General features: G+C 43.2%; 1 protein-coding gene and 1 long non-coding RNA gene across 3 annotated transcripts; one reads left to right on the forward strand and one right to left on the reverse strand.

Annotated features, from left to right (window-relative positions):
- Positions 1 to 1,278: 1,278 nt before the first annotated feature.
- On the forward strand, positions 1,279 to 54,926 carry LOC131581793 (uncharacterized). Its single transcript, XR_009278148.1, has 3 exons — positions 1,279 to 1,706; positions 1,783 to 1,883; positions 54,632 to 54,926. It is a non-coding gene; the product is annotated as an uncharacterized LOC131581793 (long non-coding RNA).
- A 23,292-nt stretch (positions 54,927 to 78,218) lies between these two features.
- SCG2 (secretogranin II) lies at positions 78,219 to 113,737 on the reverse strand. Of its 2 annotated transcripts, none has more exons than XM_058844461.1 (2): positions 113,668 to 113,737; positions 78,219 to 80,574 (listed from the first exon to the last, which is right to left on the reverse strand). In XM_058844461.1, exon 2 carries the CDS (start codon positions 80,558 to 80,560, stop codon positions 78,683 to 78,685), a length of 1,878 nt encoding a protein of 625 aa, XP_058700444.1. In that variant the 5' UTR covers positions 80,561 to 80,574; positions 113,668 to 113,737; the 3' UTR covers positions 78,219 to 78,682. The 2 variants fall into 2 exon arrangements, with proteins under 2 accessions (XP_058700444.1, XP_058700443.1); XM_058844460.1 differs by lacking the exon at positions 113,668 to 113,737 and adding an exon at positions 83,733 to 83,774.
- Positions 113,738 to 115,814: the final 2,077 nt, after the last annotated feature.

Raw genomic sequence — 115,814 nt, forward strand, 5'->3', positions numbered from 1 at the left:
GTGGTAATTATATATTTGTGCTTCACATGAGCTTTATGGGTTTTACAGTGTTCTCATGAAACAAAGCTCTGTCATCCTGGCTGGCAAGCGGGAGAAGATCAGGCAGGAGCAGTGGGACATCCTGGCCCTGGAGATGATAAACATCTACCTCTTCAGGAGCCTGAATCCTTCTCTGCCAGCCCAGCAATTCTCCAGGTCAGCTGTGCTAGAATGAGAAACCTTGGAAATGTAGGACACTGGCAAGAGGAGATAATGAGCATTCCATGGTTTTACCTCCATGTCAAACCTCTTATTTTTAGTTCTGGGATGCCTTGATTTCCCATCTCTGCTGCACAGTGCCTCAGGCAAGCTGGCAGAAGGCTGGGCATATTTCCACTGGAAGATAGATTTCCACTGTAGTTGGCCTTTTCTACTGCCAAATGCTTCAGTTTTGGTGAATCAGCATTTTCCTATGGAAAAACATTCCTTTGGAGAATTTCCAGTCAGAACAAAACCAAGATCCAACACATTGCAAAATCCCTCCAGAACGGGATTTATTCTCTATGGCTGTACTTATAAGCAATTTTACTCTTGGTTTCCCTGTATTATAATAAAATAATAACACAGATGCAAATGCAGGTAAAGGTATTTATGGTGAGGATAACTGGTTTTGTCACTGGAAAGATTACGAAGTATATAGACATTTAATATAGGACCTGGAAAGGAGGCAAAAATCTTAGATTCCAGTGTGGTGAAATCATTAATTTTGAGACTCTGTTTTGCAGTGCAGCAATAGTAGAGGTCATGGAAAATAAAAATAGTTTAAACAATTCAGTATTTGCTTTGCATTCTCCTCATAAAACAGACTTAAATCTAGGCACATACTATTGAAAATCATAAATTTGAGCAGACACTTGTGAACACATGTTTATATTCAGCTCTGGTTGATTTTGACTTCTTGTTTCTTCTGGCTATCTATCCTGGACCAAAACACAGCTCATGCTGTTGGAAAAGAATTGTGGCTATAAATTGGTGTGGGTGTGAGCAGCAATAAATACAGCCCTTCTCTCTTGTCCTCTATAACACAGTAGGTGTGAAACAAGCCATTAGTTCTGACTTTCAATTGTGAGAAGGCAACTGTACATTTGTCATGCAAATTCACTTCTTTCCTTTCACTAATTAGTCATTCCCTTAAAATGAGCTTAATTATATTATTTGATTGCATGTGTAATGAATGTAGTCCCTTCCTTTTTATTGGATTAACAGTTTAATGCTTCTGAACCCACCTGTCCCTACAGGATTTGCACAGGATCTTTTGCAGTCTGTGTCAGCTCCCTGCCTAGAGTTCAGCTAAGCCATAGATAATCCTTTTGCTTTAAGGTGAGGTAGCAAGTTAAGGGTGATTCAGCGACCTTTGGCATCTCTTTTTAAGCAGCTGAAGTTGAAGGATAAGCTCCATGCACAGCCTCTTCTCTGAAGATCCTCTCTTTGAGTAAAACTATAAATGAAAAAAAATAAAGGAGGGAAAAACTCATCACTTAAGTTGCAATTCAGGGACCAGTTTTTGCTTCTGCCATTCTTATTGTAGGCAAAGAAGGCAATGCAACTTGATAGTTCTGTCATCCTTTGAAAAGAGATCCTCTTGTGAAAAACAAATCCTCAAGCTGCCCCTACAATGGAGATGTCCCTGCAGGAGGCATGGTTTGTGACTGAGTATGGAATTGCAGGTAGGCTGGAACTGGAGTGAGTTGATCTATGACTACACAGGCTGTGCCACTCACAAATTGTGTGTTTCAATGGCAGTGCAGTCCATGGCTGGCTGAGTCTGCTGAGTGAACTTCTAGAGGTGCAGGATTTCATCCCCCTCCTAACCAGCAGTCCCTTGAGATGAGACTTCTGTAGAGGTAAGACTTCATCTCTTCACACATTTAAAATTGCTTGTTGCTTAATGCTGTTTGATTCCTCCTTATCCCTGCTCTTGGGTCTGCCCCGGTTTTTATGCTGTGTGGAGGCAGAGGAGCACTCTAGTTAATTGTGATGAGATCAGAGATGCAGCTGAAAAATGGGCAATAGCAACAGAAAGATAAGTCCCTTTATTTGACATTTGCCAAAAAGAGAGAGAAAAACAAAGAAAACTGGAGAAAGGAAAAAATTGTGTATTATACCTTTTATGGTTCTGAGCTGCAGAAGGCAATCACAAATACAGCAAAGCTACTTGGAAATTTTTAAGTAGCTGTTTGCTGGCTGTATGTAGATCTGGAAAGAATAAACATCGTGAATTATGGAATTTAGCCTACTTTAGCTAGAAATAAATCTGAAGCACTAATTTTCAATCAGTGTGATCCGAAGTCCAAGCATGTTTAGATTCAGAATGAATGATTTCTATCTTTCTCTAATTGGAGACTCATCTACTTAGAAGACTTTATGCTGAGAGAGCTATATCTGACTTTTCCCCTATGTAGAAGTCACACAGAATATAATTTAAAGAACTTACTTTCAGTGCCAGAACCAGTACAGCATTTCCTAAGGGACTTGGCATTTGTAGCATGGAGTTCATCAAAGAAGCTGACTCAGCTTGAGCTGAGCTCCAAAGATCACTGAGTTGAATATGTGACTGTTGGGTGTCTTCTTTAGATCTTGCTTAGGAAGACAGCTTGCTACAAACCTAAAGGTGAACACACCCCTAAAGGAGAAGGGTTTGGCTGTCCTAAGCCAGGGCAATGACAGAAGAGCACAAGAGGATGGGGTTTCTCTTTGGCTAGATCAGTACATATTTAGTGTGAAAGTGCACCTGCCTCAAGAGGCCGTTCAAAAATTCTGCACTCTGCATTCTGTAAACACAGATTAAGTTCTTTTGCCTTTTAGGGAGCAGAAGGAACCCAGCATTAGTGGAAAAATTTCCAAGGGTACGACTGAGTTTACTTTTCTCCTACTTAGACTGAAAAGGAGCCTTTCTTCTGGTTGAAAGCACAATTTGAGCTGATCTATGGGGTGCAAAATTCTCTCCAAACCTCTGATGTGGGTGAGATGAGGTTGTTATAGGACTAAGGCTTTCCTGTGATGACTGTGATGGTTTGTAAGGCACTAATTCAGAATTACACTGTGGCCTGGGTAATTTGCAGGACATGCTTTATTAACCTATAGTGGCTTGAAGCATAAATTGAAGCTTGAGCTAGAAGTTCACTGCAGATTTTTCCCAAAGAGCTAAAAACATTTCAGACTTCTTAAGCAATCAACACATTATGATAGGCAAAATTATGTATGGAAATACTTCTGTAACAAATTGATGTTGTCATAATTTTGTATGAATATAGACTTCCTTAAAATTAATCCAAGATACCTAAATTACAATCTACACCAGGTTCCTTTTATTTATTCTAGGCTGCAAATACTGCAGGTATTCCTAGCTCAGGCTGTTATGTGGAGTCTGAAAGGACCCACATTCACTGCTCCTAAGCAATCATTCAAATTGCTTTTCTGCAGTAACTTTCATCAAACTTATATTTTGGGTTTTTTCCAGTTTAATGGAACCTTTGGCTCAGGTTTTTAATGCAGATGGCTTTATATAAATCTTTAATGAATATGTTGAACCTGGGTCACTTGGACTGCTTTCAGATGATTTAATACTGACTTCTGCTCTTATCAAGATCCCAAGTTGTGACCAGGCAGCAGTATTTTCCTTTCTTGCATAAAATTATACTACTCAGGAAGGGAACTCAGGTAGAGAAATTTAGCTTATGATTGGATAATAAGTATCTAAGGAGGGAAAATATTTTTCTCTCTTTCATATATACATATGGTTGTTAAATACTTTAGAAAGTATGTCGTTTTCTGAAACTAATGGAAGTTTGTTAACAGTAGAAATGGTTTAAAGCAATTCAGCTATTCTAGCAATGAATGCAGAAGTTTTGGAAAAATTTCTATAATTTATTCTTTCTGTGAAAAAAGAATGCTTTGCTAGCAAGCCAGCTCCTGCTTCCAGCACCATTTTAGGCCAAACTATCTTGAATTGGTCCCAGAACCAGATGTCTTTTTTGGTTCAGATCAGAAAGGACACAGACTGAGCTTTGAATAGTGGCTTGAGCTTTTCAGTGCTTTGCTACTGCTTCAATTTTGTGTTTAAATCACAAACTGATGATCAGTTGATGATTATTATTCCAAGAGTGTTTAAAGTCCCAGTGTCTGAACTGGTATAGAGACAAGAAGAAATCTTCTGTTCTGTCCCTGGCACAATGAAAAAACTAAGGAGAAGGTAACCATCCTCATTCCACATTTTGGCTGGGTTTATTAATAGATTTGAATTTATTAAATTAGCTTTTACTAGGCTTTCATTGTGTCATAGTTCAATATTCTATGTGGGTACTCAAAGGGTGGTTCTGGAAGTGGAAAGCAAATTATTTTTACAGCCATGATTTATCCTCGTCTTGAATACTGTATCATATTAACAAAACATTTATAGTGTGAGAGATGTATGAGTCAAAGTCTTACATTAATAGTTTAAACTGAAGATGGGCCAGAATTTTCCTCTGGTGTCCTCTGATGTGTATATGTAATGGACTGAACAACCAAAAGGAAATTTGAATGTGGTAAATCAAATTGTTGCTCAACCCACCACCAGGAACCAGGAGAAAGTTTACACAGCTGCCTCTCAGCAACTGCTAATAATGAAATATCTTTTTACCATCCTGTAGACATGAGTAATATTTTTACCTGGGTGAACAGCAGCATTTGGCTAACAACAAGTGGAAGAAAATGCAACCTTTTTTTTCTTTTTTTTTTAACTTTCTTCTTTTTGATTAGGTATTATGGACAATATTTACTTAACTGGGGTGTGTTGTGTTGGAGATCTTCACCACATGGATGCCCTGAAGCTCCTGATGAATGTCCTGAGCTGCATTCATCCTTCTCCAGTGGCAATGGGAATCCTGTGGGGTGGCTGCTGTGTGCAGTGGGTCTGGCACTGATACACAGCTGGGGCCCATGGCCAAGCACTGACACTCAGATCCTCAGGGCATTGCTGGCGTGCCCTGTATAGATCTCATGTCCAAAGGGCCAGGATGGATTCAGAATGATGCCCAGCTCTGTTATAGGTCTTTTGGTTTATTATGGACAAATATTTTTATTGCTTTGTTTCTCTATTTCCCCACAATAAAATGTGATTTTTACCTTCTCTGAAGGTAGGAAGAGTGTGGCAAGCTTGCAAGTAGGAAATAGGACGAAAGTTAGGCACTTAATTATTGGCAATTAATTCTTGAATATTAGCAATGATTTCTGAATACTTTAATTTCTTATAACCAGGTCTGTACAGCCTCATTTCACCTCCTTCTGCTGACACCTTTAGATGTTCTGCTCCAGTGTTGCCACAGAGGTTTCTGTGGGGCTCTGGTACCATTTTGAGCAGAAGATAATCAGGATTTGAGATAAGCAGGCTCTCTGTTGATGCCTCTCTGGTTTTTTGCATGCATTGGAAAGAGCATCAGAAGGAAGTGAGAAGGGGGGAAGGAAAGCACAGGACTGAGTCTTTGCTGTAGAGCTCTGATGTTCTGCTAGTCTGATCCCCTACAACAAAACATTGGCATGTTATAGTCCATGTGGTTATTTTCTCAGTGTGAAGCAGTGATTTACAAAGACTTGATCACAAGCTGCAGCTTTCTCTTCCCCTCCTCAGTGTTCCATCTCCATCATCCTAATGTGTTGATGCAGAGGACACTGCTTGGTACCATCAGATGGCTTGCAGGAGCACACCTGCCAGGTGACAAGTGCTCCTTTCACCCTGCTGTGTGGGACTCTGCATTTTGATTGTCTTTTAACTGGTGAGTCTCCCCAGACAGAAAAATGCTATGCTGGGAATCAATTGCTGCAAGGGTATGTGTCACAGTACTCCCTGGAGTATATACAGCAGCTGGCTTAGAAATTCAAAGCTGCTTTCTCTAAGAACAGGACATGATTTAATATATTTAGAGAGGGGTCTTATCAAGGTTCATGCAATTCTCTGTACCCTCCTCACCACCATCTGTAATTTCCTTTGGCCAGGAAGCAGATGAGGATCTCAGCACTGCACCCCTCTGCTGTGGGTGCTTTTTTGTGCAGGGTGCTCAGGGCAGGGGATCTGTGCTCATGGATAGCTGGTAATGCTTCTGTGTGCCAGCGCTGCTCTCTGTAGAGTTGGGTGTTTCTGTGTACGTGGGTCCCAGGCAGAAAAGTTGAAAGGGTTAAAAATCTCATATTTGGGTTTCTCAGATATCTTTGGGATCTGCATAATGCCAAGTGAATCAGCTGGGACAGAGCTCAGCAGCAGCAGCAGAGCTGCAGTGAGGCTGCCTGTTCTCTGAACAAGATCATTTCAGCGTCTGCACATGGGGAAGGAGAGCTGCCTCTTGCTTTAAAGGAGGTGCTGTGAGCCTTGGAGCAGGCATTTGTAGGTCCCACATGCAGGTAAAGGAGAGAGCCCCAGGGTGTGCCCCAGCCTCCCCCACCCTGCCCAGCTGACCTCTGCCACTGGCTGAGGAGAGGCAGGCTTCTGACACAGGGTGGGAATCTGGCATCCTGCAGCAGAGCCAGAGGACACAGCTTCTCTACATGCCGTGTTTACATTTCTTATGGCTGCTTAGAGCATGGTGCTCCTTTTGCTTCTTTTGGCTAGGCCAGGGATGGGCTTTCCTTTAGCATTTTTTGGTTAAATTGTTTATTAGCACAAGATAATCAAAGAGAATTGCATCTCCTCAGTGCTGTGTTAGGTTAAAGCACCAGCAAGCAGCGTCTTCAAGCTTTTCACATCCTCACTGGGTGGTACTGTGGTTAATGTTGCAATGAAAGACCAGTCCCTTGCTATGCAATATTAAGCTGAAAAGGATGCAATTCAGTACTCTGGTAGTTAAGCATGTCATGTTTCCATACTGTTGTACTAATGTGAAGGGAAAAATAGCTCAGACGGAGATTGTCAGCTTCTGAAGTGGTTCAGCTTCATGGAATTCACATGAATGAGCTGCAGATCTGACACACAGTGATACAGCCTGTATCAGCTGAGGTGTGGCAGTGATATGAAATCTAGGGCTAGTCATTGTTTGGACATCCCAAGCCCTGTCCCTGAATCATGGAGATGTTAGGTTGGATAAAGTTACTGTGTTACATTTACTGTGTGCAAAGAAAAGACATTTTTATTCCTTTAGCAGAGGTAAGATACTGATATATAGTATAAGCAGCAACAATAGAGAAGGTTTAATAATTTTGGTTCACACGTACTGTTTGGTTTAAAGCCTTTAGAATGTAATTCCAACCAGACAAAGTGAAGAACAGGATGGTGTTAGAGGACTGCGAGGGAAAAACCCATATACACACGCAAGATGGAATAAGTCTGCAAAGAAAAGTATTTTCCATTTAATATTTTTACTTTTTTCCTCTCCTGCCTTCATCTGAACCTAAACCACATCCAATAATATTATTAGAGAACCTCCATTCTGCATTCTGCTGTGCGTGGTTTTGGCAGGAACCTTATTTTTCTCCTCAGCTCAGACACAAGTAGGTGATATTTTTCTTGTGCTTCTGCTGTTATTCACAAATAATCCAGGGTATGGATTATATATGTGTGTTGGGGAGCTTAGTAATCAGGAAATTTGTAAAAAGTAATGACTCATCCAAACCTTCAAATTAAAGATCAGCTAGGATTCACCTGGGCTCTCCCAATTGCCTCATTTTAGGTTCAAGACTTTAATCTGTTTTAGATCTAGTTACCATAGAAAAACAATGAAGAAGCCTTTAATATCTGTATATTTTGTTCAGTGATACCTGACTTTCTCCTTTAGGGGAATAGGTTCATAATTCTGACACATTTTTATCAAAATAAGCAACCTAAAATTTTTTTGATATATGTAGCCTCACAGGAGATTTAGTATATTTGCCTTATGTTATAATGTCTTGTATTATATTTGACTTATCATTTTCAGCTGTGAAGAAATCTTTCTGTAAGCAGGGGAAAAAAGCAGAGATGGAAAACTACTTATGCAGCCAAAGAGAGCGCAGTTATAGAACAGTCATCTAAATCTTCCCCACCACTGTAAAACATTACTACTTAATTGTTTCTAGTTTAAAAAAGAAAAAAAAACAATCACTAAAAGAGGTTCTTGGGATATAGCAAGTCAAAATAAGGACAGTTCTACAAAATAAATAAGATTTTCACATGAGAATCACTTCTTACAACTCAGCCGAATAGTTTTTTAAGCTTTTAAAGAATCATTGTTATAACCATGCATTCTCTTCTGTTTATTGTTTAATCCTTTGTAGTTTGCAAGTCAATTACTTCACTGCAAGTCTTTGTTTATGCACCTAAATTTAGGCTGCTTTATTTGTTGAGGGTGATTGTAATTCACTTAGCAGATTCCTGTGTACTATTCACAATGCGCTGGTACACTGGAAAATAGAAAGAAAACTGAATGATCAGGATGAAAACTGTTTGGGTGTTAACACTTCCACAGGGAAGAGCACTTAGGGTCCAGTGCAAAGTTCTTTACTGTTTCAAGGATAGGAATCTTGTGCAAACTAAGTTTAATGCTGCATCATAGAGCCCTGGAGCCAGCCCTCAGTGACCTAGGGCTGTATTCCTGGTCTGTACTCCTGAAGATATGAAACTTTTCATTGGCCTCTAGAAACCTGTTCTTATTTTGAAAAGAGAAAAAATGGGGTACAGTTTGAGAAACCTGAAACCCCCAACTGCTCACATTAAGGAACAAATACTGGTGTACATCCACTCCCGGCTGCCATATTAAAAGATTTTAAGGTATTCCTTGTGTGCCTGGAATTTTTTAGCAGTACTATCTTCAGCTGATCAGGGTAACATAGCAAGCACATAATCAGAAAATTATTATCAGTGTTAAGGCCAAACCTAAACTTGGCATCATTAGGTCCAGCTCCACCACCTTGCTTGCAGAGGAGTCCAGCAGCTCTCAGCTCCCTGGTGACACAATGCCATTTTGTGCTAGCCAGTCCTTGCTAAGATGTGTGGAAAGGGTTTGGTATAGTCTGCAGGGTGTACAATGAACAGAGCTTCACTGCACTCAAGGACATCTCCTTGTGCACCACAGAAATATCCATCCAGAATTCAATTCTTCTGTGAGCCCAAACCCAGACATTCATTTTCCTTGGGGATTTCACTAGCAAGGACTTCTGAAGAGCCTAATGAGAAACACTAGGTAGCCTCCACAATTGCTGGTAGCATCTTCCCAGCTTCACATGGGAATGACCACAGTGAAAGAGGGTACAGCATCATTGTATGGCCAGAGACAGGTTTGTGCTCTTTTCTCTGAGAGACCTTTCATTGAAAAAAAAAACCATTTTAAATTTTGTTCAGGGACTTCTTTCCATTTCCGCTTTCCTTTGAGTTGCACCAAGAACTTTTAAGCCCCTTTGCTATACTCTGCGCTCCCTTTTTGCCTAGGAACCCTTCTCCAGAAGCTGCTCGGGTTCACAGATTACCAGTTCGAGCAGGGTTCAGTTTTGTTTAAACTGTTTCTTTTTGCTCCACTGCAGGTGTGTGATGAGTTAGAGTGAGTCCAAACACACTTTGCTGGTTAGGTTTGGCAAGAAACAAATGACAAATGGACTCACCTTTGTATCCAGACTGTGTGTGGCACGGGGCACAGAGAACAGCCCCACACAAGGGGTTCAGGCCTGCTAAGATACATCTTATAGCCTCAGTTAGGGAGCAAGAGCGGCTTTTTGTCTCTGTAATGACCCCAGCTTATTCCACTATTTTATAAGGCTTTAAACCTCTTAAAAATTCCACTTTGGTTGAGGACACTGAGGAGATGGTCAAATCTAATTGATTTATCCCCTTTATTCTGGTATAACAAAAAAGGTTGCAACAAATATGTGTAACAAAAAAAGGCTAAAATGTCACAGAAATTAGTCTTTTTAGTAGCTTTTATCTGTTAGATTACATATGACTTCATAATTGCAATTAAACCTGATGTGAGAAGATTCCATCAACCATTTTTCTAAAAGAAAAAATAGTTTTATTTCTGATAAATTCAAACAAATTTAGAAGAACAGTATCTCATTCAACAATCCTACAATATTTACACTACTTTTTTAGTCTCTTTTGCCTTCAGTGCACAAGCATTCACTGCAGTGATAATGACATCCCACAGCCATGATAACGCAAAGTTCCTGTCAATGTTCTTTCCAGTTCTTTGCCACTTTGGTGAGTGTTTCTCCTGCACAGAACTGCACAAGTTTCTTGTCTTTGCTTTTAACAGAGGTAGCTGTTTTTCTCTCAGCAGAAGCTCTACTTCAGCAGCTGTGTGTTCTGCTAAGCTTGTCTCAGGAAGCTCCTGGAAATTCCCTGTCAGAGCTTTCTGCTTTGCTCTTTGACACAATAATCTTTAAAGTGTCTCACAGGAGTATTTCATGAATTTAAGCCCCAAGTGGTATGAGATTGGCATGTGGAGCTTCTAAAATTGTGTGAATGAGAAATGCCTTTTTGGCCTATTTGGAATCACGTCAACTGTCTTCATCTTCTCTGCTTAACTTTATAGATGTGGTAAGTATGCCTCAAATTTTGTGTATGTAACTGCACAGATTGGGATTTACTTCTTCTTTTTCTTTTTTTTTTTTTTTAATCCAGTAGCATGTAAATGATTTCCCATGACATTCCACCTCTGTTCTGGTGGTCTTGGAGAAGCTGTGATGTAGTAACTTCTCCAGACACTGGCAAACCCTATGTACAAACCAACCTGACTCAGGTTTTGGTACATCAGGTGAAAGCAGGCACATGGTACTTGGCTTAGGGATCAAAACTGGGCTTTCAGGGGAAAGTGCAGATGGGAGGAGCCTTTCTTGAGACAGCAGATGAGGCAGGTTTTACAAATCCTCTCAATAAAACCTGCTTGCTTGCTTTCATCTTATACCTAAAATCAATTATAATAATTATAAGTTGCCTACTTAAATCCCTTTTGCTGTTCAATTAGTTGCTGTATTTACCTCACACTTTTTCTTAAACCATAACTCTGCACGTTCTTTAACAGCTGTCATACTTCAGTGCAGACCAACCTCTTTAACTTAGTGGGGAGTATGAGTGTGACTGTTTCATGCATGCTTTTTATGATCATAGTCACTTGCAAACTGCTCTAAGTTCTATGGGGATAAAAGACTACATAAATCTCTGATTATGGTTATTATGACTATGCTAACAGGAGCTGGCTGACGAACAAGAAATTCTGTCTTGCAACCGCTTCTAAGGTTTTGAAATTCCCCATTGGAAAGAGATCAAACCTTTTACTGTCTGTGAAGTAGAGCTGTTGAAACATCTATTTTCAGATTCCCAAGTCAATTTTTTAATTTGGGACCTTTGTGACTTCACTTGAGATCCCAGATACCTACCCGAACTAAACTCCAGATGTCATTAAATAACATTTTATTTAATGAAAAGTGTTTTGTCAAAAACATTGTGAAGGGCTGTAGCATTCATTTCTAGTGTTTCCATTTCAAGGAAAATGCAACACATTCTTATCCTCTACTTGGGAAATGGGAACTTACCATATTTCTTTATGTTTAGAGCTTTGTAAACAGATCCTAATAGAGATGAGATTAGTAAATAATTGACAGGGGTGTGCATTTAGGGTGACTACCTTAAAAGAGAGTAACAATCAGTCTGAATGTCACTCTCCCTTGGCTTTGTGCACTGCTTGCTTTCTTCAGTCACTCATGTGACACTTGCCAATTTTCAGTAACCACAGAAAACAGGTCTTTAAAACACACAGGGAGAACTACCAGATAAGGCCAGCATGCAAAATTCATTGTGTTGAAATGCAATTATTAGGTGACCTCTGGGAGAGTGGCCAGGGGGAAGGTGGGTAACTATGTGTCTGGAAAATGAATTGTTCTTCCACTGCCTCAAAAAAGGAATGTGTGAAAGATGTCAAAGGCTTTTTACCAACTGAAGCTTTCAGACATGCTGAGAAAGCAGAGCAGCTGCATAAGTGCAGTTCAGAGCTTGGGGAGAGCAGCTCAGGCAATGCTCAGGTGAGGAATGGATATTTCCTAGTAAATAATTTTGCCACTGTTCAACAGGCTTGCATCCAGATTTCATTCTGTGTGTCCTTAAACTTTGCAGAGACGGTATTTTCAAATATTAGTGTGTTTCCAATGGATATTTTTACATGAAAGAGATAACTAGGCACACCTCAGATACAGCAGGGGAAATGGAATCTGGCTGTATGCTGTGCGCTTGGAGCCTCCCCATACTTCAGACTGAAAAGTTCCCATCAGCGTCATGTGGGACTTGTCCATTGTGGTTTTTCTTCATACTCCTAAGCACAGTTTTGAAAAATTGATCTGTTAGAGACTGAGCAATAGTGCACCAAACAATCTGTTCACAGAACTACAGAAGAGACTTTTACTTGAATCCAGTCATTATTCCATTGGTCTGCTTATACAGCATCTATTTCTCCCCCATTCTTCAGCCTTCTCATGTGAAGACTTCATTGTATTGATTAATTTCCGAATATCTCTTGGGTTTTTGCAGCCTAAAATTTCAGCTGCTTGCCAGCTCATAACAAGCAAAAATATCAAGTAGGGATTGTCTGAGTTCAAGCTCTCTTCTGTATTTTCTAGATGAGGAATCTTTTCCACCAACCCTTTTTTGGAAACGTGGAGGGCAGAGATAATGGTCTAAGTGAGGAGGGGCAATAAACTTATCTGACTTTTTGTAATATAGTGATGTGGTAATATCTGGGATGTGTCCATGTGGTCTGGTTGTTTGATGTTGAGCACTCCTGTGTGTTTTAAAACTGCAGCTAATCATTCCCAGGAGCAAGAGCACAAAGAAAGTGACTGGAAAGGACAGCTTGAATAATCAGAAATACCCTTTTGAATGTTTCCTACCAATTCTTTTTTGTGTTTCCATCTTTCAAGTGTTTCTTTTCTCCTGCTGGGACACCAAGCCCCACAGAACAGGTGGCGTGGCAGAAATATTCACATACATAAAATTAACAAAGACACAGATGAATGTTTGGGTTTGGATGAAGTTTTGTTGTTGTTGTTGTTGTTGTTGTTATTGCTCTTTGCTTTGTTGGGTTTGCGTTCTTTTTTTTGTTTGTTTCTATTAGTTTGTTTTTCTTTTTGTAACAACTAGTTTAAGCATTTCTTGTAACTAGGCTTATCTACTGCTGCTCCAGCAGACAGGAGTGTTTTGTTTATTTTAGCTAGATGGTTAAATCCTTTAAGCCTCCCAGAAACTTACTCCTGCATTTCAAAGAGCTCTGTGAACACAAAGTGAAGAGAAATATAAATACGCAGCGTGAACTGTCACTCTTGCATTACTTACTTATTATTTACTTACCGTGCATTTGCCTGTGATGATTTGAGTGACTTTGTCTCAGTTCATTTCTCTTCTTGGACTTCTGCTCTTATTTGCATTCCCATGTTCCTCATAGTAGTTTTCTCAGGATTTCTTCACTTCCAAACCTTGCTCTTCTGCTTGATGTTGCTCCCATTCTCTGTAGAAAATCTAAAAGATTTGGTCTGAAAACATGCAGTTCCCATTTAAGGACTAAATTGAAGCTTTTCCTGAGAGACTTGGAGCAGGGTGGTATCATGTGTGTATGTCCTTTGGAGCTCAGGAGAAGGCTGTGCTGCTCTCAGGGCACTAGTGTGGCTCTCCATCTCTCACCAGTTACCTAACTTCATCCACCATGATGATTCAGTCACCTTGGGCTCTCCTCTGCTCTCAGGTGTAGATGGTGCTGATCAGACAGGAGGCACCTGTGATCAGACTAGAGAAATACAACCAGAAGTGTCACACAATCCCCCCATGTCCCACTGCTCCTTCTCTTCCTTGGCTGCCTTCTCTCCAGTTCTGACCCAGGACCCAGCTCCACTCAAATTCTCTTGTGTTTTTTCTATCACTGACTGATAGAGGGAAACACTTGGAGGACATTAGACACTCGTGGGTTGTGTAGATGGCAAAATGTAATATCTTTTTGTAGAATGTAGAGCAGTTGCATGGTTAAGCTATAAATCAAATAAATCAATAGGGTGCTGTTAGTTAAAGGACTTCAGAGATTGCCTCTGCTGCCACTAAAAGCTGTTAACATATCACTGCAGGAAGTGACAATCTGCCCATGCAAAAGGAATGTTATTAAAGTACTACATTACATAGGAAGCTAATTCCAGAGCTGCTGTTTTAATGACTTTAACATTCACAAATTAACCCCTAAACACTTCCCTCATGTAAGTGCAGCGTGAATAATAAATGCCTGCTGACACTGCTTTGAGACTTTTCCTTTAATTTTCCTAAAGGTTTTTTTTTCCTAAATCCCTTTGCATTTAGTCCCCTGGAATCAGTGAAGGTGTCCAGGCTAGTCTGGTAACCCAGAAGAGCAGGTGGATTGCTGCAGCATCCTTGAGGCTTTTTCACCAAGCAGCTGATGAGGATATAGCCTGCATGCCACAGCTACAGGCAGCCTCCTCGCCTTTCCCACAATCCAGGGTATCCTCTGCAAAGGCGGCTTTTCTGTCCTTCCCTGGCTGCATGAAGATGTCACAGTGGCAGATTCACAGGGAGGATGTGGGGCCCAAACCATGTCCAGAGCAGCTGTGGCCTGTGGCCAGTGACCTGTGGCCAGTGACCTGTGGCCAGTGACCTGTGGCCAGTGACCTGTCAGTGCTGCCCTGGCCCAGCACAGAGGCACACGAACCCGAATCCATCTTCCTCACCACCAGGGTTCTGAGATGAGCAGCTGGAACCCAGCCTGGCAGCAGGGTAAAAATGCAGCCAGTGGGGCTGGAAGCACGAGGGAATGAAACCCAGCTGGCTCATAGGGTTTGCAGATGGACTCCCCCCGGGTTAATCACTCAGCAGCTAGAAATCAAGTGGAGCTGATCCCTGAAATGCCTGGTGAAAACAGGAATAAAAAAAAAAAAGGAAAATACATTAAGCCAATCATTATAGCAAGGAAAATAAACATGCAAATAAATCATAACAGATCGAAAAGCAGTAAGTTACAAGTACATGTTTTTGTTGCTTTTTTATAGTTCCCACTGAGCTGAGAGGAGAAATTAAAAAGAAAAAATTCAACTGATGTTGAAATCAAATTGCAGCATTCAAAAGAATGTGATTAGAATATTTGTTTATCCACCCACCTCAAACACTCTTCTTCTCTTGGGGACACAAATATTGCAATCACAAGAACAATTTTAATTTACGTGGGAAATATGTTCATTTTGCCCTACTCATAACTTGCTGAAGAGAGATGAGACCCAGTGCTAGAAAGTACTTTTATGGGAAGCTTCACTTGATAGATTTGAGGGGGGAAACATTGTGTGATCAGTAGGAAATTGCACTTCTAGTGCCAGCAGTGGTGTGGTGGGTGTGTGGTAAGTCCTTACGGCAATTTTCATGTGTGTGATGGAGGCGTTTGGAGTTGCTTGTGCAAATGAAATAAGTGGGATTCTGTCAGTTCTCAACAGCTGTGATGAAGTGCTCCATTTAGGGAAAATATCGCTGGTAGTCATATCCATTGTCTTAATTTTTCATGTGCTTCCATTAAAGAACTCCAAGATAAAACTTTTAAGTCAGACGGAGAAAATAAACTCAGCTGACATGTCATCCTTCTGTTTTACTCAATAGTCTTTAGAATTATTATGAATAAAAATACTGCTGTGTTCTTTTTTGCAACTGTTTTCATTGCAAAATGTGCATTTGTCAAAACCATTTTTAATGAAAAATGAACCAAACAATGGGATGACAGCTAGAATAAGTGAGTGAGGGACTACAAGGACTGAAATGAGGAATTAGAATTAATTTTTCTCAAGGTTACTTCTTAAGTTTTAGTTTGTGACATTTTCTTTGTAATGGCATGGAAATTGTATTACAAAACCTGTTTTAAATTATCTATATGGGAAAAACATTTTTGGTGGAAAATAAATCAGCACAGCACAAGTACTTAGATCTGTTGGGAAGTTGCTTGAGCTCTTCTGAGAACATGGTGTGTAAATTCAGGACTTTACCTTTCTCTATATCAGTTTACCACAGTGTTATCTATAATTATGTTCTGAAAGATGTCTGCTGAGATGGACACAGCCTTCATTGCTCCCATTTTCTCAGAGGAAAGGTTTTGGTCCCTGATGTTTCCATGTATCTTTCCAGAAGTTGGTTTCACTTTTCTCCAAAGTCTACCTTATTCTGGATAACAAAAGCCTGTGGTTACATTTCTCCAGTTCAGGTTCATAAAAAACTGACAATCGTTAATGTGCTTCACTTCAATGAACACAGATGTACCCCCTTGTCTTACTTTAGGTTGAGACAAAAAACAGTTTTTACTGTAGGTCTTGAATATGTATGCAGGGCAGTACAGCCATGTTTGCAGAGGAGTCCTTGTTTTGTATCCCAACATTTCACTCATTTCACCCAACTTACCTTTTGCTATTTACAGATGAAGATTTTTTCTTGAAATAATGGTTGCAGAAGAATGTATGTAAACCTTGATCAAGTTGATACAGAAATTAAGCTAGCATTTCCTCTTTATCCTTCTGCTTTAACTGCTAATGAGTACAAGGAAAACTTGGAAGATCTGTGTTTGAGTGCAAAGACAGTTCCCTGAATGACCTGTAGCAGATAATTTATACAATGTTGGTTTACTTCCATGAGGCCCAAATATGTATTTCCCATTTCTGCCTGAGAGCAATGCAGTCATATACTACATATATGAGCAAATACTGTATCCTAGTGCTCTTGCAAGGGCATGTGAGCACTAGGCTGAAAACCAGAGACATCTAAATTAAGATTTCGGAGGTATTGGAAGTAGCACGTCTCATCTTGAGGCTTAGGCTCATAGAATATAGAGGTGTAAGCTTTGGTGGAGCGTCTGCTTTGTGTATGAGTCTGCATTTTGATTGTACAGACAAGGAATATTGGCCTGAGCAGGATCTGGTCTTTGTCACTTGGTTTAAAGAAATACAGGGTTCTCTAGCAATGATGCCCGGTTCTCTTCTCATAGTTTGCTCCAGTTAATTATTTTGAGACTTCTGGATTTACCAAGCTCTGACAAAATTTTACCAGGTGTCAGAGACCACATATTTAAGAAAGCAAAAATTGTCTTTTTCCTTCATCCAGCTTTCTCATGTCAGCAGTGTCCCATTTAACATCATAATTTTGCTAGTAAAAGAAGTGTCAGATCAAAAGATGAATGTTTACTTTTCTTAATCTTTAAAATAAATGTTTTTCATCGGTTGTGGGGTTTCTCTTGTTAAATCTCCTTGCTCCTTAGTGACCTTGTGTGCCACAAGCTCTTTCTGGGTGGAGGGAGATGGATTTCCTGGTGTTACTGAGTGACATCTAAGAGTCTCTCTCTCGGCTGAGAGTTAGCAACGACGTCATGGGAACAGGCAGCATCAGGAGGATGGAAATTTTCCAGATGTCTTAGACTTCCTTTCGGCAACTGGGCTCTGGTGAGTTTAGCAGCCAAATCTGCAAGTTTTCAAGCTGAAATCTGGATTCTCTCTGCACTGGGTAGGAACCCTTCTTCCCTGCTCACAGCACATGGTGAGGTGTGGGTGTTTAGCTGTGTGTGCCCCAGCTCCCCCAGCAGTTATGGGCTCAGTGCCAAAGTCATTGAATGCTACTGATGGTGTGGCTGGGGGCATGAGGTTAAATCACAGGTGCTTGGCTTGTCCTGGTTTCCTGGCAGCAGGAAGATAAAGGAAGAGTTTTCCAGACTGCAGAAGAGGTGAATTAACTAGGGAGAGTGAGAGATGTGAGCTTCAAATGCAGAAGGAAGGTGGTGATTTAACTTTGATGTTAGCAAACCTTTTGGGTGGCAAAGCACTGGGTTCTTATCCTGAATCCTCTTCACACCTAACCTTGTGCCATTTGTTACAAACAGGGCATTTGCAGCTCTCTGTGATATGACCTCTACAGGTGACTTCAGACCCTGTTTGAATTATTCAAGTCTCTCAACCTGCATATCTGTGGATTGACACTGGCTATTTCTCTGTACATTAAGGAGTTACGCCATTCACTGCTCAAGAACAAGCTTTGTGCATTCTCTCTGAAGTTCATGAATTTAATTCTGTTCTTTCCTGTTGATATTGGCAAGTATCTGTCAGAGAGAGTACCCTGTGTGTTTTCATTGTGGCCATCTGTCCTGGTATTAACAAAATGATTGCATAATCCAAACAACAGAATCCTTTGAGAGAGGAAGAAAAGGAAAGATACACACAAGTCATGTGGCTGACATGAACCACAGTGATCCAAATAATTATGGAATCAGAAATAATAATAATGTATTAGATTTCTCAGTGGAAAAAGGCTTGATCTTCTAAGGAACAATTAAAAATACAATATGCAATAAAAGCATTCAACTGTAATACAAATGTGTGCCTCAGGCTCCATAGTGTTTATAAAACAAAGTCATCATGGTGCATTTTAAAACTGAGGAACATAATTAAAATGCCTTCTTGACAAGGAGAAGAGATTCTCTTCCCATTTGACTGACTTTCCTCTCTGCTCTCTCTCTCTCTGTTGGGTGCACAGGGAGAGAAGGGGCCAGTCCTGCTCTGCACCACGAGGTCAGGGTGGTTGTGGCTCCTCATTCCTCCAACCTCTGCAGCCTGTTCAAAGCAGCATCTGTGGGCACTGATATTAAGTGGGCTCTACCTGGAGTGAGACAGATGGGAAATTTGGTTTGTTTGCTGTAATTATTGAGCTGATGAGTCATACATGTTGCTTGAAAGAAGGTAAGATTTCAACATGATGAGAGTCTCAGCTGTCACTGACTCTAATTAATCTGTTGGGAAAAGATTGAGACCTGCAAGTAAAAGTACAGCTGCTCAGGAAACACTATTAAAACCTTCAAGCATCCTCTGTTCTGTTACAGAAAACAATCCATCCAACAAGTTAATTTATGAAGTAACTTCAGGTTGCTTTGCTTCCTTACCTGAGCCCAAGCTGCACAAAACAGCAGCAGCATTTCTGAGACCATCCTAGAACTATAGGCGGGATGCAGCTGTGAGCAGCTTTGTGATACCCCCGGAAATAAAACAGATTTGTGAGTTTGAACGGGACAAATGCATGTGGTGGTGATGCTTGTGATATTTGTCTTATTAAAAAAGAGACAAGTTCTTAAGTAATTTGTGGTGAAGAATGCAAAAAAGTGAAGTTTTGTTCTAGAATCCCTAGACAAAACTCTATGTCTTGCTGTCAAGCTCACGTAGACTCTGAAAACAGACCAGCAAAAAAATTGTATTAAGGTGGGATGATTTCACATTGGTTAATGTTCTCACATGCAAAAGGATGATCTACTGTTTAAAAATGAAATTCTGATTAAAGTAATGATTCCTTTCAACAGCTGTAGAGGTGATAGCATTTTAAAATACTTGAATGTTGAAAGAAGTTATAAAGAATGTCTCTTTTTTTCTCCTTTTTTTTTTTGGTCTATATATGCTATAATTAATCATTTGAATGCCAACTATTTGGTTGTGGTGATATTTATAGCACAGAAAATTTATTCTCTTTGGTAACAATTGTTTTTTCTAATGGTTTGTCTAATTCTGTTTCTTTTAATTTGGTAATGCTGGGAGAAGCTCAGCCCATTGTCAGAAGCAGAGGCAGAGAAAGAGCAGTTTCTGATAACTGCTGCCTTTGATGTTCATGTTCCATATTCCAAGAAGCGTGCACAAAGACTATACCTTTGTGCTCTCAGTAATTTACAATAACCAACATGAGGTTCAGTATGCTGGCAAGCAAAATGTAATTTATTTTGCTCTCTCGGAGAAAGACTTTCAATGTATGATGTGTTATGGTTACTGGATAAGAGGATCAGGGCTTGGTGTGATTTATATATACTCTCACTAACGTTTTGCCATTTTTTTCCCGTATATGGAAACTGTGAGGATAAAGAGGGAAGATTTGAAAACTAAAGAATATACTTTTGATCTCCAGGGAAACGTGCTTTCAGATAAAAGACTCTTTGCTGCCCCTTTTTACCAACACAAGTAAGACTGGCAAAAATGACTGTACCCAGAGAAGATGGATGGATCTGCTGGTTGCAAACATTTCATCTAGAGATGATATATTGTGCTAACGTTGGTTCTCTGTGAAACAGCAGGGTAATGTGCTCTTTACTTTCCTTTTTAGTTTGAGCTGGTGCTTGAGGCAAAAGCCAGCTCTTGCTGTGAGCACAGCATTGATGTCAGGGGTCTGACAAGAAGCCAACAGCTCCCGTGTTGCTCTGGGGCTGGTGTGGGAGAGGGTGGGCAGCAAAGCTCTGTCAGGATGGGGACCAGCCTGGCCTTTTGCTCCCTTCTCTTCAAGGCATTATGCAAAGGTCTGGCAGAAGGAGCACCAGTAAGGACAGGGACAGGAAGCCAGCGGTGGCAGCTTTATGCATCACTCCTGGTTAGCCTAAAACAAATTTTTTGGAAGCCTCAAAGGTCTTTACTACACTGCTGTTGTTGTGATGAGCATAGTCCCAGTGATAAGAAGCCTTTGTGGAAAAATAGAAGAGCTTGGTTCCTTCATCTTTTTGGCCATAAAATCAAGGGAAAGTTACAACAGGCTGTTGAATCCCAGCTAAAATTTTTCCCCTGGGATCTGTTCCAATGGAGAACACACAGCAATTTGCAACCAGATAGATTGTCTCTCAAGTCTGTCCAGCTTGAACTTGGATAACTCAGGAAAGGAAAGAGACCCACGATGCTACAAATGCTACAAGTTTTAGTTTTGAAATTGCAGAAGTCCTTGTGCAAAGAAAATATAAGTACAATGGAACTGAATTCAATAAAGAAGAGCTGTATTAGGGGTTGTGCCTGAAGCAGGACTCCACAGCTCCACAGCTTTATTAACAATGTAGAGAGCACAGCCAAGACTTTTTAAATGAATGTCTGATGCCACAGAAGGGCAGTGAGGAACATTGCTCAGAGCATTTCTTGTAAAAAGATTTGCACTTCTGTCTTTCTCTTTCCTAAACTCCATAGTAACTAGGGAAAGAGACATATATTGTTTTATTGTGAAGGAAATTAAAACAGGCTCTGACTTGGAGGAAGTCTTGCAGAGGAACCAAAAAGACTGCCTTGCTCTTGCTTGTGTTTGTGGATTCAAGTGTCTCCCTAAGGTAAAAGGTACTTTGGGGAAGAATTGGGGAAAACTTGTACAGTTCTGTTCCTTGTCCTGAGCATTGTAGTGGGTTGTGCTAGACACAAGTCTAGAGCTTGCTTAGAGCAAAGGAAGCTTGCACCATGTTGTGTTTCAGAAATGGGAACCCACCCTGTCCTCTCATCTCCCCACAACGACCACAGGATCAAAGCTTGCCCTTAAAAGTGGCCTGTAATAAGGCTCTGGTTGCTGACATTTCTGGTTTTGCTATTTATTTCTGGCATCATTCCCTTAGGCTGAAAGGCTGAGAGGTACAATCTGTGTTTTGACAGACTTGGTTTTTATTTCTCATTGAAGTAAGTTTGGAAATGGGTTGCTTCTTTCCATTGTTTATAGACTAGTGGGGTGGTTCTCTTTTGTGTTGTGGTAATTGTATTTCTTCCTGCACTGGTTATCAGGACTGCATTTTGGATTTATTCACACAGCACACATTTTTCATTGGTTTTCAGCAACATAAATATATGGTGACAAGAATGAGGTCCTTCGATGTGAAGGAGGAGGTGATGACTTATAGTAATGATTTAATCTTTAACAGACTGGGCTAAAAGGGTGAGTCTTTACCAGAGTAAGTGAATAAATGTGATGTATAAATGGAGCACTTGTGCAATGAAAACATGCTCACCTTTCTTCAGGAGGCTTTAACCTTTCAGGACCAGTTTAGCATATGCTGATGTAATGCTGATCCATCAGAATCTGCTGTCTTCAGCACCAGAAAAGAGATACTGGTCACATGTGGCTTCTGACCTTGTCAGCTCTCTCACGAGTTAAATGTGAGCTTAAGAATGATGTACTTCTCTCTGCCCTTAAGAGCCAAATGGCTACATTATGACTTTAATATTTTTTTCTTACATTTCTAAATGCGGATAAAAGCCTGAAACTTTGGCCTCAGTGTACACAAGAGATATGAAATTAAAAAGGCATAAAACAATACTCACAAGTATTTAATTTCAACTCTTTTACCTGGTCCTTTGTTTTTTGGGGAAGGGGAATTGATGTGGGACAGTTTTCAGTATTTGAGGTTGACAACACTGTATTTTACAGATCCCTGGAGTAATGACCATGTTCCTTTTACCGTCTTTGCTGAGCACTGAAATAGCTGGGGTGGATAATTATTATAGAAGCAGAACTGGGCAGTTAATATATGGTTGCTTCAAGCTCTTTGCAACTCGAGTAGGCATTACTGCATAGGTTATATTTGACTCAGATTTTGAAGGTTACCTTCACATCCTATGAGCACTAGGGACCTTTCCTCCCCAGCTTTTGTTTTATAAAAGGCTTTTTAAAACCCCCAAAACACTCAGGAACTTCAAATTTGAAGTGGGGGATTTGGGTTTGTAGTTTTTCTTCATGAAGGAATCTTGTCTTATAAGGAAAATGTTAATGTATATCAAATCTGGTATCCTACTGAACAAAAGCAGGTAACATACCAATATAGCCTGGTTTCTTCAGTCAAGTTGTCAGTAGCTAAAACGTTATGCCATGAATAACATGCCATGGAATAACAGAAAGTAATTTAACAACAGCTTTTCAGCCTGCAGGATACACACTTCAAATCCTGCATGCTGGCTCTCTTTTTCAAGGTGATAAGTGCTTTTTTAACACCAGTAGAGGGCAAGATGAAGGGAGGGGTGGGTGTTTCAGCAGCAGGGTGTGCTGCTGCCTCCAGTTCTGTGATCTTTGGCTGATGGCTCTGAAGAGCAAGATCGGCTTTATTGCTGGACTGATGATTTCACTGGCTGATGTCTGTAGGGATCTTGGGAAAGCCACTTGTAAAGTGCTGTAATGCAGAAAACGCTGGAATTGAATCTTTGCATCCAGATGGCAAGTGGTTAAAATAGCTATTTGCATTTGCTGCTGCTGTTATACTTCATTAGAGTGAAATCAGTCCCAAGCATCACAATCACTTGTGCTACTGCTACTTGTTTGTTCTGAGGCAAAAGGAGCCAACAGAAAAACTGTTTTGCCGAAACTACTCAGTCTGTACTCTGGGATTTTACTGACAAAGTTCTATATCAGGGCAAAACCATGTCTGTAAGGGGCACCAATAGTGCAGGAAAAGTATCACAACCTGCAGAAGAAAAGTGTATGAATTTAGAGCACTGACAGAAATATCCCCCACTCACCAATGAGGCCCAGTCAGAAGTGCTGGTGATTGACTTTAATATGAAATCAGAAGTTGACTGTTATGGATGTCAACACAAGAACTGGTTGAGCATTCCCACAAACATATTTCTGAGAGGAAATGACGTGGGTCATGTGTATTGGAAACAAAACTCAGAGCATCTTTTGAAACGTTTGCAGATTTATTTATCTAAAGGCAAACAAAACAGATCAGGAAATATCTCCGCTCTTCTATGTCTCTTTCTACTTGTTAAAGGATAGCAATAACAATAACAATAACCCCAGGAAAATCTGAAATGCAGATATTAAAAATAATAAGCACTGTTTCAAATGTCTGAAGGATTTTTCAGAGTGTTTTCCTGGCTGGGTAATTCTTTCCTTTCCTGAGCTGGCTGGAGCACAGCCCCTGCTGTGCACACTCCATCTTTTCCAGGCAGCAGTGCTGTAACACCTTGGGTTTGTCACCCCAAGCCCACAGCAGTGACACTTCAATCCTCTGTGCTCCCCTGAGTGTTGCAGTGCTGATGTAGGACTCTTGAATTCCCTGCAAACCAGCCACCCAAGGGCCTCCCAGGCACACCTGCAGCTCAGGCTGAGCAGGGAAAGCTGGGTTATGCACATCCTTCTTCCTCGGTGTCCACACAAGAGAAAACAGCCTCGGGCTGCTTGTGAGCTTGGGTCCTGCCTCTCCTGTGGATCCACATCCTCTCAATTGCTCTTCACGTCTGCACCCAACCCAAGCTTGCACACAGCTGTGGGGTGATACCTGCACCATAAAGGGCAGAAGGTGCTCCTGATACAGATGTGAAGTTTACAAGAGCCAGGACAGAATTAAAGATGTTTATGGGTTTGGTTTTTTTCCCACTGAAGTTGAAAGCTGTGGCTCTGAACTCTGAAATAATTGGTGCTGTTGTATGAAAAAGGCTTTTGCACAGAGTGATTCTCTGGAATAACAATTTGTTTCCAGCATCACATACTGCATTTTCCTTGACTGTTGTTACTGGCTGTCCTAATCACTGCTTCTAAGAGCAGCCAGCCAAGGCCTTGCCCAGGATTTTTCCAAGAGTTACCACAGGTAAAGAGCCCAAGCAATTGTGTGTTTAAAAATGGCATCAGTGTGGAGGAGAGCATCACCCCTGTCTCCTGTATTCAGTTCTTCACCATCTGGGGGAATGAAAAGTACACTTTATGCTGAATGTTGAAGGATCAAGTGTGGCTGAAAGCCATGACCTCTTCAGCTTTCTATTTTTTCAAAGGCTCACTCTTTTCCCTGATGTCATTAGTGTTGCTATGGAGTTTCACGGTGCTCCACTTGGAAGCTGTTCATGCAGTAACTTACACATGCACTTAAATGACTTAATGAAATGTATACAAACTTTTATTGAGATGATCTCTGCTTTATTGATTGTCTTCAGTCTGCTTGGTAAGATATAAACACTGGGGAAGACTCAGTCTCTGTCATTTGAGAGTTACAATCAGATCTGGCAGAACAAGTCGGACCAAAATGTAGGCCCCAAGAGCTTTGGCTTAAAACCCCCAACAAAAATCGAAACCCTCTTGGTCTGAAGGTTGGAGACTGGACACTGGAGTGATGGAAAATGGAACCTGTACTTCAGTCAGTGTCAGAACATACTAGTGCTGAGTTTTTTTGTTTCTGTGTGGGATTTGAGAAGAGGGAAGATCAGTATTCCCTTTCCCTGACTGCTCCACCGGTACTTGGGCCACTTCACTTTGATTCATCATGTTACAATGCAGTAGGTTACCTGTGAATATTTACTTAGGTTCACAGAGGTACAAGCCAGTTTAAGCTACAGTAAAAGATGTTAAAACTGTTGTCTTAGGTCAAAAGCATGCTCAGAGGCAGCTGCTTGGTCTCAGCTGGTACCCAGTGGTTTCTGGTTTATGAATCTGAACTTTGGCCTTCATCTACAGTTTTGTTGAGATCAGTCTCTGCTAAAGAGGTTTGCCAGCAATGTTAACAAAACAGTTCTTGTGTAGACCCATCTTTTACTGAAGGAAAAGTGCATTTGCTATTAAAGTTCACCAGTTCTGTTGAGTGAAATAAGCCAGACCAGCAAAAGGACTTTGAAATTCTGTGCTCTTGGGCTTTGTCTGCCAAAGAAATGTCAGTTATACCTAATTAGTTTACTTATACCAGCAAAGGCTCATACTGGAGGGTTGGCCTTATTTTCCATTTAATTCTTATAATTGTTCCACTTGACATTGAACCTGTGAATGGAGAACAGGAGAGATGAGGACATTCACAGAGGGTGTCCCACAGCCCTACCATCCATATTGTTTCAGCAAATTAATCATCCTTCTCTACTTAGTTAAGTAACTTCATTGATTTTAAGAGGGTTTCTCACTTGAAGAAATCTTCATCAGACTCAAACCTTGAAGTGCACTACCACAGACAGAAATCAGAGCTCAGGTTCAGGCTTGGCTACATTGAAGGCAAATCCTATTCACATGCAGGAATCCTGTGGTATAATGTGATTTTGTCCACCATATATGCTGATGAAATATCTGAATGCTTAATCAAAACCCTGTAAGAAATAATTCATAATTATATGGATCTTTTATATAGGTCTGTAATCTTAGATTATTGATCTTTAGGTCGTCAAATATTGCATATAATTTACTGGTGAGGTCAGTACTATGATCTCTAACTTCAGTGTTTTCTGTAGCATGTATTATGGCTCTTCAAGCCTGGAACAAATATTAACTGGGGATCTATTTCTCAGATTTATGATTTTTCTGTTCCCAGTTCCCCTCATTACCAGTCTGGGTGCTGAGAACCCCTCAAAGCTCTGGCATTGGTAAATAGCCTGGAGCACATAATGGATTGTAAGGAAAGGCTGTCTGACTAGGTATGGCTCCAGCCACATTGCCATGAGGATGGAGCAGCAGAACAAAGGCTTTTCAGAAGTCTTTGTCGTATTCTTGTGCTACAGAGGCTATACATCTTATCCAGTGAGACAAAGTCTGTGTTTGGTCACACCCAGGTGCCTTGGCCACCCTCACATGAAGCTGGATTGTAAAGCCAGCATGAGTTCGGAGAAGTGAGAGCTGAGCACACCCAAGGAAGCACCAGCTTTGCAGCCTGGGGTGTACCAGGCCTTCTAAAAGCACCCTTGAAGTTTTCTGGTGATATTACTAAGCACAGGTAAGGCTGTGGATACTCTCTGTTGCCCACCTGCTGTGATGTTGTGCTGTATTTAGTCTGGGCTCATGTTTGCCCCTGTTCTCAGCCCTCTCCAGTGAGGTGCTGTTAATGTATTTACTGTTCAGAGGTTTAGAAAAGCTTGTCACAAATTCTGGCTCCACATGGTGCAGTGCACATTCAGGTAGAGGAGAGGACTAAAGCCTGGCATCACATCCTGCTCTGCCTTTCACTCTGATGATGATGAACATCAAGTCATTCCTGCCATGGTGAATTACACTTTATGTGTTTAAAATACAAATATATGTATTTATAACTAAGCAATAGTGTTAAGTATAGATTTATTCATTAAATAGACCAAGATGCTGCATTTGTAATAAGACTGGCTTATTTAATCACTAGCCTTAACTTGAAGTTTAAAGCCACTTCAAAAGATGTGGAAACCAGTCTGAAAAGTAAGAATGTATTTCCATGCACTCTGCTCTTCCCTGCATTAACAAATGTACATGTGACCTTACATTGGTTTCAGAGCAGGAAAATGGAACTGGAGAGGGGAAAGCAATTTCCTAGCATGGACTGCCAATGTTAGCATACAGAAACATGCCTGTCTGAAAGGTATCAACTCCTTTCAGCAGCATTATTGCATATTCCATGCTGTGTGTCTGAAATGTAAGGAGCAATATGAAATTGTGGGACTGCTGAGATCTCCTAGGAACAGATTTTTTATGATGTTTATGACCCACCTCACTTCTAGCTGATCTGGCGTTTGTGTGAGCACTCTCTTTTCCTCTTTGGTGGTTTCAAAGTTTGTCTGAACTGCACTGCTAGAAAGTTGGGTTGGTGAGAGAGGTGCAGAGGAAACATGAGTGGCTTGTGTCGATTCCTGGTGCTTTTTTGAGCAATATCCTTTCAAAAATAACCCAAGATGAACATACATCCTTAAATCTGATCTCCATCTTAAATTACAGAAAATCTTCATTAGGTTTGGACTCATGCAAATCTCAAATAATAGCATTGGTAGCAGTATTCTGAAAATTACCTGTTGTGGTCTACAGAGGAAATGAAGGCTGTATTTCTCTCATTAACTCTCTTGTGCCTTCTTTCCAATTATGTTTTATATTAAGTAGTTGTCTGGCTTTTAGGCAGCTGAAACAAAGGATTCCCCATGCTGGTTAAATAAAAAGTCCTTTCATAGTCACAGTATAAAAGAGAAGAGCTGAGAAGAAACGGGTCACAGCTAGGGATGCACAACCACTGGAACTCCTCCCCCTCAGTGAGACTCACTCTGAGTTTCCCAGCTGAGTGGTGAAATGTGTGGAGCTCTGTTTGCCCTTTTGTTTGATGTCCTCTTCATTTCCTGTTTGCTAAGTGATCTGAAAGTAAAACAACCAGCCAACCAACCAAGGGAAAAAACCCCTTTCATAATTTTAAACGGGGCCCAGCTGTGTAAGCTGGACTGCACAGACACTACCCAAGGTTGCCAGAAGGGCCTGCGTGTCTCGGATCCTCCTCTCTGTGGGTGCTCAGCCCTCACAGAGTCATTGCTCTCTCCTTCCTCTGAATGTCTGCCCTCTTTTGAAAGCATCTCTAGCAAGGCACTCAGATTCATTAACTCCTGAGCACAGTCCCTTTTTCATGTCAGTGTCTACCAGAACTAATGCTCCTGGGGCCAGGAGAGGCTAAGCGAGGGTACTGGGAGCACGGACGGCAATGGCACATCAGTCATCTGTGCAAGTGAAATAGCAGCAGGCAAAGGAAAAGGACTTCGGGGAAAGATTTCCCAAAGCACCTTTTGATATTACTACTGAAGATAAATGACCTGCAGGGACATGACCTGACTGCAGTCACAGCATGACCTGCAGTGGGTGTGTTACAGTCATAATAAATTGCAGAGTATGTCAGTAGTGACCCGTGAATGACACAAAACCAAACCAAAGCTGCCTCACCTTGCCTGCTGCTACAGGAATACAGGCTGTACAAGACCTTGCTTTGAAAGTATTTGCTTTGCTTGAGAGGAGAGAGAAAAATGTAGGAAGGGAAACTCAAGCAAGAGGAAACTAAATGTATGTCTGCAACAAATATAAAAGTTAGACAACGTAAAACTAGGTCTCTGCAGACAAGGGGTAGGTAAATACCCCTCAAGCACCCCTAGCTCAAGTGAAAATGGTAGTATGTAATTCCAAATAAAATCTATTACTGTCTGAACCTGAAGTGTATTGAAAAAGACTTCAGTCTTTTCAATAGACTCAATAGTACTTAGTGAAGAGAGGGGAAAAAAAATCCCAGACATCTCTGTGCATTCAAACTTTTTTCAAAGAAAGCAGCAGGAGAAATTCAGTGAATTGATCTTTCTCAGCATAACTTTATGAAGGGCAGCATGGGTAAGGAAAAATATGTTTTTCTTTCCAAAAGAAAAATGTCACCTTCTCACCTACTATTCATAATCTCCTAAGTACTTGATTGCTGTGTCTATAGATAGAGGGTTTGAACACACAGAATCATTTTCAGACTGATCCTCTTCAGTGACTTCTACAAAGCCTCTTCATTTTTTGCTTCACCTTTGCCATCTGCAGACGGTTTTCTGGCAGAAAACGCTATTTAAGAGCTATTTTGTGCATTTGCTCGCAGAAGCTGTTCCAGGCAGCAGACGGTGCTGTCACTCCCTGACCCTCAGCTCAGCAGGGGCAGGGTGCAGGATGGAGCTGGGCACAGGCAGTGGCCCCAGAGGTGCTTGGGGGATGCTTTGTGCTGCAAACTTGATCCCCAGTATGTCCCAGCAAGGGGAACCTTCCCACGCTGAGGAACGTGAAGCAGGCACAGACAAAATGGTCCAGCATCTCTCCCCCTGGGCCCAGCTCCCCTCAGCCCTAGTGGGACGTGTTTCCCTGTGCTGGCAGGCCAGGGGCTGCTGGGTGGCCAGATCAGAGAGCTGCCACACGGTGCTGGCCCTCGGAGGAGCTGGTGCTGCTGTGGGGGGTGAGGGACCTGGGCCACCCCACCTGTGTGCCAGCATGGGCTCGTCACATCCTCCTGGAGAACCTGCTGGATGCTGGGGGCTCTGAGTGGGCAGCTGGGGACAGCCCTGCTGGCCTCTCTTCTCCACCCAAATGTCCCTGCTGGAGAGCACGTCAGCCCTGTGCTGTGCAGGGCCAGGGAGCTACCCCTGAAGCCAGTGCCTGCAGTACAAGGAGAATCATGCAGCAATATCCCTACTTTGCTTCTCCCAGGCTGCCAGCACTCGTCACTCAGGGACTTACAGCATTTCTGCTGTTCCTTCTGTGTGGTCTGCAGTGACCTGGGACTAGGAATAAGCAGCCACAGAATCCTGATACCACTGAACGTGGAAACTTAAAATACTGAGACTTGATCTTGTGATTGCATCTTCTCTTTCCTTAATTCCCATAGGAAGACGACATAATGGCAGTGGAAGGTTACTTGTCTGTTATTCCTCCCAAAGCTTTCTTTCTGCTTAAAAATATGTAGTTAACACCTTCATTTTGTTCTTGCATTCTCACTCTTAGAAGGGTCTATGCTTGGCTTGGAGCTTGGGCAAGGTTTATTTTTTCTAGTAAGCACTGAATCTGTCTGCACTGTGAACTTCCAGACATCTTTCTCAAAATCCTTCAAAACAGCCCAACTCTAACATTAAGTGCTTGGGGTCTTCCTTGGCTTCATTCTCTCTTCATATTTTATTTAAAATTCTTAATTCCAGGAAATCCAGATAAGATGAAAGCTTTCAGCTCTAATATTCTAGATGCAAACCTTATTAAATTCCAAGCCCCAAACCAAGCAATGCTGTAAACTGGGAATAAAACTGAAATGAAATGAAGACAATCAATCATTCTCCAGTCAGTTCAGCAGCTCATACAGACACATTCTCTGTGGTCTCATCACATTCATATTAATGGACAAATTTGCTTCTTGCACTATATTCCATATATTACACTGTGTAATTAGAAGCTAATTGGAAGCAGTAGGGAGCATGTCAATATTTTTAGCATTAAGATATCATTCAGAGTTTCAGTATTTGAGGAAAAAACTAATTATTTCTCAGAGACATTTCTAACTATGTCTACAAAGAAAACATGCTTTTGGAGTCTCCTTCCTCTAAACTTCTAGATTCTGGGAAGCTGAACTACTTGCACATGCAATGCTAAGGGACTATTTGTAATTAAAATAAATCCTTAAGGTTCACCAACAAAGGTGATTGTCAGGCCTGCCAGCGGCCTCAGGCTAACCTCAGCATTAAGAAACTTCAAAAGTGTGGTTATCCTAGCCTTGAGGAAAGGCTTAAGGGTGGTACTTGGAAAAGACAGCATGAAAAAAAGCACAGCCTTGCACACTTCTCCAAGCCAAGGCTGCCTGTGACTGATTGCAGGTACAGGAACTGTGCCAGTTCACAGCTTGTAGTAAAGACTTAAAATTTGACTGGGGAAGCTGAATGTGGCATTTTGTAAAAAAGAGAAGCTCATCCCTTCAAAGGAGCAAGCATTCACGAGAGCAGCTGATGGAGAATGTTTGCCACACATTAAACATCCCCAGGTAGCTGTTCCCAGCTAACTATGCCCTCAGTTATGTTTGTTACTTTTGAATAGCAAGGGTTCTCCCTGTAAAGACAATCCTCATCCTAAAATAGCAATCTGTTCTCTCTAGGCATGGCCTGTTTTATATTCTTGGCTCCAGCTGTGAGACAATGTCTGCAGTGCAAAGCTTGGAGCCCTTTAGTGGGGCAGAACATTTGAAAATTCGGTCACCTGTCTGCAAACATCTGCTTGTACAGTGTCACCTTGTCCAGGAGCAGGTGCAGCTTGTTCAGTCACTGGTTATGAACTCAGTATGTTTCAGCTCTGTTCCCATTTAGCATACTTTTCCAGACCTCTCCCCTTGTTTGCTGGGTGTGTCTGTACCTTTGCTGCCCAAAGGCCTTGTGGCTGGGTCTTCCTGTTTCGATTGAGAAGTAATTGTTCATTTCCTGTGGTGGTCTCTCACTTCTTATTCCCTGAGTTATTGTTTCCACTTCTCATGGGAGTCATCAAAACTCTGTAGAGAGAAGAGAAAATTATGATGACCTCTAGCTTCAAATTTTCTCCAAATGGTTTCCCAGGTTACAATGTATGAAAATTTTTGAGTCTGTAGAGGTTTTCATGAAAAAAAGCTGTCTGAATATTTGTGACTGACAACTGTTACCATGCCAGAAATCAGCCTACCCAATTCACCCTTCTTGCCTGTGAATAAGGATGTTCATCTTTAGCTGCATTCCAAACAGGTTCATGGCAATGGAGGAAAAGCTAGAGAAAAATATATATTCTAGAAAATAAGTCAACCTCCCTCTTTCAAAATCTCAAAGCAGGAGAAAGAAAAGAAAGGAAAAGGAGAGACTCACTTAGAACTCTTCCAGAAGCAGTCAAGGATTGTTACTTTTTCTTTTCAGAGATTAGATTACACTTATTGGCTTAGTAAAATCTAAGCATTGGAGACAGCAAAAGTCTAGACTTTTTGTCATAATGTCAGTAGTTCAAATAGCCTGATTTTTCTTCTGACATCTGACTCTTAATTTTCTCCCTTCTTATGGACAACTAAGAAAAGTTGCTAAAGTTTATTGACCAAATTGGCTCGTTTAACCAGAAGTGAATATCCCACCCACACACTAAACCACTGGGATTTCCTCTAATGTAGTAGATGTCAGCTATAACAAGCCCCTATTAATAATTAATTGAGTTCCTATTGGGACTGCCTGAACAATTTTATTTGCCTCTTGTCAAGTACAGCGCAGTGCTGTAGCCTAATTTAGTCTGGCTGTACCATGGGCAAGTACTTCCACCCTGTGTGACGTGACCACCCTTTCACCATTTTCTCTGTGCCATTGTTTGAAGTCTTTAAAGAAGGGCTCCTAAATGCAGATTTGTCATATTGCCTTGAAATTGTGAGGGCTTAAAACCATTGGGGTGGCAAGACAAGTGTGTGTGTTCTGGCAGGGTGTTTTAATACCTCTGATGACCTTGCTCTGGTAGCACACCTTCCTACAGCTGAGGGTGCCACAGCCCCTGTATTTCCTCTGGGGCTCAGGGCTCCAGGATTGTTCCAGGGAGTCAGTCAGGGGTTAGGGTGCATGGTGTCTCCTCTGGCCTTGCTCTGGTCAGGATAAGGTGTGCCACTGAACTCTGCTGTGCTCCCCTCAGCCCTGCTCAGTGGGTAATGCTGAGGGCAATTACACGTGTCCTTGTCACTGACCCCCGCTGGCAGGGCAGCATTTGTGGGGCAGGGTGTGGTGAAAGACAGTGAGACCAGACACCTCTGTTCTATCCATGAGCCTGGAAGCTTTGTGGTTTCCCATGCTGATTGAGATGAGCTTGACATGGTGTTTTTAGAGCAAGCAGAGCCCTGCTCCCTGGCTGTCTCCTCACAGCCCACATTGCTCCAGGATCCTGTTTATGGCTGCTGTCTAAGCTGGGGTCCAGGCAGGCTTGGGCTGACAGCGCTACTGGCAACAACCAAGGCATTCCGAGTCTTAGATTTAGCTGAAGGGGTTTTATCAACATAAACATGGCAAATCCTAACAGAGTCCAGCACTTGTCCCTGTCGGCCCTGTGAAAAATAATAATGTGTTAAGCTGGTCGAGTAAGTGGACTACTCACAGTCAATCAGTATGGGAATTTTGATATGAGTCATTTCTTACACTTGTTCTTACTTACAGCTCTCATAAGTCTCAGTTGTATAAAAGAGACCTAAATTAGTTTCAAAAGGAGCAGAGGAGGAAAGTGTTTCATTCTCTGATCAGCCCTCAGTTTCTAACCACTATTTTTGTTGTTCAGAGATATGCCAGAAATAATATTCTGAAAAAAATACAAAAAATTACAGAGGGTTATTAGTATTCTTTAGTTTATTTGTTATATGTCACTAATGTGGAGCGAGATTTATTTTTTTGTATGGGTTCCAAAGGACAAAGGTAATTTGTTTTGCCTGAAGGCTTCAGACACTGGTGAAGTTATTTTCCTGGTTCTAGCCCAGTTCTTTCCAGGACATGTGTCCTGCTATTTGAACTATCTCTTGAGCTGAATAGGCTTAGCTGAGCTGGAGTTCGTGTCCTGACCTGCACTCAAAGTCGCATGAGATTGTGTTTTAAAAAACAAAACCTTGATGACTTGAGCAGCTTTTTGTCTCCTTGAAGAGATAAGGAATACATAAAATCTCGGAATCTACATACTTTATTGCTCAACCTGAATTGGTTTTGCCTTTTCATCCTACTGGGATAAAAAACTTGTGTTCTCTCAGGATTTCCTGGCTCACGAGGAATCTCAGCTGCTGCAAAGCCTGTAAGTAGCTGCACATCAACAACTATCTGAAATCCTGTGGAACAAGATTCTGCTTGGTCGAAAAGTGCTGGAGCCGTGAGGACATGAGGATGGGGCTGACAGGGCTCACACAGACCTGCTTTGTTGACAAGAACTGCTAAATTTTCTGAGATACTCTTGAGGTACCTTAAAGGAATCTCCCTTCAGGTGAGAGCCTCCACCAAACTTACCTCCTTTTGCCTAGATTGGACCATAAAACTCACCTTTATAGAATCACAGAAGCACAGAATGGGTTGGGTTGAAAGGGAATTTAAAAACCATCCAGTTCCATAGCCCCTGCCATAGGCAGGGGTGCCATTCTCTAGCTCAGGTTGATCAGAGCCCCGTTTGACCTGTCTTAGAACACTTCCAGGGATGAGGCGTCCAAAACATGTCTGGGCAACCATGCCTCATCACCCTCACAGTAAAGAAATTCTTCCTAGCCTCTTTCTAAACCTAACCTCTTCCTAAACCTGTCCTCTTTCACTTTAAAACCAAAGTCCTGTCACAATCTTCCCTGTGAAGAGTCCCTTTCCCTCCTTTTTATAAGCCCCTTTTATATGGTACATTAAAAAACCTGCACTGTGGCCATTTTTTTTTTTTTTTGCAATCCTATGTGTCTTTAGAATGTGTAAATGATTTTAGGAATCACTTGCTTCAAGTCCTCAAACTTTGCTGTGTAGCTGCAGAGTGCTAAAGCTTTATCACAGTTTGTTTTCCCTGTGTGAATGAATTGTGTATCTGAATCCAACGTTTGACTTCAGAGCTCTACTGTGCTGTTATTGTGATGCCTTTGTGGTTTCAGGCTTAGCTGGAAATTATTTCTCAGATTTTGAAATCCCTGCTCAGATTTTGTGAGGAAGTGGGTCTTGAATGGAGACACAGGTCTGAAACATTGAATTCTAGTTCTCACCCTGACTTCCAAGGTGAGCAATGTTTTGTTACTGCTGCTGTGTGCTAGGCTGAGGAATCCCAGTGAACGGCACTACAAAAGTTGACTCTCACCTCTAGTGGGAATGACTGCTGGAAGACCAGCTAAGCTGCTTCCTTTTCCTCAGTGAGAAACAACCATTCCAGGTATTAATTATTCAAAGTTGATATTTCTGCACTATTTAGGAAGAATCTGGTGGCCCAAATGGCTCCAAGAATAGCTTCCCTTTGTTATTTTTTAATGTGAATGCTTTAGTTTGCCTCATCATCCAGGCATGTTCTTGCTAAAGCTATATACATCACCCTGCTGAAAGCACATGAAGCATTAAACATCTTAGCCCAATGTTTTCACCTGAATGTTCAGGGTTTGACAGACAGTAATTTCTAAGGTCGAAGTATATCTATCCATGTGTATCTCCAGAGATAGTGGTACAGGATATTGAGATTTTGAGATCTGAGATAATGCTGGTTTTGTAAAAAAGTGGCCTGCAAGCTGCCTAATCCATCGGTTGCATGTGGAATTCAAGCTTTCCTGCCAGGCAGGAGAGACTGCAAGTGCTGCAGGCATGTCTTAGGTTACAATGGAAGATGAAACCAGAAGTATTCTAATACCATCTTCATAAGCTGTTAAGAACAGGTGGGGCAGTGTTCTTTATCCCTGATAACTCCCTCCGGGGAGGGGGGGCTATCCCTGCTAGTGGGCCATCAAGTGTCACTGCATGACTCAGAGTTATATCATCCCATTGTGAGATGCTCTGCCCAGGGGGAGGAACCAAGCATTCCTACCTGGGTATAATCTGAGTTTGGAACACCAGGAGAGCACTACCCACTGAATTCCCAGAGGAGAAAAGCTCCACAGTCACCACTGGACCTCCAGAAAAGGAGCAGTCTTTACTATAGGATCACTGCTTTGACATCCATCACATCCATCACTCCAACAGGACTGCAGCCACCATTTAATGGGACTGCTACCACCACCCTGACCCACAGGGTGTCAGGTTGTGTCCTGACTCTGGCTTGTTTAACTGGAAGGATGGCTGTCAGTGTAAGAATTAAAAATGGAAACACTGCTTGTGTCCTTACTACTCCAACACTACCATGTGCCCAAAGTCACCCTTTTCCAGCATATTTGGTTTTTACAATGGACTGCCATCTGAGAGTAACTAGCTGCACACTTTCCTGTGGATAGTTGTTATTAAGTGTTTTTATCATGTTGATGGCCCAGCCTGAGCCCTACAAACAAATGCATACTGGAAGATGATGGTTGCTCCATGTGCAGTCTCCAAAGGCTGTAGGACAGCAGCTGGCCAGGATGAGCTGAGCACAAGGTGAGAGCTGTGGTTGTGTAAAAAGCATTTGTCATGGTAGAGCAGCTCCCAAGCCATTTTATGCCATTTGTAAGAGAGGCTGTGAGAAGTTTTAATTTTATTTGAAGTGAAAGTCTGTTAGCCTTTCATACAGCCAAATTGGTTGGTGAACTCACAGGCAGATACACATTGACTGAAGCAGCATGAAGCCACTACCTGCTTTTGTCCTGCCCTTGAGTGCCAAAACTTTGGGCCTAAACCCAAACTAATAGGAGAAGTAGTTGGGAATATTATAATAAAGCCATAAGTAGCTTTCTAATATACTTCAGTTTCCAGTTCTGTGTCTTTCCAGGGAAAAGAGTTTTCTGTGTGTATGTTGTTTCACTTTAGGCTGGCAGGGAGGTACTGGTACTGCCAGGTGGTTCAGCAGGGCAGAAGACCACAGAAGAGCAGGGATGACAGAAGATATGGCTCCACAGGTCACTGAAGATCCTGTGGTGAAGGTGTTTGTGTCTCTCACCCTGTCTCCCATCTCCACCTGCTCCACTCCATATCTCTCACTGCTTTGCCTCAGGCTCCTCTGGTGCTTACTGGACCCACATAGAAACTGATTTAATGAGTGATCTGAAAGCCTCACTGGTTTTATGCTGTGAGAAATTCAGCTGGCTGCTGAAGCTGGCACCTGGCAGATCTCAGCAAGAGGGTGGGCTGTACAGCTGAGAACAGGAACAGGAGAAAGGAGAAATGCAGAGAAGGACAGACTTCTGTCTCAGCTGTGACCAAACACTGCTGCCCGTGAAACTGCAAGCACAGTCTGAACAGAAAGGCTGATCCAGGACAGAGCCTTGGATCCTGGAGGATTTGGTGGTGATGGAATGCAAGACATCTAAATCCTACACTTCACAAAGATAACAAATGCTACATGCTATCACAAATCAACCTCCAGTACCTAGGGCCACTTGTTTCTCTGTATATGAATTAGAAGTGGAAGGTAGTCCCTTCAAGATGTTTTTAGGACTTGATAATGAGCTATCAAATGTTGCTTGGTTACAGTCCCACACATCAGAATTTGTATTTACATTTTAGAAGAGAGGACAACCTTTCCCTGTGTAATACTTGATGCAATACTAATACTAGTTTCTACTTCTTCATACTAATTTCTTTGGCATTCCCAAAAAAATCATTGGCTGATTTTGTCTGCCCACATCTACAGGCCAGGATAGTTGCATTTAGACTATACATGTTGATTAATTTTATGTTATGTGAATACAGAAGTGTTGGAAAATAGTTCTTGATCTAGGAGAGTGTCCACTCTGCTCTAAGTTTATTTGTGAACCTGAAAAGTTCTGCATAGGATCTCCTGCTTTGTGTGAAGATACAAAATGTGGAGATTTACTAAAATTATACACAAACAAAAGCCACACATCTAATTATTATTTCCAAGTATCGTGGCTAAAGTTATATTTCTGAGGGGATGAAATTTGCTCACCAATGTGCTTTCCCTTCCAGTGAGTGAGACATCAGCCTTTATCTAAGCAGCAGTCTTTGTGGCGTCAGAGGGAATTTTGTCTGGTTTAGAGGATCTTTGCAGAAGCTCTTCATCCCATTTTTGAATGCTACAGCTTTACCAGGACTGTGGGATTTGGGATTCTGACACACTCACTGCTGTCTTTCACAGCCACGACCTCCTGAAATGTCTTTCTCCAAGTCTTCAGTAGCTGTCTGTAGAGAGAAATGAACTGACAGGGGAGTGGAGGGGGTAAAAAAAGAGAGAGAGAAGGAAAGAATTTCACCATTGTGGGGTTTTGGTGGTTCTTTTCACTTTTTTCCCAAATGTGATAAAATGGGTTCTGGTTTCTCCTCCCTGGAGGACCTCTGAAAATCCAGAGCAGGGAGAAACCTGGAGAGATTTTTGAGGCCTGTTTGCTTTTTATAAAGTACTAAAATCTTACTGGCAAAAGAATGAATTTAACCTTACAGGAACTCAGCAGTGCTTTTGGCACTGCCTTCCCTGAGGTCTTTTGGTTACCAAATAAATCAGTGCACACAACAGCAAAACAGCAGAGTGAAACTTAATCCCTACCTGCATGTCCAGGCAGCTGGAGGCTCTGCTGATTAGTTTCAGCCCCGCAGTCACGTCCGCCAGGGCTAAGAGCAGATAACACATGTTTATTTGATAGCCGACCCACAGTGTGCTCTCATTAGCTGAGAATGATTCATGAGCTCTCAGAGGACTTTTCCAACCCTTTATAGTAGCTAAAGCCATGCCTGAAGTACATGTGAACCCTGGACTCATCTGAAAAACCATCTTCCTTGTTCCACGCCCTGTGACTCTTCTTGCTACAACTGCATTCTTTATTTTCACTGTCTTTCCTAGCAGTGGTGTGCCCAGCACGGGACTGGACAGCACAACAGGAGGATACTGTGTGGATAGGAACACACTCTTAGGGAATTGCCCCCTCCACAATTTCCTAGACCCCCCCCCTCCCAAGTTTGCAGCCCAGGATTCCCTTCTAACTCCTGCTTTCTAAATGTGCCAAGGTGTGCAGTGATGAACCAGGGAGCCCAACACTCCTCCTGCTGAGGAGCCCACCACCTGCTGCCCCAAGGGCCTTGCAAAATAGCAAAATGGAAAAAAACCCAACAAAAACCCAAAAGGATATATTTTACAGATCAATAGAATAATTTAATATTTGTAATTGCAAATAGGTACAGAATACCAAGGCTCCTTAGGAAATCCCTGATAATTAACTGGCCTACATTTCCGGACTTAAAAATTGTACATGGATTCTGATTTTTGAAGACATTGTGCATTGTGAATTACTAAAGCTATAAAGCACTTTGCAAGGTTTAATAGATATATGTAATTACCCTAAGAAAATGGAATAGTGTAATAAAAAGACCTTGAAAATCTATTAGTATAACCATAGGTCCCAATCTACATTCTGCAATAAGCCACAGTTCAAATGGGAGTTCATCTACAATGCTGGCATGTCAATAAGGAGAAAGCATTAAAAGGTTTATATAAGTATTTTTCCTTTAATATGGAAACTTCCAGAAGTCAGCCATAACTTGAATCTGATGCTACCTGAACTATAAAACCAGCTTATTTGAGAAAAACCTGTTGAAAAATTGTTCTCTTCTGGAGGTGGATAGAATATAAACGTGCAGGTAAACAGTAATATTTGTCTTTTGCTAAAATACACCCAAATGTTTGGTTCCCTTCCCTGTACAGTGATAGACTGTGGGCACTCCTCTCACAGAGCCAGCAAATTGAGGAAGGTAAAATGAGTCTGAACATTGCCAAGGACAGTATAAGACTAATTAACTGGGATGGGGGAATTCAGTGTACATGTAAATACTGTTTGACAGAAAGGAGAATGTTACCAATGTTTCTGTGTTGGAAAAACACACTGGTAAGAACAGGAACTTTAGTAACACATAATGAAAAGCAAACATGGAATTAGGGAAGAAATTATCAAGTTGCAGCAGTAAAACTGAGAAAGTGAAAGACAATTTCATAACCATGATCAACTGTGCTTTGCTTTGCAGGGGAAAAATATGGTTATTTGGAGGTTGTTAAATGGTTGGAGAGGTGTTTTCCATTGAATGTATATGACTTTTATAGTTTTGTGTGTAACTGATTTCTCAGAATCCAAAATGCTGCACTGTTATACAAGCTCCTGAACAGATTAAATAAATTACCTGCCAGAACTGAGCTAAGTACTGGTCACTGTGTCTGGAAATCATGGAGGACATGAATATGTGACAGGTGTCTTTGGCACTGCTCTGTGTAAAGGAGATCAGTGTTTCCTGAGTTTGTATTTCAGGGTTTCAGCAGATCATAACCCGCAGCTCAGAAGAGCATCGCTAGCCCTCACCTGCTGCAGAGCACCAAGCACTGTTTCCCTCTCTCCGTTTCCATCTTTCCGTTTCCCTGCTGTTTCCCTCTCCCCGTTCCCCTCTCCCCGTTCCCCTCTCTCTGTCCGCACCCGTGTACACCCTGTGTGTCCCGGGGGGCTCCAGCCTGGAGCAGCACACCCCAGGAGATGCCCTCAGCTTTCCCTGGGGAGCTGTCAGGACCCATCCGTGCGGGACCCCGCTGTTTACCCGCTGTCAGGACCCATCCCCGCAGGACCCCGCTGTTTACCCGCTGTCAGGACCCATCCCCGCAGGACCCCGCTGTTTCCCCGGTGTCAGGACCCATCCCCGCAGGACCCCGCTGTTTTCCCGGTGTCAGGACCCATCCCCGCAGGACCCCGCTGTTTTACCCGCTGTCAGTACCCATCCCTGCAGGACCCCGCTGTTTTCCCGGTGTCAGGACCCATCCCCGCAGGACCCCGCTGTTTTACCCGCTGTCAGTACCCATCCCTGCAGGACCCCGCTGTTTCCCCGGTGTCAGTACCCATCCCCGCAGGACCCCGCTGTTTCCCGGTGTCAGGACCCATCCCCGCAGGACCCCGCTGTTTTCCCGGTGTCCGGCCGGCCCGGGCCGCTCTCAGAGCGGGATGCTGTTGACCTCTAGCGGCTGTAGCGGGACCTTGGGCCGGGTCGGGGCAGCCTGCGGGCTCCGGACCGGCCGTCCCGCACCTCTCCTTTGTTTTTGTAGGGTAATACCTGCGCATAAACTCACATTCTGCATCATCTATCCATGGCTCATGGGGACTTTTTCCCAGAGTGTGCTTGTTTTCCATACAAAACCTGTCAGCTGTCTGTTCTAGTGCAATGTGCTATAGAAGCCCTAATAAAAAGCCCTAATCCACGTCTTCGTGCTCTTCTTTACCCTCCAGGGACTTCCTTTCATGGTAGCCCACGATGTGCTTGGGCCCTTTCAGTTTCATGAGGAATAGACTTCTACCCTCAGGAGCATCTTGAGTAAGGCTTCTCAGGAAAGAGAACAGGACGTGCCTGAGCTGAGCTCTCCCCAGCCATTGCGTTAGAAACAGGAATGTGACAATTTGCAATGCATATTTCAGATGTGCAGTTATCTTTCAGCCAAGGCCTTGAAATTTTTATTGAGAGAGCACAAATTTCTGACCATTTCACATGCTTCTGTGAAACAGCTCTTTCTGGAGCATTTTCCCTCTTCAGGAGAACCCTTTTGTTCCTGCCGGTGTTGCTGACAGCACAGGCAGAACCAAGGGATCCCTTGTGATCCTGTGTGGGTGTGACAGCTATTCTACACAGTGCTGTGCCCGAAGCAGCCCTCATCATGACATTGCTAGGCTGAAGCTGAAGGCTGGTCCTGCTCCTGTGTCACAAAGCAGACATTCAGCCTCACCAGAGCCTTCTGAAGACTGTCAGAGGGTGGCAACGTTCATCCCAAGCCTCATCTCATAATTTAGCTGTAATTGAATCCAGTCCTGAGAGCCTCAGCTTGGAAAATGAGAAATGGGCTGTGTCTTACATCTCTAACCAAAAGTGGGCATAAATCATTGACAATAGATCAAATTTGCTGAAGTGCATAAAGGAAATAATCTGTCTTTTTGCTAGCTGTTATGCTGAATAACTGAGAGCTTTTAGTGGAGACAGATGACAATGTTTAACATCAGTCGCTTCACGCACATTGTTCTTATCATTGTTTGTAACTTTAAAATTGTGCTGGGGGCTATAGAAGATTAACAATAGGAAAGTGAGTCCCAGGGAGAAAACAATATAGCTCACTGAAATGGAAGAAAAGAGAATAATGTGTCTGGCACGTCACAATAGCCCTGAGAAAGCTTCAGCCCAGCTTGTGCAGGGTCTAGCAGAGCCTCCGAGGCTGCTGTGCTCTGGTGCATCCCTCACCCACGTGTCTTGTAGAGAAACTGCAGTGCCAGCATCTGTTCTTTTGGAGAGAAGGTAGCTCTTCACTGGCCACCAGACACTTACAGCTGCAAAATAGCTGAACTAGAGATGGTATACCTGATAACTTGTATTCAGTTATACCTCTTGATTTAAATAAAAGATTACCTCTTACACCTGAAGAGAAAAGAGTGAGGTGTAGAAGATCATGACTGCTTGGATAGGGAGATGAGTGTGACACAAATTAATGTCAATGAAGTGATGAGGCTATTTCCTCTCTTCTTGTCAGCCTTTTCCTGCAATTAGAAGCTATTTTGTAACTTGCTTTCCATGTGTGGTTTGGGGGCTCGTGATCTTGAGATGATAGGAATCAAACATTTCTCATGAGCATGATTTGCTTATATTGGATCTCATTTGCAAATTAATAACCTACATTTAGTTTTTCTGATCTTAATCTCACCCAACACATTCTTGAGCAAAGAGCTGATAGTTTTGGGCTTCTATTTATGGTAGTCAGTATCACAGCACTGTCTTCTGCTTTCACCTTTTGATTCAAGCCATCAGCTCAGCAGGTGAAATCCCAGCTCTTAAAAACAATGGTAAGAGTTCCTTTTGCATGAGATGATTTGATTTCAGCCTTTGGCTTTAGCAGCTGCTGTAAAATGTTTTATGATACATTGACCTTTCCAGCTCCTGCCATTAGACCTCTGAATGGAAGACTCAAGTATGTTTGCTAATTGATAAGCAGACTCTTAAAAGTGCTCAATTGTTAAAAGTGAATTTAAAAAACAAGTCCAAGAAGGTGATGGCAAATTCATCCAGCAGAAAAGCACACCTCAAGGATGTGGCTGGTTTTGTTTAAATAGGAGGCTTGAAACTTGTATTGTTCCATCACCAGTGACGTGATGTTCTTGTTGCCTTCTGCGTAAAGGGTTTTGCTTTAATAAATGTCAGTTTGTGTTTATATTTGAGAACAAAAACAAAAGTGTGATTTTTATTTCTGTGGTCTGATTTTGGCAGGCTGCCTTTCTAGTATGCAATTTGAGTTGAACCCAAAAACCTTGGACACTGTAACACATTTGTTGACTTCTGCTTCCAGTGCTTTTATTGCTTCTTTAACAGGTGTGCATTCAAATGAAAACAATGTTCTTTCAAAGCCACAGCTGCTATTTGCAAGAGAAAGCTAAAAGGTATTTGTAGAGATTTTATTATTAACAAAGTCACAGCTCCAGAAAGCTTTATGAAACTTGTGCTGAATTTCATGTTGCTTCTGAAGCTCTCTTCCCCAAATATGTAAACTCGGGAAACTGAAAAAGGGGAGAATGGAGTATAATCAGATTGATTTGTGTATATTGTTGGAGCTATATTGCTTGAGATGCTCTGATCAGAGAAACAGGCTAAAGAAATGTCAAGAAATTCGTTCATCAGAGGTGTGCACAAGTACTGCTACTGCCTCTTGTCTGCCCACTGCCATGTTCCATGACTGGTATTGTAAAGCACAGATTTAACCAGAAGGAAGCTGTATTTATCCTTTTGCAAACATTAATATGATTATCAACCCCCTCAAGCAGCATTATTATGTTTTTGAAATTTGCATGCTGAATACTTTTTATGCTGAAAATAATTATTTCCTAAATTGGATCCAAATTGCTTTTGGTCCTTCTAGCTGTGGGATGTTTTATGGGTGAACTGAAATCTCCTCAAACTATGGAAACAATCACTGTGTAAGTTTGAGCTACACTTCTTCATAATGACACCACTTGGCTGGCTTTAGAGTGGTTTAAATTGTTGCACAAAAATTTGCATTTTCTTTTATTTTTGAAGTAACAATCTTGGCATCCTAATCAATGGCTATTAGTATGTTTTGTGTGTAACAGTCCTTTGTGCATAATTCTATTCAAGTAGAGCTTCCTTAGCCTATAAAATTTTTCATATCTATTCAGAGCAGCAAAACCCACGTACTGCTCTCGAACAACACTGAACACATCTCTATCATCCTCAGCTTGATTTAGCCTATCTTCTTTTTTAAAAAATGATAAAAAGTTATTATTCTATAGTCTTTTTTCTATCCCAATTAAATAATGATCTAATAAGGGGGAAAGTTGTGCCAAATGACTACTTAATTTGTCAAATGACTCTGAACAAACAAACAAACAAAAATCTGTTGATTCCTTGCCTGGTCTGTTATGTTACATTACAGTGAAGCATTCTTTTTCTGTGCTTCATTCTCTTTTCTTTATTTCATGAGCAAAGGCTGAAAGAAGTTTTATCTCAGAGCATGGTGCAATACACAGCCAAAGCAATATTCCCACCACTTAATGGAAACAGCCAGATGCTTAAATGTCTGTTTAACTGAAGTAGGAGCACTGAAGTTTACTTCTTGTCCTTGGAGGGGAAAATTTTGGGGAGGAATCCAAGACTAGATGAATTAAATAGCAAATCTCCTGTGGAGAGGCTGTTGGCGTTTCAAGGTGGAATTCTGTTGACAGTAAGAAAATAATGTATTTTTTGGTGTTTCTCCTTTTGAACAAAAAAGTTTGCACATTTAATTGGTTCATTTGCCAGGTACAGTTCAATTGCAGTTAGACATTTTGTTAATGCAGATGTTGTTGCGTGTTTGGTATATCCATGTCCTTGAAGTGCGGTTGTTATAGCAACAGGTTTAACTATTAAACAGGTTTTAGTCTTATATCTGCTTCACAGAAATAAGGTAATTAGCTTTTTGCAGCATCTTTAAATATCATTCTAGCTAGTAAAAGAGATGAGTATCACTCATCTCCCTTAGTAAATTAGCTATAGGGTATTATTTTTTTTCCCCAAAGGCATCATCTCTAAAATGGGTGTGTTATTAGTCTGCCTAATTTCTTTCTGCCTGAGAGAGAATGTGAGAAAATAATACTTAATCTACATATGCAGTGTTAAAATGTGCAAAAATTGTTACATTTCAAAGAGCTCATAACCTGGATAATTCCAAAAACCAAATTCCAACTGTGGCCTTTTAACATTGAAGGTCTTAGCCAAACTTTGCATCTGCACCTCACAATTCCCTGCTCAGTGCTAGCTATTGCTGCCATCACATTTGTCCAAGCCTGTTCTGCACACTGTTCTCAACAAGGATAGAGTTAGACAAGCAGTCAGGTGAAATGGGTACTTTTGAGATTCCCTTTGGATATTCTTTTCCCTTAAAACTATCTTGAAAGAAATTAAACTTCTTGCTGCTGTGTGAGCTTTCATCTCAAAATTTACCTAACAGAATTACCTGTGTTAAGATCTGGTTGTGGGAGCGATCTCTAAAATGTGTTTTTCCATTCAAGCACCAGTATACAGGAAGGGAAAGGTGGGGGAGTGTGGGGAGAAACCTTCAATTTCTGTTTGCACCAAGGGATGCTCCCCAGACAGGAATAATGCAGCTGTGGAAAGCTTTTTAGGGTTCTGTGGTGCCTGCAGTGATGCTGAGCTCCCGTTGCCGCCTCTGCAGGAGCTCAGGTGGGGCTGGGCACTCTGGGTATGGGGCACAGGTAACCCTGGGGAAGGACAAGCCCCATCCCTCTGTATCTCTCTGTAGCAGCTCTGGAGAGGACAGTCTAAAGCAGCTTCCCTGGACAGTGCATCCTGTGCTCCTGGGTTGGTCCCACATGCAGAGAATGGGGTGCCAGGCACAGGGATGGGAAGAGGAGCTGTGGTGAAATTCTCAGCTGTCAGAAAAGGGGCACTGTGAGGTGCTGAGCTGCCTTCTGCAGGCAGCACCTCCTTAGGTACTGCAGCTCCCAGGGCTTCCATCTGACATCCACCTTTCAGAGGCCTGGGCTTTCCTCTGGGTTATGGGGTTTTTGTTATGTTTGGGGTATTTTTTTAATTTCTTCTTCCATTGAGATATCTGAAAAGGGAAAATGCTGCTCAACAGGAAATAATTACTTGCAGGAGGAACTGAGCCTGTACTGTTGTGTGTGTTACAGATCCTGGTGTAGGCCCTTTTGAGGCAGCTTTGCTGTTATTCTGTCTCTGAGTGAAGCATTTAACTTCCCCAGCTATGTGGTATTGCAGCAACTTGATACCAAGCCTTGTGACTAAGGGTTTGTCTCCTGGAGCCTGGATCCAAAGTCTGACAAATGCAATGAGAGAAATCCTTCACAGTCCTGGGCAGAGCTGGAGAGGTGGGGGGCAGCAGACAGGATAGAGAGGGGGGAAGATTTGGGGGATATAATTTTTTTAATTAAGAAATCCAATGATTAATTATTACAATCCCTATTGTCATGATCAAATTAGCAAGTCAGAAAAAGCAATGTTGCATTACAATGAGATAAGTGCTGGTTCAAATAGAGCAGCAAGAGTTGTAGCTGTGTGTGCATTCTAGCATCGTATTTGCCCATGGCACCGTGGTAATTGAGCATACACAAATGATCTGAAATTAAATTTGCCTATTTTTGCACAAGTTAAATGTGTGGGTTTTTTCTGGTACATATGGCCCACAGTTGCACCAGTTACTGATAGTTTTGCTACTAGGTAGTATTGATCTAGTAGGTAGTCTAGATCTACAAGAAATGTCAATGATATTGATAAAGTTGAATTATTTATTTTTAATAAATGGACTTATTTTTCAGTAAACTTCTGTGCTAAGAAGTACTAAGAGGGGATCTAAGTAATGCTTGCAGGACTGTGTGTTTACTCTCATGGCACATTGTATGCAATGTATCCCAGTAACTGTGTTCCAAAATTAGCAATTCTGCAGGGTTTGAATGGCTATAACTCATTGATTGTCATACACAACACTCAGATCTTCTAGGCTTAAGTTACTAAACCTGCAGTCCAGCTTTTAATGGTAAGAGAACAATCAGTCTTTGGGGACAATGTTTTTGGTTTGAGAGGAAATTGAATCTAGGGTGAAAGAAGCAGCTTTTTTTTTTCCTTTTTTACCTGTTTTAAAAATAGAAACGGAAATCTCAGTCATGCCTTTAATGGCTGTCTGCAAGTTGATACCAAGCATTTGTGAATAGTGTTCTGCCACTTTAAAAAGCAGGACAGAACTCATATGCTACACTTGCACAATATAACCTTTTATTATATAAATTAATAATAAGTATAATAAAAAGTATAAGAATATACAATAGTAAGTATATATATAAATTATTGATTATTATATAATTAACAACACGTATATAATTATTAATAATAAATAAATCTATTATTATTTATAACCTTAACCTAAAAAAGGTAGTTTTCAGCTCACCCTCCAGGCCCTGGAGCTTGTGATTTCAGACCTGTGTAAGATTTGTTTTGCAAATCTCTCTGTTGCTCTCTCGACCCGCCACTTCCCTACAGCTCATTTAACAGACCGGTGTGGTAGCTGGATGTTTCTTTTTCTCCTCATTAGCGGTCCCCTAGAACTCAGGCCACCCTCCCGAGCTCCGCTGCCTGCTGGGGTGAGCAGCAGCGCGGCTCCCCAGCATCACTGCCCCGGTCAGCGGGGATGTGCTGCACATGTGGCTGCAGGGAATGACAGACTGCAGGGAATGACAGACTGCAGGGAATGACAGACTGCAGCAGCAGCTGCCGCTTTGTGGAGCCTGGGGAGCAGCGCAGCCCTTCTGGCTCCCGAGGCACCCCAGCCTGGAGCAGGGATGCTGCCCTGTGCCCCCAGGCAGCGCCATCGCCCTCCCCTCCCTGTGGCGGTGACGGTGATTCAGCAGGAGCTCGGCTGACTCACTGAGGCACCCAGGAGATGAAAATCAATTCCTGCTTCGGAGATGACAAACTCTCCTTTGGTGTCACATTAATCTGGGCTGATAAACACCAGCCCAGGATTGTTAACGCGGACGCGAGAGGGAGCTCACAAGTCCTGGGAATGCCACGGGGATGTGTCTAAATCACCAACAACACAAGTGTTTCAAACATAGTTATTAAAAGCAGCTGCTTGCTTCTTAATTCAAATCAGTTTATTTTGTCCTTTATGGAGTTTGGTTTTTCCTGAAGCTTTTGGAAGGTGTTAACAGAATTAACTGTCCTGGCAGCCATATTCAGGCTTTGTTTGTGATCATTCTGTTTATTGTATTTTGGCTGAAATTTAACCAAATTCTGCTCTTAGAAAAGAAAAAAAAAATCCTGTTTAAAAAAAAAAAAAAAAGAAACGTCAAACATGGTGTGCTCTGTCTCAACATATGCATGTAACCTTCCTTTCCCTATGACTGGACTACACACATAAATATAGGGGGCTATGTGCAAAGTTATTTCCATTCCTTTTAGCACAAATGGAGCTCTAGAGGAAGGACAAAACTCAAAAGGTCCCAGTCTTTGTCTCCTGTAATGTATTGCAAAACAACTGCCTGGAGAACACACGAGGAAAAGGCTCTAACCAGCAAACCCAGCCACTAATTTGTGGACAAGAGAGGGATTTTATCCCCAGCCAGCTGGAGCTGCCTGGGGGAGATGACAGCCTGGCCTCAGGTCTGTGTGGCACTACAAGCAGGACACACAGCAACACAGCTTGTATCCCATGTTATATCACTCAAAGGAACTCCAAACCTACAGATGTTCTGTAAATTATAGCCAATATTTAATCACATCATAAGAAACTGGAAAAAAACCCAAACAACCACAATCACACACGAAACTTTCCAAATAACAAAGAGAGACTGTGCAGCTGGCACGCTGAAGGGAATAATTTCTTGTAATTACAACTTAAAACTTGGGAGGATTTTTTGGTGTTTGTGGAGATTTTTTTTCCTCCCTCTTTTATTTTTCATGTGCAAGTTAACTGAATGTTTCTCCAACATCATATACGTTTCTTGGGGGATCTTAGAAAGGAAAAACACTTGAAGGAAAAGAGTGCAGTAATCCTCAACATTTCATGTATGCATGAAGCTCTGGAGCATTTTCAAAGGCTTTATTTTTTTTAACTTAAGTCTCTAAAAGTCTCTAATTGGCTTCACCCTGAGATTATTCCCATCTATGAGTCTGATGTATTTCCCTCCATGGCACTCCCAGTTTGCTCCTTGTTTGCAGTGCAGCTGAGGACCTGGCTGGCTTTTGAGTGATTCCCAGCATGATGATGTTCCTCTAACGTCCTGTAAAGAGGGAACCCTCTTGCTACTATAGATCTATTTATTGAACAATCAGGAAGACGCCTTAAAAGCCTTTATTTCCTCTGGCTGCCACTTCCACACAAGTCAGCAGGCTCATTAAATAACCATTTGAATGATATACACTTGGGGGTGTGTTTCCTCTTATGCTGCCAAACCAAAGAGATTCTAATCATGCCTTAGTTTGATGTGGCTGGAGGTTGAAATGGAATAAAAGAAGGTAGGGTTCCCACTGGCTGTCAGCAAAGGAAGAGAAGGTGGGTATTCTGAGAGCTCAAGAAAGCTTGAAAAAGCTGCAGCTAAAAGAGAACTGGGGTTCATCCAGTCCTCTCATATCCCAATGCCCTGACCAATCCTTGTGGCCCCGCAGAACCCTGGGTTGGTTTTACAGCACGGTGCCTCTGAGATATGGTAACACTTGCTAGAAATGGGTCCCAGTGTCTAGGGACCAGAACAGTCCTTCCTTTCCATACCACATGTTGCCTTAGTGAAATCATGGATACAGCTTTTTACAGACAGTTCCTGGGGCCCAAACCACTTGCTACTTCTCCTAGGCCTATATGGCAGCTTCATGCATGTGGTCTTTTAGCTCCACCCCAAATTCATGCTCTCCATGAAGCAGATCCCTACACAGTTTTCCCAGTCAGATCTGAGGTCTGTACAGGCTGTGTTGGATTTGCTTTCTGCTGTGCAATCTGTACTCCCCTTTGCACAAACATTCCAATGAGACTGGGTGACACGGCCTAGGGGATCCAGCTCATTGTTTCTTTGTCACTTATGATTGGCTTCTGCTGACTAATGCCTAAGAAATTACATGAACTTTTTACGGAGAAAAATGTGCCATATTGATGGAATTTTCAATCTTGTTCAAATGTCAGGCAATCTGCTTGCAGAAATTAGCGTTCTCATTTCTTGACTCCTCGACCTTAATAACCAACGTAAATATTGAACCAACCTTTTAAAACTGAGATTACTCATTTAAATCCAATTGGAAAACATGGTGATGGTAAGGACAAAAATGTCAAGGAAGTTGGGGGGCTGAGTTATATTTGCCAGACACGTTAGACTTTGAAATCTGCTCATTTCCTGCCAATTACAAGTTTGGAGCTGTTTGTGGAGATCATTTGTGTTGGCCTAGATGTTACAGGCTGATAGGAGTTTTTGTATCTCCTTGTGAAATGTGCCATTAGGATGGAACATGTTGTGCTCCTCTGTTTCTGGTTGCTAAGTACCCATTCTTCACAGCTGTACCTTGAGGCAGAAATTTAATAACCCTGTGATGTTTACTGTCTTTCCTACAGAGCTGCAAGATTTCTAGTAATAGGAAGAAATACAGTCTCATAGTGCTTTAACCAGTTGGATAGAGGCATATTATAGACAGGCTTTCCAGCTGGAGTGGTATGTATGTATAGAAATTAACTCATGCTGGCCAGTTTAGGTGCTGTTCTAGTATTAATGTGACCCCTTGGGAAGTGCACTTTTACAGACAGTACTGTACTGGAAGAGAAGGGTAGATAGAGGAAAAAAAGTAATTTTAAATTCAATATTGCTATCTTTCCTGAACTAATACCTTATATCACTGAAGATAACTTGCCTTGAAGCTTGAAACCTGGGCAAATATCAATGCTGTTATGTAGTAATATTAAACCAAAAAAGTCATCTCTCTGAAATAAAAAGTCATACCATTCCTATTAAAATGAATGCTAGGGATCCATGTTGTTGGATCTGAGGAAAGCCTAAAAGCCAGCTACAATTTATGTTCTGTTTCCTATTATGAATTCTGTTGACCACAGCTGTGGTGGTGCAGAATTTAGAGCTTTTACATTGATGAGGATTTAGTACATCAGTGCAGAAGGAATCTGCTGGTTGCTTGGGGAGATACAGAGGATATCTGTGTGCTAGACAAAACAGAAGCATGTCATATAAGGTTTGTTGGATTAAATCTTTGCCCTGCTTGATAAGATATTGGCAGCTTTGATACTTTTTCCTGTCCATGGCAGGGAGGTTGGAACAAGATGATTTTTAAGGTCCCTTCCAACCCAAATCATTTTATATTTCTATGATTCAGCGATTTCCTGGCTAGAAAATTATAAAAGTTTGCCTCTCCTTTGCACCTTCATGCCTTGCCCTTGTGTTTCTAGTGAGCTCAGCCAAGAAGCCCACTTGCAAAACTGTTGGAAATCCAGACATATTCACATCTGGAGCTGTCCAAGGACATTCTAGTTTGAGCTTGCCTTTCCCTAGATTCTCATGTATGAAAAAGCTGCAGTTTATTTCTCCCCTACATATTTGCAGGAACGGCTGCTGCTAATCTTCCAAATAAAATTAAATTAGAGCAAGTATGCACATTTTGATTTGCCTCAACATCAGCATGACAAGACAGCTCCCTAAAGGAAACAAGAAGGTTTTTTTGTTTTGTTTCTTAAGATGAAACAGGGGAACAAAGGAGTGCAATGCAGGGATCTGTAAAGGAAGAAGCCCACACTGCCAGAAGGAAGGAAGAAAACGCAGTGCTCCAAGAAGAAACACAATTGTGCTTGATGAACTGTGCATTAAACATGACTGTCTTCAAGCAGAATCAGAAACCATGTGTGATATTTGAATTTCAGTAGAGTACTCTTCCATTGTTTACCTGTGTTTTGTTTTTCCTCTCAAACCCTTCTCTCTCATCTGAAGAGTTTGGGATTTATTTTAAGAAATCTAGCAATGAGTTCCCATTCCTGTTGTTATTGAGCACCTCAGATTTATGGGAAACTACATAGGAGCATTGTGTTCCTTCACTTCTTGTGGATAATTAACTGCCTCAACTATGTTTGGACTCCTTTTACACTGCAGAATTATTTACAGGAATGATTGATGATCATGTATTTTCAAAGAAAGTTTAATAATAATGTACATCCACTGGTAGCAACTAAATTCTTTATTTCCCAGCTGGGTTTATTCCAGTGGAGCAAATTTTGCTGTCCAAAGTGGGATATTGTGGTGAGCATGCAGCTTACAATCAGCCCTCCATGAAGGGGCTGTTCAATACCCAATGTATTTTCTGAGAACCCCATCCTAGAGCTTATCAAAGCCTTGTGCAGGTCTGTCCTGTGTCTCAGAGGAAGGGAAATTCATGGGAATTCATTCTTCCCTCTCACTGAGCAAGCTCTTAATCTTGGGAAATCTTTGCAAGAATTTATGATAACTTGAAATGGTCCCACTTTGGGTGATTTGGTGAGATATTTTATATCTCAAAATAGGTTGAGCACTTCCTTTCCCCTGAAACAGTGTCTAAGCTTTAGCTGGAGATGAGATAATAATTAAGGTTATCTTTCCCACTCCAGCAATCAAAGCAGCTTTTCAAGCCCTTTTTTAAAGTACCATCTATAAAGCTCTTAAAAACTCATAAACACATCAAAGAGTTAAAAATAATTACAGTGTTTCCCTACTGCTTTCCCCTCCAGTGCTTTGACTTGCATCCTCTAGTCTCTTGAATCTCTGCTCACAAGCCCTTCCCACAAATGTCGCTTGCACTCTGTTAAAAACACAATCTACTGCTTTACCAACATATCCTCACACCTTGCTGTTTATTAGCTCATCTTCATTACAATATCTTTAACTGGAATTTGCAGCTAATCTTTGAGGCTTCCCAGTGGAATCAACAAGTTTCTCCTATCAAAATAAATTGTTTCCCAAAAGCTTCCTTCCCTTGCCGGGAATTAAATGCCACCAAAAGTGAAAATGATTTATTAATTAATTCCATTGCCATTTTGTTTCTAGTTTTTTTCCAAGGTGATCTCTGTTGCTTAATTTACAGAAGCAAATGGCAAGCAGGATGGACCTATTGTTTATTCTCTGGGTGTGTAAATCTCCAGCTGGGAGAAATGAGCAGATGTGTGGCTTCTGAGAAGCTCATGTTGCCTTAGGCCACACCTGATTTTCAGCATAGGCCTGGGCCGGGGGTTAGAAACTGGGAAGAATGGAGAAGTCATTCCAGATGAATAACTCTTTTAACTTCTCTCTATTTACCTAACCACTGTGCAAAAGCCAGGCAAATCTACTTTATTATCCTCTCTTGAGAGAGATGCAAAGAATAAAGATGGGTGTCAGGTTGTGAAGAATAAAAACAGTGACTTGGAGCAATCCAGCAGCGTTTACCCACTCTGAACTGCAGAGATAAGAACAAAGGTGATAAAGAAACCTAAATCCCACATCAACAGTGCAATATTAGAAAGGTGATTAAGATTAGGGACCTAAGGGAATGTAGGTTGTAATAATGAAAGTGGAGTAGCTGAGTTTTAGGAGAAGAGGCAGGTGGGACTGACCTGTGCAGCACTGATGAAGCAGAGGGGCACAGACTGATCCCATGGGTGCTGGGATGCTGAGCAGGTGCCTCACTGGAGCTGGGGCACAGGCTTGCCTGGCATCACCAGTGTGCCTGCTGGGTGACAGGGCAGCTCCACGATGAGCAATGGCAGCAAAAGGGTGCTGCTTTGGAGACAAGCAAGCTTGGATTTAAATTCTGGCTCTTGGTTTGTCTTTTCCTCTAAATTCCAGCACACATCTTCAGAAATTTTTGTATTTAATGAACCTGTGCATATTCCAGTGCCGATTGCTGTTCTTCAGCTTCTTGGATCCTATATACAACCATGCACGTGCTGTACCCTGGTCTGTTCTATTTATAACTGAATACTGCTGCTTTGTACTTCAGTGCTCATATATGGAGCCAACTACAATTAACTAATTCATTAATTAACCAGAGAATTTTTACATCTGGTAACATGCTTTAGTTTTGCTGTTCAAGGAAGGAGCAGTGGAAAACTGCTCAGATTTTTAAGAAGGCTGGAGTAAAAGTGTTCTGAAAATCTACTTTGCAGCATTTACTATGCCCTTGAAGGATGAATTGAGGCCAGTTGGCAGGCTTTCTTCAACAGAGATGACAAAACAGATAACATTTTATAAGCTCCCACTCGGTATTTCTGTTTCTTGTGACTATTCTTAGAAAGCAGAGTTTTTATGGGTGCTAATTATACCATTAAAATGCTAACTATTTGTGATTTGGCTAAGAAAGTTGCTGTAACAACACTCATAACACTTCTTTGGATCCCAGTGATGTGCTGGTGGGTGGGTGTGACCCACAGGGAGTGAACACTTGCAGTCTATCTAAATTAAGGAGAACAAATTAAAGCAAAGACGATGCAAGAATGTTCTCCCTCCCCTGACTGGCCAGGCTTGAGTAAATTCTCAAGACCAAGAGAACATTCCCTGAATGCCCAGTCATGTCCTGCCATGGAAAGGTTAGAGGTCTCTTGTGCCACAGAGCATGTGTACATGTTAGGGCCACAGCTCGAATGGAAATACCAGGGTTTGTGCTTTCCTCTGTTTTGGAAGAAATTATGCAAGCAAATTTCTTGTTCTTTGCACCACCTCTAAACTCTGGTGCAAAATAACTTCCCAGCATAATCAGAAAGGTAGGGTGTGCTTCCAGTTCTCAGGATTGTCTCAAATAAGGCATGATATTTTGTGTTTCTAACCTAAATGTTGACTCAATTAGAGTCAACTTGTAGTTGCCTACTCTTCAGTCTCTGACTTACACTTGGCTGTTAAAAACCACAGATCTTCCTGCAGACCTGTCAAGTAAAATGGCTCATGAAACAACACCAGATAAACAACTTAATATGGGCTTATGAGCCTATTTTGATAGACTTATGAGTGAAGCCTGGATTTACAGCCCTGTTTGTCATACAGACATCCCCTTCAGATCTGGTTTATCCATTTCTTATGTAGTTCTCTTGTTGTTACTGTGCCTGCAGATGGTATCCCTTGTTGGAGGAGATGGAAACACACATGCACAAATGCTATGTAGTCATGTAAAGAGGCTGTTCAAAATAAAGCTGTCACCTTCACAAGCCTGGAAGATGATTTGGATTGAGACAAACACAGAAGCCTGTGAGCTCCATCTTTCAAAACAAAGAGAAATACCTGCAAGGTCTGAGGAGCAAAGAGCCTGAAGGTAAGCCCATCACTGACCACAGAGAGGCCACAAGGCCCCAGCAAGGGGGCAGGGGACAGCCTGGGAATGGCAGTATCTGTATCTATGGAGAGTGTTTGCCTTTTCTTCTTGAAACAGTCTTGAAATGATGACGTATGAAAAATTACAATTGTTTCTATTAAACATGTGCACATAATGGTTACGTGTACTTAATGACCTGGTGTCTCTTCCCATGTCATGCCTAGAGCAAACAGCAGCTCACAGTGGCTGGAGAGGGGTGGAGGACAAGTATGCAGTCATTTGCTGTGCCAAACTGGGAGTCAGGCTGTTCTGTGTGTGTCTGCTGGAACAGCAGCCAGCTTAACTTCCCAGCCCTGGCTTTACATCCAGCCTTCCTTGTGGTTCCTGCTGCACTTGCAGCTGCTGCAATGGCACACGGTGTCTTGCACCAGGCACAGGAGAAAGCATCTGCTGGGAGAGAACCATCGAGAAAAAACAGCATTCTGAAACTCTGTGTTGTTAAAAACTGCTCAGCTGTTATCTAGAAAGGTGCAAAGGGACCTTGTCCTTTAGGATGAAAAGCACGAGGCAACACAAGGCACAAGGACAGCCTGGAGAGAAGAAATATTGTCTTTCATTGACGTTTCTGGGTGAGTCATTCCCCGTCGGTCTGACTCAGCACCGAGAGCTGCCACACTCCCCAGAACATCCCCCAGCTCACAGCAGCCAAGAGGAAGAGCCCGTGCTGGGTCTGCAGGGCACCCTGATGGCTCAGTGTGGTGTCCTGGCCAAGCAGCTGTGCCAGGGAGCGTGGGGCAATGCCTCTGACCCTCACCTCCTGCTGCAGCCCAGCGCCTGGCAAAGTCTTGCTGACATCTGGCTGGAGCCTGGGTTTTCCAGAATTTACTTGAAAAGCTTAACAGCAAAATGCCCAAATGAGACAGGAAGACTTTTCTGTGATGTATAAACGTGTTGCTGTTCATTCCAAGTGCTGATCTAGATCTTTCCCATTTGCTGGGAGAGGCTGTCTGCATTGTGCTGCAAACTTCTGCCCATCTCCCGAGCAGCAGGAGTGGCTCCAGCTCTTCGGCTCTGCTGTTGCCATGGCTTTGCCCCAGTGTAAATGAGATCACAAACTGGCTACCTGCCACTGTATATGGGTTTTTGTGAGAACTGAATTATGCTTGTCATTGTTTGCTTGGGTGTTTTTTCCCCAGCAAGGCTAAGAGTAGCACTGCTCAGAAAATCCTCACCTTGAGAAAGATGTGGTGTTGATGTTTCCTTTAAGAGGGAAAACTAAAGGAGCTAAAATAAATTAGAGAACCAAACAGTCCCTAAATTTGGGCACTGTGTCTCAGGGTGTGTTTTCAGAGGTTTTGTCCTCAGTGACATGTCTAATAACTTCTGTTAGCACTTGAGTAAACAGAGGGCTGGGAAGCACAAGGTCCAAGATCAGCTCTCCAGATCTGCCATCAGTAATTCAGGATAGATGGGGGCAAATGGCTGAATGTTTTGATGCTGATGTTTCCCTTTAAACAAAATCCCAAAAAAACCCAACAAACAAACAAACAAAAAAAAAAACCAAAAAACCCAACAAAAAACAACAAAAACAACAACACCAAAACCAACCCAACCAACAATGGTATGTAATTATACTATTTTGGCTCTTTAGATGGTATTGATGAGGCCCTGGTATGGCTCTGCAATAGCCCTCAAGCAAGAATATTTTGGGTAAAAATCTGTCTGATTCTTAAAATGCTAAGGGCATGAGTGGAGACAGGTGAAGTAGGTGTAGGCACATTTGCAGGAGACATATTTGATGTGCAAAGAAATTTTTCCTTTCCCTTATCCACCTGGCTTACGTGGCTAGGAATATTTTTCTAAACAGGATTTTTCCATTTGTTTTGTATAGCACTTATATACTGAATGCAGTACACATCATATGTACACAACATTCAGATCTTGTATGCTATGAACTAAATTATTGGACTGTCTGAACAAAAACTACTCCTTTTAAAATGTTGCAATGTCTTCTGAAAAAGTTAAAATTCAAACATATTCTTAAGTGTTGCACCTCTAGAGTTCTTTATGTGAGGACGTGTCTTCCTGTAAGAGAGTTATTTTTTATTTTCACTATCCTTTTATGGAGGTTTAAATTATCTTGAGTTATTCAATAAAACCCACAAAATGGCTTTTTACGCAATTACTCAGAGAGAGTGTTCCATTATGTGACAGTCACACAGCCACATAATATCCCTTTCATCATAACTTTCTGTTGCTTTTTCCCACTAAGTGTCTGAGAAAGTGAGACAAGTTCAAAATATTCCAGTGCTCGTGCTGGCCTGGGTGCTGCTGATGCAAAGGGAGAAAGTCTGGGTATTTCTGCGTGGTCCAGGGAGGCCTATTTATTAGGATAAATAATATGAATGAGCCTCACTGCCCTAACCAGGATTCTCTGACCAGACCTGTTTTCATAACTCAGAGCATCTGATTTCCTTTCTACCCTGAACACTGACTTTCTGATGAGTGGTTTTCCAGCATTCTCATATGAAAAAGGTGATGATGGTGATGATGCCAAGCATTTGAGACAGACTTAAGTCTAAGGACTTGGTGGATTTTGAGGAACACTTACAGGTGTGAGTTTGAGGGACTCAGGTTTGGAGTTTAGACCTTATGGGTCCTGTAATTCTTGGATCAGACTCTTTGGTCTCTCTCTGCCTCAGTTTCCAGCCTACAAAAGGAAGAAATTTCTTCGTTGCAATAGGATGCTGTGAGCATAAATGTTAAAATTCCTGAAGAACTCAAATACCATGGTAATGGAGGCTCTATAACAAGGATGGGCACAGAGCATGAAAGCTTTTTACATGGTTCAGTTTAGGTTTTGGAATCTAATGAGATATGAGTCCTTGAGTTGAATCCAAGTCCATTATGGTAAAAATCAGAATTTTCACTGATTCGTTGAGAATCAGCCTGGTTGAAAATTTTGCAGATGTTTCTATGATTAGAGCTTCCTAGACATGAGAAGACTCTTCCTGTGTGACCCTGTGCATGGTGCACCAGCACCGGGAGGATTTCAGAGCTGGTCTCCTCATCCTGGATTCCAGCAAGATGTTCCAACTTATGTACCTGCTGTGCCTGGGCAATAAGGGCTCAGAGATTTATTAAGTCTTGAAAAGCCCACAGAAAGGAAAAAGAGTGTTGAATATGTATCTACCCCAAAAAACCCTGGTATTTTAAGATACATCAAAGTTTTCTTCATGGAAAATGATGGTTTTACTTTCTATGTTCACAGGCTGAACTCTTTTCAGGCTAAGATCCATTAAAGGGTTTGTTGTGCTGATCTGGCTGAATGAATAGTTTCATGATAAACTGTCAAACATGGCAAGAAAATGTGAAAAGCTGAAGATGCAGGTCCCCCAGCAGGGCTCTTTGAAGTCAGACTCAGTTTTGAAGTCCTTTTAGGTTTTGCTCCCACCTTCCAGGAAGCCTCCTGGCTGGTGAGGAAGATTTTCTCTGCCAGAGCTGCTGGTTAAGGCCTGGCAGGTGGGTGAGGAGGGGATCTGCTCTTCCTTAGCTACATTCATGATGTTTGCTTTCTGGTTCCTCTCTGCTACTCAGGTTTCCCCTGGAATCCCAGTTAAATTGTTCATTTGGTACTCGGGCTGTGGAGAAAGTGTGAACCACATGCCTGGAAGCTGTGGGTTGCTGTGAATTTTTCTTGCACTACTAATGGAAATTCAGTGCTTGAACCCAGTTGTGAATGCTAATTTGGTTTCATAATTTTGGCAGAAAATAATGTGTTAAGAGAACCAAGGTCATCTTGCCTCGTGATTAAAAAGTGTGTGAGGTCTGAAGAGGCAGTGGGGGATCTCTCCTGTCTTGCATGGTGACTTTCAGCCATCTGCTTGTGAGAGTTTGTCCTCTGCAGTGCTGCAACAGGGCAAGATGAATGGGAATGGAGAAAAACTCACCTTGTTCCCCTTCCCTGTGAAGATACAGCTCCTTACAGCTGCATACCAGAGCAGAAATGCCACTGCTCATACCCTGGATGCCTGTAAACTCAGAGAGCCTAATAGTGATGGAGAAGAAAAAAACAACATAAAAGGAAAAGTTAGAACTCTAGAAGGGAAAATAATTTTCTCTTGAAAATTTACATGCAAAACAGGATTTATTCCTTATTTGAACCAAAAATAAGAGGAACAAAATTGTAATGTGTTTTTCTTTTATCAGAATAGAAAATATTTCCAAATACACTTACAAAGAATTACACTTTTATTTATTTATTTATGTTTCTTGGAAGAAAAAGAAAGCAAAATGTTTTTGGGAGGCTGTGATCAGAATAAATCACTAAGGGTAGGCTTTATGCTGGATCACACTTCCAGGTTTTATCATTCTGTAGATAAGCCAGGTGTTGGGAGTTTTCCTGCCTGCAGAAAATGAAGCTCGCTGCTGTCTGTGCCCTGTGCTGCCTTTGCCTGGTTCCCTGACTGGCACATGTGGCTCTGCAGAGCTCCTTTCCTCTCCAGAAACAAAGATCTGCTCACAGAGAGACCCAGAGGGTAAGCCAGGCTTGAAGGCAGCTCCACTTTCTTGAATTACTTGCACCTGAATGGAGCTACCTGAGCATGTGCCAGTTCCTGGGACACTACAATAATAATAATTCCTGGGAATTAGGCGCTGCCCAGCCTTGGCACCTTACCCTTATTGTTTTATGCCTGTTTCTTAGGAACAATGTTCACTTTTGACTTTGTGTTAAGAGTGTTCTAAGTCTTGAATCTTTCTTTCTTTGATAGTGAGGGATATGTTATAGTTAGCCTTCAGCAAGTTTGATTTTTTTCCATTAATTTTTTATGTGTTATTACTCATAGCAGTGTGTAAGAATACTTGCATGTGTAAGGAAAGCCATTTGGTTCCTTTACTTAATTCAGTAGGCATTCATCTAACAATTAAGATTTTTGTTTCTATAGCTGAGAAACAGACTTCATAAATAGCAGCCTTTGATATAATCAAGTTTTCATATGTCTTCAAACATATCAAATAAATCATATAAGTCAAGCCTCTTGCTCCTCAGTGGGCTGTTGAATGAAAGTGCTAAATCTAAGCCCTCTCAGGGCCAGAGTTTTGGTCAGAGGCATAAATAAAAGCTTCCTTATCTAAGAGCAAAAATGTTTGTCACTGGATAAAAGCTAGAAAATATTAAAATGTGAAAAAAAACCCCTAGCAAACAAAAACAGAAAAATGTTTCCTGTATCTGTCATGAGAATTCTGCAGATTCTGCAACCCATCAAGATAAAAGTACTTTCTCCCACTGCATAGGACAAGCAGGACAAATTGGTTGCCTCTTCCCTACAAGCCAGGCTTGTGAATTCAGGTCAGCTGCCTGCAGTTAATTGTGTCCTGTGCTGACAGGTGAGCATGGGAAAGGGGTTTGGAGGTGCAGACCTCCTGGGCTCTCCCCAGAGATGATTGTCCCACAGGCAGCAGAGCAGATAATGAAAAACCTGGCAGGGAGGGTTGGAAGTGAGGGCAGTGCAGGTTTACCAGTGAGTCATGGTGTAGTGCTGGGAGCAGCAGGGTGCTTGTGTGGTGTGTTTGTGACAGGGTGAGTCAGAGCATGGAAGGATAAAGGTACAGGTTTCTGAGACTGGAAGTGGTGGTTAGTGCCTGCTTCAATAGTTGAGACATGTCCTTGTGCTGGCCCTCCAGAGAGGAGGCAGCTGAGGAAGCTTTGGTTAGGACACTTGTCCTCCAAGGTGGCTGGACACAAGCAGACTCCACAACAGAAGTGGTACCACTGGCTTTAGCTTGACCCTGGACCTGGGCTAGATGTTTCCCTTTGGTGAGATGTTTCCACTTCAGACTTGCTTTGCAGCACAGGGAGAGCTGCCTTGCTGCTATCTGCAGAGCCAAAGTCAGCTACTTCCCTGAAAGTAGTGGAAAATTCAGAGCAACATGCATACTGCTTTATCTGCCTGCCAAAATAAAGCTATTGGGAGCAGAAAGGAACAAGTCTGGAGTAAGGATGATACAGAAGCAATAACATTGCTGTCTGATCCTTCACCACTTCTTTTACAGCCTGGATGCTGATTGATTAGGAATTTGAAGTGCCAGCTTTTCTTGCCTGCATTTCTCTTTGCCATCTCTCCTGTGGTGGTACAGGACTGAGGTGTTGCCCTTTGTCTCATGCAGCTCCTGATATTCTCTTTACAGCATGCCTCCCATCAGAGAGGCAAATACTGATTTTTCTAGCCGGTAAAAGAAATCGCACTCAAGTCAAGATACAGCAGAAATGTGTGGCAGGAAAAACTCTGGAACATCTCAGGTACCAGTACTCCCCAAAGATTCACTGGAGACCATTGTCTGCTGGCCAGTGAGGGTCACAAATGATTGTGCAGGATGCGATTGTGCTCAGGATTTTCTTTCTTCACGGAGTTCTCAGGGCTGTTTTCAGTGCCCTGAGCCATTTTACTTGTTCCACTTCAGTAGAGTGACTGCTGAGCCAATATTGAGATGCTCCAGCCCTCATCCCCTCCCCACTTTCCTCTAGGTTCCTCTTGTCACCCCCTGTACCTGTGGCCACAAAACATCAGTCATCATCCTTGTCATCCCAGTGCTCAGTGGGTGCAGACTGTTTCCCTTGAGTGAGCTGGGTTCATAAACCAGGCCAAGGGAACTTAATCAAAAGGAGATTTTGAAGTGGTCTCAAACAGTTTCCCAGTGCAGCCATTTGTCTCCTGACACACATCCTGTTTCTGCTGGAAAGGAAAGCTGGGAAGACAGAGCCTGAGGTGGCACACAGAGGGTCCGGGGCTGCCTCATGAATGTCTCTGGCTGGAGCTGCTGCTGCTCCATCCTCCTGTTGCTAAGGAAGGTTTCTATGGCAAGAGCCGACCAAGAAAGTGAGAATTAGAGAGAGTTAACGTTCAAAATAGATGATCTTGGTGTTAGAAGCAGCTGGCTTCTACAGGGGAAATAATCTGCTGGAAAGGAAGAGTGGACGTCTCAGATGCTGTGCAGAGTAGGAGCTGCAGCTGGTGTGTTTGTCAGTTCCTCTCATTTTAATGTTGGTGGTTTGTGGTAAATGCAAACTGTTAAATGAAATGTTGGTTGTGAGATATTCTCATTACAGGAGAATATCATCTTGTGGGATGATAAGCTGCGAGCTTCAGTCATACCTCAAAAACTCTTGCTGTCCTGTAGATGTGTCCCCATCAGCTGGAGTAGAGTGGGGAGGCAAATGGGATTTGAATCCCCTGAGTAAAAACATTCCAGTCAAAGTGGAACTCTGACTACACACAAGACATCAAAAAATCTTGGCACCCCTGAGGCTTGCCAGTACCTCAGAGCATTTTCCTCAGCAGCCTGGAACAGTCCCAGAGTGGTGCTGGTCTCTTTTCTCTGCATGCTGCAGAAGAATTTGTGTCTCACCTTTGTCCTCTGGGGTATCAGTGGCACCATCAGTGATGCCTTTGGGTACCGAGCCTGGTGTTTGGAGCACTCCAGAGGAGACTGACCCTCCCGTGCCTACACAGGTTTGAACACACAGCATCTCAAGAAAGCATTTTCATCCCTTTGCCAGCTGGAGGCAATCTGGGAGGAACAGAGCTCCTGCAGGTGGGATCACACCCTGCCAGAAGAGGAAGGTTACAGAGAACAAAAGGACAGTTCTCCTTCTCCATGGTGGGCATCACATTGGATGTGAGGGGTTTGGTTCATCTGAGGGTGGGCCTGTGTACTGTAATTGTAATTCAGAGCAAGGACACAGTGGCTGATTGATAGATGGGGCCATGTGAGGTGGCTGCCTGGGACAGCTGGAGACCAGGCTTGGTGCAGGAGGGATCCTCCAGTGCTGAGCCAGAGCTGCATGAGAGATCAGGCCCCAAGGAGATTGATGAGCCCCAGCAATGTCAGCATGCTGGACTGAGGGCCAGCAGAATGTCTGTTTACCAGATGTTATGTATGGAAAATGAGTGGATCTGGGCTCAGGAACAGGATTTCATCCAGGTGGATGGCTTTTGCAGGCTGTAGTTAACCTTGTGTAAATGGATCATCACTTACAGTTTCTCACTGAAGTAGGACTTCTAAGATTGAGGATTGCTTCTTGACAGAAGGTATGTGAAATCTCATGCCACTGAAACCAGTTTTCTTTCTTCAGCTGTCTCTCAGTGCTGTCAGTCTTCCACTTTTAACAAGCTTTACATTTGTTGGGGGGAAAATGCATTATAAAATGGTATCTCCTATGTCCTGTGGCTGCCTGTAGCCTGCCTGCCCTTCCAGAAAGCTTGGGATTAGCTGCCAGAAGTTCCTTTCCTTGTGTGGTACTGCTCTGATTTTCTTTCCTTCTGCAAGCCTATGGATGGTGCTGCTAATTCACTTAGGACATGGCCTGGCCAGGTGCTACTCCTTGCTCCTGCAGTCAGAGTAAGAAGATTAAACTCCTGAGGTTAAATGAGTGACCTGGCAGTTCTGCTCAGCATTTCTCTCTTGCTCTGTGGTGAATAGATGGTGGTTGGCCTTTATGCAGCTGATTAGAAGAAAGTGGTTAGACAAAAAGCCTGCATTAAGGTCAGCCGCTATTTTTGGTCTGTGTGATGAGAGAAATACTAGCTTGGACACTGTGTGTGCCCTCCACCCTTCCCCAGCTGGAGGATGGAGGGAGGCAGGGGAAAGCAGAGCCACAGTGGTTTTCCCATCCACCCCCAGAGCCTGCCAGTCCCACAGATTCTCTGTGACAAGAAATATCTCTGTAGTCAAGCCCCTGGCCCTGCTGCACCATGCTGGTGTCCCTGCCCTGTAGTGCCAGATTGCACACCTGGGTTTGGAAGCCTTGCATCCCTCTGGTGTGTCACCCCAGTGGTCTCAGCACTGTCCTGGAGGCCCAGCTCAGCCCTGACATTGCTGTGCTGTTCCATCTCAGCCCAGCCCTGGGGAGGCTGTGTGCTGTGGGGCTTGCACTGCAGCGAGCAGGGCTTCTCTGCCAGGGAGCATCTCCCCCACAGGGGAGAGTGGCTGGGCAGCACAAACCTGGACAAAAGGAGGCAACTGCTTCTGCTCTTACTGAGATTTAGTACATGCTGTAACTTTAACATTGGCTTTATCAGGATATTTGCACTTCAGCTTGAAAGCTAAATACACTTCAAAGCTAAACTGACTGACTTTAGGTAAATTTTTACATACCCTGGTACTGCTCAGAGGCTTTCTTTCACACACCTCTCACACTGCTGCAGAAATAACTGCACAGACATGAGCGTGGTCTCAGGGACACAGACCAAGGGCTTCCTCTTTGCTATGGGGACAGGAAAGAGATGTCACGCTCAGCTCACATTGCCTTAAAGTTACCTTGCTATAAGATAAATAAATCCTTCTAGAGGAAGTAATTTTCTCAAAGTTACAAAAGACTTCCTTAAAATGTGCATCCTACTGATTTCTCATGCTCTTGGATGCTCAGATTTGGAAGGGCTTGACTCAAATCCAAGTGGAAAGATTGTTGGTGGGAAGCACTTTGCAGTGTGCTGGTTTTAAGAGGTGCAATAAACCACTATAATGGTGTGCCAATCCTCCAAACTGTTCCATAGGATGAGGCCAGATACTGCATCTGTGATCTGGGCTCTGATCTTTCTGACAGCATCTTACCCAGATGTGCTTACCAACTAAGAGTTACGATTTTTTAATGGGCATTATTCATAATTTAAAGATGTAGCCTAAAGACATTACAGACTGCTGCCAGAGCTGTGATGTATGATCTGCAGAGGTTTACCCCCATTAGATATTACTGCAGAAGTGACTTAAACCTCCTCCCTGAGTTAAACAATTCTCTAAATGTCATCACTGTTTACAGTATTAGCAAAGCACTCAGCAATGATGATCTGTGCTCTGACAGCCTGGGAGCCCCTACAAGCAGCAGCTGATTTACACTTTGCTGAAAACTGGCTCATTAGCTCCGGCAGCAAGACTTCTCTCATAAATAGTCTGGTGTGCTCAAGCTGCAAAAGGAGTTTGCATAGATTGTAATAAAATCTACTTCCTGAATGAATCTCCTAGGTGTTTTAGCAGTGATTTGTTCTCATTCCATGCTGTGAGTACACCAGGGCACAGGTGGCAGCCAGAGGCTCTGGTGTGTGGTGCAGGCTGGAGAGCTGCAGCAGGGTGGGCTCCTGGCCACTGGTGAGTTCATGGGCACAACAGGAGTGTCACAGGGAAAAGGCAGAGCTGCAGCAGGGCGGGCTCCTGGCCACTGGTGAGTTCATGGGCACAACAGGAGTGTCACAGGGAAAAGGCAGAGCTGCAGCAGGGCGGGCTCCTGGCCACTGGTGAGTTCATGGGTACAACAGGAGTGTCACAGGGAAAAGGCAGAGCTGCAGCAGGGCGGGCTCCTGGCCATTGGTGTGCTCATGGGTACAACAGGAGTGTCACAGGGAAAGGGGCTCAGGGTTGCCACAGCAAACAGGGCCATTGTCCATCTGCTTAATGGGTCTGCAGCAAATGGGGTGCTCCAGGCACCTCCCAGCAGCCTTGCTTTCACCTGTTATGGTCAGACTGCATTTCTAACTGGGTTTCTCCTAATCCTGACTGGCTTCAACTGGGAATATGCCATGTTACATCATCTCCACACACACACACACACTCGAGGTTGTTAACTGCTGAAGCTGCTGTTCTCATTACACAAATAATTGTACAAGTTTCACCATGTCCTTCCCTGGATGTCCATTCAGAGCACTGAGTTCTTTGGTCTAATTATGGGTTAGATGGCAGTTTTTCCTTCCATCAGCTCTGTGTTTGCTGTTTTTCATGTCATTGATTGCTCTTGTGCAAGACAGGAAGGACAGGAGCTCCTGATTTGCCTTTTCTGTGTTCTTCCTGACCTGCTGTGCTTCAAGTTTGTTCTTTCTCTTCTGCTGTTTTTCTTCCTTTTTGTTTTTTTTTTTTCTTTTTTTTCCCCCCCTCAAGTTCCTGAGCTGGAAAACAAGCAGCCAGGAGAAAATGTGAGAGGGGGAAAATCACTGCTGTTTACAAGAGGAGCTAAAGCCTGTCTAGCATCAGCCACAGAGTGGTTTCCTGTGTAATTGAGGTAAACACAATTCAGTCAGGAGGGTTTTTTTCCTGTGAAATCCATTGCTTCTGGTTAGACTTGGCCTCTTCCGATCTCCAAATGCTGAAACACCTTCCATTCCCTTCTGTCATGGTGCCTGGGGATGTGCTGCCATGCTTTCTACTGCTGGGAGAAGAAGGTGGCAGAAAGTGCTGTGGCAGTGAGGCTGGCTGGGTAGAGCAGCAGCAGCCCATGAGATGTGCTGGAGGCAGGGATGTGTGGGGCAGTAGGGGTGTGATAAGCCCTGTTTCCTGCCCTCCTTCTAAATGACCAACAACATGGCACTGCCTCTGCCCAGTCCAGAGCTCTGTTGGTGTTCCTCCAGCTCTGGTGCCAGGGAAAATGCTTGGTTCCTGCTATGCTGGTCAGTGCTCCTGCTGAGGGGTTTGTGTGTGAAGGAGAAGACACAGGTCCCAGCAATCACACCACAGGCAGCCCAAAAGCTCTCAGAGAGCCCCAGGGTGGGAAACCTATCGCCAAAGCAATTCAGAGTGGCATGAGTAGCTCTTGGAAAACAGCTCTAAAAGTCTGAGAGAAGCTAGAAATACCTCTGTCTTTCCATTAACACCATGAAACAGTCACTGATGGTGTCACAGCTTGGGTGCACTACAAATGAAACCCCCTTTGGCTGGTGTGCTGTGCTGGGACCCCGAGCCCACCTTCCAAAGTGCTGGGCTGTGAATAATTGGGAATTTTCCCTTGTCCTTTTCTCCTGTGTGCTTGTGAGTGTCTAGTACCAGAACCTTACAGCAGCTATCATCCATTTACCAGCAGGCAGCTGCTGATAAAGCCAGAATACACGGAGCAATGTTGGATACTTATGGAGAAGGGCTGGCTTGGCTCTGTTGTTTGTAGCACAATGCTTTCATTCAACAAGGAAGGCACACACCAGTCATAGTTCAGCTAATCTTACTAATCTTCTTTTAATTAATCTGTCTCAATGGAAGTTCATTTCCACTTGCACAATCAGCCTGGCAAAGGCAGATACTCCAATAGAAAGAAATCACCTCAGAAAAATCACTCTTGAGAACAAGCCTGGGAGACATGAGACAAACAAGCAAACCAGATGTACAGAGATAACAAAATAGGAAATTGAAGAACAGTTTATGCTGCTGTCTCTCCTAAGTTGGCTGAGTTGTTTTGCATGTGTGACTAATGTTGCAGAGGCAGCTGCTGCTGCCAACAAGAGCCAGCATCTCATCAGGACTGATGTGGCACCAGCCTGACTGCACACGCTGGAAAACAGCAGGAGATGGAGATGGCTGCTGGGAGTCTCTGGAAGTGACCAGAGGGGCTGGGTACCTTCAGTTCTGTTGCTTTCCAGTGAGCCTCCTTTAGGCTGTCCCTCTCTAGCTGGAGCTGGTCCTGGGACTGTCTGTCTCGTGTGATCAACTCCCACTGGGAAGCTGTAAGTGTCCTGCAACAGCTATTTTGTTTTTACTAAAAACTTGAGTAATGTTTCTATTTTAAATATAGGAACAAAAAAAAAATAAACATTTTCTAGGTTTGTGGGAAGGGTTTAGAACTTAATGCCCAGTTAGGGCAGATTTTAACACATGATTTAAAAGCTTAGAAACAGCATTAGAAAAAGGAGGGAGCTTTAGAGCTTTGCCTTAGTGACAGGACATATTTCAAAGACATGGTCTCTAAAGACCCATACAAGGCCTGGGAGATACTGATGGCAATGGTGGACTCCCACTGAGCTCAAAGCAATCAGATTTTTGCCATTAATTTCTCTGTAGGCATTAACAGAGCACAGCTAGCAATGTGATAATGGACTCTGCTACAGCTCTGCAGAGAGTGAAACCAGAGTGTAGTAAAATTTAATATTTCTCAATAGCAGCAAATACTCTAAATTGTGGAGGTGCTATAGATATTGCAGAAACATTTGGTAACTAATTGGCCAGAGTACTTGTGGATACTTTTAGCATTTGCTCTGATAGAAATTGAACTGAAAAGGCCAAGGTCAATGCCATTATAATTCCATTTCTGTATTTACTGTGTTATATGACCTCAGGCAAGAGGTGATCAGCCAATTCCTGATTGTGTGTGCATTGCAGAGCATCATCTCTCACTCAGCCTGCACCTCTTAGACATTTCCTGGGGTCAGTGTGGGCTGCAGCACTGTGTTCAGGTAGGCCAGCAGCAGGCCTGTGAACCTCCTGGACTGCTGTGGACCCTTTTCAGGAGCCCCCAGACTCCCAGATGCCATTTCCTAATTGCCAGCAGACAGGTGGTGGTGTGGCTGGGATGCAGGGAGCCCATGCTGAAATAGGGAGCAGCACTGGGGGTCTCAAGGCGTGGGTGAGGAGAGCTTTTACTCCTGGGGGATGTGGGGGAGCATGGCAGGGAAATCTGGCTTGGCAGTGCAGAAAGCTCACCCCGTGGGTTTGGTTTCATCTTGGGTGTAGCAAAGAAATCAGCAGTGGAAAAACATCCAGATTTTTCTGGAAAGCCTCCGGCTATCTGTCTTTAAAGATAACACAGCCTGATTCCTCTTTGCTGGCTCATGTTTGCTACACTGCAAACTTGGCATTCTAAAGGCAGATGAGGAACGTAGGGACCACTAACTGGGCCAGTCTGACAGAGCAGGAACAGATGGAAATCTTCCCAGGTCAGGGGCCCTCTGGTAGCCCTGGGACACTTGGCACCAAACTGCTGGGAGCCCTGCTCCTATGAGAGAGGATTCAGCTCTGGGCTTGGAGGGGCTGATGAAGTGAAGGAGAGGGTGAACTCACCTAAAGGAGTGAACTCACCTAAAGTGGCCGTGGATAAGAGCAGAGAAGGGAGGGATGTGTTCCCTTTGGTGGACCCAAAGCTCCAGCTGGTTGCTCCTCCAGCCTTAGAGCATGTGGGAGACGATCCACCAGAAAGTCCCTTGGGAATTGCTTCCTCTGGGAGATCCGTGCACACACACAGAGATCTCCTGCAATTGCTGTAGCATCGGGTCAGACTCAGGAACATTCCTGATGCAGTAACCTGACTCTGTGATTCATTTAGCTCATGAGTCGGTGTTAGCATCAGAGCTGCAGCAATTTCAGGTTTAAGGAAGAACCACCCTGTAAGTAAAAGAATAATTTACATTGAAGTAGCTAATTGGCATCTCAATGCTTCAATATATCCACTTACAATTGCATTTTGTGTTAGAGAGTATTATGTGGGGTAGCTAATGACACTTCCTTCCCCTTTGAGCTTTCTGCAATGGGCAGAAAACCATGCTGCAATAAGAGGGCTGGTCTCTGCAAATTACTTGCTAAATTGAACTGGATTCTTGAAATTAACTTTAAAAGTCAGTTGAACTCCTCTCCCAGCACTGCAAAGTTGAAAATTATATCAAATTCTAAATTACACGTGAAGAAAGCAAACTGGCTCAGTTCAGGGGAACAGAACTATGGCTTTTATATGCTATTATCAGTAATGGTCTCTGACAGACTTCTCTGGAATAACAATACTTCCCTGGATGGGAGGATACCTTATTCTTGATGCAGGATATTTTGCATCAGGCTGTAGTTGTGTCTTGACACATTCATATGATATTTAATTCTCCACTAATTCTCTTGCCTGAAGGAATGCAGAAAGCCTCTTACAGACACTATCAGCCACAGAAGAAGAAAAGAAGATCCTATTTTCTGCTTTCTAGTTTAAGAGAGGAGAATTATATTTTCTTTTTCTTGAAACAAGGTTTCTTTTATCCTTTGAATAAAGCAGTCTGCAGATTCCCGAATAGGTAAAAACCCTAAGAAGCTAAACAGAAAGGGAATTTTCAGAAGAGAATATAGTTCATTTTATGTTCAGATGATTCTTACCTTCGGTTTGTACTTCATTTTTATAGAAGAGCTTTAAAAACAACTTCAAAAGCTGCATAAAAATTTGTGTTGTGTGAAACGAAGTGTTTGGGGTTTGATAACATTTGGATTCATGTAAGTGCTGGAGAAAATGTAGCACAGATAGAATATAAGTGTGTGTGTCCTTACGTGGCCCCAGCAACTACCCCGTGTTCCCCAGGCTTGAGGATCAGGCTGATGAAGACAAAACCTTCCAGAGCCTGCCCAAAGACAGTGGCCTGTGGCAGGGGAGGGCAGGGGAGCTCTGCCCAGCACAGCTGGGAGCAGCTCTGTCCCCTTGGAGGGCTCTCCCCTGCACCAGGAGAGGCTCCCCAGCCGAGGTCCAGGCTTGTCCCGAGGTAGCCCAGCTCCTGGGGGCTGCAGGAATGGCACAGGGCTTGCAGGGCACTGGAGAGTTGTGCCCTGCCCGTTTACAGAAGGTTAGAAATGCTCAGTGGGTGGGTTTCAGGGAGACACATGAGCATGTGGGCTCCTGGGAAGCAGCACTGCCTCTTCACAGAGACCCTGGACACTTTGTCCTTTGGCTCCCCTCTCACTTGGGCTGGGGAAGGTGCTCCTGTCACAGCTGTGCTCCCACACCCTGTCAGTCCTCTATTGCCTGCTGCTCTCTGGGACACAGGGCAGAGACGCTCTGCTGGGCAGGGACTGGTGCTCTCCAGAGATCCTGCCTGCACATGGAATTGTCACACACTCAAACAGGACATGGACAGGGGAGATCATTTCTCTCCATGTAATTATTGGCCTAGGTGGCCAAACCTTTGGTAGCAATGAAGTCAGCAGAGCTGCAGTAAGTTACCCCAGTACACAGTGTGGCTATATATAAGGAAAAGCCAACCCAAATATTTTCTTAGCTTTGCCAAGGCACAGCAACTTGGAAAGATGAGCTGTTTTAATGTAGATGTTTAGTTTTAGGCAGCCAATTGTTTCACAGTTCCAAAAGTCACAATATTTTTAGAACAACATCCCTGGCTTTAGTTTCTTTTGCCAGAAAATAGATAAAAACAGAAACACTGATGAGCCAAGGCTGATGCCTTCCTTGTGAGAAAGTCAAGCTGAAGACCTGTCTCCTGCTGCCCAAGTCAGATCTGGTGGCAGAAACAGTCCCCCACATCTCATTCCTAACCTGTGAACACCAAGCAGGGTCTTGCCTGCTCTCCTCCCACGTGTTTCCCTGTCTGTAGCTGAAGCACCTGCTGCTTTGTACACCTCAATAGTCTTTGTTATAAGGGGGGTATATCACTACAGTGCCTGTAGTGGTACACCCAGCAAGGCTTTATAAAGTAGTACACTGCTTCTTCTCTGGCTCTTGAAAGATGTAAAGTAAAAAGGTCAAGGTATAAATCCAACTTTGTACTCATAGGATATGAAGGAGGACAAATAATTGTATCTCATCAGCCAAATGACTCTTTCAATTATTTCCATCTCCACACACAGAAAGTCACAGCCACTGAAACGTACAGCTCAATAGGTAAAATGTGCAGCTAGCCTAGAACTGAAGTACATCTATTTTTCAGGTGCCACAAAACACATGTTCATCAAGAAGACTGTTAAAAAAATCATTTCCGAAGGACATCAGCACCAGGCTATCAAGGAGATCAAGTACTGGGTAATGAATTTCACAGGCAGAATAATGTGCACTATAAAAAGGTGAGCTACAAGGCAAAGTAATTTCCTTAGGAGAAACACAAGTGTCTCAGTGGTCTTGGCATAGGATAACTATATTCTACTTTATCTCTGCAGTTTGATATGTAAAGTATGTATTTTTAAAAGGTCACTTCCATTTTATATTTATAGAACAGTCTACTTCTGCTTTTGGCTGCTTCTTTGGAGAGGTGCTATGAGGTAGGAGTTAATTTTTAAAAATACCCAAGTCAAAGGTGAAGTTCCACCTTTTTTTTCCATTCTGAATATTAAAGCTGTAGGAGTTGATCAGCAAGAACTTTATCCACAATAAAATACATTCAGAATTTATAAAGAAGATGAAGCCAGGCTTACTGACTCATGCACTGAGCTAAGTCAGGAGGATGGTAAATGGAAGAAAAGGAAATTACTCAACCTGATTAACAAATGAGTTAGCCAAGAAAGTTAGCACTAAGGTGTCAGCTCGAAGATAGAAGGCTCCTAAAGCCTGAGGTTGCCCAGGGGAATGCTGATACTCAGGCAGTCTCCAGTCCCATTTTCCCCAGATGATTCCATTATTCTGCAGCATGGCCAGGCTCCCAATTATCATTTATCTTCTCTGTGGCACATGGAGGTGGCGAGTGACAGGGATGGGAGGCCTCCCCAGCCTCATTCATCACCTGGCTTTGGAGAGAACTTCAGCGAGCATCCAGTATTAAGTTAAAAATGTAAATGTTGCCTTTAGCAGGGTTAATGAAATAAAGCTAATCACATTTTCTGGCTGCCTACTTGTGAATCAGATGGATGAGAAAAGATGTTTGAACAAGTATTGGTCTTACAGAAATTTTCTTGGAAGGTTGTTGTCAAAATATTGTTCCTCAGGAACTTGACCCACCTGCCACAATTTATTTTAGCATATTTTTTAATATCCAAATTACTTACCATCCCTTTTGTTCTCACATCTGTGCCTGAACAATTTTCCTATTTTTCAGAGTTTATATTCCAGCCTGTTTGGAAGGCTGGTGGGGAGAGCTGAGGGGGATCTGTAAATAGCATCCTAGTTTGGAGCCAAGAGATTTGGAGTGTGATGTGGCTATCTATGCGTGAAGCAGTGATCAGCTCCAAGAGGGCACATTGCTCTAACCTGGAAGGAACTTCACAGCCATGGCAGTGCTGAAGAGTTGCTCTGTGGCTTCCCCTGCAAAGTGGTTTGTTTTACTGCACAGTAAACTATATGTTTGAGCTATACATCTGTCACTGTGTCTCCAAGTGTTTGCTCTGGTGTCCCTGATTGTCCCCACACTGGGGAGGGGGACATGGGGCTGCCAAGGCAGTGTCAAGCACTGCTCTGTCCGTGGTGGAGGATGCTGGCTCCTGCTCCACATCTTCTCTGGGCTGGGAATGAGTTCCAGCTTAAAAACAGCCTCGTTATGTGGGATATCACAAAATTTCCTAGCATGGAAACAAATAGCACCATGCAGCAGAGAGTTGTGTGAAGTTGTTAGATCCACCTGCATTGGGTCAGATATAAATAAGACTGATGCAAAAGGTGTTGCCAAAAGGGGAAGCAAGCAGTAGCTTTGAACTCTTTTGCAGCATCAGAAAAGTGCAGTGTGCTGACTCTGAAAGGAGCAAAGGAGAAACAGCATGAAATAAAACAAAATCAGGGGTTTTGTAATAAGTAAAAAAGTAACAAGTAATAAAGTTTGAGGATTTGGCAGGTTTCCTTTTTTCTCTAAGTTTTTTTACAGTTGAGTCATTCTCAACAGTAAATTTTCTTCTAGAATAAAAATATCCATAAACTTTTCCCTGCAGATAAAGATCCTATGGTTGAAATAACTCCTCTGTCACAAGGAGGAGGCTCAGGAGTGCAGAAGACAGAACATCTGGCATTAGAGCAGCCACTGTGCCCCAGACATTCCTAAAAGTTTGTGCTACTGGGGTTGCACCAGCTTCAGACTCTACACTCTGAGTGAGGAGAGGGTCAGGGGTATGTCATTTTTAAAACAGAAATTAGAGAGTCAAAAATACATTTAAACAAAGTTCATCCTGACTCTTGCTTCTAGGAGAGCAACATCTGAGGCCACGGGTGAGACTAAAAGCTCATGAGTTTGCACAGTAACTTTTCTCTTGCCTAAGTTACCCAGTAGAATATGGTGGTAGTTGCAGACTTACATACAGAATAAAATTTTCCAATGTATTTTTTTCCCTTAGCTTCTTTCAGTGTGTCAGTCACTATCAAAAAGTTTCTACCTTGTTGCATTCATGTTTGTAAGAAAAAATCAATTGATAGTGTGTTGGATCTGAGTAAATGTACTCTTGCAGAAAACAGTTTTCCTGTCAGATTCTATTTCCATCCTAAAACTTACTTGCAGGGATTTAACATATCTCCTGTTGTTATGCTGCATGAATAGCAAGCAAGGAATGTTGGGGGTTTCCTCATTTAATGATTTATCTTTGTTTTTACCTTTCTCTGGGTGTGTATATGCTGTTCCTGGAGTGGCTCTTACGTGTTTAATAGGGGAGTACAAGTGCTGGTAGATCTAAGTGGTTTGTTGTGCTGCTATGACATTTATTAGCAGGTGGCAAGACATGTAGCCATGGTAAAGATGTGTTTCTTTGCAGAAATTATATGTTGTATCTCATCCAAGAAGTCTCACACCTTCTCTTAGGTCAAAGAGGAGAGAGAAAAGTGGAGATGGGAGGTTTCTTTTTGCATTCAGGCTCAAGATATGTACAATGTGAGACTAAATGGTATCTAAAATTTGAGCTAGGAAAAAAAGATCCACTTAAAGGTAGTATGCTTTTGGAAAGAGTTTTAATAGACAATAAAGAATGACCATATGCTTCACTGGAGATCTCAGCAGACAGATGCTGTGCCTCTCTTTTCTGTGTGTTGGCATGAGCTTAGGGCAAGAGGAAAATAATTCAAAAATTCTTTCCCAAGGTGACCCTGAGCAAAGTTCTGTCAGGGAAGGATCCCACTGTCTCCAGTACATGAGGTATCCCGATGGTGGTCACTGCAGAGCGGTAGGATGTGGGTGACCCCCTTGCACTCAAATTTGCATAAACACATTCTCATTAAACATTTAAATGGCGTGGCACAAAATGCACCCCACAGCTACACCAGAAGAGATTAACTTAAGCAAGAAGCCAAACAAACCCAGTGAACCCAGATTTGCTGACATAATCCGGGAGACACAAAGGTAGTATAAAGCTCATCGTTTCCTTTAGCTCCCATCTTGGATCATGCTCATCCAGCCCAGAGGACCTGGAGGCTTTGTGGCACTCCCACCAAGGCATTCCATGAGAACCTGCCTTCCATGCCAGGATAAAGCATGGGGCTCTACTTTTAGGCTGATGCCAGGAAAGGATTTGGGAAGCATATCATTGAGCAGCAACTGTAGGAGCTGGGCAGCTGCCAAACAACCCCTTTTGAAGATGTCCTTCCTCAGGTGTAGGACCTGCCTTGCTCATGGGCTACAGGTTTTTGTCTAAGCAGAGGAAGGCAGAGCTCTGCACATTGGACCATGTCATTACACAGCAGATCTGCTGAGTGGCTGTGGGGAACTTTAAAAATAATTGTGCCACTGTTATTCACCAGGGTACATTACATTTGGAATGAGAGGTCATTTTCCTTTCTTTGCAAGGGAAAACGTTGTGAGTGAAGCCATAATTTTGAGTACACTAATTCCAAGACATTTGCAGATACCAAGTGGTTTCCTGGAATAACAGCCTCTCTCAAGAGAAACGTCAAATGCATTTAATCAGCCACATTTAGAGCTCTGCTACATCTGCAAATGAATTATTAACGATCTCAAATGTTTTTGAATGATCCAAAAGTCAGGAATAACGTGGCTCTTCAGCTAATCAGCTCTGATTCAGGGCTTCTCCTTTCCACTTTATGCACTAGAGGCTCTGCACCTGCCTGCTGCTGCTAACTGGAGTTCCTATAGCTGATATTAACCTCTCTGGAGGCGCCTGGGTAGCTGAACAAAAGCAAAGTGCAGCTGCCATCCAGCTGTGTCTGTATGGATTTATGCATCACATAGTAAATAGCCACTGCTCAGTGCTGTGGAGCCTGGGGGAAGCTCCAGGGAATGCTGCTCCCACACAGCAGTCCCCACTGCACATCCCTTGGCCACAGAATTCCTCTGCTCCTGTGATGCCATGTGTGACCTAACTAGCAGTAGCTGGGTCTGGGTCAGGTGTGTCTGGAGATGCAGGTTTGAATCATTAGTGTTCTCATTAATAACAGCAAGAAAGGCAGAACGAAGCTGTGAGACAAAGCACAGCTCAGGCTGCCTGTGCTCCAGCCTTGGCTCCCCTTTGTCATGTTAAGAAAATAATGGCTTATGTCATTTCTCCTGCAAAACCAGTCTCATAAAGTGCTTTGGGAAACAGTGACAACTGTCACATTGCATGCAACTCAACCCCCTTCCACTGCACCGTGGAAATACCCTCTTAGAAGGAAATAATTGCTACAATCTCATTTCTCCGGTCGAGGTAATTTGGTTACATTAATTTTTGAATCAACAAGTGTTCTCATTTAAGAGCTCCAGCTGACAAAATAATGGAACCATCAAGAGGCAGATGTAAACAAAGCACTTGCAGTAGCATATGAATTAGTGAAAAAAACAAAACAATATTTATTCTTATGGGTACTAATAAATGAATTCTAGTGTATATACAAAGAAGAACTTCCTTGAGGAAGCTGTTAAGTAGCTTGGTGTATTTGGACCAGATACAGAATTTCTGTTCAATCTGTGTGTTGAGGAGGACCTTAAATGTGAGGACACAATGAAGCAAGTTTTAGGAGGAAAAATGTGAGCAGAAACATTTCCTTTGCTGGACAAAAGCCACTGACACAGAGAGTATAAACCAGCTGCATCTGGGATGCTGTCAAATCATAACACAAAAGGAGAATTAAAAATCTGCTCCTCACTTTCAGTAAAAATTGCAGGGTGGTCACTTTATTTTGTATATAATTATAATAATAATCTTGATAGTGTATCTGTTATGGATTGTGCATTCTGTGTGCATTATTAACAACATGACTCCTTGTCCCACTGCACCCATAAGGAAAACACAAACCACAGACAAATGAAAGCAGAAGCAGCCGTGGCTATTAAGAACAATTAAGCACTACACAGCCTCTCTGCAGGAGGAGGCTCTGGAGTGGTTTAATGGAGCAGATCTCATGATGGGATGTACGTTTGGATAATGCTGTCTTGCATACTCAGGTATAACTATGGCTCTTCTGAGGGAGCCTTGGTTGCATAGCAAGAGGCAGCTATAGCCACCAAGAGACTGCTGCCTATTTAATATTTTCTCATTTCATTTAATTCCAGTATAGAGTTGGAGATGAGTTCGTTAGAAATAAAGCACTTCATAGGGGGATTAGTTGTCTGCTTTCTGTGGCTTGAAGAGGAAAAAGTACTGTTGTAACTTCTTAGCTTGAGATCAGCTTGACACTTCCATATAGGTCCGTTAGACAAAGAGTAACTCTGTTATTTCAAGCACAGCGCCCCGTTTCTTGTTTGTGAAGATGAACCACAAAGTGCCTAATAGCTTGCACATGCTGTGAGTGGGGTGGTCTTCTAAAAAGTGATGTGCTTACTTATGCCAAGATTAGGATTTTCCAAAGCTTATTTCCTCTTCTACACCGTGTCTGATGGTATCTCTCCTTTTATTCATAGGTTTGTACTACTACAAAATCATTCTAGTGTCCAAAATTTTCATTGAGCTCTCCCTGAGTAAGAGCCTGGGGGCAGCCAAACAGTTCCCCAGGGCTTTGGTCAGCTCAGGAGCTTGGGTAGCCCGGGGCAAGGGAGTACTGCAGGCTATGGCAGGAGGGGAATGACACTAAGGAACCCCCACCTGTCATGTGTCACCATGTGTGACATCTCTTCCAGGTCCTACACACACCTGGAAAGTCAGGTATTTTATTGTCTGGTGTGGATTCAAGGAATAATGGCTGGAAGAGGGGCTGAGCTCCTGTTGGCTGTGATTGCTCAGGGTAATGGCAACACTGAAGATTAAGTTTTATTTCTGCAGCCTTTGTACATCATTAGACATTGCCTTGCCAAAAATCATCCCCACGCCACTTAGGCCAGATGAGCTGTTGCAGAATACCACAGGGAAAAACACTTTTAAACTACAATCCTGGAAATGAGCTGTCCCAGTGAAAACCACTTCTGATTCTCAGAGCTCTGCAAGCACATTTCCTTCTGTAAAAGAGCCAGAACCTCTCCAGACCATCTACTGTAGGTCATAACAGGAGCTCAAGAGACATTTCTAGTGTCCAGATAGTGTGCTGAATAGTAAAGGTTTTCTGTGTATTTATGTGACATGTAATGGTCATTTAATGAAAAAGGAAATAATATCTTTATCAGACAAACCAAAGCAGTTCCCTGCCTGCCTTGCCTTGGAGCCTGGCCCTTTCTTTGCAGCTGTCATTGTGAGAGATGGAGGGGGACTCATCTGCAGAGCTTCCCAGGGCTCATATTTTTCATTTTTTCAGAGCTTCATCATCAAGTCTGTCTCAGCTGGACAGATAATTTCTGCTCCTCCTGCTGCCAAGAAGTACTGATATACCTCTTAATTATGTGAAGCCAAATTTTCGGTTCTAGGTAATGCAGTTATTACACTGATTGACTTCAGCAAGCTCTTCAGGTACCCCCTGCCCTTAAGGGTAACACCAGCTGATGTTCTTACACCCCAGAAAACCACAAGTTTATGCTTACAACTTAATTTGTAGGAAAAATAATATATGTCAGAAGAGTCAGCTGTAGAAGTAAAAATATGTTTTCAATTAGTATGATTTTATCAACTGCCACAAAGAAACACAGTCGATTGTCCAGAAATAATTTATTCATCAACAATAAAACACTGAATAGAAAAAGCCTTGTAAATAAAACTATATATATAATGCTTTATTTTTTTATTCGATACTGCACAAAAACCACTACAGACAGTAACAAAATAATCCAATTAATCTTAAAAATTTCAAATTATAATTGTCACTCTTCATTTATCATGTTTTATTAACAATGCAAAGGTCATTTGTTTACATATTATACTTTTACTTGATATCATTAAATTGTTTCTTAAACCACTTGAAGCAATTTGTTGTTTGCCCCATAATTTATAACATATAAGTATACCAATAAACAATATAACAGCTCTGAGAAAGATATGCAGACTGTTCAATGGTAAATAGTCTACCATAGGTTGTTTAGTGGGAGAGCAGGAATAAATCACAACTGAATTGGGATAGAAGTCAACACATTGAAGAGAAATAATACTTGGGGAACAATTACATGTTTTCCATTGCTCGCTTGGTAATGTGATCTCTTTCAAGCTCTGATTTCTCCTGTTTTAGGTACTCCAGCACCTTTGCCAGCATATCCTCATCCAGGTACTGCCTGCTTTGTGTGTCATCAGCCTCCCCGGCCATGGAGAGCCTTTTGCTGAGTGAAGCCAGCTTGGCAGCCTCCTGTGGTCCCAGCTGGTTTAGGTGCTCTCGGATGGCCTGCTCCAGGTGCTCCTCTTCCGGCAGGTTGCCCTCAGAAGCTGCAGTCGGGACTCGTTTCATCTGGTTCGTATTGATCACTTCAGGGTATTTTGCCAGCACCTTTGCCAAGTAATCGGCCAGCTCTTCATCCTTGTCATTCAGTTTCTCATACTCCGTTTGTCGCCTTTCCAAATCGTTCATCCAGGCAGCTTTAGGGAACAGGTGTCCTTTCAATCTTCTGGGAATGTAAGACAGTCTTGGCAAATCACTTTCTTGATTAAGACGATTTAGTAAGTAGGAGGGATTCTGATTAGCTAAATTGTCATTTCCCAGAAGGCTGACAATATCTTCAAGATTGAGGTCTTCAGGTAGATTTTCTGGAATAAGAGGCTGCTTCATGTACCCGTTTTTAGAGTTTATATTATTTTTAAATATATCGCTCTGTCCTAGATTTGTTTCAGTTATCTCATCAAGGTCTTCTGGGAATTCCATTTCCTGCTCAGCTTCCAACCTTTCGCTCTGAAGCTGCTTTTTTTCTCCAGCTTTCAACATGTCTATTAAATCCTCAGGAGGAATTTGCAAATTCCTTGAGATTTCTATCAGCTGGGCTATAGCCTGAGGATCAAGTTGCTTATCCAAAAACATGGATGCTCTTTTTTCTTCAAGTTCTCCTCCAGTCCTTAATTTCCTATTCCCAGCACTACCCATCAGCCTCTTCAGGTAATAATTCATTAGTTTTGAAACATCCTCTGACACTTGATCTTTATTTTCTCTTCTTATTTCATCCTCAAGGAAGCTGAATTTTCCTGATCTTTTCATTTCATCATCAATCTCCTCTTCATGTTTATCAATTTCCTCTTTGCTGTCTTTTATCTCTTCCTGGGTTTGGCTTTCCACTTTTTCTTCTATGGGATTCCAATCTTCTCCTCCAACCACATCCTCGTAGGCGATATTATTCACTTTATACACATCATCTTCATCATCTGTGTACAATTTCTGGTCCTCATCCAGCCTTTCTTTCTTGTGGTTACTGGGTCCTGCCATCTTGCCCAGCTCCTGGAACACCGACTCCAGCGTGGCAAGGCTCTGGGGGGTGTATTGCTCTTCCACGATTTCGTTGGTACGCTTGAAGGGACTGTCTCTTGAACTGTCTTCATAGTGCCCAAGTGGCATTTTGAGGTACTTTTGCCACCTCTCAGGCCACTTGTAAGCCTCGTAATCATCAGTTACTCCAGCTGGAAAGTTGTTATCTGAACTCAGACCATAAGGTTTATTCTCCTTTGGGCCAGCTTTTGACTCCTTCTCAGCTTGCCGCAAGGCTTCCAGCATGACCTTAACCCATTGGGACTCATCTTCAGTCAAAGAATCCCGCATGTTTTCCGGGAGGTGAAGCTGATCCTTGCTTTCTCTCTGTGGGAGGAGGTACGGGACACTTTGATAAGAGTTGTAATCAGGACTGCCTTCTCCCTTGCTGGTTTGCTTGCGAAGGTCTTCTATGTACTCCAGTGCTTTGATCATATCGGGATTTGGGAGCCTCTGTAAGTTTTTCATTGCATAGTCTGGATCTTTCTGAAGCAGCTGGTGCTGCTGGAAGGAGGCTGCATCAACCCAACAGATTAGGACAAAGAAAAAGGTGAGAGCACAGGCTGCTCCAGGCTGGAAGGTTTTGGGTTCTGCCATGTTTAAAATATTTCCTTTAAATAAAGAAGAAGAAGAAAAAAGAAGCTTTTAACATATGGAGACAGGCTTAGGAAACTATGCAAGAAATTTCTTATCTCTATGCTCCATGTACTTTATGAACATTAATTGTCCAATGACAGCACCAACATACAAAATACCAATCCTATATAACTCATGAAATGCCCATAGACATACCTCAATGTCATTTTGATCATGAGAACAAAGCACTTAAATGACAAAATCGGTGTATCCATACGTTTAATGCTACTCAAAATACTAATATTAAAACTACAGACAGAAAAATTTTGTGAGATTGCTCCATAGGGCATCTAATTTCATGCCAGGACAATACTGCTAAATGGTGCTAAATTGCAATAAAATTAATGTGATCAAGTGCAGAACATAGCATATAAAATTTCTTGCAAGTTTATTTCTGTCAGTACTGATAGTACTGAAGCTATTACTTCCTTTATTTTGCTATTTCATTTTTTTTAAATTATTTGTATTACAGGTGAATACCAGTTAATGACTCTATGAGTCATCTTCCTAGGGCAATGATCTCTTATATGAGAGGAAATCTATAATTTATCCTAGAGGTACAAGATCATTTTACTGAATCCTTTAAAGCCCATCTTGGAATTGAGCTCGAGTAGGTTTGAGTGGTGATTTCATTCATTTGCTTATTCATTCACTTCAGCAGAAATTGAATCAGGTCCCAGGACAGGCAGAAACATGACCACTAGCAAATTTGGTTAGAATAGATCAGTAGAAACCCATGTCTGCCCAGCTTACACCAGACAAAAATAAATTCTGGAACAGAGCTGGGAAAAATATGCCTCTGACAGAATTAAGACGATTACAGCATCACTGTGCATGAGGATACAGCTGCAGAAGCCCAGCCTTGCAGGGAGCTGGCACAAGGGAAAATTGCCATCAGTCATTCCCTAGGACACACTCAGGCACTGGTACACTGGGGCCACGGGACAGATTAGACTCTTTTCTGATCCAGTTACATTAACAAAGTACAATAATGAGAATGGAATGATAAAGATAGAAACTGCTTTGATTAATTGACCTATTTTGGTTCCTTTGGTTTTTGGCTTGGTAAAAGCATCCTGTTGAGACACTGGTGGTTCATGGCAGCCTGAAAGAGCTGTGTACACCCGTGTTTACACTACTGCTGGAAGTAGAAAGTGAGCATGAATATGTTCATTTCAGCTCACTTGTAGATTTTTCCACTCAGATTTTGTCCTTAACATAATGTGACTTAACTGAATAATTAAAGCACTATCAGTTCAGAGAGCTGCTTATTTTTCCCCCTTCAGTATGCATGAGCAGGCTAACAGGCATAATAGCAAATAATTTCCCCAAACATTTCTGAATTCAAGCCTGGGTACATTTGAGCATTGTTTTCACAAGTGATTAGTTCAGCCGCTGATTAGAACGTCCCACCCTCCAGATCTGAGTTTGCCCTGAGACAAAGCCAACACATTGCTTTGTTTTCTGTCACAGAAAAGGCACTAGCCCTGTACATAAATCTATATCTCCACATATTAAAAAAAACAAACAGACAAACAAAAAACCACTACCAACAACAACAACAAAAAAGCACCTAATTTTCTACTTCTGTAGCAAATAAGTGAAATTCAGACTTTCTTTTTCAGCAGAGACTGGTTATTAACAGAGTCCGTTTGATTAGCACATGAGAAACTGTCCTTTTCAAGGGATGGGGGGAGAGTCCTTCTACAGTCATCTGCCAAGCACCACCCACTCACAAAGACCAGGAACTCACCCTCCTTTGCTGCACACAATTTGGATTGCTACAGCCTTTCAAGAGCTGTCAGCATCCCACTAAAATCAAAATGTGTGCAGCCAGGCAAAGTTTAGTTTAGTGTTCCACAAGGACGTTGCTCATATGGATATCTCCTTTGCAGAAGTAACAGAACATTGGCTCCTCTCTACATATTTTGTGTGCATTTGCCTCTAGGTCAATTTTTACTTCTAATTTCCTGGTAGATAATATTCGAAAGCCTTGTCAAACAGATTTAGGAATGATTTATTTTAGAAGCTATGAGTTCAGGTCGTAAATCTTGTCATTAAATATACTGCACTTGCCAAGGCAAGAGGACTCCTCCCCAGTCTTTCAGATTTTAATTACACATTTGTTCTGAAAACAGGACATTTTAGCCTATCTTTACGAAATATTGTAAACATTCTCTCCTGTGCCTCTCAAAGGACAATATACTAAAACAGCTCTTTTGTCTCCAGATCGATAACTGTGAAACCAGTCAGGATGGAGAGCATATTTTCTCCTCTACTAGCACCTAACAAACAGGAAAATCATCTTGTAGCCAACACATGAAGATGAAGAAGCTCCTCTTCACAAAATGATGCAATCATGATCAAAATTTAACACATACAAAGGCAATGCAGACTGAAAAAGTTCCCTAAAAAACAGACACAGAAAATATCTCCTTTCTGGGATGTTTCCATGGTAGCAGTAATTTTCCCTCTCATTCTCCTAGCAGTTGTTTCTGATGTGACTCTAATGTTTTCAGTGAAATTTAGCTATGAAAACTCCCAGGTTTTTCCTATAAATGTGTCCCAGCCCTGAGAGTCTTAGGTGAAACCTAACAGCAGTTTTCCATAGGGAAAATAAATATATCATGCACTCTTCCTCCCATTTCTATTTTGCAATAAATGACACGAGTGCAGTAAATCTGCCTTGTTCAAAAGCATCTCTAACCCTGTGAAAGGAACTGACAACACAAACAAAACAGCACCGAGGGGTAAAAGCCCAAACCCACAGCAGTTCCAGTGAATGGAAGGACTGTGTGCTGTGTCTGAAGTGACTCGGAGGGTGTTTGCATCCCAGGGACCCCCCGCCCATCCGCTCAAGTGCCGTGTCGGCCACCCGGCACGGCTGAGTGCCATCGCTCCCGGGAGCTCCCGCCCGAGCCCCGGCCGCTGCTGCCAGCGCCCCTATACCATATATACAGTGATAGCGGCACATCTAATAGAGATGTGCTCCCTTGCCTCGGCACCACCGGCTCTCGGTGCGACTTCACCGCTCTCTCGGTGCCGGATGCCCCTGCGCAGCCCTGGGGCTCCGCAGCCCTGGGGCTCCGCATCCCTACTTCATCCCTATATCCCGAGGGCCCTGCAGCCCTACCTGCGCTGCCGCCGCTCCGCCGCTCCGCCGCCTTCAGCACCCGGACAGCGGCCGCTTATACCGCCCTCAGCGTCAGGGCCCCGCCCCGCCCGGCCGGCCCGGCCGAGGCGCCGCGGGAGCCGCCGCGGGCGGAGCCAGCCCGGGCCCTCACGGGGCGGGCACACAGCCGCGCACGTAAAACCGGCGGAAAGGAGGGGAAGGAAAAAACGGGGAGAAAAGTAAAAAAAAAAATAAAAATAAAAATAAAAAAATGACAGAGCGAAAAAAGCCGCGAGGAAAAAACAAGAAGAGAAAAGCAAGGCAGGGAAGAAAGAAGTGGGAAAGGGAATAAAGGTTTAAAAAGAAAAAAAAAAAAACAAAAAAACAAACCAAACCCCAAAAAGGCAGACGTGATACAGCCAGTTCTGCTTCTCAGCTCTCACAGGCTGGGAGGAAGGACTTGATAAACCCGACCTACACCTTGGGGTGGCTGAAGATGACCGCCAGCTCCGAGGAGGCTGAAGATGACCCCCAGCTCGGGGGAGGCTGAAGATGACCCTCAGCTCCGGGGAGGCTGAAGATGACCCCCAGCTCCGGGGAGGCTGAAGATGACCCCCAGCTCGGGGGTGGCTGAAGATGACCCTCAGCTCGGGGGTGGCTGAAGATGACCCTCAGCTCGGGGGAGGCTGATGATGACCCCCAGCTCGGGGGTGGCTGAAGATGACCCTCAGCTCGGGGGTGGCTGAAGATGACCCTCAGCTCGGGGGAGGCTGATGATGACCCTCAGCTCTGGGGAGGCTGATGATGACCCCCAGCTCGGGGGTGGCTGAAGATGACCCCCAGCTCGGTGGTGCGTGCAGGCCAAGCCAGCAGCAGGGACACACGCCCAGGGCTGTGGGGCAGGAGCAAAGCTGGGGGCACGCAGGGGCTGGAGGTGTGAGCCCAGCAATGAGGAAGACTACACCCAGGGTCTGTGTGAGTGTGTGTTTATCTCATGCCTTGGCAGGAGATGGCCTTTCAACAGCTATGGCCAGCAGGGCTTTTTTATTTTTTTTCTCTTTAGTTCATTGACTGAGCTATTGTGGCACATTTCTGGCTTTGTCACAGGGCAGGGATAGTTGATGGCGTCTGTGGCCTTGTCATCAGGTGTAGCCCTGGAGCTCTGGACCAGCTAGAGAGGGACACTCCTGAGGGAAGGGGCTAAGGGGGGAAGGACTCCATTGTTTATCTGAGGTAGATGGAAAAACTGAAGAATGTTGGTGAAAGATAAGGCAGAAGGTTCCTCCTGCCCCAGTAGCCCCCATCCCAGGCTGTGTGCTGTGGCTCTGCCAGTGGCTGTGGCATGGGACAGGGGCCAGGCTGGCACTCCTCTGGATGGGGATGGAGCCAGAGAAGGACTACCCATCCCTGGCACCAATGCCAGGTGCTGCTGAAAAGGCCCTCACAGTTTTACCTCCATTCTCAGCACTCAAAAAGGGCAGCACCTGCACGCCTGGATCAGTGGGGTGAGTAAATACCACCGTGCCATAAATCACACAATACAAGATGTAACACATGGCTTCACCTGATGCTCAGAGTTTTAGTTTATTCCTTCTTCCTTTCTAGCTTCCTTTCTATTACAGAAAGGTTATTTTACTTTGGATTTTAAATAAGGATTCTTTTTCCCCAAAAATAAATCTTTCCTGACAATTTTGACCTTTTACAGCACACAATGAAAAAAAACAAAAAAAAAACAAACAAAAAAAAAACTAGGATGAATGTACCTTCCATGCCAATAAACATTACAAAATTAAATTATTGTAAGAACAGTAAGCTAGAAATAATTGTAGCCATGAACAAACAAGACAATCCTGGCTGCATTTGCTGTAGTTGACATGGAGATCTGGAAGTAAAAATTTTGTTTCAATTCACGTAGTTTGATGAGTAAAATACAATATCAGTTTTTGTGCTGAAACTCTTCTGGCCCCAGATTCCATCCACACTCACTTTCATTACCAGACCCAGGAAGAAAAGAGCCAAAAAAATATTGCATTAGGGCCCTTGATAGCAGCCCTTAAGAAGGGACATAGAAAGGCATTGCTGCAGTAAGCAGAGGGCAAGGTCCAAGTGCCCTCTGAGCAGCTGGGAACTGTATTGCTGAACACCACATCCCCCTCAGCAGGGCTCTGAATGCCCACAAAACACGGCCCTGCAGACATTGCTGTTGCTGATACACCTCAGTCCATGGACAGAATACTCAATGTAATCAAAACCAACAAACAAAATAATAACAAAAAACACCCAGAAGAGAATTACTCAGTTCAGACTTTCAGGAATTTTCTTGTTCTTCTGCAGGTATTTCCAACAGGCTTTTGTGCATTCTGTCACCAAATGACTAATACTTATGGAGAAAATTCTTTCCCATTAAATCATCCTGTTGAACCCCATCCATCTATCCCTGATCTTCCGCATTAGAGCACATTTCAGACAATCCAAATTAGTTGGCACATGAGCAAGATTCCATCCTCCTTAACCACTCACCTCAGATTTACAGCATATAAAGTCAGGCAGACACTTGGCTTAGGTCTCTGCTGTGGCTATTCTGGGTTCAGTGGATAAAATTTTCCAAAGGCTTCTACAATCCATCTGTCAATTTTACTCCATATCAAAAAGTGTTGCCTGGACTTTGTGCTTACGATTGATTGCTTCCACACAGCCCTATAAGGAGGGCCTTACTGAATGTACTTTTTTTGGTCATATTGAATGTACAGCATTCTTTTCCTCAGAATGAGTCATGCAACAGAAAATTGGATCTGTTCTGTCATCAGAAGTTCCATGGCATTTTATACAAGAATAAGATCGCATCACAGCATCTCTAAATTTTAGGAAATTGCATTAGAATTAGCTCAATATCAACTGCTTAAGCAAAGGAGCTGGGTAATCTTGTTTTTCTGAGTGAATTTCACCCATGCTGCATCCTTTTGTGGATCCTGGGAACAGCCCAGCTTTATCTGCAGTGATTTCTCTGAACAGCTTGTCTTGTCACATGCTCTGCCTTACCTAGTCATGCATCATGAGAAGATAAAAGTTAATCAATCAACCCTGCACCTTGCAGCAAAAGGCTTTTATTCCATTTCATGCAAGAAAGAGGACATGGGGTTGGGAGGAGAACTTCGCTGCTGCAAACAGAGGCCAGAGGATTCTGGCCCACTCTGTTTTGTCATACCTTAGCTGGAATATCATCATCCCTACCATCAGTGGGAAAGGTCAGGAAACTTGTCTTGAGGAAGAAGCATGATCTGGCAAAGGGTCTTGGGGTCAGTGTCCTTGTGTCCAGGCCCCAGGACACACCAGCACCAGCAGGGTGAAGGTGGACAGAACCACAACTGTTCCTGGGCCGTGGCCTCCCACCACACCTGCCCAGCTCCCAGGAGAGGATGGAATGATGACCTTGCTGGCATGACCATCCCAGCAGAAACACAGAGGCAGCACATTTGTCTGGCTTCTGTGGCCCTTTTCTTAACACCAGAATGGTTTGCACTTCTGCAGCTTTAGCTCTCTCCTCCTCTAATTGGTGCCACCAAGATCAGCACTACTTAAAAAATAAAGCAGGGTTGTGTCAATATTGATTATTTCTTCCACCCTTCTTCTGTTTCTAGTAGCAACTAAAAATAATTTATAATCCATTACAGACATGACATCTCCTGCAGAATAAATGCCATTGTCACATTTAAAATTCAGTCCATATCTGACTTGAATATCTTAATTTACTCTGTATATAATGAGAAAGAGGAGGTTTTCTTTCCTCAGAAAAAGCTCATCTGCCATCATAGATACAGATTCTTTTAAATTATTTTAATTTTAAAATACTCAAGCTGTGCTTGTGTCCAACATCAGACTCATCATTTTTTGCTCATTTTGCATGCTTGAAAGATCAATCATATTTGTATGCAAATATTTTTGTCCTCCCTAAATTTAGTGCACAATAAATGGCTCAAATTTCATTTCCAAAGCCATAAGGGGAGGGATAAATACAGCACTGGAAGGAAAAATAAGGGCTTTGCAGTTTGTAACCAGTCCTCTAAAAGCAGGGATGTCAAGGCAAGCATCCACTGGCTGTCCATCACTGGGCTTTACTCAACACTGCAACGAGATTAAGCAGGTTTAACACCAGCCTGCCCTACACACCTCCCTGAGGGGACATTTCAAGAACAGGAAAAGCTAAGGAAAAACAAAAAAACCAAATCTGGACTTTTATCCAACATTTACAAGTTCAGGATTTCAGGCTGCCTGCTTATTAAAAAAATAACTCTGAAGAGGAGCCTTAGGCAAGGCTCCCAGTGGCACGGGGCTGTGCCCCAGTGCTCAGCAGTGTGGGTCAGAATTCACACCCACTGCAGCTCGGCACCAGGGCTGGGGTCACCTGGGGCTCAGCTATGCCACCCTCCTTAGAGTCCTTCCCTAGGGCTTTGTCACCTCCCCAGTGCCTCTCTGTTTGCTCCAGTGACTGCTGCTGGCTCCAGCGCCGCTGCCTCACTGCTGCTACCTGCCCAGTGACCTACACTGACTGGGATGCCTGAAGCTTGGGATAATCAGGCTCCACCCCATTGGAGAGACCCCTCTGCTCAGCGCCGGGAATGGGATCTATCAGCTCAGCCAGGGCCAGAGGGGCAGAGCAGCCTGGGCTGGAAGGAGCTGCAAAAGCAGCAGATCAATAAAAAGAGTTTACTGCTATACTTGTTCCAGTATAGCAGCCTCCACTTTGAGTACCCTGCACAGGAATAGCAAAACACCAACGGATTAAGGAATATATGCCTTCTCATAGAACCACCAAATTATTTTTATCTCCAGGCCTCCCACACACATACTCACATATTTTCTCCTGAGGAGTTTCAAGGCTTTTCACAAGCCTGTGACATCTGCTTACCAACATTTGGTGTAAAAATATCGATATCTGCTCTGCATAGCTGTTCTGAGTGCTACATTTACCAGCCAGTAAAGATCAAGAGTCTCCTGGGAGCTGGCTGGATCAAACTGTCATGATTTCAGCACTGCTTTGCGTCAGACATCAGAATTTAAAGTCAAAACACAGATAGTTCAGGGAGGAAGACAATGTGAAGCCCTGAGTCATACCCTGCTGAGGGTGAGGAGAACAGATTAATAGACAGCAAACATGAATGAAACTGAAGGGCTCATTTAGTCATGCGGCTGCTTCTGAAACCCAAAATAGGATTTATTTTTAGTCGTTGGGCATGAAAAGAGGATTTCTTTGCACTTTGCCAAGGAGAAGTTGAGAAAAGAGTTTTAATTAGCATGGGACAGACTTCCCTTTGCCTCGACACCCGGAGGGGCTCAGCTGCAGGGCTGGCTGTGCTCAGGTAGGGGTTGCTGCTCGCAGCCTGCTCTAACAGCTCATCATCCACAGGATGCTGCACAACCCGGCAACTTTCAGCATCATTCAGATATGGAAGAGGCAGCCTTTACTCCAGCCCCAGCCAATTCTCCTTTGTTAAAGTTGAGTCAGAATAGTCTCCTTGTAGCCTGGTGGGGTTTGCTTGGGGAGTTGCACTGCTCCCCACTGCTGGCTCATGGAGAAAGGAGACAAAGCAGCCATGGCTTGGCAGTTGGAGAATCTGCACAGGTTCACCCCAGATCATTGGAGATTACATAACTGAAACCCTTCAGAGCAGCTGCGGCAATAACCAGTAGCAGAAGCCAGCAAAACCTGTCTGCCTGTGCCTACCCAATGCATGCCACCTGCTCATGTCAAGAGCCTCAGCTGGTGTGAGTGTCCAGCCTGGGGTTTTGGCCACCTTGGGGTATCTGGGTCAGCCAGGATTGCCCTTCAGTGATGTTTTCTCATGAAAGAACACAAAAGTTTTACTATGGGAGAGAAAACAGTTTGCACAGCAGTGATCTGTACACACATTTATGTGAGTTTTCATTTTAAATAAACAGAGAGAAGTGCTTTCACAGTTGTGCATAAGATTAGGTCCATTATTTAGTCCTCTGTTAAATCATTCAGCAATTCTGCTCTGCAGAAACTTCATGGTCTTGGGGCTAAGTCATTTCTATTCCTAACTTATATTAAATCCTCATTAATTTTTACATTCATCACTCATAAACATGAAGAAGCTCAGTGATTTTGGGTCTCCATCCATTTTGTTATCTGCTGCCTTGTCTGACAACACAGGATGGGGTTCAGAGGAGCAAAATTGCCACTCCAAATTAACACTTCTGTGCCTCCTCATTTTTTTTTTTTTTTGAGTGTCCAACCATTCCCAAAGCATAAGCCAGCATGCTGGCATTACTGCACGTGGGCAAAGGTTCTTCCATCCCCAAACCATTAAGGCAACAGGTGCTTTAGCAATGGAGCATGTGAGAATTTATGTGCTAAAGCTAGGAGGGCATGAAACATTATCACAATTTTCTCATGCATTGTCCTTGTCAGGGTCATTTGTTTCACCGGTTTCATCACAGCCCTTCTTGTGGCCATAGGTTTGTCCTTGGCTCAGTACATATGTGTGTGAATTTCAACCCTATTACTACAGTAATTTATACAGATCTGGGTCAAAATCAAATCTAGTATTTGGTCAAGAATGCGACAAAAATAGACAAAAGAGAGTCAGTGCAAGGCCCAGCACAGAGACAGTGTTACAGAATTTCCTCCTTCTACAAGAAATAGGCAAACGATTTGTTACCTCATGTGGACAAGGAAAAACCACTTTATGCCATGCCCTTTTTAAAAAACACATACTAAATTAAAAGTTTAGTCAACATAATTATGAGTGATTGCATCAAAAAGAGAGCACATATTCATGTCCTCCCATGTGGTTATGGCTATTAGCATTTGCATATCAGCATCAAAGCAGAAATCTTGTTATTTTAGGGTTCAGCTGTGCTGACTTTGAATTTCAGGGTGTAGACCCGGGGAAAGCTGTCTGGCTTCAATGGCAACTTCCCTAGTTCAGTGGCTGTGGAATGAAGGCAAGTCCAGAGTCACAGTGCAAAAAGCAGAACAGATGCAGGTCAATAATTTACCCCCCTCTGCTGCAAGCTGTACTCAGGAGTGAGCACAGAACCAGCACAGCCCACTGACCTACTGACACCCACTCCTGGGTGGTGAGGGTTTAATGCCATCAAACAGATGTGCAGGGGGCAGATTCTGGACAGCAGGAGACAGAGAAATCAAACAGTGTGATCTGGGAGCTGCACAATTCCACAATGAGCAAGTGTACATGGAAAGCCACCATGCTCCATCCAGCATGGGATGGGGTGGGAGCCAGAGAGTGGGTATGGCTGGGTACACGACACAGCATGGCATCCATCCACTGCAAATATTAAGAGCTCTGTTAACATCTCTAATTTGCTTTTTACTATCACTCAGTAATGAAAAGATCTCTTGGGGCAGGAAAAAAACTGATAGGCAGGCTACTCCCTTCACTGGCAAAAGTCAAAATACAAGGGGTGACATTGTTTCTCCAAACAGGCTCCAATCTACAGGACAGCTACTAACATTTCTGCAAGCTGAGAAGAACATTTGTTTGGATGTCCAAACTGTTTCAGAGAGCCGACTCACATCTCTCTCAGCTATAAGATCCTTGACTGGCAAGTAAAATCCATATAATCAGGTGAAAATGCTATGATTTTCCCCTAAGGTAAATACTTTCTGTCTTTCATACCTTACTGGTAAGTGCCTGAGATGGGCTGAGTGCCCTTCCCAGCCCTGAGGCTCCTGCTTGGGTGGGTACATTTTTCACCAAACTTGTAGCTGGTGCCTTTATTTTGAAGCAGTTCTGCTGCTGCCACCGTGCTGCAAAACATCACCTCTGGTCCACCCCAACAGCAGCAGGGCTGCAAAATGCAAAAAGCACAGCCCAGGAGCTGCTCACAGATGCAACCTGCATCCCCAAGGACTCAGTGGCCATCTTCCAAAAAAACACCATATATCCTGTCATCTGTTCCTATTGCATTCAGCATGATGCTGCATCTCATAGAAGTGTTCTGATCTCCCAAAATAAATGGTCTGAAATCCAAGGCAAAGGCAATTCATTGCAGCTGTTTAAAATCAGGTCACAAAGCCCTCAGTGAATTGCTGTGCTCACCCCAAGCATGGCTCACAGGTGCTCCTGTGTGGACGTGGGGTCACAGGCAGCTCTTTGGCCAGCTCTGGGTTTCCACCAATGTACCTCAAAGATGGGCCAAAAGGCCAGATGCTCTGCCTGGTACTGGAGATCTCATCTGAAGAACTAAATGGATTATTCGTCCATGCCAGGAGGTTTTCACCATCTGTTGCGGATGTAATATTGATGAGGTTCTCAATTGTACATAACCATTTCATGATGCTATTATATGAAAATACACAAACAAAACCAAACCCAGCCATTCTGGGTTGCTGATGCTTGCTTTCTGACTAATCTGTTTGTTGAGGTGGATTCTCCTCAGTTTCCCCCAGTGTGCTGGTGCCTGTTGTGGTTTGTCTCCATAGTGTCGTGCTGTGCCTCAGTGCCTCTCTGACCACGGCTGCAGAAACTTTGTGAAGCCCCTGCTGGCTGGTTCTCACCCTGATGCACAAAGGTCCCTTCCTCACTCCTCATCCTCTCTTCTGCAAGGACCTGGCAACGCCTGGCAGGTACAGACTTGGTCCTGTGCAGAAACAGAGCCCCCTGAGCTCCTGGGAAGGATATCATTCCAATTTTATTATATTTTTGGAAGAATGGAGGTATTTTGTATGGGACAGGAAGAAATGGGAAGGAAGAACTGTAAGGTGAGGAGACACAGCAGGAGTTGGTAAGGGAAGAAAGCAGCCAGCTGCCAGGGATGCAGCTGCAGTGCCTGAGCCAGCAGAGCACAGAGACCAATGCTCCTCTGGAAACCATGGACACAGGCTCCAAACTGGAAAGACCAGATGGTGCAGGAGCTGAGGCAGGAATACTGAGTCTCTCTTTCAGGGTCTGTGCCAAGGAGGTGGGACCAAAGGGTAATTAGGCTGATGAACAGTGATATTGAATGTATGAAATGAGGCTTACAATGTAAGAGAAATCTTAGGAAAAATTAGTTGAAGGGAGAAGAGGAACACAGTAATTCCCAGCACAATTAACCTGCAGGAAAGCAGAAATACAGAACCTGCTCCCAAAAGTAAATCCATATAAAAACTCTAGTTATGTTTCCTGATTTTTACCCACCAAGTACATATATGAATTCCAGCCATTTACTTGCTTTTAAAAAGCAGTAAACCCATAGGATTCAAAATATATGCTTCAGTTGTAATGAGACCAAATATATTTGGAATATGCACAAAATTAAAAACATATCTAAGTGCTTTGAGCAGCAGACAGTGTTTGCTGAATGAGAGCCCTTAACCATGATTTTTAATTAATATTGACAAAAACCTCACTACTAAGTTTATGTTGTTACTTCTCACAGCTGCATAGACAGCCAGGGCTCAGCGACCATCTGTGGACAACAACACCCAGACAGTTTGACTTGGAAACCAAACACAACTGCAGAGGCTTCTCTGTGCCAATGGCATCAGACAAAACCAAACCAAACCCAACCAAACCCAACCAAACCAAACCTCTTTTCATAATTATTATAACCAAGTCAAACCATTCCTTTCACAAAACAATGGCATTTCAGGAGAAGAGATCCACAAAAAAACCAAGCAAGCAAAAAATTTTCAGGCAGACAAATTAGAAAACTAGCCTGCAAATTTGATTGCTCTGTTGATCATCGAAAGCAACATCTACAAAGCTGCCTGCAATCCACTGATAAATGTGGTATCTTCCCATGGCTATATTGCCCATTAGCTTAAGACTGCTCTGACCTACAGGGTAGCTGTTGAATTCATACTTTGCATTGTGCTGAAGTAAGTCTTAAATTCATAAAGCAACATGAATTTTAATAATGCTGAGCAAGTCTTGCCTGACATATCAGCTGCATTAGCTTAAAAAAGATGGATCACCAAATACCATAGTATATAACCACATGTGCAGAAAATTATACACACCCCAAAGAGGTGGTTTGATGAGTTTTTTTAGGCAGAAAACCAATGCAAAGCAAAGCAGTTCAGGCTATGTAGTTTTCTAAGTCCCTAAATCCTTACATAGCACAGACAAAAGTTCTGAGATAACCTGGTGCCTTAATGAGGTCCCTAAGCCCTTCAGGTGCTGTAAATCATTCCTCTCCAAAACTTACTTTCAATTGCCTTGTGACTACAGAGGTCTTGCAAAGTAGTTGCCATTCCTATTCATTTCTTTCTGCTTCATTTAGAGGCTACCAAGATACTTTAAAATAATCTGGAACAGGTGTGATATAGAAACAATTCCAGCTGCAAAATAGCATCCTAGAAAGAACCAGGAGTGCTTGTTTTGCTTGGTGACAGCAAGTATATCGACTTTTGCACAGACAGAGAAGGCAGACATGACTGTAATTAAGAGAAGTATAGCACTTGCAGGGGACAGAAGTGGAGGATGGTTAAATTAACCTTTCACAGACCACTTCAATGCTGACACATTATAACATATGGGGCTTTTTTCTACAATCTTGCCTCATCTTCGTCACATTTCTGAGCACTCTCCACTGTGTCTAACCCAATGAAACCCTGGCTGGGACCAGCAGAATCTGCTATGAATAGTTTGTATTCCAGTACAGCCATTTGTGCAAGGATTAAATCTCATTATACTGGTCTGGGGGAACATACAGCATTCTCTTCTGGTCTAACTGAATTCAGGTTAAAAAACCTTTATATGTAACTAGGAATCTGTCCCTCTGTTTCTCTCATCCTGCTTTGCAGTATTTAACAGCATCCTACTACAACAGAGTGTAACTCCTCCTACAGAACAACTGGAAGAGCAGAAAAAAAAGCAGCTTCGATTGCACTTTTCTTACCAAGCTTTCTATAATCTTCCTGTAGACTTTCTTGTAGCAGTCCAGGGCAGTCAAAGCCTTGGTGGCCTTGCTGCTGAATAACAATAACTCTGTGACCAGTTAATCAATGTTATATGAACAAAAGTTCTGTAGGATATTTGCCAGGATTTGTTATCTAGAAGCATTTTGAACAGCTACTTTCACACAAAGTCATATCACATAGACAAGAATGTTTCCTTGACCAATTGTTTGCAACCCTGGTGCAACCCTGAAGTATTTTGAAGTGGTTTGCTTATGACTCAAGAAAGGAAAAATAAGTAAATAAAAAAGGAAAGATCAGAATCAAAGATGTTGCAGTTGATGGAATCGGCTGACATTCATGACCTCTTGTACTACTTAAAACCTAGACTGAAGGTACAGAAGTCAGAGTGGCAGATAACTTGCAAGACTGATGAGGAAAAGAGAAGTTTCCCAAACTGCAGTGCACACTTTTTCACTGATGTACTGGCAGTCAAGCATTAGTCAGGGAGACAGAGAGCTTTCATCTAAAGTAGGAATATTAGCATGCAGTGCCTGACTACATTTTCATTTGAAGCTGGGCAAGGCAAGCTCATTCTCCAGCAAGTCAGACTGATGCATTCTCCCAAGAATCATGTCTTACAGAAAAATAACCATGAAATATTAATAATTTCCTATTTAGAACTACAACTGTCACAAATGATGAAGCTCTCTCATGTACAACCTCTTGCTGAAAAACTGCATAAGGAACACAACAAACGTTGCCTGCTTCCCAGGGGGAGAAAAAGCCTGAACTGTGCGAGCAGGAGCAGAGACAGTGCTGAGTCCTGTGGCCAAACCCAAACCAGATCATCCCCTGCCCACTGCCAGTTCATCCCACCTTCCTGCACTGGGGTGCCACGTGTTTATCACCAAGAAAATGCTGCCAAAATCTGCTCACAAAGTTCTATACAAGGAGAGGCACAGGACTGCCCCACACACCAAGCAGAACTCCCACCCCTTGCCAGCAATAAACACGGCACAAGAACACGAGGCAAATCCGTTTGCATGAGGGTTTGTGCTCGGAGCATCCGGACAGCGCTACTGAAAGGTCCTCCTGGAAGCTCCATGTGAGTTTGGAAGCTGTTCATTCAGATCTCAGCCTCAGTGCCCCGTGACTTGCAAGGACTGTCATTCAGCCAAAACAGCAAATAATGAGAAATAATGTCTCTGAATAGCTGACAGGCAATCCAGAGCATGGAACCATTTGCATAAAACAGTCATTGTCATTTCACACACGCAGATCTCCGGCAGTCAAAACCTCACAGCAGATCATTCAGGCACCAAGGGAAAGAAATTAAATCAGTTGTTTACTACAAATAACTCATCCAGTTCTATCTGACATGACACTGCCTCATTACTAGATACTGTCAATGCTCCAAGGTATGACCTGTGTCCAGGATCTCAGGGCATCAAACCCCGTGTGACATCTGAAGACACACGCTTGGCTGTTACAGGCTGCTGCAAATGCGCCAGGAAGATCAAATTTTTCACATGGGTCAGGGGGAAAAAGCACTCCCAAAATAAAGGTGATGTTTACCAGACAGAATTGGGTGATCTAGACCACAAGAAATTAATGTCTGTAATTGAATGTTTGTAACTGGGACACTTTTGGGTTTAATGATAATTTTTGTCTACTGTGAAATATACTTTCAGTCACATACTTTGTGGGTGTCTTCTGATCTTTCTCAATAACAATTATATCTGTTATTTGAAATAGACCCTCCTTCGCACAATATAACATATGTTACATATGCAATTTCTTGAAACTATGTGATTCTGTAGCACTTTTTCCCTCTTGATACAATGGAAATTAGTTTTTAGACAGAATCAAAACATCCAGCTATTACCTGTGTTACAGGAAATTCTTGAAGCTAGAGAGGGAAGCCATTTTAATGGAGCTGGCTTCAGTATCCACAAGAACTTTCCCAACTTTCAGTTCCACTAATGGTTGCAAAACCCTTTCTTCAGCCATTGCAGTGTGGCCCCATCCAGGTTTATCGGGTTAGAAAACCTTGAAACACTTGCTAGGACAATTAGCAGTTGCTCTCTAATGCCTGAAGGCAAATGAGAGTCGCTGTGCATCAACACTCACCCACACCCCAGCCAAGGGGCTGGGACTGGAAGGAGGTGATCAGCGCCTTTCTGCCTGTACATAGTGTCCCTGAGGGTAGGGCTCGTCTCAATGCCCACAGCCATCCTTCCCCAGTTATCTCCATCTCACTGGAGAAAGTGAAAATGTTGGGTGAGAACGAGAAAAGCGTTGCTTTTGCTCTGTCTCCACTAACAGTGGAAGAAAACAAGAGGAAGAGCTGTGAAAGCAGGTTTCCCTTCCTAACACGAACTACTACAATGTGCTTTCCCAGTCACTGAATATAAAGCAGCTGATGAAGTTTTGCAGCCACAGCGATGGATCCACAGTGAGGCTGTGATGGAGCTCCAGGTCGTGATGCCCCTTCTGCTGGCTGCAGAGCCATGTCTTTACTGCAGGGACTCCATCAGCTCCCTTAGCCTCCCTGGTCCCAGTTCCTCTCCCTGAAGAACAGAGAGCTTTCCTTGCCCATCACAGCTTGAACATTAAGTGTTCAAGACTGAGAGGCCTCTTTGCTATAAAAAAAAAAGACATAAAATTTTCAGCAGGTTTGAAGGGGGCACGAAGGCCAACAACTCACAGGATAGGAAACTACTCAAAATAAACCACAAGTAAAAGAGAAATGTGACATTGTATTGTCACACATTGTGCCCCTTTTATTGTGGCTGAAATCAACTGTCTATGGCTTTGTGCAAAAGTTACCTGCAAAAATTTCTGTGTTCTATAGCATTGTGGCATTAGACAGGGTTCTTGTCTGAAGCACAATGAATTTAATACAATTTAAAATACAGTTGTTTACAGCCTAACGAAAGAACTTTTAATAATCTCATGTCACAGGCTTTACATTTTAAGCTATACCACTAAAATCCAGTGGTGAGAACAAAAAGGCCAGGTTCAGCTATTCAGAGCAGTGAATCTTTTTCTCCTGATGTGCCATGCAGTGAGAGGCATCAACACTGTAACAAATATTAAGAAATCTGTCACTTGCTATCATCCAGCTGGAAAGAACAAACTCCCCAGGGCTCACTGTTGACAGCACTGAAAAAGCGAGCCTCACCTGGAATCACACATTATTTCATCACGGGGAACGCTTCAGTGTGCAGCCCTTCCACTTCAGATATGGGCGACAGGCTATTTTCTGCACTAATTAAAGGATGTTAAAATGAAATCATCCACTTCTTATTGCCTGTCTCACATTTTGTGTTCACAGGAGTGTGCAAGCACAGCTGGGGGTGGCTAAATATTATCCATGAACAACTGGAAAAAGAAAATCAATAATTTCTAGATTAGTTGCCTTTTAGTTCCCCATTCCAGTGACTAGAATTTCATATGCCATTTTCTTATTTACAATTCACATGACTGAAGCACCCCTGGAACTAAATGAATAACCACACATCCAGATTTTCCCCCTAAACTAAAGAATTGATGGGAAATGGAGCACTGGATCCCTGTGGGCAGGTACATGTGTATTTACTGACAGCAAATCCATCCTGGAGCTAACCCAGCTCTGGGGATGCAGGAGCAGGCTGACCTGGCGTCACCCCACCCGGGTGCACAGGCAGGCACCGCGGGGGTGTCCCAGCATGTGCTCGGGTGTCAATGTCCCTCTCACTCACTCCCAGGGTGTTTGGGCTTTCTCTCTGGCACGACACTCCTTTCCTGGTGCAGCACAGAAGGGAGGGAGGGACAGGATGGTGCTTTACAAACACTTGCTAGGACAATTAGCAATGTGAATTAGCCGTGGCTTCCCTGCGAGCCTAAGCCCCAGGTACCCCGTGTGCCGACACGCTGTGGGGGACCCAGAGCCAATTCAAGGCTGCCCGAGCCCACAGAAATATCCCAGCCCCTGCACCATCCTCACCCGGCACCCCACACAGCCCCAGCACACTCCATGTACACTTATATTTCACTATCAAAGGACATGGCAGCCTTTCCACAGACCAGGCTCTCCTACAGAGACAAAACCACGCCAAGCCTGAATCAGAGCAGGTACAAGAAATGCCAAGAATTTCCCCAATGGCAACCAGATTCATCCACACACATCGCTTTGCTGTGGCCCTACTGCCTACACAAATCCCAGCTGAAGTTTGCTCCTGCCAGTAGCATAGTATGAAATTGCAGTGTGTCAGCTCTGTGAACCCCCCCAAAACACAGTTGAGAGCACAGAAACATTCAGGGTGCAGCCAGGGCAGAGCCCACGGTGTGAGCCCTCGCTGCCTCCTGCTGTGCCCATCAGCACTGAGCAGTGCCAGGGTGGAGACAGGAGCAGAGAGAGCAGCATTGCCTCTCTCAGGACTCCGCAGAGAGCTCAGGGCTCTGCTGCTTCAGCCCTGTCCCTCCCCAGCACCAGGACAGCAGTGCTGTGCTCATTCTTCCTCTGGAGCGGACTGCTGGACCTCCCTGTACACAAGCACTGATGTTAAAGTTCCCCGGGCTGGTCTCTGCTCAGGAACACCTGGAAGCCCCAGTGCAGGATCATTTGCTCAGAACCAAACCACCACAGCTGGCATGATTAAGGCCTGCCAGCGGAGGGACAGAGCAGGGTAATAATACATGCTGTCCCCACTGTGTGACACGCCAGCCAGCACAGCACAAGACAAATGGCTGCTGCCTCTGACAGGCGCCAACAGAAATCGTATTTCAGACAAGTCGAATCCATCCATTCTAGCTGAAACATCCCAGTTCGGAAGCTCCATCTCCTTACTGACAACAGCGAAAGAATACAGCTCAGATATCAGTCACACAAGTTTCTTTTTGCTGTTGGCAAGTTAAGAAAGCATGTTCAAAACAGCAGTAAATAATCTGCCCAACAAATCAGAACTATCTGCATTGTTTTGTGCCTCTGTTACAGCATTAACCTCCCTGGAGATCTCTCAGTGGCATGGACTCACTAAAAAGCAGTAGTGCAAAACTCCCCATGCACACAGTCAGCTTGTCACACGGGCTGCTCTCTGGAGCCAAAAGTCTGAAATGCATCAGGATAAGACATCTGAGAAACAAGATCACCAGCAGTTTCTGCATCCGCCTGATAGTGGCACACAGAATAAGGACAAATTAAGAAGCACAAGGCCTGCATTTGGATATGTCACAGCAAAGGTTATCTTCGTGCCAACTTGTCACCTGGATTGATTCTAATGCCTTCTAAGTCTCTGCTAAGGTCACATCTGCAAACAAGAGAGAATATAATCTCAACATTAGCAGGTACAAAATGTTTCCACAGGTACAAAATGGTTTTCCCTGTTGATGAAGCAGAGTCACACAGGTGCTGGGAGGGCACACAGGCCCATGTACATGGCAGCTGCTCTCAGCCCCCACCTTCTCTCAAGTTACCAGAACTGAGGATCAATAGGTACTGAAACTTATTGGTGCTGCTGGAGCTCCTCGAGGGGGAGAGGTGAAACCAAGGGTTTCTTGCTCCAGGGGAATTCTTGCCTTTATTAACAGCTAAAATCACAGGGAGTGACCATTGCAATTTAAAATCCTCTATCTATGCTTTAACTTCTGTCCCCATGGGGGATTTCTTCCACTGCTGCAATGGAACAGCATGTTGCTCTGCCACTGTTGTTGAGCAGAACACCGGGAAGCCATCCTTGTGAAGATAACACTCCTCAGGACACCCCTCCAGCCTGGGGGCTGGGATCCTCTCACCCAGCACTCACTGTGGGCTGGGGTCAATGGTCCTTCCAGGCTGCTTCAAAAGAGGGCAAACCCCGGCAGCCCAGCCCACCCAAGGGGCTGTTTGAGACACATTTGTGAGAATTGCTGATCTTGCTCTGCCTGTCCACAGTTAAACTGGCTCCACATTTCACATTAGGAGAGCTCAGCCTGCACAAGGTGAACACTCCAAAGCGGTCACATTTTGAAAGAATCAACTCAAGCGCTGTAATGCATTAGTGACACTGTGTGGAAAATTTCTGCTCTGTAGTATCTGCAAAAGGTGACACCAGGTAAAACCCAACCCGCCCACCACACCCACACATTCCTGCTTATCAGCTCATGCTGAATTTCAGGCACCATTCAAACAAGAGAACAGAATTTTTTCAGCCCATCAACATCAAGGACTAATTATGTTTTTAATTAAAATTACTGTTTTCAGATGGAAATGGCCTTTATAATGTCTCTGTTGCACTGGAAATGGATAAGAGGTGACGAACTTCCATAACTGCTGTTGGTACTGAACTTTGCTTCAAGGTACCCCACGCAAGAGTAATGTCAGTGCATGGGCTCAGTCTTTAAATTCAACTGAAATTTTAGAAGTACCTGAGTTCATGTGAAGAAATAGCAGCAGTGGCATTGACTACCATCAGTCCCAAAATAGTTTTAATCACTTCTTACTCCACCTTTACTGTAATTATACGAGCCTTCCTTTGCAATAATTACACATCATACCATGGACAAATGGCTTTTGATTTAGTGATCTCCTTTGGTAACTAATGGTAAGATTAAGACAGTCCTTCATTAAACATTAATGATTAATACATCAATACATCTAATAGCTAAAGATATTAGAGTAGTTTCTTCATATTCAATTATTGTCCAGAATGATGGCTCAGGAGGGCTTCCATAGGAATATTGGGAGTTCTAGGAAAGGGTTAATCATCCTCCACAAGTCGCTAAGCAACAGTGTTCTGCTCTTATGGCATGTTTTGCCAGCCAGAGCCTTGCAATGATGCAACCTCTCTGCATCTCATCCAGAGAATTGGCTGAAAACTTGCCTGCCCAAACAACAAACCCCTGGCTGCTCACAGATGTAAATTTAGCTTCTGGTAGCTATTAGTTTTCAGATAGATTTATAGCACTTAATTTTCTGTTCCAAAACATACATTGTATTTTAATATGTGTTAAATGATGGAAAAGAGGTCTAACCAAAATATGGCCGTAGAACTGAGAACAGAGGCCCTAATATTCAGCAATATTCAATATCCACTAATATGTCACTTCATAAGATATGTCAAATATAACAAATAAAAAGCAAACTTGAAATTCAGAAGCAAATTTGAAATTCAGAAGCCAGGTTCAGGCTTCAGGAATGGTCAGTTCTCCCTCCCAGAGGGAAAAGAGAGCTACAAGAAGGGTACAGACACCTTCAAGTGGCTGCACTGCAGGTGCAACCCAAACCACACCAAGACTGCATCAATCTTCAAGAATTACTGAGGGCTGATAACTCATAAATCAATCTCATTTATTTGTGTTTATCTGGCAATATATAGCTCATAAACACCTTAATCAGAGAGAAGGATGCATCCTATTATGAGCAAGGCCAAAAAAAACAGGGACCTGGAAAATACATTTCCAGCCTTTGAAAGTTAATTTTCAGGGACTCACTTCTTCACAGACTTGAGGAACATTTAAACTCACATGAACATCAAGATTGTTTAGGGCACAGCACATGTAAATCAAGCACTCCTTGCTCAGCCTCAATCACTTACTGTCAGCCAACCTCTGTGAAACAACACAAAATCTCTGTGCTGCCAGCATTCACTGGCAAAAACTACTAATCAGATTTAATGGAGCCAGGTTTTGCTTTGTTTCCTGCTAATTTCCTTGCTGCCTTACATAATACAGTAAGACCTTCTTCCAGTAACATTCTGTGCTTGTTACAGGGGTTGTATCAACTTTTTGGGGCAAGGAAGGTCTCAGCCCCTCTCCTGGCTGCTGCCACTGGATCTGTGCAGGAGCCAGACACAACCAGCACGGGGCTGGGAAGGCAGCCAGCAGCTCTGCAGGTGCTCTGACCCTCCTTTGGTCACTTGACTGGTCACTAGATCTTAGCAAAGTGAAAAACCCCAAAGCTGTTCTGGACTAGCAGCTGGGCTGATAAATGAAAGTATCTGGAGAGGGTCAACAACCCTCATGACCAGGAACACTTTTACCTGGGAGCAGAAAAGATGTCTGTGTAAAGCAGGTCTCTGAATAATGACTTTGCCTTCTGGAAGGTTGCTCCAAGCAGGCTGGGAGGTCTCCTTTGGAAATACTGAAACTAAAGATTAGGTCTGCATGAAGGTATGTTACATTATATTACCTTGCTACATAATTGGTGCCTTAGGTGATGGAATCACAAGAAAAAGAATAAAAACCTATGGATTTGGGGAGCTGGATAGCCTAACTTCACTGAGAAATAAATGATGCATCTAGCTTTATTTCAGTCTCAGTGCTGATGCTGGTATTTATACCCTACATTTTGTAAAGACGTTTAAACAGGTGAGCATTTTTTATAAGAATGCTGGGGTATAGTGTGTTAAGTTAGTTTTCATCTAAATTTCTTAAAATAGGATGACTTAAATATTGATGAAGAACAAAAAAACCTTTGAGTGAAGAAAGATGAACTAATCCTTTAAACACATACTAAAGTTTGTTTCAGAAAAATCTTTATCTTGTAATGAACTGGGTTTGCTTTTAAAATACTTTGATCTCATGCCATGTGTGGATGGATTATGTGAGGAGAGGCTGAGCAGGCTCACACCTAAGACCACATCAGCTTGTGGTCTTGCAGCTGCACCAGGGAGACTTGTGGGATACAGTCACCATGGGCACTGGGACACCTAACAGGAAAGACAAATGTTTGGGGAGCTGGCAGCACTTCTGGAAGCAGAACCAGCAAATGAAAAAAAAGAGCTCAAGGAACCAGAAGTAAACCCAGGAAGAGGAAAGCTGAGGGTCTCCCAAAGGGGCAGGGTGGAGGTGTTCCTGAGGGTTATTCCCCTCCTGCTCAGGACCAGGAGTTCAAAGGCACATAAATATGGCTGGGCACTCAGTCAAGGTGCTTCCTTCACTGTGCACTTGAACTTGCTGCTTGACTTGCAAGGCTGATGATATTTAAAATCCATATCTGAGTTTGTTTCTGCTCTGGAAACTTGCCCAAGCTGTGAAAGAGAAATTCAGGTGTAGCTCAGATGTGAACTCCTTTGAAGTCCTCGTGGCTGTGTTTCAGTCCTTTTTCAGTGATGACCTACCAGCCAAAGGAAACCTGTACATTTTTAAGCCAGGCTTTCAAACACACTTGCTAAATCTCTACCGTTCATGGTGTTTTGGAGGGGACAACAAGCTCCCATATTTGAGTGAAGTCCCTCCAGTTCACTGAAGTTAGGTAGACTCCAAGTGCCCAGGAATGCAGTCAGACTCTTTCAGGTAATTCTAGCAGCAGGGATGAACAGTGACTCAGTGAAGAGAGGTGGAAGTGAGTCATGAAGCAGCGTTTCCCCTTACTGAGCCAGAGTGTCCTAGTTGAGCCAGGGCCTCTGAACACCAAAGTGATTACATTAGATTTCTGCTGCTTTTTCTGAAAAGAGCTAAAGAGATAAAGCTGGAGAGGAGAGATCTGAATGTCCCTCTTGGAAAGGCAGAGCTCCTGAGGCCACCAAGGCCACTCTCTCACATGGGAGTAAAACACCCTGCAGCAGGGACCTTCACTGCTGGGGCTGCCTGCTTTTTTAGCAATATGAAAATAGAGCTGGAATGGGCCTCTGAAGGCCCCCTCCAGCACAACAGTATTAGAAACAAGTAATTAATATTATCTAAATTACTTCTATAGGACCATGAAATGCATACGGACGCCCTGAAAACCAAGAAATCTCAAGTACTGCTTGAATGCATGAATAAGACATGCAGTCCCCCTATCCACCCCCACCCAGGCATGCTGTGATACAGTCAGACAAGAATCTGGGGCACAATCATTCCCTATATTTTGAAAAACACAAGAAAAACTGACAGCAGCATGCATTTACTTGTAGACAGCAAGGTAGTCTTTGTGTGCCATTAATTCACCTGTACTTTTTCTAGCCTCATAACCCATACTTCCCCATCAATCTCCTGTTTTAGTATCCAGATCAGATCTGGTTTAGCTCACATTTCCACAGAACTCAACAAACCCTTGCTCCACTGGGGCAGACAGCTCAGAATATATCAAACTCTTCTCGTGCAGTTGCTCCCAGCCATCTTTCACTGAAAACCTTCCCTGGGGGGACTGGGCTAACCTGTCACCTGTCAACTTAACTTACTTTAAAGGATGACTATTGAAGATAAAGAAAATGAGTTACTTATAATAAATGCTGACTGATTTTTTTTGGGAAAAAATAATAATTTCTTCAGCAGCTTTAAATTCTCGTAACCCTCCAATTCACAGCTATACTTATAGATCCACATATAGCTACATCTCATATTTATGTCTAGTCAGGCTCCATTTAGCCAGGGAAATGCCACTACATGGAAGGAAGCCATCTGTTCCAAAACAATCAGGTTGACCTTGTTTTCCAGTAGGCTGGATCTAAAAGAAGGGCACGTCTTTGTCTCGCTGAGGAGACAAGGTGCCACGCTCTCAAAATTCAGAGCAGCTTCACAGGGACACTCAGAATCCTGCCACAAAGTCTGGAAGGATGTGACAAGCAATCGGGCTGCTAGAGCAGGGGCTGCAACAGGTATTTCATCTCCATGAGCATGGGCTGCAGGCAGGATGGATCCTGAGGATTCTGCTCGTGTCTCCTGGGAAGCAGGAGCAGTTAATCACTGCACCAGCGTCAGAACTGCTCGTGTGCCTTCGGTACCTGATGCACTGGAGTCATCTGATATGCTGGCTTCCATGGGACACAGAGCCCTCTGGAAATCCCACAGAGCCTGATCGAGGATGGAAGATGAAAGAAAAACTTATTTCTGACCTTAGAAGAAAAGAAATGTAGCCCCTCAGGCACGGGAGAATAGGCACCTCTGTAAAATTTTAAACTTTTAAAATTTAACTTTTGAAGCTATTCTTTTTCTTATAAAAGAAACAAAGAACAGAGCTATCACAATCCCATCTCTGAGTGCTCTGTCAATAATTAATGATGACACACCTAACAAAACCAGCTCTGGCATTACAAGAACTCCCTAATGCTTTGCTGTGTGAGTAAGGCATTGACTGCAGGGGGCTGGCAGGTCCAAGGAGCCTTGATGAGCTCTCCCAAGCACAAACTGAGAGGCCAGAAGTGAGCAAAGGAGTCTGATGATCTGAGCAGCAAACAGTTGTGCCTTTTCCTACACAGCACTGTGATCACTAATGAGCACCAAGGCAGGCAGCAGCCAGGCCTGTGCCCTGATGGGAGAGACTGAAGCAGGGAACACCCACCCTCCAATGCCACAGGGCTCAGGCTTGGACACTGGCCCAAGACCTCGATTTATACCAAAATCTACTGGACAATTTCTGGGTACTGTTGACCTGGGCTGGGGAAAGATTCTTGAACCCATCCTTTAATCCTAATTTGTTTTGGTCCTTTGTGTAAATCTTTCTCCAATTATTATTTTTCCAGACAAACACACATTTTTGCTGAGTACAGAGAGCAAAAGATTAAATGGCTGGCTGAACGAGTCATTAAAAAAAAACAAACCCAAAAAAGCCTATACTTGCTTTGCAATTAAGAGAAAAAAATGTGTCTGGAGAATAGGGAAAATTTTCAAACTTGTTTTTAAACCTTCCAGCCCTTCCCACAGAGAATGCTTCCAGTAATAGAAATGTCAGAGCAAAGGCCATCAGCTGTCCTCATCCACAAGGCAAGGACTCCAGAGGAGGGAGCTCAGAGGCTCCCAGGTGCTCAGGGTTATGTGCAGACCCAGGCTCTGGTGTCCCAGAGGATTTCTTGCTGCTGACAGCTTCTCAGTGTTGTAATACACCTCACATGGCCATTTTCTCTGGGTGGCTTTTAACAACCTCTTCAAAATTTATTGCTTTCTTGCATCCACATCTTTCCAGAAATCCTTCTCTATTTTTAATATGATATTTGAATACACAATGCATCTGATTTCCCAGGGAACAACAGCTCTTCAGGAGGACCCTTTTTAATGGGCAACTAAATAAAAGCATCTTCTGTAGAACCAACATTTGAGACGAAAAATATTGATTCTCAGAAACAATATTCAGTTTAAATTTTAACTAGTTTCCTCCTTTTGATTTTTTTTATTCCCACACTTCATAAGTTCCTGTTTGATTTCCCCTATTTTCAATACTCCTCAGTTTTTGCTGGCAGCTCTGCTCTGAGACCTTCATTATTATTGCATGTCATACAACGTATGCTCCATCTGCAAGCAACAGGATTTGCTTTGCTGACACCTTTTCCTCTGCTGTATAAATAACCACCCTAAGCTCTGATATCCAAACCGAGCTCTATCCCACATCCCAGGCTCAGTGGCTCATGATGCCGAAGAATCCAAATCTCACAAATGAGGAATTATTAGTAAAGCCAGGTATACTTATAATGTCATTTGTTTATTAGGATCACATCTTTCAATATGTCTCTCCAGGCCCTGAAATTAATAGGAATTTGAACATAGAAATCTCAAAGGCTCAGAAGGCAAACATGAAAAGTTCCAGAAGGGATGTGCCACCGGACCAAAGTTACAAATCATCCATCCTCCGACACCTTTTCCTCAGGCTGTGATTCTGTGGGGAACACAGTCACTTGGTTCATGATCTCTGATTGCTTGTGACAGGGTACGTACAGAACCTCTCACTGTTGACATCTGTAAATTGAGCTCTACTACTGCCAAAATCAATGCAAACCTCATTTCCTTCTGATCACACCTTCCATGGGTTTGACAATGCTCCCCTCTCACTCAGCATGGCAGTGATCTGGGAAGCTACAGCCCTCAAACTGTAACTGCTCTTCCCATCCTTCTGGCTCTGGTTTCCCCAGCCAGGACAGTCAGCCTGTTGCTGCCATCCCATCCCAGATTTCACCACTCCAATGAACCCCCCTGCTCCCCTCCATAAGATTTCGTGTATCATCTCTGCCAGGCCTTTGCTGTTACACTAAATATCTAAACAGCCACCCACTCTCCCACCTCCCCAGGAGGCCTGGCCCTGCTCGAGGAGTGAGGCCAGCTCTTCTGAAAGGGTCCAGACTGGCCACTGTATCTGCAGACTGACAAGTGGGCTCTGGAAATCATCTCACTACAGAAATGGCAGTTCCAGGACAACTCTTCCACAGTGATGTTATCTGGTTTCATCTGCCAGCATTTTTTTCATCTATCAAGAATAACTCAGCCCATTGAATAAGCACATTTTAGGAAGCTGAGGATAGGAAGCTGTAGAATTTGGGGCTAATGTGGGTATGGAGGAGCTGATATGATCAGTTAAACTCTGTACGAATCAATTCAGGAAAGCAAGCCCACAGTAAATTGGCCACAGTACTGAAAGATGAAAACTAGTCAGTTTTCAACAAATCATTTCAAAGTTTCTCTTTCAACAGCTGTAGCTAATTAGGTTCTGCCTACATATCTGTGGGCTTTCACAGGTCCATGAAAACAATGCCCAAAGAAATGTTCATCAGACTCAAATGGTTTTGTTGTGTGGGCTTTCTTAATCGTTATTTGTCTCACAGGCAGAACAACTTTCTCATCACATTGTATAGGTAATTAAAGTCAGTGTTTGTAAGCAATCCTATGCTCCCCAGGGTCTCAGCACTCCAACTTGTAGGCAAAGCTAAACCTAATATTTTGTCAAGACCAAGCGTCATCCTTCTGATCTAAGGCAGGTTCAAGTGACCAGTTAAGGGATGGGATTGCTTTGGGTGTAAAACTGCCCATCTTATTCTACCTCTGGGTAAAAGATGTCCAAGACATTTAAAACTAGAGAGGAAGAGTTCAGCAGTGAATAATTCACTATTAGGAATTTATCCAGTTTTGACCTTGTCTGAAATAAAAGTCCTGCTCACCCAAAACAGAATCTAATGAATCCTTTGGTCATGGTATGTTGGCAGCTGAAGCTTAAAGCCCATCACAACAGGTGCAACATGTCTTGTCATGATACTGATTTAGCAGCAGCTCTAAATGATCCAGTCACCCTCATGAGATGTTTATGAACAGAAGAACTATCAGTGGACAAACCTGGACAACTCTGCTTTCTTTGAGAATACACAACTTTTGACTATGAGATATATCCAGAAACCCAGACTTCCAGTAAAATCCATGTCTTGCCCTATCAAGGGCATTTGCTTCCCCAAAGAACTCTCTTCCAGAAAACATAAACATGGTTGAAGTGGTTCTGGCAAGTGAGATGTAGACGATGGTCAGAACTATATTACATAAGCTTTACATAAAATTGTTAAGTCATGCCTATGCTTGACTGACACCAGTGACTATCCAAAAGCTATTTACAGTGGTATCAACAAATCAGTGAGATCATTGCTCTCTTCCCTCACTTCCCAATACCTGGGTTCTAGCAGATCCAGGTAAATCAACTGCATCTTCATAATGAAAACAGAAATTTAATTATTCACAAGCATTCCCCTTGAGCTTTCTCTGGGCTTTTTGTGAATGATTAACAGAGCAGCTGCTCCAGCCAGCACTCTCAATCCCTGCTTGCTGGCCTGTTAACAGCACTGACTCATCAGCACATGACGTCAAAGCCTCCTCTCCTCTGAAATGGCAGGAAGGAGGTTTCATTAAAAAGATAAAAAAAGGTATCAACATAACAGCCTGAACTTCCTCCCAAACACAGGGGTTTGGTCAGGGGTCATCTCTGCTGCTGCCCGAGGAGCTGCACCCTTCATATGCACCCACAGCACCTTCCAAGGGCAAACTCTTCTGATGAGTACCAAGACCATAAACAAACTTCTTCAGGCACACTGATTTATCAGATACTGACTGAAAAATGAAAACAAACCTCCCGGCCTCAGGCCTTCTGGTGAGCCCTGCTTGTGCACCCACAGGAGCCTCCCAGCTCAGCAGAGCTCGGCAGGGCGGTGAGCACACGCCCGTCCTGGCCCTCCCCATGCTCAGGGCAAGGTGGGAGGGCTTCCACCAGATGCTGACACAACCCAAAGTAGTTGTTCATCAGTCCTGAAAATGCCCAAATGATGCTGCCCAGTAACATCTGATAAGGGTGCCCAAACAGACAGGAAGAGAAGCACCAACAAGTCTGGTGCTACCAAACTCCAGACCCTCAGTCCTCTGTGCCTTGCTAAGGTCATGTGAAATGTGAAGACATGAAAAAATCATACATGAACACAGCCCTGAATTTATGAAACAAATGGGGAGTGAGAGCCATAAGAGTTAAAAGCAGAAGTAACCTAGAAAGGTGCTATTTCTATGTAGTTAAAACACAGATTTTTACTTGAGACTGCAATTCCTGTTATTTGGACTGAGGCAAAGTGATGGAGAGGGGAACAAGCTGGGTAACTTGAGATTTAGCTCTTACATGGGATTAATTACTAACATCTGTGATACATACTTTCTCTGCTAGCTTTAGGCAGCACAGCCAAGCCCCAGCCTCCTCCAAGCACAGGCAGCAGCTCTCACTCCTCAGCTGGGAACAGCAGTGGCAGGGACAGGGGATATATTTAGCTCCGATCCTGGCTGCCTGGAGGGCAGCATCACTTACAGCTCCTGAATGCTGACCTCCCCAGCACGGCACTGCAAGCAGAAATACTGCTGTTAGCTCCATCTCTTCCCCAAAGTCAGTGAGTTGGGGAGCAGAGTGGAGCTTTGGAAAGCGCATGGGGCAACGTGGGGCTGTCCACACACACAGGGTTTGTGCCAGACATGGGAAATACTGCCAGGGTATGGCTGTGCTCCCACCTGAGCTCCTTTCCCCAAGGCAAGGATGACTGAAATGACAGACCAAACATATGTAACCAAAAAGGTGCAAAAAATCCTGTTACACACAGGCCAAGGGTTGCCATGACACCGGCCTCTGCCCAACACACTTTTCTATTTAAAAATTATCAACAAAATCAACACCATCTTTCTGTCATTTTGGTGTGAAATGGGTTTCCTGTCTGACCTTTTGGCTCTGTTAGCATTCTTAGCCTTGGCTTGGTTTAACTGCTTGCTCTTCTGTGGGGTCTCTGTTTACCTGCATTCCAAATCAGTTTTCTCAAACAGATCTGCAGCAGAGATGGAAAGTTCATAGGAAAAATACCCTCTGGGTGTCTGAGTTAACTCTGGACAACAAACATGCTAAAAATGTGAGTGAAAACATTCTTCTTGCTCATCTTTCTAGAACTGATTAACAATGAAGTCTTAAGAGTTTTCCATATGGCTCTTAATCTCATATTTGGGCCCTAAATAACATTCCAGTTTGGAAAAGCACCAAGCTGCTATCTGATCTAGTAGCAGAAACACCCTATGCAAAGCATCACAAACTGCAAAATTCACCTGAGCTAGACCAAGCTCTGCAGTTACTCAGGGAGGAGAAATGGGAAATACAACACCAGAAACACGGTCATTCCTCAAACAAGGCCTTCCAACTTTGCATTCTTGGCAGAAGCACACACACAAAGGAGACAAGAGAGAGTTTCTGGAAGTGCCATCAGCAGGAGCTGAGGGCTGAGCAGAACACAGCTCCTGGGTTCCACTGTCCCTCCAGAGACAGAGCCTTGCTTTCCCTCTGTGGAAAGTCAGCTCAAAATGAGTAGAGAAAGGAAGAGACAGGAGGTGAAGGAGAGTTTATTCAAGACTAGACATGAGGAAAAGGAAAGGAAGGAAAACCAGGCTGGAGGAAACAGGGAAGGTTTACCAAAAAAAAAAGGTGGTAAAGAGAATGGGGGCAGAAGCGATGCATAAAGACAGCAGGATGAGTGAAAGCTGTGGACAACACCACTGAAAATATTCCCCTCCAAATGGTGTGCAGACTGCACCTGAAGACCCTCCTTCTCAATCCTCCCCCTTGCAAAAGCCTCTCCTTCCCGAGGGTTGCTCACCCTCTCTGCCCTGCTCCTGCAGCTGCTGGAAGCAGGGCAGTCTGCCTCCACTCCACCTGGTACTGGGGACTGCTCTAATGCTCTTGGCTGCCACCCCTGACGAGGAGATTTCCTGCTTCCCCAACCTGTGCCAAGGGGAAGCTGCGTGCCAGAGACCTGAGGACCTCCCTCCTGCTCCTGGCTGGCATCACCTTGGAGCAGAAGGGGAGCAGTGAGCATTTTCACTCCATCTGACTCGTGCCACACTTACTGCTTGGCCTCACACACACACAGCCCCCAGCACCTATACAAAGTCATTACTAGGAGAAATGGCAGAAACCCCTCAACAGCCATCAGTACATTTATAAACAAATTTTGTATTTTCATTAAGGAACAGAAGGAAAATGGAGCTTCTTTCTCTCTATGAATCCATTTGCCTTTCTGCTTGTTTTTCCTTTTACCAGAGTAATCTGCAAATATTTAGGATCCCATATTTTTCCCCTTTAGGAGAGAACTGGATAGCCAACGTGGCTATTATGACAACTTTCTTTGCACATGACACACAGGCTTCTCTGCCTGTAATGCATGGCAGGACAAGCCAACCAACAGCAAAACTTTGTATCTCACTGCCAGCCCCTCAATTCCTTCTGCAGTCCCAAAGGATTTCATTTTCCATTTCCTCTCCAAGCCAACACATCCTGGGACACTGTTTTGGCCCTTAGCTCCTGAACAGGACTAACCTGGCTGCCACACTCTGTCAGAGTCCATGTGTGCTCTTAGCTCTCCCCTCCTCAGGCACCAGGCTCCAGCTGTGCCCAGCTGTGCTCCCAGCACCCCACAGGAGAAGCCAGACAGCCAGAAATCATCCCTTTTGAAATTCCTTCCTTCACTGTCTGCCTTCAAACTACACTCCATTTCATACTTTTTTAACTTTCCTGCCCTCCAGAAAAGCCCTCCCTGTTAAGGGTGAACTTTTCTGCTGCTTCCCACCTGGCAAATTACGTGTGGGAACCTCACACCCACAGCCAGAACCTGGTGGAATTTAAACAAGCTTAATTTCTCATTAATTTTACAGTAAAACATGACTCCAGAGTTATAATAGTGAAAAAAACTCCCCTTTTCCTACACCTGGAATGAAACAGCTGTTTCTTCAGCGCTGAGCCAGCCAGGCAGGGGGTAATTTAAACTCCAAAATGCAGGTGCCCCTTTAAAGCAGTCTGAGCTTTCTACTATGTTTGTTTGTAGCAGGGTAGAAAGTATTTGCTGAATCCAGGCCTCATGCTCAGCTGTTTTGAGCAGTTAGAGAGTGTAAGAAACAGGAGAAAGGAACTGTGCTCCTGCTTTTCATTGGTTTAGTTGCTATTCACATTTTCTGACCAGCTACTCATTACCACAACTGAATACATTCCAAGAGAATCAAGATTAAAATCACTCAATAGCCCACACTGAAAGCACAGCCAGCCTTGTGCTTCACTGCTCCTGAGCATTACCTGGGAGCTGGACAGCAAACCAGAGACCCCCTTAAAGGGATGCTACAGGGAAATGGAATAGAGGCTTTTCTTGCTTGGTATCACAAGCAGTGCTGGGCTTATGTTGCAATAAAGGAGCTGGCATTAGGAAAAGCATTTCACCTCAAAGGGGGAGTTTAGTTTCAGGGCAGATTCTTCAGGAATGTTTTGAAATATCCACTGGCTGATTTGAAGAAGTTACAAAAACATCACTCAGAATTTAAGTGCAGTTGATCGTGCCTGGGACTGAAGGATGAACAAGATTTCTTGAGGTCTAAGGCTTTCCTTCTGCCAGATTTAAACATAAATATTGCAATATACATTATGACATAACCTTTTTGACAATTAATTGTTTTCATCATCATTCAGACAGAACTGTCATGATAAATGTTGACATTTCCTTGTATTAACCCAAGCAGAATGAATCAATGTTTTACTACTGTATTTTAAAATAACTTATGATATTTCATTGCTCTCTGCAGTACCTTTATGCCAGCAGAAGATTCTTGTCATTGACAGCATAACACTGTGTCAGCCTTTGCCAAGCAAGAACTCATTATCCAAGCCAGTTTTCCCTCTGAGAACAAGCAAGGACCACCTTGTCCTTGACAACAGACACCAGAAATAGCCCTCCTTTGCTCCAGTGTAGCTGTCATCTTACAAACCCAGACAGCTCCTTGTTCGTTTTCCCAGAATATTTCCTCCTTGCTACATTGTCAGATTGTGCCTTCAGAGCTGTTATCCAACATAATACTCACCTAGAACCCCACCCCAAGCCCTCTTGAGAAGTAAAAAGATTCTTTCACCTGAAACTTCTGTGAAGATGTTCCCCTGTGACTTGTCATTGTTGGTTCAGCCCAGCTAAGGCTGACTCCTGTGAGTTTGAGGAGGGCCCTGAAGTGTGATCTCCACAAGGCAGGGAGACTTAGACCTGCTGGTAATTTTTTATTAAATTAGATTAAGATCCTGGTCCAGAGGGCGGCTGAAATTCACAGCAAGCTGTAATGAATTTGTCACCCTGTGTACACTAGGGATTCTACATTCAGCACTGTTGTTTACAACAGACACACAAATTCACCTTTGCAGGAGGAAAACATTCTATTCCCCACTGCAGAAGCTGGTGTGCAATGATACACATTGGGCTTGGATCAGGAACTCCAGAAGAGGTCTCAGTGGGAATTCTGAAAGGAGATGGCAGAAGGGTGACATCAACTTTAAAACACCTTTTTTGTATGTTCCCCTCACAAAGTTTCCTTTCAGCATTAGAGAACAGTAATCTCACCACACCAATACACAGGAGTAACCAGATTTCTCCAAATGGGTAAGTCCACAAAATGTTCCCTACCTCATATTCCTGGACTCTCTGAAACCTCCTAGAGCCAAAAGGCAAAAATCCTCAGCTAAACTGCTACTGTCCCCTGGCCTATTGGGGCATTCCAGACCAGCCACAAGTTTATCTTCAATTGTGTGCTTCCCACAAAAGTTGAACAAATTTTGTAGTGTACTGGGAGTGCAAGTAACATGCTGTTTATTTCTAGACAGCCAAAGGATTAGCTTTGAATTATTTTCTTTGCACAAAAACATGTGGTTATAAGAGCTGTTGAATAAATAAGTAAAAAGACAAGGTTAAGTGAACTAGACAACAGAATTTGAAATAAGTAAAATTCATGGTATTGTATACTGCTGGTCTTGCTTAGGGTTTGCTGAACACTAATTTCAAGAATAGCTTCTTCCTTTCCCTTAGCCTCTCATTAATCATGTTCCAAGGCAACAGGTTTCCATGACAGCAAACATTAACTCTCTTGCAGCACAGCCTGTTATTTCTGCTACAAACACAAAGCTTTCACTACTATACTGTAACCCAGCCTGGCTACCTTTGTGAAAAAAGATCCCTGAAATATGTTAACAGGCAATTAAATCAGCAGCTCTATTTCCTTTGTACCGTGATCCTGCCAAGGAACACACACGCTCCTGAATTCAGCAGGAATGTCGTCAGCTCCCCCAGAAGGACACTGTTACCTGGTCTGAGCTCACAAGTTCTGCCAGCCCTCTAAATCAGAAACACAGTGATGCAGGATGATGATGCAGACTCCATGTTCATAAAGACACTGCAAAAAGCTAATGAAAACCCCACCATACGGATCAGCTGTGAAACAGAGACCTTTGTTTAGTCATCTCAGGCAGGGTGAGAGCAACATCCCCCTCACACAGGAGCTGTGCTGACAGAAATACTTTCAAACGCACTTTCAGTGGAACAGAACGTCATGGACAGGCAGGGATGGGAGTTCTGTCTCTCTATGAACTGCCTTGATATTTTGAGGGGGCTGGACTGAACATCTTTGGGTACCTTTGAAAGCCCCAGTCACACCCTGATCTTCTCCCGACAACCTCCTGTATTGGTTCTGCATGCTCCGCTACCCCAATGCAGCACAGTGCTAAGCAGAGGATAAAAAAAGTGTTCTCTATTGAAAGGACAGTGAAATAAAGGAAAAAACAGTAATTCCTTCTTTTATAAGTACAACATTATTCTATCCAAGGAAAATTCAGATGCAGAATCCTACTTAAACTTTACCCTGAGTTTTCCACTGGGGTTTCTGAAAGCGCAGGTAGGTTGCAGGAGCAGCTGGGAAAGGTGTTGAAGACTCTCAGTGGCTCTTGGTTAAACAAAAGCCAATAGGAGGAAACCAAAATGTCAGTTTTCTTAAATTATTTGTCAGAATTGACACCTTTTTAATGAACACTAAAAAAGTCACAGTGAAAAAAGAAACATAAATTATAAAAATTCATGAATCCTGTATGAACCTGCTGCTTTTGCCTTTCACTCACGATAATTTGTCACATTTCTATTACTTTTGACATTATTACACTTATTTTTATCCCAGTCTACTGTTTGTCTCTTCTGCCATGGTATGTTCAGAGGTGTCTCAACTCACGTGCTGCAAATAGTTGCAAA

Source organism: Poecile atricapillus, chromosome 8, assembly GCF_030490865.1.
Source record: "Poecile atricapillus isolate bPoeAtr1 chromosome 8, bPoeAtr1.hap1, whole genome shotgun sequence".
NCBI lineage: Eukaryota > Metazoa > Chordata > Aves > Passeriformes > Paridae > Poecile > Poecile atricapillus.

Bases quoted from the DNA above. Each gene is read 5' to 3' on its own strand.
- SCG2 (XM_058844461.1), bottom strand. From the start codon at position 80,560: ATGGCAGAACCCAAAACCTTCCAGCCTGGAGCAGCCTGTGCTCTCACC.